Source organism: Neovison vison, chromosome 3 (genome assembly GCF_020171115.1).
Source record: "Neovison vison isolate M4711 chromosome 3, ASM_NN_V1, whole genome shotgun sequence".
In the NCBI taxonomy this organism is placed as follows: Eukaryota; Metazoa; Chordata; class Mammalia; order Carnivora; family Mustelidae; genus Neogale; species Neogale vison.
In genome coordinates, this window is record NC_058093.1 from 219,332,436 (window position 1) to 219,463,695 (window position 131,260).

The window sequence follows — 131,260 nt, forward strand, 5'->3', positions numbered from 1 at the left end:
ATAGCTGCCTCCTCGGGAGGGCCGCACGGCCTGTTCCCAAGACGAACTCAGGAAGCGATAGGGACCGGGGCTGCAAAGTCACCTCCGCCTGGACGGAACCATCCTAGTTAAGATAAATGAAGCCAGTGTGACTCGGGTGTGAGCTTCCTACCAGCAAGGCGGGCCTCGTGGAGGGGGAAGATGGCCTGTTCTGCCCACCCGTCCTGCCACTCCTTACTGAATACTCATTTTTAACCTTGAGGTTGGGGGAACCTGTTTCTCTGATAAAGACACAGGCTCAGAGGAGTAGGCAGGGGGCCCAGGCCTGGGGATCTCACACCTTGGCCCCTGCCCTTCCGCCAGAGGCCCATCCCTAACCACCTGTGGCTGCCCAGGTCAGGCACAGAATTAAGAGGAAAGGAGGATATGAAGTGGCCTGGGTCGGTTTGGCTCCAGAGGGTTAATCGCTGGTGGTTTCTTTTCAAACTGCAGAGGAGGGCCCTGGCTGGGACCTGCGGGAAATCCTGCCCCCTGCTGCTGGCTGGGTGGGGAGGCCAGGCCTGGCTGGGCTGCAGCCCTGCTGGCCGAGTGGGGCCAGCCTGGGGGGGAGGCACCACCACCCATAGCCAAGTCTCAGAGCTTTCATAAAGCTCCTACTGTGCACCAGGCTTGCTCTGTGCCCTTGACCTAAACCAGTCAAGTCACCTCTATGAGACACTTTCTTTTGCCTAAACTGGAGCTCAAGAGAGCAGCTGGTGGAGTCTGGGGCTTGAACATGGCTATTATGGGAGTATCCTCATTCAAGTGTCAGGGGCATTTGTTGAGTACCTACTGTGTGCTAGACCTTGTGGTGCCAGGCTGATCACGTACATCATCCCACCGAGTCCTCATGACTCAGTGGGCAAACAGCCCAGTGTCCTAGATATCCAAGTGGTACAGGTTCTAATCTACCGTCTCCTTCAGCACCCCTACCCACAAAGAGTGAGGAAGGGGGGCTAAGTAGTAACAGTAATGGCTGACACTTAAGTGGCTACTACTGTGTGCTGGGTCTCTTCTGGCACTGGGAACTAAGAGCAAAAGGTAGGAGGCAGACAGAGCCAGCTATCGGGGTTCACAGTGTGGTAGGAAGGCAGCCCTAGGACTGAAACAGGGATGAGACACCAGGGAAGAGAGAGCAATGGAACCAACTGAGGGCCTGGGAGTGTGGGGTGGAATGAGGCTGCAGGTTTGTTTATTTATTTATTTATTTATTTATTTATTTGACAGACAGAGGTCACAAGCAGGCAGAGAGGCAGGCAGAGAGAGAGGAGGAAGCAGGCTCCCCGCTGAGCAGAGAGCCCAATGACGACGACTCAGGGCTCAATCCCAGGACCCTGAGATCATGACCTGAGCTGAAGGCCAAGGTTTAACCCACTGAGCCTGCAGCCGCCCCGAGGCTGCAGTTTTAAATCAGTGTTCAGGAAAGGACCTAAGGGAAGGAACAGTGTAGATGGCTAGAAGCAGAGTATTTCATACAGAGGGGACAGCCAGTGTAAAGGCCCTGAGGTGGGCAGGTGGTTGTTGTGTTCAAGAAAGAATAAGGAGGCCTGTGAGGCTGGGATGGAGGGTGGGAACAGAGCAAGTAGGGCTTTGTGGGTCATGCCTCTTTGGAGGGACAGGGGAGTCATGGAGGGATTTATTGCAGGGGAGGGGTGTGACCTGACTTAGGTCTTAACAGGTTCCCTGTGGTTGCTGTGCAGGGATGGAGGAGAGTGGTGGATTCTGGCTGTATCTGAGGGCAGAGCTGATGGGATATGCTGGTGAATTGGGTATGAATGTGTGGACAGAGTCAAGAATGTCTCCCAGATCTTGGACTGCTGACACTTGGGGAGAGAGGGCTGCTGGAGATGGGGGCAAGGGAACTCAGTTTCCACACGTTGCTCTTTCCCCCGAAACCTAAGTAATTTAGTCCTCAAAATAATCTTTTTTTTTTCCTCAAAATAATCTTAGGAGGTGTGATGATTTTATGTGTTCTCATTTTACCACATGGGGACACTGAGGCCTAGAGAGGGCAAGGGATGTAGTGTGGTCAGCAGCTGTGCAGGAATTAATTCCTGCTTATGTCTACCTTACTGAACAATAGGGCTCTAGACATAAGAGAGGTCAGATTGAACCCAGGCCCTGCTCTTGGTTTTTGGGTGAGATGGTTAGGCTCTCTGAGCCTCAGTTGTACTATGTGTAAAATGGGACAACAGTAGTAGTCACATCATAGTGTTGTGAAAATGGTATCATTAGTTAGCATTCAGGACAGATGTCTACTATTCCTCTCAGGAAGTGGGGATAAGCGGGTGGGGGCTTGCTGCTCCCTATCTCCCGTCCCCCAAGCTGTGACCTGCCATCACAGATGTCCACTCTAGAGCACAGACTCCAACATTCTGATTATAGGACAGGTGGCAGGTGTAGGGCTGACTGGCATAGCTAGACTCTTGGCCCAGGCCGTGGAGGGCCTCAGCTTTGACCCCTTTTGTTGTGTGGTGACCTGTTCTGTTCCTTGTAGGACCAAGGGAAATCATAGAAACTGCTGGAGGGACAGGAGGTTTGGGCTACAGTTGTTTTGAACCCATTCCCACAGACCCCAGGGGCCACCTTGGTATACAGAAGGCGTGCCTCTAATGCGCTCATGGTCTTGCCCATGGCCAGTGGACGCGTGGCCAGATTTCTTGCCTCCACTGCTGGGTGCCAGGGAACTGCGTGCTTGGCCTTGGTTGCAGTGGAGGTCAGATGACGGCCACGGAGTCTTCAGGTAAAGCCCTCCCTGGTGGGATTCAGCCCTGGGGCCGGGCAGCTCAGGTGCTGGTTGGGTTCCCGCCAAGCTCTCCAGGTTAGATTGAGCTCGTGAGCTGAGCCCTGATTGAGCGAGTGACCCATGGGGGGCTTTAGGCTCCTATGTTCCCATGTGGGTCCAACCACGACAGCTGCTTGTTCCTGCTCCAGCTGTGGGACCCTAAGCTTCCCTAAGCTCCCTCCTGTGCCCTCCAGGAGCAAAATCAGGGCCAGAAAGCCCAAGAGGGCCCGCTTTCCAATCTGCCTGTTACACTGCTCATTGCTTGCACTGTGGCCGGCAGCTCCGTCTGCGTGGGACGGGAAAGGTCAGCTCCAGAGCCAGCCACTCGCCCTGAGGTCCTGGTGTCTGGGTGCTTGGCTCCCAGTTGCATCAGCCACTTGCCTCAGTCACTGTCCTGTCCTTGGCCCCACAGCTGCCACAACCTTGGAGCCCCACGCTCTTTCCCATGGGGCAGGTGAGCCACTCGTTGCGGTCTGTGTGTGCGGGGCATAGACCCATCTCCCCACTGACTCCTCAACCCTTTGCCCATAACTGTGGAGTGTAGCCTTGTGGGGCCATGAGGCTGAGATGGAAATGTTTATTCTGAGTGTGCTTGACCAAGAGCTCCTGGAGAGTTCGGAGCAGGGTGTGGAACGTAAGCAGGACTTCTCCGACTTCTCCCTGCTTCCTGTCCTGCTCCTGGTGGCCGCACCCCTGCTTTTCCTCCTCCTCCAGCTCCAGGGGCACTAATCAACTTTGTGCAACCCTTTGAGACAGGGCTTGGAACTCAGGCTGCCTGAGGTCCTCCGAGGCCAGTGTGGTCCAGACATTTCTTTTGGCTGAGAGGAATCATTCCTTCTGACATAAACACCTCTCGCAGGACTATTTAGTGCTGGTGACAAGCCCCTCTCGAGGCAGGGCCGAGAGCCACTCTGGGGCAGCCTCAAGTTCCAGGCAGGGGGTAGGTAATGCTGGCCACGTGTGATGGTTGTGCCGCGGCTCCCACAGAGGGCCGCCTTTTCATCCCTTAGCACGGGCTGTGGGCCGGGTGGTGGCTGATCCCTACCCAGAGCTGCCAGAGCCCCCAGCTTCTCAGACACGGGACACCTGCGTGCAGGGAGCACAGGCCCGGATGCCTCAGCCTCCACTGGCCAGTTCCACTGCCTCATCCAGGACAGAGGGGTGGACTCCTACCTCAAAGACTTCTCGGGAAGTCAGTGCGGCGAGGTGGTGCTTGGCACCACACAAGAGCCCAGGGATGTTGTGGTGGATTTGGGCCTCAGGGTGTGCACCTGGGCTCTGACACTCTGATGCCTGCCAAGGCTGAGGCGGGAGCCTCCTGGGCCCCTTGGAGGAGCAGCACTGGCCTGTGTGGCCAGAGTCCAGCCACCAAGGCTGAGCGGGGCAGCTAAGGTCACATGATACTCGTAGATCATGGCGAGTGTGCTGGAAGGCCTTGGTGAGTTGTAAGAGAAGCGTCAAGAAGTCACTTGGGCTTTGTGAGGCAAGGGCTGGAGGGGCCAAGGGAAGCGGGGAGCCCAGCGCAGGGCAGCAGAGGAGAGGTGGGAGGTGCTGGTGACTTAACACTGTACAGGGTTTTTGTTGTTGTTGTTTTTTTTTTTTTTTTTTTTTTTTTTGTCTGTACAGGGTTTTGATGAGCCCGCTGGGTTGGGTCGGGGCTGGGGCAACACGAGAGAACAGAGGCCAGGACGATGGTGAGGCTCCAGGCGTCCCCCATTTGCTGAGCTGGGCTGGAGGAAGGCGCCGGCTCTAGCTCTTCTGCAAGCCCGTCAGCCCCTCGAAAGGAGCTGGTGTCTAGGAGGAGGTCAGCCAGTCACTGAGGGTCAGAGGAGGCCTTCCTACCTTTCGAGGTCAGGGAGGGGGCGCAGTCGCCACCAGAGGGCCCAGGAGGGACCACTGATTTGGCAACAGTCACTGGGGACTTTGAGAACTATTGTAGAAGCAAAAGAAGACTGAAAAATGGCTTGGTATCTAGAGGGGCTGATGAAGGGTTTCCCAAAGGTGGGAGAGCAATGCCTGTTCTTGAGAAATGACTTGTCAGTGTAAAAGACGAAGCCACAGAGATGTCACACATTTGCTGAGGAGGGCTGGGATAGTGCCCAGGACCTGTCCTGGTCTGCCTCAGGAATAGAGACGAGTAGCGAGCAAACCCTACGGACAGCAGGGTGGCTGTGAGTAGGGAGGGGTACACGGGCTCCTCGGAGCCTTCCCAAGGCCTTGCTCTCGTGGACCAGGGGATGGAGAAGAAATCGTTATTCCAAATTCTTCTTGTGCCGTCCTCTGACAAAGGTGACCCTCTCTCCTTGAATCTTCAGACATTGGCTGGTTTCACTTTTTATCATTTTTTTTTTTTTAATTTTTTTAAAAGATTATTTATTTATTTATTTGACAGAGAGAAATCACAAGTAGACAGAGAGGCAGGCAGAGAGAGAGAGAGGGAAGCAGGCTCCCTGCTGAGCAGAGAGCCCGATGCGGGACTCGATCCCAGGACCCTGAGATCATGACCTGAGCCGAAGGCAGCGGCTTAACCCACTGAGCCACCCAGGCACCCCTTTTATCATTTTTTTAAGAAGATTTTACTTATTTGTCAGAGAGAGAGAGTGAGCACAGGCAGACAGAGTGGCAGAGGGAGCAGCAGGCTCCCTACAGAGCAAGGAGCCTGATGCGGGACTCGATCCCAGAACGCTGGGATCGTGACCTGAGCTGAAAGCAGCCGCCTAACCAACTGAGCCACCCAGGCGTTCCAACTTTTTATCATTCTTAAAGCTTTGCAAAGCCAGAATGAGATACAATTTCATACATGTGGACTTTTGAAATATGGACTAGTATCAAGTTATGCTGAGAGCTGTGGCTGCGACTTTAGAAGGTAGCGGTTCCATGGGCCTCCCCCCACAGCTTGAGCCTCTCCACTTCCGAGCTAGGTGTCCTAGCTGCCAACAACTGATTTCCCTGTCCCTGGCTGCCATTCAGGACTGTGTGTGCAGCCCTGCCCTAGCTGGTCTTTGCTGATGGGGTATGTTAAGGCCTGCATTTCTTTCCTGAGCATCTGGTCATCAGCTGACTTACTTGCAGACTGGGTTACATATAGTTGCTTACTTGGAAAACCTCTCTTCCCAGGAAGGCATGGTGGGGCCTCAAACTCTGGATGCTGGGAATCACCCTTAAAATCTACTGGCCCGGACCTAAAGAGTCTTCACACGAGTCTAGGAAAAGGCAAGACTGATCAAAAAGGCCCAGATGTTTTAGGGTCTGAGGCTCTTCTCATCTTCTCCATTATTTCAGAAACACGCTCATGAGAAAAGCCCTGGCTTCTGACCTCACACAAGGCAGCCAGGGATGGCTGAACAGTGGCCTCTATTCAACCACGTTCACAAATGCTGACCCTAGAACATCAAGAAAATGTCACATCACGGAGTGGGAAGTGAAAACAGTTCCCATTAGTGGTCACTGAAGCAGACTTCGTTCTGAAGCGTGTAGAGCCTAACTCGGAACACCCACGACAGCACAACAGTGGCCTAGGAGCCACAGTTACCCACGGTGTGGGGCTACTCCCGGCGAATGAGCTGGACCTGGGCTGGATATCCCCATGGTGAGCTAGGGTTCAGGGTGAGGTGACACCGCAACCCCCGTTTCCTTGCTAGCAGCACCACACCCGACATGGTGCCATCCTGACCATTATGGGTTTCCCCTCCCAGGACAGTGGAAGGAGCAGTTACGTGGTAGCTCGGGGCCCACTCCACGACTTGCAGCGACTGCGCAACAGAGGCCGAGAAGGATGACTGTTTATAAACATTTGGAATTTTATTTAAAAAAAAAAAAAAAAAACAAAAACATCACAACCATGAACATTGTTACAGTTAGAGGCCCTCTTGGTTCTCCACAATGATACTGAGCATGCTCACAAGGGGTTCCCATTATTTAGTCTTAGTTAAACAACCATCTTTAAAAGAAGGAAAAAAAAAAACTCGGCACACTACCATTTAACTTGTTTTAATGTTTCTTCACAAATGGTGAAAAATACTAAAGTACAGACAAGGAATAATCATAATGTTGTGGCCAACATTATAAATATGGAATTATAAATTTAAAACATTTTCTGGTTTAAAAAATAAATCTGGTAGTCAATGCAGCTCTGCGGGGTCTCTGCGTCTAGTAGGGCCGGTCTCTGCGTTCCTGACGGTGCTCGCCTCTGTAAGTCCAAAAGGGGTGAGGGGTGAAAAGGGGGAAAGGAAAGGGTGCTTCCCGCCACCTCCCAGCGAAGCCCAGCCTGTTCCAGGTCAGCCGGGTAGGGCCTGACACCTTCACGCGCCATGGAGCCCACAGCTGGTTCACACCAGCACATACTTATCCATTTTTCCAGGTCCTCCGCGCCCGCCTCTTCTTCCTCCCATCTGTTCCATCAAAGGTCCAGGGGGTCCGCCGGGGCCACCCCGTCTTCCTCCACCAAAACCGCCTCGGTCCATGCCCCGGCCACCACGGAAGCCCCCTCTGTCTCCACCACGGCCACCTCTGAACATCCCACCGGGACCACCGCGGTCCATGAGGCCGCCTCTTCCGCCCCGCATTCCACCAGGGCCACCTCTGCCACGGTCACCGCCTGGAGAAGGAGGACAGATCAGCAGCAGGACAGGGAGGACGGGGGCTGCTATGGATGTGCCTCAGAGGCTGCTCAGATCTGCTGCCTTCTCCCAGAGCAGAGACCAGATGCTTTACTCCGTCTGAGGGTCCGGGGCACTTCAGAAGGGACGCTGGAGCCTCAGGGGCTCCAGCTCCAAGACTACACTTCTGGAGACCCCCAACCTAGCTGTGAGCCCATCACGGTAACACATGAGGTTTGGACCCAAGATGCTGAGGGGATGCTCCCAAAACCTGTACTTACCAGGAGGTGGAAAGGGTGGTGGAAGGAAGCCTTCAGGCTTCGGGGCCTTACACTGGTTGCATTCTGTTCTCCAGGCAAAGTTCTGGTTTCCACAACCCCTGCATAAAATTGTATCACAACAGAAATCACTAACGAACGAAAGCCATGAAGCAAAGCAAACGTGAGCAGGCACACACTGTATCCACCAGCACGAACACCGGAGCCTGGTCAAACACCACTGAGAGGATCTGCTGACAGAAAAGGCTTTAGAGCCACAGCCAGCAACAAACCCCAAAGACCGGTGTATGATCCAGAAAATGTTTGCACAACCATGTACACGGGGACCTCAGGAGTCCAGCAGAACCGTGACTTCCTTCAGAAGGAAAGAAGATGGACTGATTTGGCCCCCCACCCACCCCATGACCAAGCAATCAGGTGAAAGTTGTCCCTATACAACTCGAGACAGAGAATCCAACCGTCCTCCTCTCCAGAATGGGAATGGGTGGGACACAGGGTGACTTCACGAGCACAGGGTATCAATTTGTCAAGAGAAGTACATACGGATTGGGGCACTGCCAGTCTCCAGCTCGGTGCTGGACATTTCCTCCTCCGGATGGGTTTCCTCGGGAACCCCGGGGCCCTCTTGGGGGAAAGCCACCTCTGTCTCCTCCACGGCCTCCCATGCGACCCATGGGGCCCCCAGGACCTCCTGGGCCCCCTGGACCTGCAATAGGAAAGAGCCAGTCACTTCTGCATAGCACCAGATTTGCTGCAGGGGACATCTTTTAAGGGAATTCACACAGATCACAGCTGTCACTGTCCCTTCATTTGCCTCAGACTTTTCTGCAGGCCCAAGGACCCAGCTTCAAGCCTTCTGTGCACATCACTTTAGCTAGCTCCCACAACCTGTGAGGGAAAGGCATTCTCATGCAGAAAGACCCAAGCAGAATAAACGGCACCTGATGACAGCAAGGCAGAGCGGTTCCCAGGCATTCCAGCCCCTCTTAAGCAAGAAATCCCTGTTCTTCTCTTCCTTTCATTCCTGCACTTTTAATGGTCAGTCTTTAGCGGTTCAGTATTGATTCTACATTGACTAAATTTTAGTATTTCTTCTTTTTTTTTTTTTTAAAAGATTTTATTTATTTATTCGACAGAGAGAAATCAGAAGTAGACGGGGAGGCAGGCAGAGAGAGAGAGGAAGGGAAGCAGGCTCCCTGCTGAGCAGAGAGCCCGATGCGGGACTCGATCCCAGGACCCTGAGATCATGACCTGAGCCGAAGGCAGCGGCTTAACCCACTGAGCCACCCAGGCGCCCCTGGAAATCAAGTTTCTTGAAGACAAGTGTAAAAAAACCACAGAGCAACAGAGCAGTGGCCCGGGGAGGGTGTGTGGTAAACACCTGCACGGAGGGGCGGCGGCATCCCTCTGCCCTCACGAGGCGGCATGCCACCCCGCAGGCTGTTCATTGGAGGCTTCTTCCGAGCAAGAGACACCTTAAGTTTGCTCCCTTGAAAATCTTTCCCTGGAACCAGAAAACAGAACACCAATTACTCCCAATCTGCAACTCTTCCCTCGAGGGACTGGGCAAGGTTGGGCCACTCCTCGTTCCCCAGCTCCACCACACCGTCACCCTCAACACCCCCCAACCCCATATAGCATGTGCCCCACCCACAACCTTCTCGATCTTTGCTAAGGCCACAAAACATTTTCAAGATACGTCAAAACTCCTTTACCCTAGGGGGGAAAGTAAGCCAGGGGAAGGCCGAGTGCACGGCACCCTTCCCCACAAAGGATGAGAAGTATAAAGGATGACAAGAGTATAAAGCGGCCAAGAGATGAGAGCCAGGACCTGTCCAATGACATTTTCAAGTTGGTTTTGTCTGCACTGAATTTCTGGAATCAATGCCAAGGCCAAATACGGATTTATTTAAACTCAAATGTATACTGGATTTTTTTAGGGTGATCTGTACCTTCTGATACTTGTGCTTAGAGAAGCATTTACAATTTTAAGGTGGATCTGTAATCATGACTCAAAATAAGGGATCTCCTAACCCACAGCCAGCAACAGGGCTCTCCCACTGCAGAAGCGAGCCAGGCCCAGCGCTGCCCAACAGCCAGCCAGTGCTTCCCCAGTACAGAGAGAGGGTCTTCCTGTTCCTATGGCTCTCAGGTTCCTCCTTTCTGCTATGTGCATCTGTTCCATCTCCAAAACCACTTCTGAGAATGCTATTCTAAAAGAATGACAAACACCAGCCAGCAAGACCTTTGTTTCACCTGCAGGTTGACAAGGGCAGCATGTGCTACAAGAGCCTTCATGTGCCCCAGGATGTGAAGTTAAGAACTTAAGTGCGTTAAGAATGCCAGTGAGCGCCCACTGTTGACTCTAGGGCTCCTACCATCAAACCACTCCACAGCGGCCTTGGCAGTTGGTGGGTCTTCATAGGACACTGTAGCGTCACCTTTGGGCTTTCCTGTTTCCTTGTCCAAGTAGATATGAATCATGGGTTGTCCGGTTCTCTTGTTCATCTAGGAATAAAACAGCAGAGTTAGGCTGTGACCAGAAACACATTGCTTTTTGGGAGAAATTCAGAGAAGTTCCTTGAATTGTCAAAAGTGTAGAAAGCAGTAATTTTCCAGATACACATTCAGTAGGATGTTAGTTTATCTCCAAGTAGTGGAATTATTTCCTAAATTGCCACAACAAATATACGTGTGATTTTTTCCTCTTAGGTGTAGGTGTCATGAAAACCAAAACAGACCTAAAGTTCCAAAGTATGTAAGTGAACAGCGTGCTTCCCATTGCTTCCCTAGTTGTCATCTCCTGGTGTCCTTGTACCTGACCCAACATTTCCTGTGCCCTCACTAACAGGCACCCAGTGACAACAGCCACATCTTAAGAGGCAGTCAGGCTTTGATGCCAGCACACAATCCATGTCTCACATAGTGTAAAAATCACCCTTAAATCAGTAAGTACTGATACAGGGTTGTGAGTGTGCTAGAAGCATTCTTAAGTCTAACACAGCCAATTTTTCCTCCAGAGGTAGAACACACTACTCATTAGCTTTGCAGCCGAACACCAGATGTAACTTGCTTGAATTCAGGAGCAAAACAGTATAGAAGAATATGGTTTCATCTGTTTTCTGCATTTAAAGTGCCTATGATCAAAGCCTAATCTATACATGTTTGTTTATATAACACCTAGTGACACCTGAGAGTAGTGATTTATAGGCAATTTTTTTTTTTAAAGAAAGCTAACGTTTATAAGACACATATTAACACCTACATTTTTATAAATGACATATAGAGACTGAAAAAAATAGGCAAAATAGCAGTATGAATGATGGGGCTATGTATTTTTAAAATCTCCTCTATGGGGCGCCTGGGTGGCTCAGTGGGTTAAAGCCTCTGTCTTTGGCTCTGGTCATGATCCCAAGCTCCTGGGATTGAGCCCTACATCAGGCTCTGCTCAGCAGGAAGCCTGCTTCCTCCTTTCTCTCTCTCTGCTTGCCTCCCTGCCTACTTGTGATCTCTGTCAAATAAATAAATAAAATCTTCAAAAAAAAAAACAAAAACAAACCCCCCCCCCAAAACCAAAACTCCTTTATTTTACAAAACTGACAGTATAGGCTCTTTTCTTAACTAGGAAAAACCCCACATACCTGCATAAACAACGTATCATATAACATCACAAGTAGGGAGAGAGAGATCTTCATTATGCAACTCATAAGCTCTACCAAAACCAAATCTCTTTCTATATAAATCTCATTTGAAAAAGACCATAGTTAACAACTGAAAAAAATCTAAAAAATAAAACTAATACAGACAGACAGGGGCAGCTGGACGGCTCAGGCAGTTATGTGTCTGCCTTTAGCTCAGGTCATGATCTTGGGGTTCTGGTATCGAGGCCCACATAGCATTCCCTGCTCAGCCTGCTTCTCTCTCTCCCTTTGCCTCTCTCCCCAGCTCCTGCTCACCCCCAACTCATAAAGATAAACTCCTTTTCTAAGACTTAGAGAAAGAGAAAGGGGAGGGGGTTCAGAGGGAGAAGCAGACTCCCTGCTGATCAGGGAGGCCCCGATGCAGGACTCAATCCCAGGACTCCAGATCATGACCTGAGCCCAAGGCAGTTACTTAACCAACTTAGCCACCCAGGCACCCCAGATAAAATCTTAAAAAAAGGAAACAAAAACACCCAAAAACAAAACTAATAAAGACTTGCAAAAACTATAAGGAGATGATCTTTAGTAAAAACCTAAGTAAATGGGCATATGATATTCATGGAAAAAACTACTATTATAAAAATGTCAATTCTCCTCAAACTACCTTACAGATTTAATAAATACTCAGTTGGTTTTTTAAAAAAATATTTTATTTATTTATTTGACAGAGCGAGAGATCACAAGTAGGCAGAGAGGCAGGCAGAGAGAGAGAGAGAGGAGGAAGCAGGCTTCCCGATGAGTAGAGAGCCCGATGCGGGGCTCGATCCCAGGACCCTGGGATCATGACCTGAGCCGAAGGCAGCGGCTTAACCCACTGAGCCACCCAGGCGCCCCTCAGTTGGGGTTTTTAAAGAACTTTGTAAGTGGAATTCTAAATGCATATAGAAGAGCCAGGAGTAAATAGCAAAGCATTCCTGAGGGGAAAGGACAAAACAGAATAATCTGCTTTACTATAGATATCAATACTTAGCATAAAAATAGCTGCGCTAGGGGTGCCTGGGTGGCTCAGTGGGTTAAAGCCTCTGCCTTTGGCTCAGGTCATGATCCCAGGGTCCTGGGATGGAGCCCCACATGGGCTCTCTGCTCGGCAGGGAGCCTGCTTCTCCCCCCTCTCTCTCTGCCTGGCCTCTCTGCCTACTTGTGATCTCTGTCTGTCAAATAAATAAATAAAATCTTAAAAAAAAAACCAAAACAAAACAGCTGCGCTATTAGTGCTGGACCATACAAATTAAAGTACAAAAGACCATCAGAAATAGATCCAGGCCTCCCTCCCAAATAAATAAATAAAATCTTAGAAAAAGGGTGGGGAGTTATGCTTCGGTTACTCAGTCAGTTGAGTATCTGCCTTCAGCCCGGGCCATGATTCCAGAGTCCTGAGATCAAGCCCTGCATTGGCCTCCCTCTTCAGCAGTGAGCCTGCTGCTTTCTCTCCCCCTGCTGCTCCCCCTGCTTGTTCTGTCAAATAAAGAAATAAAATCTTAAAGAAAAGAAAAAACGTAATAGGTCCAGTACGGGTGGAACTTTATGTGACAGATACATACCGTCAAGGAAAGGATGGATCTTTCAATAAATGTTGTTGGAACAGAAGGTCTTACAAACAGAAAGACACAAACCAGTAAGGAAAAGGCTGGTAAGCTCAATGATATTAACAGCTTCTTCTATTCTTCAAAAGAATACATTGGCAGTATTAGCCAAGGACCAGCCTTCAGGAACTATAAGAAACTCTATGTAGGAGTGGCTCAGATGGTTGAGCATCTGACTCTTAATTTTGGCTCAGGTAATGATCTCAAGGTTCTGAGATCAAAGCCAGCATTGGGCCCTGCGCTGAGTGTGCAGCCTGCTTGGGATTCTCTCCTACTTCCTCTGCCCCTACCCCCTGCTCTCTCTCAAAAAGAAAATTAGATTATATTTAAAAGAAGTTCTTTATAAAATAAACTCTTTTTTTTTTTTTTAGATTTTATTTATCTCTTTGACAAGCAGAGATCACAAGTAGGCAGAGAGGCCGGCAGAGAGAGAGAGAAGGAGAAGCAGGCTCCTCGCTGAGCAGAGAGCCCGATGCAGGGCTCGATCCCAGGACCCGGAGATCATGACCTGAGCTGAAAGCAGAGGTTTAAACCCGCTGAACCACCCAGGTACCCCCTAAAATAAAATCTTAAAAAAAAAAAAAAAGTTTTTAAAAAGATTTTATTATTTGACAGAGAGACACAGCGAGAGAGGGAACACAAGCAAAGGGAAGTGGGAGAGGGGGAAACAGGCTTCCTGCTCAGCAGGAAGCCTGATGTGGGGCTTGATCCCAGGACCCTGAAGGCAGACACTTAACTGACTAAGCCACCCAGGTGCCCCTAAAATAAATACTTTAAGGAACTATTATGTAAAACAACAAATGACAACTCAATGAAGAACACTTACAAGACTAACAGGCATTTCACAGAAGGCAGCATGCAACTAGAACAATAGTAGTAGGGTGACAGGCATTAAGGAGGACACGTGATGTGTTGAGCACGGGGTGTTATACGCAACTTATAAATTATTGAATGCTACATCTAGAACTAATGATGTTGTGAGATGTGTGTATGTACCTGCACACACTTGCATCCATTAATTCAGTCTAACTCAATCTAAATTAAAAAGTTAAAGCAACAACAACAAAAAAAAAACAAAAAATACCAATCATCATCAGGAACTAGGGAAAAAGGAAATTAAAATGACATTTCCTGGGCATGTGGGTGGCTCAGTCAGTTAAGCTCAGGTCACGATATCAGGATCAGGAGATGGGAGTATTGCATTGGGCTCCACGCTCAGCAGGAGTATGCTTGTCCCTCTCCCTTTGCCCCTCCCCTTGGTTGTGCTCATGTTCTTGGTCAAATAAATGAAATCTTATGAACAAAAACCCCCACCACATTTCCATTTTCCTCCAGCAGACTGGCATTAAGATAAAATTTCAGGTGATTCCCAGCAGCAGTGAAGATGTGGTGAATGCGTCTCAGGAATGCTAGTGGCATCCACTAAGTTGCTCAGCCATACTATCAGCTTATGAAATCAAACATGCACACAGCTTTAGAACCAGCAATTCTATACTGGGTACAGTCGATCCTCATTATTCGTGAATTCAGTATTTGCAAATCTGCCTAACTCATTAAAATTTGTAACTTCAAAATCAATGCTTGTATACTCATGGACATGTAACAGAGCGCCAAACATTTAAGTTGTCTGACACACCTGGTCCAGTGGAGTTAAAATGACATATACTTCCCCCCACCCCTCAGTCCAGCTTCCTCTAGAGATGACCAGGGGATAGAGACTGTGGGGACAGGGCAGTGGTGCAAGAAGTTCTGGCCCTGGGGGTGGATGAATGTGTACGTCAACTCAGGCAAATCACTGGACACTTCAGAACCTCATTTTCTCTTTGTAAGAGAAAACAGATATACAGAGGAAGTTGTTGTTGTTGTTGTTTTTTTTTTAAAGATTTTTATTCATTTATTTGATAGAGAGAGATCACAAGTAGGCAGTGAGGCAGGCAGAGAGAGAGGGGGAAGCTGGCTCCCTGCTGAGCAGAGAGCCGGACATGGGGCTCGATCCCAGGACCCCGAGACCATGACCTGAGCTGAAGGCAGAGGCTTAAACCACTGAGCCACCCAGGCGCCCCAGAGGAAGTTGTTTTTAAAATTTAGGGTTATAAGGTGAGATATGTGTATGTATCTGCACACATTTGCATCCACTAATTCAGTCTTTGTAGTGACTTGACAGAACTACTGCAAGTAACAAGAACCAACTGTACAGTGGGGCCTGGGTGGCTCAGTTGGTTAAGTGTCTGCCTTCAGCTCAGGACATGATCCTAGGGTCTTAGGACTGAGCCCCACATTGCGCTCCCTGCTCTGTACCTGCTTCCCCCTCTTCCACTCACCCTACTTGTGTTCCCTCTATTGCTGTTAAAAAAAAAAAAAGAAGAAGAAGAAGAAGAAGAAGAAAAAAGAACCAACTGTACACACACTACAGACACTACTGCCCTGTGCCCCAAGGAGACGTTGTACAAGAGTGTTCACTGCAGCACAGGCTACACACCACAAACTTAGAAATAACCCAAAAGTCTATTACACAATATATGAGTTACTTGTGATGTACTTATAAACAAAATATAGGATTCCCAAACTTTAGATTTTTTTAAAAGATTTTTATTTGACAGAGATCGCAAGTAGGCAGAGAGGCAGACAGAGAGAGAGGAAGGGAAGTAGGCTCCCCGCCAAGCAGGAAGCTGGACGTGGGGCTCGATCCCAGGACCCCGGGATCATGACCTGAGCCGAAGGCAGAGGCTTCAACCCACTGAGCCACCCAGGCGCCCCCACTGTAAGTATTCTTATAATTAGCTGACAATGATAAAGGATGGAATTGTTTTTTTAAAGCAATCTTCATTTTTTTTTTTTTTTTTTAAGTATTTATTTGAGGGGCGCCTGGGTGGCTCAGTGGGTTAAAGCCTCTGCCTTTGGCCCAGGGTCCTGGAATCAAGCCCCACATCGGGCTCTCTGCCCCGCAGGGAGTCTGCTTCCCTCTCTCTCTGCCTGCCTCTCTGCCTACTTGTGATCTGTCAAATAAATAAATAAATAAAATCTTAAAAAAAAATTTGAGAGAGAACAAAGAGCGAGCACAAGCAGGCAGAAGAGCAAAAGGGAGAGGAAGGAGGAGACTCCATGCTGAGCAGAGAGCCTGATGCGGGACTCAATCCCAGGACCCTGGGACCATGACCTGAACTGAAGGCAGACGCTTTACCAACTGAGCTACCCAGGCGCCCCAAAAGGACGGAATTGTTAAGTATGCCCATGCATGTTTGGCATTTTTCTACAAAAAAAGAAAGGTTTTCTTTTTCCCTTTGGTATTTTAAGTAACAAACCACAATATACCCAGAAAGAAGTCAGGCAACTTCAGAAGCAGTCAGATATTCAGCAATATTTTAACATCATCTCTTTAAAACTCCTGCTGATTTGAAAGATCTTCCTGCTCACAGTTACACTTTTACTTACCTTAACAACTCCACACTGCTTAAAAAAGTCAGCCAGATCATCTAAAGTCACATTGTCATTTAAGCCTTGCACATAAATTGCACTGTTGTCACAATCTTCATCTGGATCTACAGGTGGGCCTTACAGAGAAAAAAGACAAGGGAATTATTGTCCTGTATCTATAGAGACTGATTAACCCACTAGTCTCTAGTGCTCACTGGTAATTACCACAAAGAGAACTACCAGCCACACTAACAAGAACGCCATGGAACTTGTGGTCTCCTTTGTCAAAGGCTATTGTGAGTAGCTGCTCATGATAAAAGGAGCCCCAAACTGCCTCTGACAGCAAGAATATCACACTGATCTCCCAGGCTGCTGAGCTCTAGCAGGAACTTACTTCTGTGCTGTTCATTTAGAAGGCATGACACAAAATTCAAGAATTCAAAATTACCTAGATCAAGATCTGGTCCTTCATCCATGGGTCCTGCCAACCAGGAAAGATCATATAAAATATTATTAGTGCACGTCTTGCAAGCTATAAACCTTACAAACACACATAGCTATCTACTATACCACCATTTGATGGGGCTTCATTAAACTCAAAATGACCCGCACTGCTAAAATGGAGCAGTGCCCCTTTAACATTTGTGAAATATTTGCTAGGGTTTTGCTTTTTTTTTTTTCTGGTTTGCTTTTAAACCATTAACCAAATACACTCTCAAAGCTTATGTGCCAAATTAGTGTTAAATTTAAGTCAAAAATTTTCCTCCAAACGTACCAAATTTAAAAAACGTATTCTCCCCCACATTACAGAAGCAGTTGCTCAATACTTCAAGTTACCCTTTGTTTTGTAACCATAGGTTAACCTTATTACCCCTAAGACAATGCCGGCAGTACCCATTAGTCTCTTTGTATAGTCATTTTTAAACCGCTTATGAAACTAATAAAAAATTATAGTTTTCTAAAAACTGACTGTATTTTTTTTTTAAACACTATCCATGGTAATACTCAAAAACTTACCACCAGGCTTATTGAAGCCACCTCGCTCTCCAGCGCTGCTGGGGGGATAAACGAAGAAATGAAGGCCTTTCCCTTTAAAAGCCAGTACCGCTCTGAGCCTTGGGGGGGCTCGTGGGGAAGAAGGGCACTGGCTAAACACATCTCCAAACAATGCATCTCTCTCATCTCGTCACTATGCCTTTCTTCAGGGCAGCTTGCTCAAATTTCCTTTATATACAACCTTGCTTGTCTGATTGTACACACCAGTGTGGTTGGTTCCTTTCATTTCGGGGGCTGGTATTAATAGTGCAATACTTGGCAAATAGGGGCGAAAAGAATCAATCCCAAACACCCACCCCATCAGCTGAAAAACAGGGAGAGTTTGGTTGCAGAGAGGAGTAGCAAGCGGGGGCAACTGCTTTCCATGTTCATAAAGGTGCACCCTCAACCTCTCCTAGGGGAGAGCCAAGTGAGGCTTCCTAACAAGTCACAGAGTGTAATAAAGCAGGAGACAACCACATTAAACGCCTACAACACACATCAGAGGACGCATCCAGCCAATCTTCAGCATAAAGCCATACAATTCAGGGAACTAATGGATTTAACAATCGCTGTGAAAGGAGAATTTACAACAAATATCAAGGCTCAATAGACTGGGGGTGCAACTTTATAGACACATCAGTTGAGGACAGTGATGACAGCAGTGTAAAATGACTGCCTTACATACTGTAAATTGGGGAAGGGAACATGATGGGTCTTTCTTATTTTTCCTTTAAGATTTAAATAAAGGCAGCTCCTCACTGGGAGGCCCTGAGATTTTTCTAACCAGTATTGCACCTTTAATACCTGAATATACAATTTCAAGCTGTTGCATGCAGCTTTGTTTCCTTTTTAAAAGTACACACCATAAAATGTTCTCTCTCTTTAAACACAAAAGTTTACACTTTAATGTTACACAATTCTAGAGTATTATACCTCCTCTGGTTCATTACCAAATAACAAGTATGCAGTTACCAAAGTTACAGAAGGATTCCATTTATACAATGAATACATTTTGTTAAAAATATTCTATGTATATTTTTCCTCTCCATATGGACACCGTGTCTAGTCCCACTTTTCATTATGCTGCCGGCTGAGTACTGAGTACGGGTACTTTTTAAGTATTGAAGTGTATACAAGGCTCTCACTTTGTAACCTGTAGCATATAAATGCGACAAAGCATGTTAAAAAGTTTCCACGTTTAACAGCCAATGAAAATATCAAAATACTGAGGCAATGAAAAAGGGCATGTTAACAACATTGAGTGCCTTACCTGCAGAAGACACTGAAAACCATCACCACACCAGAGTAAAAAAGAGAGGAGGGGAGAATGCCCCTGTCCTGTCCCCAAGGGATCCAACCGACTGCTTCACAGTCAGTTGAAAAACCTGTGGGGAAAGCCACAACTTTTTTCTATGGCTCCAGGAGAGACTTCTCGTCCAGAAAGAGGGGATCCCTCTACTAGCAAAATTAGCAGAATTATCACTTCTGGAGTATTAAAATGAATGAACTCGAAATTGGTTTTGCAATTGGAAAATACTAAGAATTCTAGGTGATTGGAAAAGATGTGATGATAGTAATTTCAAGTGTCTATGTCTATTTTAAAACATCCATAAAGAAGTGAAACCTTTATAATGGAATGACATTCTCCAAATCAGTCTGATTTTACTTAATACCAAATTCTTCATCAATTTTCGTATGTTGTCAAGTAACTGTTTCTTCCAATAAAGATTTCACCAGACTTTTAAGTTATGCAGAATATGCAGAACCATATTTTCAATCAGTTATCTTTCAATAGGATACAAATGTGAGAACATAAAAATTAAAGATTAACTTTTTATCTAATTTTGGAGTCCACATCTATAAAAAAAAACCCTACCCAATTTTTTCTTGAACCAATGGTGGCACCAAATCCAATTTATACTTAATATGTAACATTCTGCATAACTTTTTTTTTTTTTTAACTAGTTTATATAGGGACAGAACACACACAGAACTAAACCTTCTGGATTATGTTAACCACCAACAGTATACCTCACCTTCATTAAAGTACAGACACCAGAAAGGGAAGAAGGGGTAGGACAAGGGAGGGGAGGGGCAGGCACAGATAGCAGGGTTATGTTATTGATCTAAACAAAGTTTTCTAAACCAGATTGTGCCATCAATCAAAATGGTCAAACCGATTTAGACTTTCCAAAATCTCCAAATGGGGAGTGATCCTGTAACTACATACATTACTCTGCAAAAAACTATTAGACTTTTCTGTGTACCAGGTGCACTTCAGGCCATAGTTCAGGGGTTATGGGACCAAGATCTTCATCATTACGTTCAACAATTCCAAGTACAAACAGAAGTTGGGGACAAACACTGTGGAAAACAGCTCCATTTCTTTTCTGCAGTATATATACACCAGGTGTTTCAAGACAACCATTCAGAGGTAATTAGTTAAAAACCTAGGGGTGTTAGAAGGGTTGTGTGTGTTCCATCCCAAATCTATTACCCACAGAGGCTTTTGACCTCTGGAAACCATGAAGGGAACTGAAAGCTCTTGTTTCAAAACCATTCTTTGTTCTCCCCAACCCAACGAAGTAGACTGGCAGGGAAATAAGCGAACTGCCACTTAATCTATGCCACAAAGATGACATTTCCATGTTTTAGAAGATGGCCTGGGCTCAACTGATTGTCCATGGAAATGCAGAAATAAATTTCTTATGTCTTTCAGTCCCTTCTTTCCATTGAAAATCCTATGGATGAAACAAAATTAGGTAAAAGGAGAAAAGGTTTGCTCTTACCCCATTCCACCGCGTCCTCCTCCCCGCCCACCTCTGCTCATGCCTCCACGATCAAATCCCCCTCTTCCCCTGCCCCGGTTATCAGGGCCACTCATGCTCCGGTTTTCTCCTGGTCCGGAAAATCCTCCAGACTCCTGCCCATAAACACCCATGCTACTGGGGTGGTCCTGTCGGAATGAACCTGAGGAAAGAGTCACATCTGTAAGCCATGGACCAGCATTTGAACCACTGCCTGTCGTACTTCTCCTGGAATCACAGAATGCTCAATTGCAAGGCACTAACCAAGGCACCATCTTCTTTAAACTTAACAAAGCACCTCTAATCATGTAGGATCTTTTAACTTTAACAAAAACTGCAGGTTCAACAGAGCTGAGGTAACCTTACATAGTTAGCCTGGGAAAAAACACCCAAATAAGAAAAAGCCCTTTGGTCAACAGTTTACAGGGTTTTGTATCCTATGATGCCTCCAAACCCTGCTTCTTTAAACTACTCTCAAGAAACAAAAACTGGAGGCAGGTTTCTTAGGGCTTTATTATGTTGCTGAAGCTTGGGCTCCATCAAGAAGCACTACTCATCTCGTAGCCAGAATGAAACATGCCCATGGATGGAGTTTCATTAAAAAACAACTATCCAGGTAAAAATTAAATTGTGAAGACAGTTTTGAGTTTTTGGTTACTTCTCCATGTAAAACTAAGTGTTCTATGAGAAGAACCCCTCCCCCCCTTTTTTGCTTTATAGATGTAAAAAAACCAAACCCAAAATACAACATTTACTTGACCACCAAAATTGCAGTTTAAAAAAAAAGAAAGAGAGAAAAAAAAAAAAAACCACACACAAAACTGCACTAGTCTTCAGAGCTATCTGTTCATGCCCTTTTAATGAGTTGGGGTGGGCAGGCCACAGAAATGCCAGCTTCACTCACTGTATGTAACACCTCCTCAGAGAGCAAGGCTGGCATCTTAAAATGTTTTCTCTGGTTAGTTATAAGCTCTTTCTTTCTTTGCAAGGCCTACTACCAATTAAATTGGAGAAAAGCACTCAGGTCTTTAATGGGACATCCAAGCGGTTAGCCAGGATGTTATGTCCTAAAGATACCCTGGAGTCCAAAAGTAAACAACGGTAAAGACCATTTCCCCATGTTCAGAAACTCCAAACATAATCATTCTTATTTGGTTTTCTCTCTTAGCAACTCACTCTGCTGCCCGTAGCTGCTGCTCTGTTGGCTATATTGACTTGGAGCCTGGCTGTAGGATCCAGTTTGGGGGGGATAACTAGTGGGCGGCTGCTGCCCATAGCTGCTTTGTTGACCATAGCTACTCTGCTGTCCATAGCTGCTCGGCTGCCCATAGGTGTTCTGCTGAGAGTAACTGCTCTGATCATAACTAGTCGGCTGTGTAGAGGAGTAGCTGAAAAAAAGAAAAAAAGGTTTTTAGGAAGGAGAGGGTCATTACTTCTTCAAGCCCCCTAAATATAAAAGATATTCATAGCACGTGACACAGAAAACCTTAAAAACACATTTCTACAATCAACAGTTTCAATTTAAAATAAGTGAGTATTTTGGTATTCAGACTAAAGTTTTAAATGCAAAACAAGGGAAAACTATTAAAAACGAATCTATATCATTATATAACCCTTAAGAGTCTCCTCTTTTACCTCCCCCCCGCTTAAAACCATAGTTTTCAAGTAAATTCAAGGCAAATTTGGGAATATGGTGTTTCCTGCGTTTAGGGAAGAATGTGTGCACGTGTACTCAGTGGAAAAGCCACGGTGGACCAAGTCTGCCTCCAAGAGTTCTTCAGTCACGAAAGTGACTGTTCTGAAGGTATAGGCTGCCCGATGTGTGTGTGGCCACACAAATATGGCAATCTTCTGACATCTGTCCAAGTTTCAAATTGTTTCGCTATACATTGTATACAGTTTTAAACTTTCAGACATGCGTGATCATCTACGAAATCTTTAGACAGATAAGGAAATTTCAGAATCAAGGCCCTAGACAAGAATATTAAGTGGGTCTTCATCTTTTGACATGACAACCACATGACAGGGAACTAACCAAGGGTATCTTCTTACATAGAAATAAAGCTCTAAAGAACTGCTATTAAACTTTAGATGAACTATGGAAATGAAAATAAAGACATTGTATTTAAAAGTACGACTAAACTAAGTCGCTATCCTATCTCCCAAGATGGCTGTATGGACTCAATAGCTTCTCTTCACTGAGTGTAGTGTTTATTCAATGGGCCAGATCAACCACCCCCAGCAGCACAGGCACAGGTGGGCTCTGCGGAAGAACTGCTGTAAGCCCTGCCCACAGATGCTCTACGCTGTATACTTACCAAGTCAGCTGTATTTTGTTCCCAAACCTGTTCACACCTGCTGCACTTTCATGTGTAAATCAATGATACTGGGTGCAAAAAAGGGAAGTGCTACCTCTAGCAAAACTAACTTAACACCTTAGGAAACAATTTAGACAGTTCATTTGAAAACCTGCTTCTAATTAAATATAAGTGAGAAAACTTGAAGTTCTTTCTCTACTTTACAAGAAACCCAAATGAGATTCTGTAGCTGTTAGGGTGGTTAACTTAGGACAGAGAGTACAGAATAAACCTGTAGATGAAAGGTCCTGGCCCAATCATTAAAAGACTTGTGCATGGGGGCGCCTGGGTGGCTCAGTGAGTTAAGTGTCTGCCTTTGGCTCAGGTCAGGATCCCAGGATCCTGGGATGGAGCCCTACACTGGGCTCCCTGCTCGGCAAGAAGCCTGCCCCCTCCCTCTCCCTCTGCTTGTGCTCTCTGTCGAAGAAATAAAATATTAAAAAAAGAGTTGTGTGTGAATGGACCTCAAGTGAGGTTAAACATAAAATGATTAAAATGAAGTTTCTTTCTTTTCATGTCTTCCACTTTACCCATCCTAATACACTGGAGGTGGCTTCTACGGTTGGGTTTACCTGCTTTCATATCTATGTTTCTCATCTGTCTGAATTAACTAAAAGTGAAATTAAAAGGAAGAACGTAGAGTGGGAAAAATGTTTTTGTGTTTAGAGAAGGAGTTACTGCCAACCTAAGACTGAAGTTTTAATGTAACAATCTGTGGTCAGGCTCATCACGGGGAGAGTCAGATAACCTATTTCACCTGAGGAAGAAGCAAGCTGGTCAATAGCCTGAAAGAAAAACTGTTACTCTACTAGCTTGCTGGCTGTGCAAACAAAGACACTGACCTGGTAGGAGGATAAGATGGTGGTGCCGTGACTGGCTGCATGGGGTAGCTCCCAGGTACCTGGGGATAACTGTAGTTACTCTGTCCATATCCTAGGCTGGGCTGGTTGTAACCCCCTGTGCTAGATTGAGGTTGACTAGTCTCAGCGGGTTTGTTACCATCCTGCGGTCTAAAAGGAGAAATAAAAAAGTAAGACTTTTCCCCCCTCAGCCATAAAAGTGGGTGAGAGCTCTATAACCTCTGAGCAACATGCAATGTTAGGACTGAGCTTGGAAGTAAATACAATTGTCAACTGAATTCCATCAAACCCAGTCTTGGTCCAACTGTATTTGCTGGAAGAGAACACTAAGGGGGAGAATTAATCACATCCACAGATGAGATACCAACATGTTCCACTCGTTCCACTGCTATCAAAGGCAGTTACAGTATTTTCTATTGCCAATTTCAGTGATCTGGGAGGGGAGGTGATTTGTTAGGGAAGAAAATGCCTTTTTTCCAAAAGGGACTACTGAAGACAGACAAGAAATTGACAATAATGCAAAGTGTCATGTTAAAGTAACATTTATGTAAGTTCACAGCATTTATAAATTTGGATTATTGTGTTTAAGTTTCTCATTTATTAAGAACAGACCTGAAAATACATGTCCTAACTTGGACTGCCATAAATAAATCTAACCTTGCCTGAAAGTCTCCATATGGAAATACCAGAATAGGGGAGGGAATCACCACCTCCAGCCCCAGCTCCCAGCAATGCTTGGATGAATTGGGAAATATTAAATAATAAAAACCAATCCCAGTCCCAAAGGAAAAAAACAAAACAAAATCCCCAGGGTTTTCTATTACCTTTTAGCCCTAACAGTTTGCAACAAGACTGCAGCAAAGTGAGCTTCAGCTCTAGTAAGCACACCCCCAAGAAGCAGGCAAACCAGATAAGGATGTGGAAGTACTGGTTGCTCCAGAGCTGAAAAGGGTCACAAGCCCCCTCTTTCCAGTGGAAAAGGGAATAGTTGACACTGATCATGAGACAGTTTTAAAGTGGTAAGGACTGAAAATCAAGAAAAAAAAAGGAGCCCCCCTCCAATAATAAAAAACAAAAACAACTGATATATAACTCCCCACTCCAGCTATTGCTTGGATATACTGTTGCAATGGATCATCAAATGGGACTTCAAACAGCTGGTAACATTCTGAAATGCCTAGGTCAACTGAAAAAGAACCCTACAGGAATCAGTTAGTTTAGTCTAGCTACTGCACAGGATCTCTAGTAGATGTAAACTACTAAGTAGCTCTGATTACTCACTGTGCACTTTAGAAGTAATTTCATGAGTGTTTGCCAGAGCTAAGTTCTTACCTCTACAGTAGGCAAAAAGTCTAGGTTACAAGTTGATCTCTTGTTTATTCCCTAAAAAGTCTTCTTTCAAATCAGAATTCAATGTTCCTTCAAGACTGTATGCAGAAGCCACCTATGTGCATTGCCTAAAGCAAAGACCTGAAATCTTCTGTTAAGTAATAATCAATACTATTTACCTGCTCATTAGTCATGGAGTATGAAACTGTTTGCACAAATATTCACCCCAAAGCAAGGTACCCACTTAAGAATACATACTTGCCTACGACATTTAGATGACCAAGTCACTACATAATACAGAAAAAAAAAGTCAATTCTTTCCACCAAGACACAAGTGTATGACACTTCCCACCTCCCCTGTACTGTGAACTGCCATGTTTTTCCCAAAGAGAAAGCTGTTATCCATTTACAAAGTCAATAAAACCAAAAGTACAATTCTATCAGTTGTTCTGTTGTGAAGGAAAACACACACTCGATTTTTTTTTCTGGGTTTGGTAAAGTAAATACAATAGTCTCCTCCTACCCTAAAAGGTCACTCTTTTAAAACTGGATGTCTAGAAACTAGACATCTGGCCAGTGACATTGCTCATCTTGGTCCCTGGATGGCACCATTTCTCTACTAAATAGAGAACAATGTGTCTGTGATGCATCCTAAAGCATTACTGTGATGACTACAAGCACACAGTGAACCTCTAAAGGTAAGTATGTTAAGAGTGACCATTAAAAAGGAAAGAAGTCCTGGAATCTCTAACTGTGCACAATTGCTCTTTCCCAAAACAGGCTGATGTGCCCTAGCGTAGGAACTAGGGGAGTGTGGCCTTACCTTGCAGGTGCGGTGGCTGCCGGCTGCTGCCCATAGGCTGGGTAAGCAGGTTGAGTGCCATAAGCAGACTGAGCTGCATAGGAGGCCTGGGTGGTAGTGACCGTAGCAGTGGTGGTATCGTAAGCACCAGTGCCATAACCCTGGACAGGCTGGCTGTATGCCTGGGGGGCAGCTGGAGTAGTATAACCTAGAACAAAAGAGAACTACATCAGTTTTCTGGCTCCTCAGAGAGTGCCTAGACACTTGTTAACAAAATAATTTGTAAACCACCTACTTTAAACCATTAAAATATTTAGCCCCTTTAAATACTTCCCCCTCCACTGTGAGTAGCAACCAGCCAATATTTAAAGCTTAAATTGTTTGAAAGTACCCAGTTTTCAGCATAGCACTCTCTTCAGCTCTAAAATCATACCTAACAGAAAGGAGGAAACAGGGTATACTACAGAAAGCGTTAGTACAGAAAACAAGGTTCCTGCTGCACCTTCCCCTCTGGATTCAACAGGAGAAAAGTCTGCTTTTGGGGATCCTATACTGGTCTTGCTAGCAGGTCTTTTGAACAATTTCAACTAGTTAAGTACCCCAAAAAACTCTCAAGCAGGAATAAAATGTCCCAGAAAGGAAAAAGCAATGACACATTGCTAAAATAGCTAAAAATGATGATCCAGGTAATAGTTCTAGCATTAAAACCTGTAATTTGGAATTATTTTTCATTCAGTCCCAAGCATTCCGACATGGGCAGTTCATGTTTAATTAAAGGATGCTGAAATCCCAGAGAACAGGTGTTTAATTTTCCCTGGGAGATGTCCAAGAACTACTTTTGTTCCAGGTAACAACTAAAAAGATGTTTGCTACCAGCAGTAAATTTTGAAATGGCACTTGAATAAAATATTACAAATTACACTTGCTTAAGAATACCAACACAGATTATCTTATTTGACCTTTCTGATAAATGATTTTAATTAAACTTAATACCCCCCAAATAAACCTTTAAAATGTAGATGACGAAACCATCTAAGATTCTAGGCTTGTCATCAAATTACCCACCCTCCATTCCTTTCTTATTTACCCATCATAAGCAAAAAAGTCTTTTTCCTATTTGGAAATATTGAAAGTAGACCTTAGAGCTAGCCATGCTGGTCCCCTAACCAGGTATCCCAAAGACCTGCTGCGTTCAGAGGTATGAGGCAAACCAAGGTAGGTTCCTTCCTGCCTCTACCAGACCAGGCAGGGATGCAGACCCTTTCATCTGGAACGTGGCTTGCACTGTGACAAAAGTCCCCCCCGCGCCTGCAGCTCCTAACCTGAGTTCTCATCCTGTGAGATGTGTCATAACCTTTCCTGGTGCTGGGCTCTTCTGACTCCTTCTAATGGTCAGTGAGCACAACAAACTAGCCATGCAATAAAAAGTTGGGTTTACATCCACCAAAGAGTAGCCTACATCTCACTAAAGTATAAGAATTTCAGTACTTAGAGCAAATCAATTAAGATCGCTCATTTTAGTTAAAATTTAGGCCTTAAACTTCAGTTAGAATTAAGTGTCCTCATTATACATACAACTTACTCGTCAACAACAAACACCAACTTCTCTTTTTATGTAAGTGTCACCTCCTGTAGCACAGAGTGTAATACTTTTTTCCCCATTCCAAACATTTTAGGGAAATTCTGAAACTAATACACAAAGACAGTAATTTCCTTCTCAAACTGCTAGGCTGAAATATGTAAGAAAGCATAATGCAAAAACAGAGAACCTCAAGCAATGAAGTTTTTTGAGTTTGCAAGTCATCCATCTGTTTATTTAATTTAAAAGTGCTTTGCAGGGGCACCTGGGTGGCTCAATGGGTTAAGCCTCTGCCCTGCCCTCGGCTCAGGTCATGATCTCAGGGTCCTAGGATGGAGCCCCGCATCAGGCTCTCTGCTCAGGCTCTCTGCTCGACAGAGAGCCTGCTTCCCCCGACATCCCTTTGCCTACTTGTGATCTCTGTCGAATAAATAAAATCTTTAAAAATAAATAAATAAAAGTGCTTTGAGGAGTCCTAATGTCAACCATATAAAGCACTCATTTATTTAAATTTAACTGGAATCTAATTCCACCTACCCCATTACTCCTACACAGATTTTTTCCCCTACATGATGACAAGACCATCTATAAGATTCACAAGGGCAATTAAAAACAACAGCAACAACAAAGACTGATCGGGGAAATAACCAATATTATAAAACTATACAGTAACTGTTAGAGCCTTGGAGTGCTAAAGATTACGGTAATAGACACTGGGTTAATTAATAATCTTTAATTAATCTCTAGTACCCACACAAACGGCCAGGCAAATGAGCAAAAATTAACAGAGCAAAATGATTTAATGACAATAAAAAGACCAATGGCAAAAGACAACACATCTACTCTGTGCTGACGACTTTAAGGAGAAAGGTAGTAAACATTAATCAACCAAAATTTTTGTTTAACTTGAACAGTAAAAACTAAAGTTTCTATTCTAAATAATGAAATGAGAATTTATATGGCCACTTTCTCTTAAAGCCTAATTTAAAAAATTCTATTAGGAGAAAAGGGTCTTTTTCTACATTATGCTCAATAATTATCCAATGACTTTTATGTGTAAAGACTACATGAAGGAAGGAAAAATGTGTGCTTGAAGCCACTTACTAACTGTGAGAGTCCTAACTTAGTTTGGTTCAGCCTCACTTTGCCCATCCGGTTTAATTCCAGTCTCTACACTCCAAAGGTTGATGGGAGCATTAAGGGAGGTATGTATGGTTCTCCATAAACTATAAAATCTATAAAACACTCCTTATTAAGTGCAGTATCTTGTTCATCAAAGCCACTGGTTTCTGTATCAGAATGTCCTATATTTGTGTGCTCACAGTGGGATTTGTTTCAATTAATGACAATGAGAACACAGGACTCTAAAGAACCTAGAAGACCCTGTGTTTCCTATAAGTGACTTTATCATATCCCTATAAAATGATCTAGAAATGCCAAAGGCTTAATCTAAGCTGTAATATTTATCTTCAAATGATACTTATTTTTAAAAATGAGGGAAAGCTGGGGTGCCTTGGGGCTCGGTCAGTTAAGTGTCTGCCTTTGGCTCAGGTCATGATCCCAGGGTCTGGGATCCAGCCCCACGTCAAGGTCCCTGCTTAGCAGGGAGCCTGCTTCTCCCTCTCCCTCTGCCTGCCACTCCCCCTGCTTGTGCATACTCTGTCAAAATAAAGAAATAAAACCTTAAAAAAAATGAGGGAAGGTGGTCAAAAACTACAAACTTCTGGTTGCAAAATAATATTCAGGGATGTAATCTACAGCATGGTGATTATAGTTAATAAACTGTATTGTGTATTTTAAAGTTGATAAGAGAATAGTCCTTGGATGTTCTCACTGCAAGAAAAAGTTTCTTAACTGTGTGGGCCAATGGATGTTAACTACATTTTCTGTGGTAATCATTTCACAACATAAACAAATATGGGATCATTAGGCTGTATACCTCAACCTCCTATTATGTATCAATCATAATCTATAAAAAATTAAAATAGTTTGAACATGTAAAGTTCAGTCTCACAATTTCAAAATTCTGTGCTAAAAATCCAAACTGTGTAGTTCTAGCTCCAGCTTTTCCTTCAGCGGCAGCTAACACCAGCAGAAGTGTAAATAGTTCCCATCCTACTTGAGATATGCATTAGCTACACAGATTAGGAAATACTGCCCATCTAATCCAGGATACTGTCACTCAAGGACATAAATTACAGATACAGATTTTTCCCCTACTAAAGACTCTGAGATAAGTTGACGTGTAACTTAGGGAATTGAAAATAGTTTGAAAATAAGAGTTCTTACTTTTTTAAGACTTTTGTATTCAATATTCCCTTCTAATAATAAAGACAAGAATGGGTAGATAGGAAGAAGGTAGGGTTTCTAAAATGTTACACAGCAGCACTAAACATAAAAATTCTTGTAAGTTTTACACATACTCCACTCAATCCTAGTATTAAGATACAATTTATTCTAATTCTCAGAATAGTTTATCTTTTAGCTCCCCGGAATGCTGTTCTTTAACACACACTATGAATTAAAATAATTCATTAACATTTAAAACAAAAAATAAAATGTATCTGGACTGGAAACCAACCAAGAGACAAACATTACATGCAGGGTGGTGGTCTGTTCCTCTAAATTAATCTACTCATGCAATCTATCCTTCAGGGAATAGGGGGCAATCAGCTGGGGAAGAGTCATCTGAAATACCTTTGGGAAAGTGAACAACTATTATTAAGGCCTGACACAAAATAATGTAAAATAAAGCAAAACCTCTCCCAAAATCACAAAAAGAAAAGAACATGGATCTGTGAATGGCACCTGAAGCAATTTCCCATTAGCACCTTGTTGTGTGTGATGTTAGAAAGTTTGAGGGTTAAACGGATGAAAACACCTAAAGGGTCAACATTACAAGGTTAGACAAGATGAAAAGCATTTCCCATGCAAGAATGAGCAGGATAGTCAAACCTGTACTGGTCCCTTCTACTGTGGAAAGCACAAAACAAAAAGTAGAGGGTACACTATCAGATGAAGCAAACAGATGTGAAAATCAGTTTGATTTTAAGCAGCTCACTTTAAGGCTCATTCTTACCCAGTATTACCATTAGCACAATCTTTTACATATTCTCCATTTTAAGATTATTCGATACACTGACTGAAATAGTTAAAAGGAAATTATCCCACCCACATTCTTTCAGAAATGCTTCAGAAGACTATAAGGGAATGGGAATAAAGGATCCTCAGATGCCAAGGTATGGAAAAGAATATACACCTGAGGACATACATAACAAGATTCTTAGGAAACACCCCAGTGGCTATGATCTAAAAGTCTCTCCAAGGCAGGCCTTACCAGCAGGAGGCTGTCCATAAGAAGTTGCATAGGCGGTCTGCCCATAGGTAGCAGTGGTCTGAGCTTGGGTATAGCTGACATCAGTGGGCTGTCCATAGGTTCCATAACTTTGCTGCCCATATGCCTGCTCAAAGAAAATGGATGCAAGTTCATATATAAACCTTGTATTTTAGTTCAAAAAAAAAAAAAAAAATCGACTTATTTCTAAGTCTCTAAATTGGAAGAATCAAAGCCAGAACTACTGCTTTCTAGTAAACATTGTAAAAAACAGGCAAGTGATCACAGTATCATGAATGCTTGCTTTCCCTTACCTAATCCACTTGTATTTTTATAAACTTAACGACAAAAGAGTTCCTGAGATAATGAGGCAAACTCTCAGTTAACTATACAGGAGATTTACAAGACACTCTCAAGGGATGGGCAATAATGGAACAGGTGTGTAATTGCCAGCACTTAGCGTAGCACCGTTTTTAGCAACTGGAGACGAGTGTTAGGAAGACAAAACGAACCAAGAGAAAGAAAAGGAAAATGGGATTAAAATCTGTTAGTTTTGAAAACCAGATTTTCAGCTTGACCTAAATATTTAAAAATTTACACCACTTCGAAGAAAATGAACCAGAACACTGCAGTCTCCTTAACGTTAACATCAAAAACTGTCTTTTGAGGGGCGCCTGGGTGGCTCAGTGGGTTAAAGCCTCTGTCCTCGGCTCAGGTCATGATCCCAGAGTCCTAGGATCGAGCCCCAGAGCCCCAGAGCCCCACTCGGGCTCTCTGCTCAGCAGGGAGCCTGCTTTCTCCCCTCTCTCTCTGCCTGCCTCTCTGCCTACTTGTGATCTCTGTCAAATAAATAAATAAAATCTTTAAAACAAACAAACAAACAAACAACCCCCCCCCCAAAAACTGTCTTTTGAACTTGGACATCAGTAATCTGGCAAGGAATGAGGTATTCTTCCAGCTATTAGCATGATCACATTCTAGATTTGAATGACCAGTTATGTAAGACCTGTCAGAGGCATCACACATCTTCTGTCCTAGAATATTTCAATGGCAGTTATTAGTATCCATTTTATGTCACTGACCATTTCAGAATTCGAAGTGGTCTTGAGAACACTAGGATGCTAATTTCTAGAATCTGTTGGCCTAGGCTTTTAAACACAAACTCATGTACTGGAAAGGGCTCAGAAGCTCTGTAGCTAGGCAGCCATATAGAGCTGACCCTGTCATTTACTATGTGGCCACTGGCAAATGACCTCTCTTTGTGCTGCAAATTTTTTCGTTTGCAAAATGTCCTAATAACACCTTCTTTTGCAGAACTACTATAAAACTAAATTCAATTAATTTAAACATAATACAGTATGTAAAGGACCAACTAACTACTGAGCAGGGCACTTAACTTGAGAAATGATACTAGAAAGGTGTGGAAAGCTAGCAACTCCCAGTTTGGGGATGGTGTCATTTATAATGGCACTCCCACTGTGAAGTATAAAACACCTGAGTACTTTAATGATTATAAGCACATCATAATTTCCCAGTACCTGATTTTTAGAAAAGAGCTGTTGTTTTAATGGATGACAGAAATACTTTGTTTTTGGATATAACCACATCCAAATATCTTAAAGATTACCTGGGTGGTCTGTGCATATCCTTGAGTGGGTTGGGCGGTGTATGCACTGTAGCTGTAAAAGAAATTAAATGCAAGAACTGAATACAGAGCATTCAGATTCCATTAAAAAGTCCTCTACAACTCCAGGAGGCTTGGTACTCTAAAAACATTATAATCAATCACACCCAAAGTACTGTTACAAGAGACTGACTTACCCCTGCTGGGCTGCAGCTTGGCTGTATGTACTGTAATCTAGAGAAAACGAGAAGAGAAAATAATGTGAAGTCAGCAGAGACAAGGAAGAAGGAAAAAATAGAGGGAGGAGGAATTCAGGTGGAGGAAGATAAATTTTTTAAACTGTTCACAGACAGGAAGTACAGGCCAACACAGATCCAAATAAGTATGTCTTCTCCCTTAACACCAAACCAAAATATGAGTCTAAGCCAGTTAAATCCAGAAAGTTTGAAATACAGTGCCAGCTAATGAGGTCAAGATCAGCTGATCTGGCAGATACTTTAAAGGTTCCCATGACCACAACCCCCCCCCCTTAACTGCAGGCTGTCATTTCAAATACAAGATCATCATCCTGAGATTAACAGAAAACAAGATGAACCAACACGAACAGAAGTTTTACCTTCATATAAAAACAAGGCATGCCACAATATTACAGTGTTTAACATCAGACTGGTTACAATAGCAGCTGCATCTCCCCAAAACCTAGTTTTTCTATCACTCCCTCACTAACCATAATTCCACAGCAGAGCTGTGACATACATGGAGGGGCAAAAGACATCATCTCAAGTCAGTATTTCAAAGGCTTTCCTGACTGTATCAGGGCTAAATTTCTAGAGTAAGTCAAAAGCTAGACACGATAAAAATCACAGCAGAGTTAAGACAAAAGCCTGATAACTGGCTGAGAAGAAAGCATGTAATCTTTTTTGGGAGTAATATGGTTTTAGGTAACATCAACTTTTAAAAATTCACAATGATTTCAACTCAAAAAAAAAAAAAAAAAAAGCCCACAACTTCGCTTCTCTCTAATCTTTCCTTTCTCTTTTCATATGAAACGTACAAACACACAAAAAGGGACAAAAAACTGGTCCACTAAGGGGTCTATAAAAGTAGTGAAAACAAATAGAAACTAAAATGATTAAGAAGTTTTCACAGCACTTCTGAACTAAATACATATTTTAAATAAGTATTTTTTAAAAAAAATATTTATTTATTTGACAGACAGAGATCACAAGTAGGCAGAGAGGCAGGCAGAGAGAGAGGAGGAAGCAGGCTCCCTGCTGAGCAGAGACCGATGCAGCGCTCCATCCCAGGAGTCCTGGGATCATGACCTGAGGAGAAGGCAGAGGCTTTAACCCACTGAGCCACCCAGGCGCCCCTTTAAACAAGTATTTTTAAAAGTTCTGCCCAATGCTTTGCTCTCCACAAGAAATACATATCTTATTTTATGCTAGAAAAGAGTACTGCTATTAGTACTGAACAAAAGGGTTCTTTCTTTTCCAATCAGAAAGTAGCCCCTCATTTGAAAGCTACAATGGACGTCTCAGCTCTTCACGGAGAAGTTCCTACCCCCACACTATCCAAAGCCTGCCTCACAGTCCACCTGACCAGAGAGCATTGTGATGAATCCATCTTTCAAAGTAGGGTCACCTTTCTATCTCTCTACCTTAACTACTTTACTTCCTCTGTACATCCTTAACTCAGAACCCTGATTCATCAGCATCAAATCAACTGCCTAAAGGTTTTGTGTAATGAACACATTGATTCAAGACAATCTTACAGCAGTTTAAGGTTAAACCGTAAGGCATTTTCAGTAGCACAACTCATGCTTTCTATGCAGCACATAAAAAATAAATGCAAATCACTTCTTCCATGTGGCATTTACAAAACAAATGATGCATCAAAAATAAAACATTTCAACCTACGTTTTGCTGAGGTGTCTCGTGAGAAATGATTCTAAATTGCTGACATGGAAGTTCAACTTTGCAAGAGGACTTTTACACGAGAACAGTTATGTAAAACAGAAAACTGGCAAAGCTGATATGGAACAAGGAATGATCTCAGATCCGTGAGAAAGCAACCCATTTAGTCCCATGGTGGGCTAAAGGAGGGAACAAACTTGTTTCCTGAAAACTTACGTTATCTACCTATGTTATCTACCTACAACTCACAAATGTATGGAGTCAAAAATGTTCGTTACACAATGGTAAGATTTTTTAGCAGTTATGCTTTGTTTTTAACCCCTAACTGTGCCGTTGAAGACCTCACTAAAAATACAGGACAGATGGAGAAGCAAGGGCTGTAATCCAGGGGGCCTTTAAAATGCTGGCAATATTCTCTTCTTGGTGACTTGGGAGTTTGCATTGTAATTCTTTGTTAGACTGGACAAATACTCTACTCTCCTATATGTAATATACATGAGAAGAAAAACCATCTATCTTGACCTAAAATAGTGGCATTTAGATGCTTTAAAAACAGTAGAGATTTAGAGCTTCAAGCTACCTAGAGAGTTAAAATCAGTATGGGGCAATTTGTGGAAACCAAAAGCTTCGCTGTAAGGTCAAGAGGTTAAGGGCTCAAAAAGCTCTTCAAAGATCTAGCCTCATGCCTCCATTTTGGAGGAAAGGAAACCAAAGTCCAGATAAGCATAAGTCTCCAGCTGGCATACTACTGTGTGTCTATGTAAAACACAACTGTAATTCTACTACAATATATGGAGGTTTCCGATAGACAATTTGAGCGAAGTAAACCAAGAAACTGGCATGTCCAGCCATGCAAAAATTTCACTATACACATTTTGACTCCCCACGCCTCAACAGGAAAGGAGAGTAACATTCCCCCTTACAAAAATTCAAACACTGCAAGGAAGAGGAAGGTGGAAAAAGCTCTGTAGAAAACACTTCCCACCAGGATGTGTCTTGGATTGTGATATTTCAGAGTCCTCTCTTATAGGGGCATTCTGAACCCTAGCACTAACAGCCAGCATTTACCTGCCTGTTTTACTGATCACACAGCTCAGGGAGCCTTAAATTATCTTTTAAGTTGCTGGATTCTCGACCCGTTTCAAATCAAATCTCTGAAGGACCCAGAGCTTTTCTGTCTTCCCTCGACTTCTCCCAAAGTTTCTAAGTCCTGGTAGGTAGCCTAAGAATACCCCCAGAGGCCCCCCCCAAAAGCGCCCCACCCTACCAATAACCGCAGGTTAGTGCACAAACAGGCTGCGAACTACAAAGTGATGTCTACGCTACAAGGTTAAACAACTCGCGTAAACGAGACCACCCTAAATTATCACATTTGAGCTCCCATCCCGGGCTTTCTTTCAAAGTACAGCATGCGTCCCCTTTCTGTCTCTCCTATCAGTCCACGAAATAAACAAGGCTACCGGCTTAACGTAGGAGAATAAACTTGCGAGACGATTGCTTAAGCGTAATTCAAATGCCGACACGGGCCTTTTGTTTCTCCTAGGTCAAAGAGGCCAGAATTTTCTCGCGTAGGTATTTGGGCCTCGCTATCCGGGCTGGTCTTATTATAAAACGGATCTCCCTCGGCGTTTGCTGAAAAATGGCCCTGGGAAGCACTTAATTGCTTTTTGGAGAAGAAAGGAGGTGGGATTAATAAGAGTAATAACGAAGAAGCCGGCGGGGGGGGGGCGCCGATTGGGGAAGCACATTCCACCCAAAACCCAGTCAGGCAGAAGTTCGGTTTTGGGCTGGAACCCGCCGAGAGAGCAGCTCGGCTGCACCGGACGCCCCAGCCGACCAGGCCTATTACGGGGCGCCCGCTCATAGGTCGGCACCCCTCGGCTCACAAACCCACGAAGCCTTTTTTGTTTATTTGCTTTTCTCCCCTCCGGCTTGAGTCGCGTCCCTGGAAATGGTGGGGGGTGGTTTGGAGAAGCGGCGTTTCTGCTGCTTCTCCAGCAGCCATCGACCCCCCCCACCTCCGGTTTAGGGGTGTCAGGCTCCAGGCCTTGCCGAGCCCTCCCCTAACCCCCACGCGGGGCCCGGGAGGCCGCAGGCCCCGCCCACGTGGCGGGTGCCCGGGTGCGCGGGGCCTGCCGGCTGCCACACAATGGAGACCACGGCAGGCTCCGCGCGCCCCCGCCGCCGATTGCACCTCGCGCGCCGGGGGCGCCGGAAGGTTCCAGAACCGGCCTTCCCGGTGGGGGGAGGGGAGAAGAACGCGGGCCCTCGAGCTCGTAGGGCCGCGGCGGGTACCTCACACCCTTCTCGGCAGCTCCATTCAGTTGTCCCGGCCACCCCTAGAGACGAGCGGCCCCTGATTTGGGTGCCCCGGCTGTCGCCGGCGCGACAGCGGTTCCACCACACTCACCCGTGGACGCCATTTTCTCTCCTTCCTTCTCGTTCTCTCAACGTCCGTCTCCCTCTCGCTTTCCCTCTAGGCGCCGCACTGCGCAGGCGCGAAACCCGCAACCTCGGGCGCTACCACCGGGGCAGGCCACGGGGGTGAGGGAAGGAGGGATGAACCACAGCTTTCTCGTCCTTCCTGCCCGCAGCTCTTGTCCTAATGCTCTCTAAAGAGCGCTGGACATGAGGTGCGGGCCAAAATAGCACCAAAGGGTCCGGAGCGGCGGGTGAGCGGGTATTGATGTCAAGCCGGGGAGATTCTCCGTACAAAGCTAAGCTCTCCGGAATGGTTTCGCCCGCTGGCTCTAGGGACCGTCTCTGAAGAGTCTGCCTTGAAGGGACACGGAGGCCGGTGGGAGGGCTGGGGGAAGGGACCCGGGCCTAGAACAACTGCTGACTAATCGGCGGGCGGCGGGCGGCGGGCGGGAGACGGCGAGGAAGGGGGGGATGGGTGGGGTGGCGCGCCGGCTCGGCTGGGGTCACGCGCCCGAGTGCAGGCAGAATGGGGTCCGGGCTTTCGGGCCTCGCCGGGAAGCTGGAGTCCCGACTCCCAGCCAGGGGCCCCACATGGCATTCCGGGGGCGGGGGGCACGCTCTGCAGTGAGTACCCCCGACACGTGGCCTGGGCCGGAGGGGGAGGGGGCCGAGGCGGGTGGGGTAGATGGGAGGCCCCTAACGTAGCTCCGGATCCCGAGAGCCCCTCCCCCCATCAACGGTCGAGGTTGAGAAGGCCCTTTAATCTTAATCCCCCATCCAATACCCTTGTTTTTACAGAAGGAGAAACTGAGGCCCAAGGAATTGGGGTACTTTTCCTAAAGTCATAAAGCTGAGTTCGACCAGTACCGTGGGATCCCCACTCTCGGAAGAATCTATCCCATCCTTGTCTTCTCATTCTGTCCTCTGAGCTTCCCAGTAAGGTAGGCGGGCCTGATGGTGCACAGCCCCATTTTATTGTTGAAGAGACTGAGGCCCAGAGGGTTCCAGTTCCAGTTCTGTTTGTCCATGGGCAAGCCCTTCAGCTCTGGAAAGTACCCATGGGTGGGTGGTTTTGAGGAGGCTTTCAGTGGGTGTCTTGGCTTTGGGCATGGCTGGCACCTGTCTGCCTTCCTGGACACAGTCTAGTCTCCCCAGGCAGGTGCCCAGGCCCAAGGAAGGTTAAGGCTCACCCAAATCTTTCACAAATGTATGGAGTCAAAAATGTTCCTTACACCTGGAGCCAAGCTAGAGTCTCTCTTTCAGTGAACACATACAGAGAATTGGGGATGAGTAAGAGGAGGGCGCTCCCACCTGCCATCTGCCTAGACTACTTGCCCGGGAAGAAAGACAGGCTGTGCTTACTAGATAGGATAACATCCACAAAGCAGGGGATGGGGCATTTGAACCGGGCTTCAAGGGGGTGAGAAGGAGCTTGCCTATTGGAGAGATGAACGGAGGGACATTGCAGGCAGAGGAGCTTTCTACATTTTTCCAGCGGGAAACTGACAGGTGGATTTTGATGCTCAGGTTGCCCATGGCAAGGGAGCAGATGAAAAGTCTTGTCTCTCTGAGAGCCTGCCTCTTGCATCATGAAATCTGGTCACTGGGAGTCTTGACACAGGCCTGGCCACGGCTTAAGGGGTTTCAAGTCCTGTGCCCTGTGGGCCAGAGCTTGACCCAGCTAGCCTAGAGCAGCTGCTTCCATGTTGAGGCGTCTCCTGGTAGGGCTATCTAGTGGCTCCTCTGCCTCCCACAGTTAGTGGGATGGCTACAGTTTATTGAACAGGAGCTGTGGGCTGGGCCCTGCCTTATTCCATTCCTTTTTCTCATCCTATGGGGAGAGGATTTTCTTAATCCCCATTTTATAGATGAGGAAGGAGAGGCTCAGAGGGTGGAAAACTTGTCCAGGGAGGCACATCAGGAAGAAGTGGAGGGGATATTAGAGCCTTCCTTTGAAAGGGGGGGTGGCTAGGGCGAGAGGGGTTGTGTTCAGAGCTAGAGGAAGGGGATGACTCTGTCGTCACTTTGTATGCCTTCAGAGTGTGGGATTCCTGCCCCCTTCCAGCTCTTCTGCCTCATTCCCTTCCTAATATGCCTGCCCGTTGGCTGGCCTCACCTGCTCCATCAGGGGCAGCGGAGCCCACCTAGAGCTCTAAGTCTGGGAGGAGAGAGGAAGGTGGCCCGTCTCCAGCCCAAGGGAAGAGAGAGGCAGAGGAAAGCTGGAGATGGCCCCGAGTTTGCCCTGGGGTGTTGTACCCCTCCTTCTGGGAGTCCGGAGCCGCAGTTCATCTTCACTGGCCTTGCGCCTCCCACCCCAGGCCTTTCTTCAGAGCCCTTTTTGGCTTGGCCTCTCCCCATGCTTACATGCACAGGCAGCCGGGATGGCAAGATGGCTAAGCATGTGGTTAGGATCCGACCTGCTCTGTGGTGGAGTTGCTGGGCCTGCCTCTCCAGCTTGTTTCTACTGTAAAATGGGGCCATCAGGAGGGTAGTTGAAAGGGGTTGGATAAAAATTGCAGTAATAACTGTGTTATTTTCCTTCACCCCTAGCACACGGCCTCAGGACCACCCTTGACACCTTTAGCCACGTTATGCGTGCCCAAGGTCCCCTCAGCCTACCGTCCCTGGCGCTGCCTCTTGCCTCCTCCGTCCTGATGCTGCTGCTGGGCAGCCTGTGGCTGGTGGGGGCTGGGCCCAGCCTTGCCCTGGCCCCCGAGCTGCTGCTGGACCCTTGGCAGGGTGAGGGCTGGCCCCTTGGGTCTTTGAGGAGGCAGGAGACTTGCTCTAGGGCCTGAGACAGTTCGCAGGAGAACCATGGGTCCTGTACCAGTCAAGCAGGGATAGGATCCAGGGCCGGGGGAAGCGTGGCCTTGGACAAGCGCGTGCCCAGCTCATCTGGAGCCTGGAAGGGAGGGCGGAGCACCCAGGCAGAGGGGCTGGGAGCGTGTAAGTAGGAATTCTTTTCAGACCGCTTTCCTTCTTGGTGGCTTTCCCTTAAAATAAGAACTCAGGCTTTCAGCTTAGTATGAGAATGTTGAGGAGGTCCTGGGAGTTTAAGGAGTGACCCCAGCTGCGTGGTCGTTTCCTAGCAGACGTTAAATGAGTTGCCCATAGTTGGGTTGCTCTTGAGAAGACTGAGTGGTGGGCCCGGCCCGACCTGCTCTGGTTAACACAGCAGGGGAGCAGCCACAGCGTGTGGAAGCCCTCGTTCCCCTTCACGAGTGATTGAAGTGCCGGCAGTGGGCAGGCAGTGGTTCCCAGGGTGAGGAGGCTGCCTTAGCAGTGTCCTGTAGCAGTGTGATCACCACCTGGGCCAGCACTGGGGGTTAGGGCTGCTGACCCGCATGTAAGCTCCTTCTCTCTCCCAGCACACCGGCTGCTGACCCATGCCTTGGGCCACACGGCCCTACCTGGCCTGCTCCTGAGCCTGCTGCTCCTGCCCACTCTGGGCTGGTGGCAGGAGTGCCACCTGGGAACTCTGCGGTTCCTGCATGCCTCTGCCCTGCTCGCCCTGGCTGCTGGGCTCATGGGGGTGCTGCTGGCGGGCCTTGGGGTGTCCAGTGCAGCTGGCGGCTGCGGCTACATGCCCGTCCACCTGGCCATGCTGGCAGGGCAGGGTCACCACCCTCGCCAGCCCCAGGGGGTCCTGCCACCATGGCTCCTGCCATGGCTCCTGCTGGCCTTGACACCACTGCTCAGCTCCGAGCCGCCCTTCCTGCAGCTCTTCTGCGGCCTTCTTGCCGGCCTGGCCTGTATCCTTTGCCGGGGCTCAGGGCCCGTGTCGACATGTGGGTTCTGTGGCTGGGCCCTCCCAGCCCCCAGGATGCCTGGGAGGGAAATGGTGCAAGAGGGTCAGGCCCAACGATGCCGGACAGTGTGCGTGGACACATTCTGGGAGCATCCCCGGGTTCTCTAGCCAGGCTCCGGGGCGGGGGCAGGGGGTGGCCTCAGGGCCAATGGCCAGGGGGAGGTGCCAACTGCCAACTACCATCTAAAGGAGGGCCCAGGAGGGCCAAGGTGACCCAAGCAGGCACCCAACCTGGCTTTCCCCAGTGAGGGAGGCATCTGAGCTACGATGTGATGATGTGATGTGCGGGATGAGGGGTTCAGGGGAAGGGAAGTGAAAAAGAGCTGGCCGGGCAGGAAGTGTGAGGCCAGGGTGGGAGTGAGCCTGGGGGTCAGCGCTGAAATGGGGAACACTTATGCCTGGTGGTGCATTAAATACAGACTTTTGCTCCAAAGATGCTTGATGCCTCTTGGGGGAAACGGTGCCTTTGAAGAGAAGAGTGGGCACAGGCCTACCTCCCCCTGGGGTCTTTTAAGGCCTGGGGACACCAGCTGCCCGGCCTGGCAGAATCCTGTCATGGGGAGTATGCCACCATGGCTGAGGGCTAAGGGGGAGTGTCAGTGGGCCCCAGGGTGGGCCTTGAGTCAGACCTGAGCAGTCTCAGGGGGCTCTGGGAACAGAGCAGGTGTGGGGGCGGGGGACGGGAGAGGCACACACCTGGCTCCACCTCTTACTGGCTGAGTAGCTCCTGGCAGGTTCCTTTCCCGAGGGCCTCTGCTTTTCCCCAAGTGCTGATTAGGGTGAGGAGACATTGAGGTGACATCCCTTGCCAGGCTGCAGTGAGGAGAGACCGGGGAATGGCTGGCACACACAGCCCGGGCCCTGGCATGCAGTGTGGGCTCCCCTGCACCCCCCACCCTGGCTGGCTTTGGTTCTCCTTGACCAGCCGCCCTGCCCTGGGCAGACAGATGCAGCAGGGGCCTTCCGGTGGCTGGAGCTGTCAGAGCGGCGGCTGCAAGCACTACAGGAGGGCGTCTTGTGCAGGGCACTAGCTGGGGGCTGGCCACTCCGACTCCTTCCTACCCCAGGCATCCCGGCTGAGCTGCCGCTCACCCATCCTGTCGGAGCGAGGTGAGCACAGTGCTGAAGACACCCCTCATGGCAGCTGTGGCAGGGGCTGGCAGTCAGGCCCTCTTCTGCTTCTGCCCCTCCAGGCCTCCCAACCCCGGACCTCCTTACATGGCCTCCCCTAGCCTCTGGGCCCTCAGTGAAGGCTCAGCCCTGCTCCCGCCAGGCCTGGGGCCTGTGCAGCCAGCCTGGGAGGGCTCCTCAGAGGTGGGCCTGGCCTGGGCCGGGCCCAGCTTCCCCCCAGGGACCCCACTGTGGGCAGCCCTGGATGAGCAGCTGCTGCAGGAGGGGATCGAGGCCTCACTCCTCGAGGCGCAGCGTCCCGAGAGCCCACTCCGGCTGCCTAAGTCATCCGTCTCCTCTCTGCGGTAAGGCGGGGGGGTGGGAGGGTGGGGGTTCCCTGGTGCAGGGGCTGGAGGTGGCCCTGACATCCCCTCCCTGTCCTCCTCCTCACCCCCCCCATCCCACAGGCTGCAGCAGCTGGAGCGCATGGGCTTCCCCACAGAACAGGCAGTGGTGGCCCTGGCAGCCACAGGCCGAGTGGAGGGTGCTGTGTCGCTGCTGGTTGGGGGGGAGGTGGGCACCGAGGCCCTGGTGACTCAAGGGAGGGGCGGGCCCGCTCACCCTGAGGGTCCTGGTCCTCCCTAGCCCATGCAGGCCCTTGGGTGACAAGAGACTTGGCCTGTTGGTGGGTAGCTTGAGCCCAGCCCTGTTTGCCAAGGGTGGCAGTGTGGTTCAGAAGAGGCCCCTCCGGCTCCCCACCCCGGTACTGTTTAGAATAAAAACCAGTTCATTTTTCAAGCTGGACCTCTGTGGATGCAGCCATTGTGTCGGACTCTTCTGTGTTGGCAGCAGGGGGGGATGAATGAATGAACAAGCAGTGAAGGAAGGATCCATCACAGGAGAACAGCTCCTTGAGGTTTGGAGATGCACTGGCCCCCTGCCTGCTCAGCCCCCGACATTGCGTGTGGGCAGGAATGGCCGCCGAGAAGAGGGAAGGGGCTCCCGGCCCTGCCCAGCTGCTCCCCATCTAAGCACACACTGAGACCAGGCCAGTGGAACATCAGACTGGGGGCCTTTATTGGCTGGACACCTCTACCTCCAGGGGGCCCCTCCCTCTTCATGCCTCAACCCCTACCTGGGACATGGGAGGGGCTGGGGGCTCATGGGGCAGGGCCTATACAAGGAATCCCCAGCGTCCTGCCAGCTGAGCTCAGGTTGGGGACCCAGCACCAGAAATCAAGGAGAGGAGGGGTGCAGTGGGCTCCCCAAGGTTTGGCTGGGGACAAGGGGGTGACAAGCCCTGCGTGTGCCAAGGGCCCAGGAGAACTCCAGCTCCCTTCAGCCCCTCCAGGCCCAGATGCCTGGGTAGCTGATGAGAAGACAGAAGCCTCGAATCAGTCACCTCTTTCTGTCCTACTTCCCAGAGTGGGACAGAGGCCCAGGGCCCTGAGTGAGGCCTCATCTCTTGCCTGGGCTGCCCCTCTCTCTCAGGCCCCTGTCCCTTCTCAGCTTCATACTAGGCTTGCACAGGGAGCCAGGGAGTTGGGACCAATACTTGCCCATCCCGAAGGCCTAGGTGGCAGAAGGGACCCTGAGGACATGAATAAATATAGCTGGGCGGTCCCTGGAGGCAGTTGGCCAAGTCCAGGCTGGGAAGGGAAGCCTGGTCTGGTCTGCCCCTAGGGCCGCCCCCGCCCTCAGCCTCTCTCGTTGCGGCTCCTGGGGGCCACGATCTGGTAGTTGGCTGCGAGTCCTCCCCTCTTGCCCCGCAGGAGGCTGGGGGTGCCTGTGCTGGCAGGGCCTGCCCCCGACCCCTCTGGTTCTGCCGGAGGGAAAGAAGAGAGGCAGGGTTAGTGAGGTCTGTGTGAGGTGCCCCTCTCCCTTCAGCCCTCTGGGGGCTGGAGTGCTGGGTACTCTGCCAGGCACACTGCCCTGGCGTCTGGGAGGCAGAGCTGTGAGAAAGAAAGATACTTGCAAACTGGTTAGTGCCTCCCCCTCCCCCGGAATTATCAGCTCCCCACCCAATGAGAGCACTCTGGGCCCTCTGATTTTCTCTGTCAAGTGAGAATCAATCAACCTGTCGTGTCTCTGAAATGCTTAGCACAGAGTGAATGCTCCATAAAAGTATAAGTCTTTCCCACACCTTGGGATAGAGGTGTACCCTGAATCACCCCCGTTTCATAGCTGCGGAAGCTAAGGTCAGGAAATAGACTTGCTCTCCCCCTCTCCTGGGGTTAGGCCACCTGTGGTGTGGAAGAATTTAGGAAGGCCAGGCTCTGGCACTGACCTACTGTACAACTTTGGGTGAGTCTAATCTCTGTCAGGGTCTCAGGTGTCTCATCTCTAAAACCAGGTATACTCTGAGGTCCTGGCCAACTCCAATAATTATGGAAATCAGTTCTAATTTGGCTATGGTGAAATAGTGGAAATGAGCTGTCCCACAAGAGTGAAACTGAAAAACGGGCATTCTTGCCACTCGGAAAGTTCCTACTCATCCTTCAACACCCAAGCAAGGCCTACCTGCTCCAACAAGTCTTCTGCTACTAACACTTCGGTCCCTCTCTACGTTAAGTAAGTGGATCAGGTAGATCAGGATGGGCCATATTTCGAGGGGGGAGATGAACCCTCGAGCAGAGCCCCAGGATGGGGGACTTGGCTGAGCCTCCAAAATCCTGTTCAAAGGGACACACTTGGACTCTGGTGAGCACCAGCTTTCCACTGGGGCGCTGCCAGAGGCCGTGCCCTCATAATCCTAGCTGTTTAGCACTCTGATCCTGGGTGCCCCAGCCACCCATACACCTCTAGGCTGAAATTTGGGACCCTGGGACAAACGTGTGTGTGGTCATAGTCAAAGGTATTTCATCCCCTAAATCAGGGAGCATAGGAGGAGAGTAGCCCGGAGCTCAGGCTAGGGCCAAACCCTGGTCCCACCATGTACCAATGATGTGGTCTTGGGCAAGTCATGAGAATCTCTGAGCCTCCTATGGAACGTGGGGACAATACCGTGTCATACCCTTTAAGTGTTTAAGGTGACCAGGAGTGGAAAGTGGTTTTCACAGTAAATGCTGGATGATTAATGGTCACTAGGTGTGTTTTTGACCCAGGTCTCTTGCAGGCCTGGTCACTGTGATTTGGGCATGAGATGCTATTCTGACCCTATGCTATTCAGGGCCCTAGGTTTTCCTGGGCCAGTGCTTTAAAGGACAGATCTACGGTGGATCTGTGGCCTCCCCACTGCTATCACAACGAGTCTTGAGGGAATCACGTGAGCTCTCTGCACTTCTGTTTTCTTCATCTGTGAAATGGTATCACCCACCCAGCAAGCTTGTCAAAAGGGCTGGATTTAAATCCCCCAGCCCAGTGGGCTGGATGTGTGACAGCTGTTACTGCCTCATTATTGATTATAACCTAAACATGAGCCCAGTCTGGATCTTTAGTTAGCGCCTGCTGTGTATGATGGACGATGGGGAAAGTTCCTTCTTTGCTCCCTTCCCCCCTCACCTCCCCTTCCAGGTCAAGACTCAAGCTGGCTTGTGGGGTCACTCACCCAGGCTGGTGGCCACAGTGAGTGGGCGTGGCCACCTCAGGTGACCAGCACTCCCTCCCTGGGCTGCTGGATAGAGGCGACTAGATAGAAGACAGGCTACGGGTCCAAGGCTACAGTCCCTTCTGGCTCCTCTCCCAGTCCTGAGAGGAGGTGAGGGACACCTGAAAAAGCCTGGGATTTGGTCCTTGAGCCCTGATCTGCAAGAGGGGGAGGAGGTCTGGGAGGTGGTCACTGATGTTTTGGAAAAGATAGAGAACGCCCCGTGGCAAGGTGGGAGGAGCTTGGGAAGCAGACCCCATACTCCTTCCAGCCTCCAGGGCTTTGTCCACACAGGGCTCTCTGTCGGGGCTGCCCTTTCTGTCTTCCGCTCACACACACACACTCTTAAGGATCTTCCGTGACCAGTCCCAGGGTCCCGTCTGCTGGGAAGACTTCCCCCTGCCACAGCTGGAGGCAATGGCCGCTCACTCATCCTCTGATGCTCCTGTCGCCCATGGCCCTCATCTCTGTAGACCTTGAGGATTCCCCTTCACTTGATGGGCCCAGAGTGTCCCCCCTGACCTGGCACTCCTCAGCAGGTGTGCCCTACAGTTTTGCTGAATAAAGGCGGCTTGGCTGTCATCCTTGCCCTCCTTTCTGCTTGGGGACTCAGTTTTCTCATCTGTAAAATAGATGCGAAGTTGGACATTATGTCCCAGGCCTTTGTACGCTGATGTGCTAGGATTGGGCTGTGAGATGGGGTGGCTGGAGGTGAGAGGAGGGCGGCCGTGGGGCCCTCTTCGCGGGTAGGTGAGTACCGGAGCTCAGCCCTGAGGGCGGATAATCTCGGCCTCTCTCCACGACCATCTACGGGCTCCGGTTTAATGGGGGAGAACCTTAGCCCCACTGTGAAAAGCCAGGCATGGGGAGGGGTGCTGCGCACTTGGCGCCTTATCTCCTTCCGTGCCTTCTACCTCCTTTCAAAAGCCTTCTCAAACCAGGGCCTGCCAGATTCTCTAGCCTCAGCTGTCACTCCCTAGCAACCTCACAGAACAGCCTAGCCTCTTGGCTTTGGCTTGTGCTGTTCCTCTGCCTGTTTACCAATGATCATCCTTGCTCTTCAGGTTCATTTAGAGGATACCTCCTCCAGGAAGCCCTCCCAGACATGTCCTCCCCCACACACCCTAGCCCGGGGCCGGGGCTCTTCTGTGCTCTCAGCACTCACTCCACACCAAGATGTTCCTCACCCCGGGTTTAACAGTTCCAGGGTGACCCCTGTGCCCCTGCACCCTACACTCCCTGAGAACAGGAACAGGTCTGTCTGATCTGGGAGCTTGTGCCAGCAAGGTGTCAGGCACCGTCTGTCTGTCTGCTGGCTGGCTGGAAGGACTAGAGGAGTGTCTGCTGGTCTGGGGCCACCAGTAGGAGGTAGGTGACTTATGTGTCCCTGGGCCCTTCCTGGAAGGGGTCACCCCTACCTGCCCGCCCTGCCATTACCTGGCCAGATGATGGCTTCCAGCAGGGTGACTCGTCTGGCCAGGAGCTCCAGCTGAGCCTGCTGCTGCAGGAAGCTCTGTAAGCTAGGAGCCTGATGGGAGATCAAGAAGAGCGACGGTGCGAGTCCGGCCTCCGAGGGCTGGGCCGGGGAGCCTAGGGGGGCGGTGTAGGGGACAGGCACCAGCTGGCTTCGAGGCAGGAGCCCGGCTGTGAGTCTCTACTGAGACCTCAGTCTCCCCTTGTGAGTGGGGGCAGGGTTCCTCTTCTGACTGGCTCCTCAAGTGAGCAGATGAGTGGTGACATTGGTGGGTAAGGGCCTGGGGTGGGGGTCTGGCTCTTTCCGACCCATAAAGGGACCTGCAGGGTGGGTTAGCAGAAGGGGACCTGCAGCTGTAAGGGAGATACTTGGGGCCAGGAAGACCTGCCCTATGAGAGCCTCTGGGGGCCTCTGGGGAGGGGAGGTTGAAACTAGTGGGGAAGCCTGGCTTCGTCACCCACAGTCCCCTGTGCTTCTGGAGCCTAGCTCCGTGACCTGTTGTTCTGTGGACTTGGGAGACTGGCTTGCTCTGTTACCCACGATTTATGGAGAGCTGAATGAAGCCTTACTTTGTGACCTGTGACCCCCTGCTCTGCTGCAGTCTGGCCCAGTTACCCACAATCCCCTCCTGGTCTGGAATTTGGCTCCATTACCCCTAATTTCTTCCAAACTCAAAATCTATCACCTCTGCTTTCCCTGTAGGCCTGGAAACCACATTACCCACAATGCTCGGAGGCCCAGGTCTGGCCACAGAGGTGGGAGGCCCAGGTCTCTGAGGTCCCCTTTTCACCTGTGGAGGAGGGACCAGCCATCAAGGGATGGGTGGTCTTGCTCTCTCAGGTCCTCCCCGGCCTGGGGCAGGCACCTTCTCCAGCCTCACGGCTGGGTCCAGGCAGCTTCACCCCCAGAGGGCCTGGGGAAGGCTAGCGGGTGGGGGCTGGGCTGTCTGTCCGTCTGTCTGTCTCTACTCACCATAGAGCCCAATCATTGTTTCCAAGATTAAAACCCTCTCAGCTAAAATCTTCAAAGCCTCGCGTAGTTGGTGCAACCCCTCCCCCTGCGGAGGAAAGAGACAGATGCAGCCGTGAAGGGGGCAAGGGAGGGGGGCCCTGCAAAGCTTGTTGGTGGCCCATGCCCCACCCTGGACATGCACCTGCAGCCCACACCACCGGCCACAGCCCAGGGCCCGCGGACAGCCAGGACAAGACCAGGAGGGAACAGGGGCGTGGGGGCGGGGCAAGACAGGTGGAAGCAGCCCCCTCAGTAAGTCCTGATGGGTTCCAGCTGGCTGCTCTCTGTCCACACCCCTGCACTGGCGGCAGGGGGTTGCAGATCCACAGGGGCTGCGCTGCTGTCCCAGAGCCTGCCTTGGATGGCTGTCACGGGGTACCCCTGAATCTCTGGTGCCTCACACCTGCATGGTTCCTGCCCCATCCCTGGGCCACCTGCATTCTCATTTACTTAACAGTCTTTTCAACGGAGTCCCTTTTTGCCTTAATACTACATTAAATTTCACTCTAATGGATTCCATCAGTGCGAACAGGCTACTCATGGATGTCCTTTCCATTCACATAAAAATGAATATGTACAAGTAAAATGAGAAAATGTGGCATCACTTTTGGGAAGTTGGGCTCAAAAATGGAAAAGCTGAGGCTCAGGCCCAGGTGTCCACTCCCCAGCCCTTCTCCCTTTGGGCTCCTCCCTACCTGGGCTCTGCCTATTTCAAATCCATATTCAGCATGTCTTGGGATCAGGCCCCCAGCCCCACCCTCCCTTCTAAGCAGTATCTCGGGGTCTGCAGTCCCAGGCCCAGGGATGTGGCAGTACCCCCTCCCCACCTCCCGCAACAGTGTCAGCTGGCACTCCAGCCAGCCTTCACCTTGACTTCCAATTTGTCTGTCCTTTCCTTCCCCAGAATGGGGTCCACAGTCTGGCTGAACCTCCACACTCCCTCACCTCTTCCTCTTTCCTAGCCCAGACTAAAGCTATTTCTGGAATGTCGATATCTGAATTCCAACAGAGCACCAGGACAGCAAATAGAACTATTCCAGTCCTGACATATCTGGGAGTCTCTCTCAGCGTCCTTTACTTAGTACAGACTAATTGAAGGGATTGGGGCAGACTATGCTACATCAGAAACCCACCCTTTAGGGTTCACCAAAACATCTAGCAACCAAGAGTCCGCCAAACGTGTCCATGAGCCTGCTGTGGCGTTGCTGGGACTGTCCGTTACAACCCAGCTGTCCTGTCCACATCACCAGTTTAGGGCTGCCCTCAGGCCACTAACTGGCCACTGCAGCCGAAGGGTCACAGGGTCACCATGGGCCACACCAAAGTAATCCCTCTTCAAGTATTACAGGAGCAGGATCTAAAAATGGATGACCTTCAAAAATTACACTAAGCCACTCTGGGCGTGGACGGTGGGGACAAGCTGACACCATGAATGTCCAGGTAAGGGTAATAAGAGGGCGTTGGCTAGAGCTCCTGCCAAGTGCATTTAACTGCCTCTCATCACCAGGAAACAACCAGACAAATCTAGATGGCGGGATACTCACAAAAAGACAAAGTCAAGAGGAAGAAGAAAAGGACAGGGACTGTTCTACAATACAAGGCACTAGAGATGTAACAATCAAGTGCAATGCATGAGTGTTGATTAAATCTTAGATTAAATTAAAAACAAACAAACGAACAAACAAACAGCTAAGGGGTGCTCAGGTCATTATCCCAGGGTTCTGGGATTGAGCCCTGTGTTGGGCTCTCTGCTCAATAGGGAGTCTGCTTCTCCTCCTACCCCTCCCTACTGCTAGTACTCTCTCCCCCTCTCTCAAATAAAATCTTAAAAAAAAAAAAAAAAAGAAAGAAAATTAAAGGAAAATGTCAAAGTTCCGTTATTTGGATCCCTTCCAAGATGGGTGGCCTGTTGTTTGCACTAATAACATCCCAGTCCCCTCCCGGCCTGGACTGAGTGTCCAGGGCCTGCTGGACAGCCCCCCACCCAGCACCTCCACTCAGCTTTAATACAGCTCCCATTTTCCCTGGACAGAACCCAGTGGCACGGCTTCTCTGGGCTCTCTACTGTAAAGGTTGCCTGAATTGCTTGCTCCCCTTCACAGTCAAACCAGCACCACAAATTGCTTAGTCCATGGACAGCCATCCGTCCTCACCATCCCCCTTGCCGGTTCCAGCCCCCACAGTCACTTGCCAGAATGACCACAACAGACTCCCTTCTGGCATCTCTCTTTCTGCTTCTCCCGTGTTGCCCCCCTTCTCCCATCCATCCTTCACAAGGCAGTCAGATGAACGGTTTGCAAATGAAAATCTGACTGTGTCCCTTCCCTGCTGTTAAATAATTCAATGACTCCCCACTGTCCACAGAACCAAGTTCAAATTCCTCAATATGGCCGCCTAAGTCCTGAAAGCCTGTTTGACTTCTGTCTCACCCCTTGACTGTCACACTGTACCATGCCAGGTATCAGCAGCTCCTCGAATACTCCAGGATTACGCCAGCCCTAAGGCCTTTGAACATGATCTTTGAACATGATGCTCAGCCTGAATACCTTTGTTTGGTTGACACACCCTTCAGGCCTTAGCCCCCATCTCCTCCTCCAAGAGAATGCCAGATCCTTCCATCACAGCTGAGCTCCCTCAGTCCTGTTGCCGCTGGTTACTGGTCTGTTCTCCCCTCCCACTGTGACCACCTTAAGAGTGGGGACTGTGTCCAAATCATGTCTATATGCCTGGCACCCACTGAGGAGGGGCGGGTTTCCCCAGTTCTGGGATCTGAACATCCTGGGCTTCAATTCCAGCTCTGCCAACAATTTGCTCTGCGGAGTTGGGCCTCAGTTTTTCCTGTCTGGATGAGGGGTACGAACTTTGGTCTAGATGGGCTGGTTCATCTCAGTCACTCTGGGGGTAGTACCTGCAGTTCATGCTCATGACCACTGGGTGTCACTGCTGAGCCACAGTTGGGCCAGTGGTTCAGGTCTTCCTGGGGGTTGGTAGGTGGAGAGAAGCCCCCTCAGGCCCCTTCCCCACACTGGACCTCATGCCCACCTACCCCCAACAGAGCTGGTCCCCCAGTCCCCAAAGCCTCATGCTGACCCCAGCCCAGCAGGCCCCCCTCAGGCATGTGGCAAGCAGGGGCAGAAGTACAGGTGGGCGTCAGGGAGGCAGGAGGATGGGAAAGGGCCCTGCTACCTCTTGTGCAGCCTGTCCCACAAGGTGGTCCTGAGTTCAAGGCCTGGGTTGGGACAGTTCAGGCATCTGTTCTCCTCTTGGAATCCCATGCAGGAATGGAGCTGCAGAGTCTAACTCAGCCTCATGTCACCTTTCCTACCTCTCCTGGGCTGAATAGGGAAACAAGTTCCCAGGCTGGAAATGGCCAGTGAAGGGACCTAGGGGAGGGACAGGGCTGGGCTCACATGGGTCTGCCTGACCTCAGCCCAGCTTGTGCCCATACTGGCAGTGTGCTTAAGAGGTTCTGGAACCACGAGGGGTTGAAGGGGGGTGTGGGGAGTAGAGTGAGTGTGGGAGGCTGGGAGAGGCTTGCCAGAGAGGTAGCAGGGCCCCTGAAGTCATGGGAAGACACAGGGAAGGGCTCGTGCAGGGTGAGGGGCTCCCACGGCTGTATCCATCACTGACCCCACAATCAGGAACAGAGAGGGCAAGGCAGGCTCTGGGTGCATCCCATGTCCTCAGTTACAAGTGCTTGCTGGTAAGTAGGGCACCCCAGCCAGACTGCACCAGGGAGGGGGCAGGGGAAAGGGAGGCCTGATACCAGCCTTCTGAATAGCTTCCCAGCTTTCTCTCCTGTGGGGGGGCTGCCCTACCCCACCCATTTTCCAAATGTCTAGGTCACAATGGTTTCCAAGTCCTGCACTGTGGGACTTTCGGACCTCCCCTTCCATGCATCTCTTGGGTGGGCAGATTTCTAGGCCTAGGAACTCATTCACTGCAACTATCTCCAATGATTGTAAAGGTTTCTAGGACCCTGCATGTGGTTTCTCTGTCCCCTTTCTCATATATGCTATGTCTCCTATGTTTGTGACATTTCTATGCCTGCCTTCTCAATCTTCATGGGTTTCCTATTGTGTATTGTGGTTTCTAGATCTCCTCATCTCATTTTCAGTGATTCTTCTATGCAATGATAGTTTCTAGGCCTCTCCTCCCTCTCCCCATGGCTCTCCTATGTATATGATGGTGTCTGGGACCTTGTATTAATTATAGCTCTTTTGAGAATAGTGGAGTCTAGGTCTCCTGACCTCATTTACCATGTACAATGTAATCATAATGGTTGTGGGCCTCCCTTCCCATGATCCATGGATTTCCTAGGTGTACAGTCGTATCTAGGTCCCTTATCCCTTTTCCAACAGGGTCCCAGTGTACCTCACTGTATCAATGCCTCCCTCCCAACGCTTCACAGCTTTCTCAAGGCTCCCTGTCCCATTGTTACGTGTGGACATGGTATTCATGCTTCCCTTTCTTCTGCAGGCAGAGCAGAAGCCGAAGCCCTTGCTGGGAAGGGGCCATGGAGGCAGAAGGTACAGTCTGGACTGGGTTAGCCCAAACCACCCAGGAGGAATGGGCAGGGTCACCCTGGCTTGGCAAGGCCACAGAAAGAAGGCGGAGACAGGGACGAAGACAGAGACAGAGAGCGTGGGGCCTGCTGATAAGGCTGGCCCTGCCTGGCTGAGAGGGACACGATGGGGACTGGGCCAGAGTGGAGATCTGTCAAGAATCCCTCCTGGGAGCCCGGGGGGCAGTGGGGGTTTAGAGGAGCCCCATCCCCAATGATCTCCTGAGTGCCCAGGGCAGGGAGGGGCAGTAGGAGGTCTGGGTTCGGCTGGAGCTTACCCAGTGGCTCTTCTCCCCAGGGTCTCCTTTGGGGCCAGGTTCTCCCTGCAAGGAGAGACCAAGGTAGAGGTAGTGAGAGAGGGAAGGAGGAAGGGAGGCTGGGGAGGGAAGGAGGAGAGGGAGAAAGAGGGAAGGAGACACTAAAAGACTGGGAGAGACTGTGGTTTGTATTGGACTAACATAATGATTTAAAGGCAATGAAACATAGTAAAAGAACAGCCAGAAACTGGAGGCTCTTTGACCTTTGAAAGAATTGAACTGCCCTCGGTAAACACACACACACACACACACACACACACACACACACACCATACTTGTGGCTTTTCTCCTGAGGGCACACCCCAGCCCTTCAGCCTGGCAAATAGTTCAAACAGGAAGCTTTAGTCTTACAGGGCTGAAGAATCACAGGCTGGAGTAGAGACTGCCAAAGGAGGAGGAAATTGAAAGGAAATCCTAGAAAGCAGGGAGCCACTTAGCGGAGTGAAATCTATACAAATACCCCCCCCCCAATCCTTGGACAGTCCATGAATTACCCATCCTAAAGTCACAAAGCTGAGTCCAACCCTTGCTCTAGACCAAAAATCAACATTCTTCAGAGGAAGATAATAGAATCCAGATTCTCTTTATTATCTATATTGTCCAGTATGTAAGTTACTAGATATGTAAAGAAATAGGAAAATATGACCCACAATGAAGAGAAAAATAAGTCTGTAGAAGCAGATCCATAGCCAATCCAGTTGTTGACATTAGTAGGCTCAAAGTTGAAAATATCTGTCATATTTGTTATCAAGGAAATTCCCCAAATAAAAATAAAAATGAGATATCATCTCACACCTGTCAGAATGGCTAAAATCAACAACACAAGGAACAAATGGTGTTGGCGAGGATGAAGAGAAATGGGAACCCTCAGTGCACTGTTGGTAGGAATGCAAACTGGTACAGCCACTTGGAAAACAGTACGGAGGCTCCTCAAAAAGTTAAAAATAGAGCTACCCTATGACCCAGCAATTGGACTGAGTATTTACCCAAAGGATACAAAATTCTAATTCAAAGGGATACATGCACCCCAATGTTTATAGCAGCACCATCGAAATAGCCACATTATGGAAATAGCCCAAATGTCTTTCGACTGATGAATGGATAAAGAAGATAGAGTATTGGGACATCTGGGTGTCTCAGACGGTTAAGCATCTGCCTTTGGCTCAGGTCATGGTCCCAGGGTCCTGAGATCGAGTCCTGCATCGGGCTCTCTGCTTGGCGGAGATTCTGCTTCTCCCTCTCCCCCTGCCTCTCCTCCTGCTTGTGCGCGCGCGCGCGCTCTCTCTCTCTCAAACGAATAAATAAAATATGTAAAAAGAAAAAAAGTTGAAAAAAAAAAAAGAAGATTGTGTGTGTGTGTATGTGTGTGTGTGTATAAAATGAAATATTACCCAGCCAGGGGCGCCTGGGTGGCTCAGTGGGTTAAGCCGCTGCCTTCGGCTCAGGTCATGATCTCAGGGTCCTGGGATCGAGCCCCGCATCGGGCTCTCTGCTCAGCAGGGAGCCTGCTTCCTCCTCTCTCTCTCTCTGCCTGCCTCTCTGCCTACTTGTGATCTCTCTCTGTCAAATAAATAAAAATAAAATCTTAAAAAAAAAAAAAAAAAGAAATATTACCCAGCCAAAAAAAAGAATGAAATCTTGCCATTTGCCATGACATGGATGGATGGAGCTAGAGAGTATTATGTTAAGTGAAGTAAGACAGAGAAAGAAAAACACCATGTGATTTCACTCATATATGGAACTTAAGAAATAAAGGAGCAGGGGCGCCTGGGTGGCTCAGTGGGTTAAGCCTCTGCCTTCAGCTCAGGTCATGATCTCAGGGTCCTAGGATCGAGTCCTGCATCGGGCTCTCTTTCTGCCTGCTCGTGATCTCTCTTTCTCTCTCTCTGCCAAATAAATAAATAAAATCTTTTTTTAAAAGAGAAAAAAGAGAAAATAATGGGAGCCTGGAGCACCTGGTTGGCTCAGGTGGAGGAGCACAGGACTCTGGATTTGGGGGCCATGAGTGATTATTTGAATAAAAAATACTTTAAAAAATTTAACAGAGCCTCGGTAACTCAAGAGAGGGTGTTAGGTAGAACTGAAGTCCTGGAAGGAGAGAAGGTAGCATAGGAACAGAAAAAATAAATTGAGGAAATATTAACCAATTTCATCTCTAAATCTGATGTAAAAACGAAACAAACCAGACTTTTTGTTTCTGGCATGGTGCATGAGGAGCTCAGAAGTTGCCATTCTGTCCTAATAACAAGAAAAATGCTGAACAAATGGAAAATCAACAACTCTTCTTAGAGCCATCAAAGCAATGAGGTCCCAGGACAAACCACTGCCCCCCCAAACTGCAAAAAGGGGCAGATTGTGATGTACTGAGCAGAAGCCTCCCTGGGAACCAGTGCCAGGTAGAAAAACGTAAACACAACTGACAAGCTGCTGGAGGCCAGCTCTCGGTGTGGCCAACTCTGAGAGTTCAACATTCCAGGGGGACCCGGTTTTGGGGGGAATCCCCACATCTGTGAGTTTTACACAGGAGTCCTATTGTAGAAAAATCTCCTGGCGCTTTCAGCAGGAGGAGGGGGAAAGGAACCATTTTGAAACACTCCAGAGCATTCTGTTGTTCTCATCAGGGCCTGCTCTCAGGAGAAACTTTTTTTTACGGGAGCTGAACCTGTTGGGGTCTTTTTTTTTTTTTAAGATTTTATTTCTTTATTTGACAGACAGAGATCACAAGTAGGCAGAGAGGCAGGCAGAGAAAGAGGGGGAGGCAGGCTCCCCACTGAGCAGAGAGCCCGATGTGGGGCTCGATCCCAGGACCCCGGGACCATAACCTGAGCCAAAGGCAGAGGCCCAACCCTCTGAGCCACCCAGACGCCCCACCTGTTGGGGTCTTATCAGAGCCTCATTGACCTGGGGGAGGGAAATACCCAACTATAGCTGGCTTTAGCCTTCCATGTGTGGGAACAGAAATAGCCCAGCTCAGCTCCCACTTAACCATCTTGTCCCACCTAACTGGGGTGTGAGGGGGTGGGGGGTGGGAACAAAACAAAAAACACTAAAAACAGCAACAACAACAAAAACCAAAAACAAAACTAAGCAGTGCTGCTGAAGTTCACAGTCCAGCGGCATAGGCTTAGGGAAAGACTGAGACCTAACAATAGGACTCCAGGATGCTTCCTCCCCCTGCACACCTGACCACTACATCACTAAAGTCTCTCTACTGCTGTTCCTTTCACCAAGTACATCATGTTTACCTTCTGACAAAAAATAACAAGGTATTCTGTACGCTGCCTTTGGGTTTTGTTGATAGTTTCCTTTGCTGTAAAAACTTTTTTTTTTTTTTTGAAAATGGCATTTCAAGATTTTCTTTTTTAAAGATTTTATTTATTTATTTGACAGACAGAGATCACAAGTAGGCAGAGAGGCAGGCAGAGAGAGAGAGAGAGAGAAGGAAGCAGGCTCCCTGCAGAGCAGAGAGCCCGATGTGGGGCTCAATCCCAGGACCCTGGGATCATGACCTGAGCAGAAGGTAGAGGCTTTAACCCACTGAGCCATCCAGGCGCCCCTCAAGATTTTTTATTTATTTGGGAGAGAGAGAGAGAGCGAGCACAAGCGAGCTCAAGCGGGCGGTGGTGGGAGGTGCAGCGGTGAGAGGAGGGAGGGGCAAAGGGAGAAGCAGACTTTCCACTGAGCGGGGAGCCTGACTCAGGGCTCCAACCCAGGACCCTGAGATCATGACCTGAGCCGAAGGCAGATGCTTAACTGACTGAGCCACCCCGGCGTCCCTGTGCAAAATCTTTTTATCTTGATGAAGTCCCAATAGTTTTTATTTTTGTTTTTGTTTTCTTTGCCTTTGAAGACGTGTCTGGCAAGAAGTCGCTGCAGCTGAGGTCACAGAGGTTGCTGCCTGTGTTCCCCTCTAAGATTTTGATGGATTCCTGTCTCACATTTAGGTCTTCCACCCATTTTGAACTCGTATGTGGAATTTAAGAAACAAAACAGATGAACGTAAGGGAAGGGAGGGAAAAAGAGAATGTAAACAGAGAAGGAGGCCAAACCATAAGAGACTCTTAACTATAGGAAACCAGGTGAGGGTTGCTGGAGGGGAGATGGTTGGGGGGGAATGGCATAACTGGGGGATGGGCATTAAGGAGGGCACGTGACAGAATGTGCATGGGGTATTGTATGCAACTTATGAATCATTGTCTTCTACCTCTGAAACTAATCCTCTATATGTTAATTAAATTGAAAGTAAATAAAAAAGTTTAAAAAATGACAAGGCATACTAGCAGGCAAAAGACACAGTTTTAGAGACTGAGCAAATAATAGGACCAGAGTAAGACATAGCAGAGATGTTGGAATGATCAGACCAGGAATTTAAAAAAACAACTCTATGGGGCGCCTGGGTGGCTCAGTTAGTTAAGCGTCGGCCTTCGGCTCAGGTCATGATCTTGGGGTCCTGGGATACAGTCGTACAATTGAGCCCCACATCAGGTCCCCTGCTCAGTGGGGAGTCTGCTTCTTCCTCTCCCTCTGCTTCTCCCCACTGCTTGGGTGTGCTCTCTCTCTCTCTCAACTAACTAAATAAATAATCTTTTTAAAAATGCTACTATGATTAATATGCTAAAGGCTTTAATGGAAAAAATTGATAACATGCAAGGACAAATGGTAATCTGAGCAGAGAGATGGAAATTCTAAGAATCAAAAAGAAACTGCTAGATTTTGGTTGGAGGTGCTCTTCATAGAGTCCATTAGCTAAGGGTCATCCCATTCTTTCCAGGCCTCTTAAGAAACACTTTTTTTTTTTTTTTTAAGATTTTATTTTATTTGACAGAGAGAGATCACAAGTAGGCAGAGAGGCAGGCAGAGAGAGAGAGAGGAGGAAGCAGGCTCCCTGCTGAGCAGAGAGCCCGATGCGGGACTCGATCCCAGGACCCTGAGATCATGACCTGAGCCGAAGGCAGCGGCTTAACCCACTGAGCCACCCAGGCGCCCCTTAAGAAACACTTTAATTCTAGCAGAGGCCCTGCTTTCTAGTATTGGGAGCCATGGTCCAGAAATACAAATTCAACAGAATATCAGCCATTTATCTCCCAGACTGTCCCCTTCCTGACATTCTACCTAGAGCAGGAAAAAATACTGAAAACATTACCTGCAGTCACAAGTTCTTCCGTTTCCTGCCAAGATTTCATATTCCCTTAGAGATACCTTTCAAGGAGAAAGTGAGACAGGAGGGGCACATGGGGGACTTCAAAGGCACTGATAAGGTTGTATTTCCTTTTTTTTTTTTTTTAAGATTTTATTTATTTATTTGACAGACAGAGATCACAAGTAGGCAGAGAGGCAGACAGAGAGAGAGAGGAGGAAGCAGGCTCCTGCCGAGCAGAGAGCCCCATGTGGGACTCGATCCCAGGACCCTGAGATCATGACCTGAGCCGAAGGCAGCGGCTTAACCCACTGAGCCACCCAGGCGCCCCCCTTTTTTTTTTTTTTAAAGATTTTATTTATTTATTTGACAGACAGAGATCACAAGTAGGCAGAGAGGCAGACAGAGAGAGAGAGGAGGAAAAGGTTGTATTTCTTAAGCTTGGTGTTGGGCACATGAATATATGATTTGATATCATTTAGATTTTTCAGGTTAAAAATTCTTTGCGTGTATATTTGAAAAAAATGCTGGAGATCAAACACTCAAAACAGAAATGAGGAATGCCTTTGAAGGGCTCATTTGACTGGGCATGGCAGAGGAAGGAATCTGTGAACTTGAGAATATGACAATTAGAAACTTTCAAAACTGGAAAGCAATGAGAAAAAAAGACTGAAAAAGCAGAACAGAATATCCAAAAATGATGGGACAAGTACAAAAAGTACAACACATGTAACGGGAAGACCAGAAGGAGAAGAAAAAGAAAGGAGCAGAAGCAATATTCGAGGGAATAATGACAGGATTTTCCCAAATTGTCAGACACCAAGCCACAGATCCAGGAAGTTCAGAGAACACCAAGCAGGATAAATGCCCCCCAAAATACTACACCCTGGGCAGATCATATTTAAACTTCAGAAAATCAGGGGTACCTGGGTGGCTCAGTGGATTAAAGCCTCTGCCTTCGGCTCAGGTCATGATTCTAGGATCCTGAGATTGAGCCCGTATTGGACTCTCTGCTCAGCAGGGAGCCTGCTTCCCCCACCCCCATCTCTTTCTGCCTGCCTCTCTGCCTAGTTGTGATCTCTGTCTGTCAAATAAATAAATAAAATCTTTAAAAAAAATAAACTTCAGAAAATCAAAGATAAAAAAGGGTCTTGAAAGGGGCGCATGGTTGGCTTGGTCAGTAGAGCATATGACTCTTGATCTCAGGGTCGTGAGTTTGAGCCCATGTTGGATGTAGAGTTTACTTTTTATTAAAAAAAAGTGTCTTAAAAGAAGCCAGATTGAAAAAAAAAAAAGAAAGAAAGAAGCCAGATGAAAAGTCAACTTCTTTAGAGGAGCAAAGATAAGACTTCCATCCAACTTCTCCTCAGAAACCATTCCAGCAAGAAGAGAGCAGAGTGAAATATTTAAAGTGTTGAGAGACTAAAACCATTGACCTAGAATTGTGTACCCTGTAAAATCATCCTTTAAAAGTGAAGGAGAAAGAAAGACTTGCTCAGAAAAACAAAAACTGACAGAATTTGTTGCCAGTAGATCTGCCTTGCAAAGATGTTAAAAGGAATTCTTCAAAGAGAAGGAAGCCATAAGTCAGAACTTGGGATCTACATAATGAAAGGAAGAGCATCAGAGAAGTAATAAATGAAGGCAAAATGCAACATTTGTTTCTCGTATTCTTAACTGATCTGATAGAAAATACTTAGCTCAAAATTATAATACCAACTATGTATTTAATTATGTATGCCTACGCATGTGTGTGTATGTGTATATATAGATATACTTACATGTAACTATATATGAGTGAAATGACAGCAATGATATAAGGAAAAGGAGGGAAAAATGGAGAATATTTTATCATAAGGTTTTTGTACCATAAGGTATTTGCAAGTAGAGGTGGGTTAGTTGTAAATGTATATTGCAGACTTCGGGGAAACCGCTACAAAAACTGAAAAAGGGAGATGCCTGGGTGGGTCAGTCGGTCAAGGGTCTGTCTTTGGCTCAGGTCATGATCCCAGAGTTCTGGGATCAAGTCCCATGTCGGGTTCCTTGCTCAGCCGGGAGCCTGCTTCTCCCTCTGCCCCTTCCCCTGCTCATGCTCTCTCTCTCTCTTACTCTCTCTCTCTCAAATTAAAAAAAAATCTTAAAAAAAAAAAAAAAAGTGAGGGCACAAGGGTGGCTCAGTTGGTTAAGCCACTGCCTTTGGCTCAGGTCATGATCCCAGAGTCCCAGGATCAAGTCCTGCTTTGGCACCCCCAGCTCCACAGGGAGTCTGCTTCTCCCTCTGACATCCTCCCCTCTCATGCTCTCACTCTCTCTTTTTAGTAAATAAATAAAATCTTTTAAAAAAAAGTGAAAAAGGAAGTACAACTGATAATGCTAAGAAAGGAGGAAAGTGGAATTATATGAAATGAATTAAAACTGCAAAAGGCTGAAAATCTGTAGAAGAAAAATAGGAACAAAGAATAAGAGCAACAAATAGAAGACAGTAAAAAATAGGGTAAATATTAATTTAATAATCCCTTTAAATTTCAATAATTTAATAAATTTCAATAATTCTTTTATTTTAAAATTTTTTTTAAAAAACTTACTTTTCAGTAGTTTCTACAACCAACATGGGGCTCAAACTCACAACCCTGAGATCAAGAGTTGCAGGCTCCACTGAATGAGCCAGCCAGATGCCCCTAAATGTCAATGGTTTAAATATACCAGTTAAAAGTCAAGGATTGTCAGAGTAGGTAAAAAATCAAGACCCAACAGTATGTTGTCTAGAAGAAGCCCACTTTAAATATAAAGACACAGGGCACTTGGGTGGCTCAGTGGGTTAAGCCTCTGCCTTTGGCTCAGGTCATGGTCTCAGGGTCCTGGAATTGAGCCCCGCATTGGGCTCTCTGCTTGGCAGGGAGCCTGCTTCCCCCTCTCTCTCTGCCTGCATCTCTGCCTGCTTGTGATCTCTCTCTCTTTCTTTGTGTTAAATAAATAAAATCTTAAAAAAAAAAAAAGACACATATAAAGCCAAGGGATGGAAAAAGATATACCATACTAGCACTAACCAGAGCAGACAGAGCAGACTTCAGAGAAAGTAAAATTATCGTGGATAAAGGGGGGGGGGCAATACAAAATGATGAAAGGATCAGTACTCCATGAAGGCACAACAGTCCTTAATGTGTATATGCCTAACAACAGGGCCTCAAAATATACAAGCCCAAAACTGATAGAACTGCAAGGAGAAATAAAGGAATCCACTGTTACAGTTGGAAACTCTGACATCCTCTGCCAGAAATGGACATATACAGTTAGGCAGAAAATGAGAAAGAACATAGTTGAAATCAGCAATACCATCAATCAACTGGATACAATTGATGTCTATAGACCATTTCATCCAATAACAGATTACACATTCTTCTCAAGCTTACATGGAACATTCTGGGCCATAAAATATATCTCAATGAATTTCAAAGAACTAGAAATCATACCATGCATGTTTTTAGACCATAATGGAATTAAACTAGAAATTAATAGCAGAAAGGTAACTGGAAACTCCCCAAATACTTGGAAATTAAACAATAGACTTCTAAGTAACACATGGGTCAAATAAGAAGTCTCAGGAGACATTTTTAGATATTTTGAATGACATAAAAATAAAATGGCAACTTATCAAAATTTGTAGAAAGTATCAAAAGCAATGCGTAGATGGAAATTTATTGCACTGAATGCATATGTTAGGAAAGAAGAAAGATCTAAAATCAATAATCTAAGCTTTGACCTTAGAAAAGTAGAAAAAAGGAGAGTAAATTAAATCCAAAGTAAGTAAAATAAAAGAAACAATAGAAATTAGAGCAGAAATCAATGAAATTGAAAACAGGAAATCAATAGGGAAAACCAACAAAACCAAAAGCTAGTTCTTTGAGAAAAAAAAAAAAATCAATAAAACTGACAGTCTCCTAGCCAGGATAATTAGAAGAGAAAAAAGAGAAAAATAGATCAACAGAACAGAACATAGAGCCCAGAAATAGAAATCAAATTAAACTGATCGTTGATAAAGAAGCAAGACAATGCAATAAAGCAAAGATAATCTTTTTCATAAATAATGCTGGAACAACTGGACACTCACATGTAAAACAAAAAAATGAAGAAATTATACCAATTCTTTACAATTTCTTTCAGAGGATAGAAGCGGGAGAACACACCCTAACTCATTCTATGAGGCTAGTGCTACCCTAATACCAAGACTAGACAAAAGTACAAGAAAGGAAAAGAGATATTGAAAGATCAATATCATCTCATAGATGCAAAACTCTTCAACAAAATTTAGCAAATGGAATCTAAGATGTATAAGAAGAATTATATACCATGACGAAGAGGGATTTATTACAATATATATGTATGTATATATGTGCGTGTGTGTGTGTATTTTAAATATTTTATTTATTTATTTGACAGACAGGGATCACAAGTAGGCAGAGAGGCAGGCAGAGAGAGAGGAAGGGAAGCAGGCTCCCCATTGAGCAGAGAGCCCGATGTGGGGCTCAATCCCAGGACCCTGGGATCATGACCTGAGATGAAGGCAGTGGCTTAACCCACTGAGCCACCCAGGCACCCCATGTATGTGTGTATATATAATGGAACATTATATATCCTTTAAAAAAAAAAAGGAGATTTTCCCATTTGCAACAACATGGATGACCCTGGAGGGCATTATTCTAAGTGAAATAAACCAGACAGAGGAAGACAAATACTGCATGATATTACTTCTATGTGGAATCTTAAAAAAAAAAAAAAACAAAAGAAAGAAAGAAAAAAAGATTGAACAGATAGAAACAGAAACACAGTAGATTTCCAGGGTCTGGGGCAGGAGATGAGGAATGGGGAAAGGTTGATAAAGGAATACCAACTTTCAGTTATAACATGACGAAGTTCTGAAGAAGTGCCTGCAGTTGATGATAGTGTGTTGTGTAAATGAAATTTGCTAACAGGGTAAATCTTAACTGTTCTTACCACATATGAACACACACACACACACACACACACACACACAGTGTGTTTCTTACAGAAAAGATTCTTACGAAACTAAATATACTCTAAGATCCAGCAATTGCACTCACTGGCATTTACCCAAATGAACTGAAAACATGTCCACACAAAAATCTGCATGTGGATGTTTCTTCAGAACTTCCCAAACTTGGAAGCAACCAAGATGTCTTTGAGTAGGCGAATGGATAAATTGTGGGACATATGATGGAATATTATTTACAGCTAAAAAGAAATGAGTTTATCAAACCGTGAAAAGACACGGAGGAAACTTAAATGCGTATTAGTGAGGGGAGAAGGATGAATGGGTGGAGCACCAAGGATTTTTAGGTCTTCGGAACCACTCTGTATAACATGACAATGGTGACTACATAACAGCATTCAACTACCAATACCACAGAATGTACAACACCAAGAGGGAATTCTTGTGTAAACTAAGGACTTCGGGTGACAATGTGTCATTGTGGATTCAATTGTACCAAATGTGCCATTGTACGTGAGATGTTGATAGTGGGAAAGGCTGTGCGTATGTGAGGACAGGGAAGATATGTGAATCCTCTGTACTTTCTGCTCAATTTTTCTTGAACCCCCCAAAATGCTGTAGAGATAATTTTATCAATTAGATAAAAAAACAACCAACCAAAACAAAATTCTCAGCAACCTTGCTGATCTAGGAATCCTAGCAAACCCAAAGAAGGGTAAACACAAAATCATACCCAACTACATCATTATCAACCTGTTGAAAACCAAGAGTAAAGAAAAAATCTTAAAAGCCAAAGGAAAAAAGACGTAGTACGTACAGGAGAACAACAAGAACCATAGCCAATTTCTCATGAGAAGTTGTCATTTCCTACATCAGTCAGAAGACCATGGAACGATCTTTAAAAGTGCTAAAAGGGAGGAAAACTGCCAAACTCTCATTTTATATTGAGCTGAAAATATCTTTCTGTTTTTTAAAGATTTTATTTATTTATTTGACAGACAGTGATCACAAGTAGGCAGAGAGGCAGGCAGAGAGAGAGGAAGGGAGGCAGGCTCCCCATTGAGCAGAGAGCCCGATGCGGCACTCGATCCCAAGACCCTGGGATCACGACCCGAGCCAAAGGCAGAGGCTTTAACCCACTGAGCCACCCAGCCACCCCAGAAGACAGTTTTAGATAAAAGCGGGGAGGATTTGTTGCCAGCAGACCCATACAGGCAGAGCTAAAGGATGTTCTTTAGGCTGAAGACAAATGATACCAGATGGAATCTGGAGCTACAGGAAATCGTTAGAAATGATAACTATATCAGTAGATATGAACGACTATTTTCCTAACTTGTTTCAAAGTCAATTATTTAAAGCAATAACAACAATGTATTGTGGGGATCATAACAAATGCAAAAGTGAAATGAATGACAGTGATAGAGTAAGGTGAGAAGGGGGCAAATTATACAGTTGAAATATTCCTATTTATACATGAAGTGGTGTAATATTAATTCAAGCAAATTGTGATAAGTCAAGGATGCCTATCGTTATCCTTAGAGCAACCGTGAAAAATAACACAAAGTCATAGAGATAAAATGGGGCTGTAGACAGTACTCAGTCTAAAAGAAGACAGGAAAAAGGGAAAAAAATTAAAAGATGGGGTCAAGAGAGCCCAAATTGCAAGATGGTGGGATGGTTGACTTAAATGGAACCGTATCAATAACTCTACATATCATTAAAGGTAAGTGAACTCAACAGTCAAGACTGATTAAAAAATAAGCCCCGAGTATATCCTGTTAACCAGAGATAGACTGAATAGAAAGACAGAGGAAAATAGAAATAAAAAGAATAAAAATAGAAAGGAAAAGGACTGAAAAAGATATACCAATGCAAATGCTGAGAATAAGAAAGTTGGTGTGTTTAATTTAGTATCAAAGAAGAATGCAGAGCAAGGAGTATCACTAGAGAGAAAGATATTAATTTCATAAGGTTGACATTAGAATCCTGAACATGTATGCACCTAAAAACAAAGCTTCAAAACACACTAAGCAAAAACTGACCAAACTGAAGGGAGAAACAGACAAATCTACAATCATAGTTGGAAAGACGGAGAGTGAAAGAGAGAAAAATAGAGGGTCAGAGAGACAGAGACAAGGAGGAAAGAAAGGGAAACAGATACAGAGACAAAGAGCCCAAGTGAGGGAGAGGGATGTGACCTGATCCTAAGAGGACCCAGAGACAAAGGACAAGAAAAGAGAGAGATGCACCATGTCCTGGACGGAGGGAGTGTCGGGAGCTCTGGTTGTGGCGCATGGAGCAAGAGCAGGGGTCTGGACCTGTGGGTTCCTGGAGGGGGTGCTGTAGGGTGGGCAACATCACTCACCCGCTGCCCCGTGGAGCCTTGGGGGCCAGGCTCCCCACGCAGTCCCTGTGTGGGAGGGAGGAGAGGTGCGAAGTCAGCTATTGGTGGGTATGACCCAGGACTTCCCAGAATCCTCCACCAGGGGCTGCCTCAGTACTCACTCTCTCTCCCTTCTCTCCTGGGTGGCCGGAGATTCCTTTGGGTCCAATGGGGCCTGGGGGTCCCTGAGCAATAAGACAGGGCCTCAGTCTTGTGCTGAGGCGGGATGGGGTAGGCAGGGATTTGTAGGGGCAGAGGGGTAGAGGAGGGGGCCTCAGTTTGGCCTGGGCATCTGGGTTCTTTCCCACACTCCCAGTGCCTGGCACACAGCAGTGACTTTTTACAGCTCAGGGTTCAGAGTTATGGTCCTGGAGTCAGAGAGTTTGTGCCCTGACCTGGAAGTTGCTATGGGCTGGCAGCAGCCCTAGGTCAAGAACCTCTATCTTTCTTGGCCGCCATGTGCGGACAATGCTTGCTTCTCCTTATGTGGACTGAATGAAAAGATTTATGGAAAGTAGTTTGCATATTAAGTGCTCCATAAATGCTTGAATGAATGAATGATGGATGGATGCCTGGATGGATGGACAGATATGTGGACCGATAAGTGGGTGTGTGGATGAATGAATGGAACAGATTAGTGGGAGCAATCGGAGATTTACTCACCATGTGTCCAGGACTCCCAGGGATGCCCATGGGACCAGGAAGTCCAGGGGGACCTGGGATAAGACAGGATGTCCTCAGGACTGAAACAGAGTACAATGCCAGGAAGTCTACCATTCGCTCCCTCCGAGAGCCACAGCCTTAGGCCCTCTGCCATTTCCCAACCCCACCCTTTACCCTGGACCTGGACTTAACTTACCCATGGGCCCTGGGGGGCCTGGGAGTCCAGATGGTCCCTGGGGCCAGTGGCTGCTAGTCTCAGTGAAGGTGTTGGACAGTAAAGGGTCCCCTGGCAGGGGGGAAAGATGGTGAGTGACCAGAGCTGGGCTTGAGCATGACCGTCAGTCTGTACCTGCCCCTCTGCCAAGCTCACCGTGACTGCCCTGTGGGATAGCCCGCCGTGCGGCTGGGGATCCTGGACAGCTGCTCTAGGGATGGGGAGGGTGGAGAGTATTGGTCACACAGGACCAGGAGGCAGGGAGACCTGGGCACTAACCCTACCACAGTCTAACTCGGGACATCCAGCAACACTCCAGCTTGCAGAGCCCGTACTGCCACATGTCAGATGGGAACACTAATAAAAGCTACTGTTTACTGACAACCTACTTTGCACTGGGCCTCTGTGTGTGGGGGTCATGGAGCTCTGGGAGAACTCTACAGTCACTCTCTCCATTGTACAGATGAGGAAACTGAGGTTTGGGGAAGGAGAAGGAGTGGTGAAATGGAATGAAAGGCTGGGTGGGGGAATAAATGAATGGTGCCCAGCCATACATCAAAGAAAAGGCACAGGTAGGGGTGAATGGGGCACTCCAAGCTCTGACCACTGGCAGCACGCATGGAGGTCAGGCTGGGGACGAGGCGAAGGATACACATCAGGGCCCTCCTGGGCGGAAGGGGCTCTGAGCACAGAACCAGGGAGTGCAGAGCTCATTTCCTGCTGCCAGGCCTGGAGCTTTCCGGTACTTTGAGGGCTGGACCCTGGCCAGCTCCAAGGCTTGGCAGGAGGGCTTGATGCCGGCGGTTCCAAGCACAGGCTCCAGAGGATGCCTGGGTTTGAAGCTGGCCCCCCTCCCCCATGTCCTGGCTATGTGATCACCCCTCTCTTGCCCTCAGTTTTCCTCATCTGAGAACAGAGCAGGACAATGGCATCTGTCAGAAGACTAGGTAACACGTAGCTGCCCAAAGGCAAGCCTGGTAAACAGAAGGTAGATAGCAGTGGTATTGGGGTAATGGTTATGCCGGCCTTGTCCCCACCCCCACCATTATCTGACGTGACCCCAGAGGACTTACCGTACTGGGGGTTCCAGGTGTGGGGTGGTCCGACAGGGGCTGGGGGCCCAGGGGGCCCAGGAGGCCCTGGTGGGCCTGGAGGTCCCCTCTCTCCAGGGGTGCCCATAGCTCCGGCCTGGCCAGGGCTTCCTGGGGGGCCCTGAGGACCTACAATGGAACCAGGGAGTTGGTGGGTATCTAGAGGCAGGGAGGCCGGAGGGTGGTTGTAAGGAGGCAGAACAAGGCAGCCTGGGGCAGCGGAGTATAAGAGGGCTCCTGAGGCCCTAGGCCCAGAACTGTCCTGGCTCTGACCTCCTTGACCATCTATCAGAGGGATGGATAGCCCTCTTCAGGGGCTTTAGGACAATGGACACTTGGTACTTAGTAGATTCTTGGGAAATGTTGATTTCCAGGATGTTCTCTCCTTTCCCTTCCAGGCTTTCGAATTAGTTGTTCGCTCTACCAGTCTTTGCTCTGCCTTGAAGGTGTCCCCTTCAAGTCATCCTTTAGGCTTCAGCTAAGATGTCACTCCTACCAGGAAGCCCTTCCCACCCCCTACCCAACCCAGGCTGGGTCTCCGCTTATTTCCTTGGGCCTTCCATACCTGCAACATCCCCCAGAAGAACATTGGTCCCATGGTGGGGGGCACTGCTATTCCTCCTCTGCCTAGGTGCCCCCTTCCCCCCTGGTCTAGGAGCTCCGGGAGGCATGAACTGGTCTGAGCCCACCCCAGTGCCCAGCTCAGAGCCTGCTAGGGTAGGTGCCCAGGAAGCATGGGTCCAGTGAAGGCAAAAGAGGGCTTCAGGGAGCCGGGGTGCAAGTGGAGGTGGGTGAGTTGAGACACGAGTGGGTAGAAGGGGCCCAGGCTACCTTTGGCCAACAAAGGGTTCACTGACAGGGCTGAGCTGGGTAGCTGAGGGGAGGGGCAGAGCTGTGGGCACTCACCTGGCGGGCCTCTCATCCCCATTGGGCCTCGGCTGCCAGTGTCTCCCTTGGGACCGGTGGGCCCAGGAAGCCCCTGGGCACCAACTCGATCTGGGGGAGAAAATTCATCAGCTTGGCAGCTCTGGCTTTCCTCTTGCCCTCATTGTGGCCCCAGCACCCCAGCCAGCACCTACCATCTCGAGGGAGCAGTGGGGCCCTCATGTTCTCTCTGGCTCCGGGTAGCCCTGGGGCAAGGGGGTAGGCAGGGGTCAGTGTCATCCAGGGTCCCTGCCCCCAGTTCCACTGTGTGGGGTAGGGGTGGTGGGGTGGCCAGGCCCCATCCCCTCCGGCCCACTGGAGAACTGAGAAGACCGAGGCCCAGAAGGGGGTCAAGCTGGGGTGGGGACTGGAATGTGGGAGCACACCCCCCCATAACACACTCACCTCGGAGGCCTCCATCCCCAGGGCTGCCCTGGGCTGCTGGGGAGCCCCAGAGTGGGACGAGGTCCCCAGGGGCAACTGGGGTTGAGAGCACTGCCCGCTCAGTGACAGTGAGCACGGCCACCTGTGGAGGAAGAGGAAGACAGGGTACGTCCAGGGTCTCAACAGGGACAGGCTAGCTGAGGAGCCCCCTAGCTTGGTCACAGGAGGCCTGCGCAGCCAGCAGAACCCAGGTTGGATTGGAGACCCAGGGCCCAGAAGTGCCTGTGATTTTCCAAACTGCACAATTCATCCTTAGGAAAGCCATTACACACCGTCTCCACCACCCAAGGGGAGTTCTGGGTCGCTGTGTGTTTGCTGGATCGTGAGGTTTTTCCTCTGCTGACCTGCATCGATAATCTGAAACTTCTCTTGGTCTCTTAAAGCACCACAAGCTTGAAGGATTTTTACGAAATTTGGAAGGAAGTTTGGGAGGGTAGGAAATGAACTAAAGGCCGCAGGGTATATACAAAACCACTCCGGGACCCAGTGTGGGGGAACCTCTGAAAGGTCAGGGGGCCTCCTGAGCCACTGACCGAAGATTAAAAAGGGGCCAGAAGGGGCACCCAGGTGGTTCAGTCAGTTACATGTCTGATTCTTGATTTCAGTGCAGGTCGTGATCTCAGGGTTGTGAGATCGAGCCCCACGTTGGTCTCTGCACTCAGCCCAGAGTCTGGTTGGATTCTCTCTCCTTCCCCTCTGCCCCTCCTCCCACTCACGTGCACACAGACACACAGACGCAGACACACACACACACTCTCTCTCTCTCTCTCTCAAAAATAAATAAATAAAACCTTTAAAAAGGGGGGACAGAATGCCCATTGACCGGGGGTGGGGATCCAGAGAAAAGTTGAAAGTCTTGGGCAGACCCAGAATGGAGAACCACGCCCCAGATCTGAGACTGAGCCCCTCATACTGGCCTCTCCCAGGAGGAAGTCCGGGAGCAGTGTGGGCTTCCCGGAGCTCCCCAACCTCATAGCGAGGGTTCTGGCACACATCGGGGGCATCCTTTCATGGGACGAAATGGAGAGGCTGTGAATGGCTGGCTGGTTTTCTGCAGAAAACTTCTGCATGCTAACTCCGCAACCACCCCTTCGGCGTCCGGATTTCAAATTTCTCTATCCATTATTAACGTTTTGGTAAACATCTTCACATCGACTCTCCTTAAGGTAAATGCCCAGCGTGACAGAGGAAAGGCTATGCGGACAAAGTATGTACGTCTCTGTGTGTGCTTAGAAAATCTGGAAGAGAAGATGCTTAAATGTTGACTGTCGCTCTCTCTGGGGGGACAAGTGACTGCTGCAGATGATTTCCTGGTAGGTTTTTTGCCATTCTGAATTTTTCATGTTTCTAAATTTAAAATGTCTTACTTTTTTTTTTTTTTTTAATTTATTTTAGAGAGAGCACGTGTGCACAGGAGGCAGGGGAGGGGCAGAGGGAGAGAGAGAATCTCAAGCAGAGTCCCTACAGGGTGCAGAGCCCAACTCACAACCCATCTCACCACCCCCAGATCGTGACCTGAGCCAAAATGAAGAGCCGGGGGAAAAAAAAAAAAAAGAAGAGCCGGCCGCTGAACGTGCTGAGCCACCCAGATGCCCCTGGAATGTCTTACTTTTTAATTGCTAAAACCCTTTTATCTTGAAATCATTTGAGATGCTCAATAGATGTTTTGCTTCAGAAACTGGGAAGATAATGTTTTTATGCTGGTGTGGGTGTGGGGGGTTAAAAGGCAAAGGTGAAAGGGCAAGGAGGGGACGTAGCCACGGGCTCTGGGCGATGTGTACAATTCTCTGTCTGCACTGGGGATGGGGGAGCCCAGGGGACCTTCGTGGGGGAAGGAGCCGGCCAGGCATATGACTCTGAGCAGGCTTCCTGGGGACGGGCACGTAAGGGAAGCCAGCTGGTTCCAGAGGGTGGCAATGCCTGCTGGGAAGGCCACCTGCTCGTGGGTGTTGAAGCTCAGCTCAGAGCTGCCCTGTGGGAATGATGAGCTGATGGGGTGTGGAGGGTGGGTGGGGACGAGGTTGGGGGGCCCAGGGGAGGGGCAGCTGCTCACGCACCTTGGCCTCCAGCGCCTTCAGCCGCTCGGTCAGCTCTAACACTTTGCTGCAGTTGAGGCAACCTGCAGAGAGGGACGAGGCTGGGCCAGGTGTCCTAGGTTCCCCGTGGCACACCTTAGCCCCCAGGGGGACGCAGAATAGAGGCAAGGGGACAGACTCTTAATGACCCCAACCCATGAGATGGCCCAGTGCAGGGAAGAAGCTACAATCTGGTCAGGGTGGGGCATGCCCTGAGGGTTTCCTTGGGCTCCAGAGCCCCTAGAGCTGAACCAGAGACCCACGTCCTGCAGCCTCGGCTTCCAAGATGCCTCCTTCCCGTGCTCGCTTCGGCAGCACATATACCAAGATGCCTTCTTCCCTGGAAGCCAGGACAGGAAATCCTGCTGCTTCCCCCTGGGCGGGGCTGGCCTGGGCTTGCTGGCTTTGGGGACCGACACATCACAGCCTGGATGGTGCTGGCGTCAGAGGTGCTCCCCCTCTGATCCTCCCTCCACAACCACTGGCCAGGTCCTCCGGTCTCCCCAGCAATACCCCTAAGTGATCCGTAGCCTTTCCGGCCCATTATGCAACCTCCCAGCAGCCGCATACAGAGACTAGTGTTTACAGGCTCGTCTCTCCAAGATCCTGGGTGTTGGGACAAGTGTTACCCCAGTTCACATTGGAGGAAACTGAGCTCAGAGCAAGGATGGGGGAGTCCTTAATGAGCACAAAATCTGGGGTCAAGTCCCAGCACTGCCTCTTCCTGGCTGTGGGGTCCTGGGCAGAGCATGTCTCCTCTCTGACCCTCGGCTTCCTCCTCTTTAACATGGGGACAATGATGCCTTCCTGGGGCTAGAAGATTTCAATGAGCTGACAATGGAAAGCACCTGGCATGGTGCCTCACTCATTGCAGACGCTTATTAGAAAAGCATCATTTCAATAAAAACCAGAAGCTGGGGGCTTGGGCCTCTGTCTGCCAGAGTCCGGGGGTCATGGGTCTTGGGGTACTGGGCCCAGGTCAGACTCCCTCTAGAGCCCTGGGGTGGATGGGGTTGGCACTCCCCCCGACCCTCCACTGCTAGACCCAGCCGGTCTTAGGACCATCACCACATTGCCTGGGCCCCCACCAGCCCTCCCTTAAACCAGAGGGACCCTAAGCAGCTGCCCTGGCACCTACCTGAGAAGGCTGTGGGCCGAAGTGCCATCCGCCGCATGGTGTTGCCCGACCACCTGGGCTCCACGAAGCCAGAGGAGCCTGCAACTGAGGGACGACGGGGGTGAGGGACCCGCCGCCCTGCACCATCCTTGTTGTCATTGTTTCAGACCCCACCCTGCCCGTCTGCTGCTGTTGCCCCAGCAGGGATCCCCACTTCCCTTAGTGCAGAGGGAGACAGAGGCCCAGAGAAGTGGGACAGTTTCACAGGATCACATAGCGTGAGCTGGGCTGAACTGGAACAAGACAGCCAACCTGATGGTGTTGGGGAGAGGGGCTCACAATGGGTGGGGGTGGCAGTGAGGCACTCCCACTTTCCTCCCCTGCCCCCAAACCTGGCTGCCTGGGTTAAGAGCTTAGAGCTAACAGGTGCAAGGCCAGGTCTCAGCCCTGCTACTCGCTGCCTGTTAGACTTGTTCTCTTTTGACCTGCCTATTTCCCAACCATAAAATGGGGTCCTCAGGCCACTACATCTCCCAGGCTGCTGGGAGGCCCGAGGAAGGCGATGTGTGCCAAGAGGCCCACTGGGCACACGCAGGGCCTGGCACACAGTGGGCAGCAGGGACATTGCCGTCCACCCTCTCCTTGCCCCAACTGGTAAAAAGTCACAGAAGTGGATCCAGCCCTGGTTTTAAATGAAAACCAGAGGGAGGCTGGCTGCCTGGGAGGGCAAGGGGGGCTGTGTTCCAGGAGCCCACCCCTGCCACCACCCCTATGGAGAGCCAGCTGCCCTGGCCTGCCTGGCTTTGGGGGCCTGGTTTTCTCCACAGCCAGAGGGATGGGCTGGCCAAACCAGAGGTGGGGGGCACAGCTGGAGGGGCTCTGGAGCCAGCGGTAGCAAATGCCCCCCCCCCACCCCCCAGGCCTGCCTTTTAAGGCCACAGAGTGCTGTCTGTCCAGGGGCGGGAGGTGGAGAGAAGACCCAAATAAGGCACAGGCCTGGCGGCTTAGAGCCAGGCTGTGGGTTAGTGCTGGGAGTGAGGCGCCGGGAACTCAAACCAGACGGGTGCCTCTGGCTAGCCCTCAGTAGGGAGGCTGCCAGACCCTGCTGCACTACAGGGCCTTCGTTCAGACTGGGCCTGCATCCCCAGCATGCCCTCCTTGGGGACCTGTGACTTGCCCCAGTGCAGAGAGTGACTCTCCCCCAGGACAGAGGAAGAGGTGTGTTGGCACCCCAAACTGGGTCAGGGCTTGGGGACAGGTGAGGGGGGTGGGACGCCACTGTGAGCCATGGCCAGTGCTAAGTGCTGTATCTATCCCAGCCCAACCCTAGAGTAGGTAATAACAGCTGACACTTAACAGTTTGCACTTAACCCCGGGCCTGGCACATTCTAGTAAACACTTCCCATGTACAATCTTAACTCATTATCCTCCCCCAACCCTCCAAATGGGTGCTAGTACCATTTCCACTTTACAGATGGGGAAACTGAGGCACAGAGCTCCTCTGTCCCCTAGGCCCAGACAAATGGATGAGTGAGTGGGAATCTCTCTCCTGGGTGAAAGCAAGAAGGCTGGAGCCTGGACTTGAACCCCGGTTGGACTAACTCCAGGGCCTGAGCTCCTTTCCCTGGGCCAGCTGGCCCCTGGAGTCAGCAGGCTGCACCGAGGCAGGGAGGCCTGGCACTGGCAGGAATGCAGGCTCCAGAGGGGAATGAGCTCCCCGAGCCCTCCTCACCCTCTTTGCTCCCAGGTGAAGATGTAAAAAGGCCATTTTATTACCCTTTGCAAGATGCCTGCCAAAAGAAGCTGCTGTCTCTCCAACCCCATGGAAGTTTGGGCTTTTTCTGGGATGAAACTGGGTAGACCATCTGCCCAGCCCGCCCTCCCCGCTACCCTGCTATTGTTCCCCTGTTTCTCCATGGCATTTCTCCAACGCGTCCTGTAACTATGTCAGTTCCTGAGTCTGCTGCCCATCATGCGCTCCCCTCCCCTGCCGGAACATGAGCCCCACCAGAGCAGAGACCCAGCCTGGCCTGTGCAAGGCCTGGAAAAGCGCCCAGTGAGTAGTAGGACCTCAGTGGCCTCAGTAAACCTTCTGTTCATGAAGGCATGACTCGCCGGCTGAAAAACGAATGCAAAACAAAATAAAGAGCAAAATACTGTGGACTGCAGACACCATGCTCTTAAAAATGAGCATAAATCTTCTAACACCACACTTGGGGTTCCCTGAGTCATTAATTTGTGCACTTGTGGATGGAAATTCTTTTTCATCCCGTTTGCTTTCAGGCATTTCTCTGGGAGCCCGGAGGAGACTAGAAAAACCAATGAAAACACAGTTTGACCATCAACATAGATGTAACTGGCTCAAAGTCAAGGGCAAGTTAAAATTTTAAAAGGAAGGAAGGAAGGAAAGAGAGAAGGAAGGAAGGAAGGCTAAAAAAATAACAAAACTGTCCAAAAAAATCACAGAATATGTTGGTTTTGGTTTCAGGGTTCACAAAAATGATCCCCCAAACTCCTCCAAATTCTGATAAATGGACAGAACTACTTTAAGGGAAAACCAGGTTGTTAAATGGCCCTTGAGCACAGCAAATCCCAGTAGGGAAAAGGCCGAGGGTTGGCGAGAGGTCTCCTGTTATCCAAAAGTATCACATACTTCCCATTGGTGTTGGGCTAGGGCCCTTAAAGCAGACCCCAGGAGGCTAAAAGCCCCCCTCACCCCAGCCTGGTGGTCTGTCCTAAAGGGTTGCCCCTGAGCCCCAAAGTCACCCTCTCAGGGGCTCCAGGCTGGGTCTAGGATCACAAACTCCAGCTCCATTCTAGAAGCCTGACTGTGGGCTACTTCCTACCACCAGGGAGGTCTCTATCAGTATTGTGTGTGTGCAAGTGTGCGCGTGCAGGCGTGCGCAAGCGCGCGCACACACACACACACACACACACACACACACACTGCTTCCCTACCCCCTTCCCCGAAGCAGTCAATCCTATGTCACCTCCCCCAGGAAGTCTTCCCAGACAGAACAAGCTACCCACCAAAGCTTCCCCTTGAAGCTCTCATTGCTCCATCACTCCCTGTCTTGATCTACACAAGGATGGCATCAGAGATAGTTTTGAGCCCTCTGCCCCCACAAGCAGCTCCCCTTCCCTTTGCCCAGGACCAGGGGTAAGCTAAGAAGCCCTTTCTCATTGGGTCCTCATGAGAACACGAGGCCCCGAGTGGAGAGGCTGCCTGTCTGCACAGTGAGGTGGGGCTGTGGGGATTCAAGCCCCATGCTAAGCTGAGAAGGCAGATTTGAGAAGTTGAGAGTGTTCCTGGGCAGCGTCTCTGACTTTTTCTCTCAGGGCAGGGGCTGGGAGAGGGCCTGCCTCATTCACAAGCCACCCACGGGTCTGCTGGGTCCAGTGACCACACAGGCACACAGGGAGGCTGCCTCCCCAGGCCCAGGCCAGGTGTCCTCCTGGGAATTTACTTTGCAAATATAAATATTTGCTTCTGTTGGTCTGAACCAAGGCTGGGGTTGGGGTGGAGGGGCCGGGAGCTCTGAGTTCCCTCCAGCGGTCTCTGGGAAGCCTCAATCTGTGTCTGGCTTGGCCCTCTCTTCAGTGTAAAATGAGGTTCCCATTAGAAGGTTAGGTGCTGGGGAGACAGGAGCAGTGCAGCAGGATGGGGGACATCATAGCCAGGTGGTGGCTCCAAGAAGGTCACAGGCAAAGGGGACAGCTGCTACCTGGGCTGTACGGTGGGAGAGAGGGCCAGTGTGGGCCGGGGCTGAGATGGAGGGAGGACAGGGCTGGAGCACATCACTGGCACGCTCAGGAGGTTGGAGAGGGTAGCACCAGCCGGGGGTGGAGGATGGGCTGGCAGGGAGTCAGGAAATGGGGGCCGCCAGGTCTTCCAGATGGGAGTGGAGCAGAGGGGTGGCAGACACGGGCAGGTTCATGCAGCACTGAGCCCCCAGGAGATCCCGAATCCTCAGAGTGAAGCATAAACCTGACCTTGTAACCAGCATCTTGTTAGGGTTGGAGATGCGGACAGTCCCGGGGCCCAGGAAAGGCCTGGGCCACAACTTCCCATCTATTCTTAAGGTTTTGTGCTGTGTGACCTCGGGCAAACTTCTTCCTTCTCTGGTTCCCCACCACAGACGACAAGAGCTGCGGGGGTCCCTGGATGGGGAAGGGACATGTGTGCTAAGGACAGTGGGACATCGAGGGGCCGACAGAAGTTGTCTGACTCCAAGGGATCCCATGGGAGAGGAGGGGGAGGGAGCTCCTCTATCTTTCTGTCTGGGTGGGCTTCCGCCAGTCTCAGGGTTGCGCCGACAGTCTGAGTGCCCTGCCCTGGGAGTCCCTGGCTGGGGCTGCTGCACAGGAAAACTCCTGGCTCCGGTCGTACGGATGGACTTTGAATCTGGATGTGACCCTGAGCACGGCGTTTCCGTGTCCCAGCCTCAATTTCTACATTTGGACCTTCTGCACCGAGACACGACAGCATGACGCGAGTGAGTATGAGTCACGGTGCTGGGCATGGCAGGGGACGCTTTCCTTCCCCTCGTCAATCTGACAGTGGGAGGGTCAGGTAGGGGGTTGGTATACTGAAGACCTCAAGTCAGAGCCCTGGCTCTGCTCTGAGAATCCCAGTTACGGAGCTTACTAGCAAGTGTGACCTTGGCTGAGACCTATGCCCTCTTTCAAGCCTCACTTTCATCATTGGACATTGGGGCTGATCTGTCTGCTGGGACAAGCCCCAGAGGCAGGATCACAGGGAGGCCACAGCAGCCCTGCCCTCAGCAGAGCCCACCAGGGGGTCAGGACCAGCAGATTTAGTACATCCTGGCCTTGGCCCTTCCTCAACTGTGTTCTAGTGGGAGCGGGCAGCTAGGTGAGACCTCAGCCTGGCTCCCTCCCTGCCATCTAGTCCCTGCTTCCCAAGGCCTGGAGACACTAATAGAGGCTTGGCTAGGCAGGTCCTGACTCTGGCTCTTTCTGTGCTGAGTGACTCCAGGTCAGTCCATTCACCTTTCTGAGCCTTGGTTTCCCCATCTGCAAAATGGGGCCCATTCCAGTCTTTTCCTCCCAGGTTGTCGTGAACATCAGAGAACATCCCTACTCTTCCTCAGAGTGAACGTTCCCATTCCGCAGATGGGAAAGCCAGGGCTAAGAGCTATGAAGGAACGAAGATTCTGGAGACTAAGGCCCTGGGAATGGGGGTGGGGAAGCATGCAGGGGCCTGCCAGCTGAGCAGCTGACGAGAAGCGTGGTCTCAGAGGTAGGAAGCAGGACAGTCCCAGAGAGCCATCACAGAATCCCCAGCACAGGCGCCAAAGGTTCAAGGCCTGAGTCTCTGGTGCTTGTATTAAACGTGGGCATTTTTCAATACCAGGTGACTTCCAGATAGAGACAAGATTCAGAGAGGTGGAGCACAGCTGATCAAGGTCTGGATTCTGGAATGGGGGGGTCCTCTCTCTCCTTCTTCAGGCCACCCAGGCTGCTCTGGTGACACAGCTCTGTGGTCCCAGGTCCATGTCCCAGTGCTGGGCAGACTACGAGGTCAGTCACCAGCAGGGGAAACAGGTGGGGAGCTCAGCCCAGCTGTCAGAGGAAGGGCAGGGCCTGGGATGGGCCTGCAATTCCCCACACTTCCCCACCCCCATTCCCAGGGCTGCTAGTAGAGCAGTTTTCTAGAATATCCAGGCCGGAGCATCCCTTTACTCAGCTCTCACTGTATGGGTTTGGGAGAGGCCCCTCCTGTCCCATCCATCATCACATTATGCCTACCCTGGGCAGTCAGGCCACCAGCAAGGTCTTTACTGTGTATTTCATCCTCAAGACATCCCTGGGAGGCAGACTCTAGTATCGTGCCCATTCCACAGGTGAGAACACTGAGGCTTATTGTGCGGGAGTCCTAGGCTCTGTAAGAGTGCATGGCCGCGTGGTGCTCTTTAGAGAGGGTGCCCCTCCCTCTGAGTGGGCAGGACACCAGGGCCACCGGCTCTGCAGCCTCCCCATTCCCCAGCCCTTGCACAATGACTTGCACAATGCATGGGGAGTCCCCGGCCCAAGGCCACACAGCTGGGGTGTAGCAGATCTGGCCTGGCCCATGAAGCCCTGGATACTCCCGGCCCCAGGCTGGGACCTGGAGACACTGCGAGGGAGATGGCAGATGTCAGGGGTGGCCCAGCCCTGCCTGCCTTGCACACCCACCATGCCATCATCAGAGCCCTCAGCCCTGATCGTGGCTTCTGGATGAACCGCCTCCAGCTGTGGGAGTCAAGGGCGCGGGCTCTGCCCTCACCTGTCCCCCACCCTCACCAGCTCCACAATGGCCCCGCAGACCTGGGAAGTTCTGCCCTTGAGAGAGAAGCCAGGGACAGAGCAGCCTTTGTCTGGGCAGGCCTGCTAGGCCCAGGTGGCCCCCACACTCTGGGGATTCACCCTCCCTGCCCCCCAAGCTCCTCTGTAGCCTCTTTGGCAGCAGGCCCTCCTGGCTGGCTCTCCTCCTGCCCCCTGGGCCCTTCCGCCTTGCTTTCTCCCAGCATGGAGGGGAGGGTCCCGTACCTGGTTCCCCATCACGTCTGCCCTCCCACCATAGGCCTGGTGGTCTCCTCTCAGTCCAGGACTCCTACTGGCCATCGGGCAGCTCCCCTGCTCCTCTAGCCATCCCACCAGAACTGGGGACCCCCCAGCCCCACAAGGAAACCTGCCAGTCCCCCTCCCCACCCCACTTTGTGGTGAGCTCTGCCCCACACTCTGCGGGACTCTGGGTATGGGACTCCACATCTCTGGGCCTCTGGTCTGTGAGCCAGGACTCTCATAGTGTTCCGGGGAGGTGAAGCTTGTGTATCTTTCAAGACTGGTGATTTCTGTTAGCATCACGTCCTCCTGAGCCAGAGGCCATGTCTCACGCATTCATGGAATCAGAATAGGTCTTGCGACTGAGGCTGCTTTGGGGGCTCCAAATGGCCCCCTTTCACTGAGGTGCCTACGGGACTGCTTCTTGGGTTCGTTCCAGGCTGGTCTGTCCTCTGGAGGGCCATTGTGGGAACACAGCCCTTGGTGACCAAAGTCTTTCTCTGAGTTCAGGTAGGCATCGAGGGCAGGAGCCACCTGGTCTGCTTAGCAGAGAGGCAGGTGGCCTGGAGAGGGCTCTCCAGGTAAGCATGTGGCCAGAGCATGGGGAGGCCTGGCCTGTGTCCTCTGGGCGTACTGGGGTGCTGGGCGCTTAGCCCTGAGCCACACGTGTGGCCTGCAGAGGAGGGCCCCGGGGTAAAAGCGCCCCCCTCCTGTGCCTGGGACATGCACTACGCGTGGTATGCCCATCCCTCGGACCCTGACTGCCACTTAGCAACTGTACACCCACCACTTCCCAGAGCCCAGGTTTCTTCACCTGTAGGATGGATACAAGCATCCCAACCATGCCAGCCCGGACCTAAGCGGTGCTTTGCTTCCGAGAGCTGGGAGGGTCTCTAATGGACACGTCCATATGGGTTTCCCCTGAGTTTGGAGGAAAGACCTGGGTTGGAGTGACTCAAGATGTGAGCTCCAGGGCATGTATAGAATTTCCCCAGAGCTCCTGAGGGTCCCCCAGGAGGGAGGCGGGTCCACACCTGGGGGGCAGCCAGCCCCAGCTGTGTCCAAGCTGTGCCTCAACAGTGGGCCCCGGAGGACATGCTGCTGAGTGTACGGTGTCCCCCGACTCAGCAAGGGTTGACCGCTCCCACCCGCGCACCCGAGGGAAGGCACCTGGCCTGTCCCTCAGGGGGTCCTACCTTCCTCGCAATTCACCCCCGAGTGCCCGGGACAGCATCTCCACTCACGCGCGGTCACCGTCTTGTACATCACCTTGTACGAGGGTCTCACCACGGTTCTATAGCTGAAAGAAGGGGGCCAGGGGGACAAACTCAGACAGAGTCTTCTGCTGCCTTTCCTGCTCACCTGGATGTCCGTGGGGACAATGTCCTCTGCCACCTCTAGGCCCCTCTGGAGCCTCTCTCTGGCTATATTCTGGGATTCAGCCCCTCCAATCCCTCCTAACTCCCCAGGTTGCGGGAGGTGGGATCCAGATCCTAACCGGACAGGGAGTCCCTGCAAGCTGGCCTTTCCCCAGAAGTGAAGCCTCACCAAGCAAATGCATGTGGGTAACTGGTGGACTCCTTCCTCCAGGAAGCCCTCCAGGTGCCCCAGGAGCAGAAGGGGAGGTGCTGAGACTGGGCACAGGGTTGATGTTCCCTTTACTCCACCCGCCGTCGGGTCCCAGCCTTGCCCTGCACTTCTGATGCTGGACTGTGACCAGGCCTCTGTTCATGCTGTGCCCCCACCTGGAATGCCACCGGCTTCTGAGTCATTGGGGTCTTGCTCACCTGCTCCCCGGGCAGCTCATGGGCCAAGGGCAATTCTGCAGCACTCGCTGAAGGTAGGTGCCATTTTGCACATGGCACGAGATGGTCCGGGTCACCACGTAGGAGCACCAGTTCCTGAAACAGACCCACAGTGAGCAAGCTCGGGCGCTGTGCACAGCCCCTGCCCAGGACCCAAGGTGGGGGGTGAGTGAGGAGGTCCAGGTTCTCTCCAGGAGCCCCTGAGCCTCTAGGCGGAGAGACCCCTGAGCTCCCAGAGTCCTTTGGGCCCCAGTGGGAGTCTTGGGGGCACTGTGGCTGGGGGGTGAATCCAGAGCCCTGGAGGGGGCAGCTGTGCTGGGGGCGCTCGGAAGGGCTCAGGGAATGAGCTGCGGGGCACAGGACAGGAGCAAGGTATCTTTGCCCAACCCCTCCTTTCTCAATATCACTTCTCTCCCCCCGCAGGGAGAGAAGGTCACCAATACCTCCTGCCGGCCACCCGGACAACAGCAGCAGCCCCTCCGTCCTGCCCCTCAGTGGCTCCCAAGAAGGAATGCCCTAAAATGGAAACCTGGCCTTATCCTTCCCTTGCTCACCTTCATGCTCAGTACTCCAGTGCTCACACCTGCTGGGATCCTGCACCTCCGGGCCTTTCCTCACACTGGGCCCACTGCCTAGAGCACCCTGCCTCTACTTCCCCACTTGTTACCTCCGAGCTTCAAAGCCCTACTGTGCTGTCACCTCTCCCCTGTCCTTTCCCATCTCCACCTACCCTAACAGAATGATGGTCCTCTGCCTGGATCCTGCAGCACTCTGTATCCCCATCAGGCTGAATGCAGCTGGCAATTCATGTCTGCCCTCTCCCTCCCCTGGCATGATAGAAGAGAGGCCGTCTGTCTTATCCTCGGGTCCCCTCTGTGGAACAGCCAGATGTCTCAAGCATGGAGGACTGACTTCTCCAAATGCCGATTAATAATCATAGTTGTGCTGCATATATCAAGCAACTACTGTATGCACCACATATATTGAGCACCTACTGTATGCTAAGGGTATTTACATTCACCTTCTTGGTGAGCCAGGCCGGCACCTCCCCACATTTTACAGAGGGGAGGGGAAGACAACTGTTCCTGTCCCAGACCTGGTGCATGGTAGAGGCAGATTTGCACCCAGGAATGTGGATGGCCCACCCTGGATCCTGACTCCATGCCAGAGACCTCAGCTTCTGTTTCCTCCCCATCTCCTGAGCCATGGTCTGTGGTTCTGTAAAGGCCCCAACCTGGGAACCTGCTGACCCCAGGCTTGAGGTCACAAAGGAAAACTCTGGTGGATTGGCAGGCTCAGGCCGCAAAGGGTCACCTAAAACAGTGCCTCCTTTTCCAGCCCAGCAAAAAATGCAGGGCCCATGACCCTGTGCAGGCTGAGGGCTGCTGAGCGCCTGGAATGTTCCGGCCATCACAGAGGCATCTACTGCCACCAAAATCAGTCTCCTGGCTGCTGTCCCACCCCCTATCCTGGCCCACCCAGAGGACAATGTCCTTGGCAGGTACCTGCCATCTAACCCACTGTGGGACCCTGGGGAAGTCCCCTCCCTGTCTGGTCACCCTGGAACCAGTCTGGGAAGCAGGAACAGCCCAGCCAAAGGCAAAGGGGGAAAAGGGATGGCTCTGTTTAGACCAATGACCTGGCAGAAGCTCCACCCAGCCTGTGGCCAGCCACCCCATGTGAGAGGTGACAGGTGCTTGCTACAGTGCTGTTGGGAAAGATGCAAAACCAGGAACCGCCTAAACAGCCGTGGGACCCCTAGACCTAGAAAACCCGATGCTGAGCTAGAGCACAAGTTCTCCACACGCAGACCACCGTGTCTGCTTAAGTAAAAAACACAACCGGAGGAGAATGATTGCGTTTCTATTCAAATGAGGAAGCCCAAAGACTATAAGCACATTCATAACTATATGTGCACAAAGGTAGGAAAAATCACAGGCTTGCGGCAAATGGCCCCCTCTGGGGGCAGGGAGGGGCTCTCCATCTGCTCTGTCCCCTGCACTAACAGCAGCCTTGGGTTGTCATGCTTGCTGCACACCAGGAGCTGGGGCCAGGGCCTTTCACATGCCAATTATGAGCACCACTTTACAGATGGGAAGACAGAGGCTCTGGGGTCTGGGATGTGCCCCAAGTACCCAAGATGAACAACATGGTCATGGCTGAGCTGAGGTCCATCTGATCCTAGAGTCCACCCTCTTAACCTCTGGCTGGCAACTTTTCTCCTAATGAGAAGGTGGGGATTTTAAAAGTTAAATACATTTCAAAAAGGCCCCCCATCCTTTAGATCCCCTGGGTCCCTGGAGCTGTGCTTTTTGAACCAGGAGTTTTGTTTGCTTGGCGAGGGGTGGGGGCATAAGCCCCTTTGAGAAAGCGACACCGGTTGCAGCTCCTCTCCAGAAAAATGCATAAAACTCAGAGTGCCAGTTTTGGGAGGGGGCTTCCTGAGGGTATCTACAGACACAGACAGGGCCATGTGCCCTCACCCACACACGAGCGCACACCCCTCCCTCCATGCCCACACCCTGGACTGCGCTTGGGGAGGTGTGCCTGGGACTGCCCACAGTTGTCTGATCTGCCCCCTTTTCCCGGGGGGGTGGGAGCTAGAGAAAACAATTTTCTTCTTCTTTCTTTTTTTTTTTTTTAAAGATTTTATTTATTTATTTGACAGAGCAAGATCACAAGCAGGCAGAGAGGCAGGCAGAGAGAGAGGAGGAAGCAGGCTCCCTGCTGAGCAGAGAGCCCGATGTGGGCCTCGATCCCAGGACCCTGAGATCATGACCTGAGCCGAAGGCAGCGGCTTAACCCACTGAGCCACCCAGGCGCCCCTTCTTCTTCTTTCTTAATTAAAATTGCCCCCAGGTGGGTCACTGCCTGGCTCCCTGATTTATTTCTCATGACCTTGAGTTTGCTTGAATCTCCTGCTTGGGAGATATGGAGCTGGTGGCTGACTAGCAAGAGGGGGATACTCAGGATATGTGGGGTCCAAGGTCAGCCCCTGGCCCCTTCCCTAGGGTGTGGGGAATCACCAATAACCACAACCCGCCCCTCCCTGACCTTGGAAGACCCCAGCCTGCACTGTTCTCTGGATAAATCTAAGTTTTTCTGCAGAGCCCTAGCCCAGACCCCCTGTAAATTTTCCACCCGGGCAGCAGGAAGGAGGTCCTTCTAAAGCACAGACTTAATGTGGCCACTGCCTGCTCTGAGTCCACCGTCCGCCATGGCTCCTCATTGCCCTGTGAGCCCAGACTGACTGGTCCTGCAAGGAGGGGTGGGCACCTCCAGGGGTCCCTTTCAGCAGCCCTGAGCTCTTCCCTTCCCTGTGGATGCTGACAGAGGGCACTGGCAGGGGCCAAGCCACGACAGGGCTCAGCCTGAGGGTGCTTAGGGACGTTTGCTGAATGACCGAATGATCAAGAGCAGAGAGTGGTCCTGGGCGGGGAGCCATGACCCAGGTTCCCGGAGATGGATGCAGTACTTGAAAGCCGGCCTACAATCCTGCTGCCCCTGTGGACCCTGTCTCCTGGGACGGGTCGTGGTCAGTGAGAAGGTGCCCGGGAGCCCCCGATGCTGAGTCTGTGGGATAGAGCTAGGGCAGGGGCTGGGAGAAAGCAGCACTTCCCTTCTGAGCTTGCCACTCGTGCCCACTCAGCACCTCCCAGGCCCCCAGAGGCTGCCGGAGGAGAGAAAACAGGCCAGACCAGCTCAGCCTGGCACCGGCTGCCCCCACGAGGGCCCCCCTCCCATTTGCCCTCCAGTCCCTGCCACGGGGGCCCAGGGGACTTTGTCTCTGCGGGGCCCAGGGCTGTGATCCGGAACAGTGATAGCGGCTAATTGCAGGAGGCAGCCAAGCGGGCCAGGGGCCAAGGGCCGTTATGAAAAGAAGAGGAAAGAAAGGAGACATATGAAGTGGGGGCAGGGTGATTAGAGCCAGAACCCCACTCTGGAGGCAAAGTTCTAGTCCTGGCCCTGCTACTTCCTAGCTCGGTGACCTTGGACAAGGCCCTGACTCTCTCAGTGCCTCACTTTGTCCATCTGCAGATGGGGACAGCAGGATCTCCTCTGGCAGAAGAGATTTCACACACACCACATAGTCACACAGCCCGGCGCAAAGAGCTGTGGTTCTTGGACTGGGGCTCAGACCCCACAGCCCACAGTCAGGGTCCAGCGGCTTCCCCGAGACCTCAGCACAGCACCTTCCATCCAAGGTTTTTGCCTTGACTTTGGGATAGAGATTGCCAGGCTCTGCATTTAATACGGGGGGCACCCTGAGGCTCCAAGAGAAGTCACATGGCGAGGTCACCCATGTGGGTGCAGAGCTGGGATTTGAGCTCCCGGGAGAGGGGCTGGGGAAGAGAATTCTCCCCTCTCCTTGATTCTAGGACTTGCCCCAAGGAGGCCCACCCTGCAGGAGGAAGTGGCCTGGGACACTGGTGATGGCTTCTATTAGAGAACCACAGTGCTGAGATGGGGTTGTTAAAGCAAACAGGGATTCAGGAGGGAAGGGACCTGGGTGGGAGGGGGGGTATCAGGAAGCAGCCCCAGCAGGGACTGGGGACATACAGAGGGGCAAGGGTGAGCCAAGGCAGCTCTGCACAGCCCCCAGGCACCCTGGTTCTGGGGGTCTCAAAGTCTTGCCACATTCCTGGGGCTGGGGCAGCCCCTTGGATGCCTTCCCAGGCCTCCCCCTCCCCAGGCACAAAGCCTCTTTTCTGCCTCTAATCCCTTGGCTGCCAAGGGGTGCCTGGGGTGCTGGGCTGGGGGTGGAGGGAGGTCTGATGGCGTGTGACATCCCCATGCTATCTCCAACAATGCTGGGACATGGCCACAAGGGGAGGTCCCGGCAGCTGAGGACCACGGATTCCTCCAGCTACGGGTCCCTTCCTCCACCTCATGTCCATGATAGCGTGAACCACTATTCGTTCCTCCTGTGGTGGACCATCCCCCCTCAGAACAGGCCAGTGGGCCGGGGAGAAGGGGAGGAAAGGGGAACACTAAGGAAAAGGAGAACCAGGGCAATGAGGTGACCTATCTGGGGTCACACACTGAGTGAGGACTAGAGCCGGGACGCCTAACCTCAAGCTGCAAACCTTTCCCAGACCCACCAGCTGACACCTTCTCCTAGGGTGCCAAGGACACGGGATTGGGAAACTGGCTGGCCGGGATTGAGGTGCCGCTTTCCCCCTCTGGGTCCCATTCTGATCTGTAAAATGGGAACAACAGCATTGCCCGTAGGGCTTTGGTGATGCTAGGCCACTGTGAGCCTTCAGTGAACAGATGGCGTGACAGTTCCCAGTGACCACCAGCTACCTGCCCAGAGTCACCATCTTGCTCCCACCCAGGAAGCCCTGGTGGGTGAGAAGCCCAGGCTGGGAAGCCCTGCCCTGGACTGGCTGGAGGGCAGTCTGGACCTTAAACCCTCTCCACCATCATCCTGAGCCCGACACTGGAAATTCGAATTTAGGGTCTTGGTTATCTTAGCACCTAGGATCCTGGGGGTTCACATTCATGCCCTGGGCAGGTCCTATTCTCCTTCTGAGCCTCAGCTTCCTCTTCCGTGAAAGGGAGATCATCAAAATGCATGCCTCCCATGGCAGTTGGGAAGATTCTGGAGGTGGTGGGTGCAGGTAATTATGCCCAGCCCAGGTCAGCTGTGGTCAGCATGCAGAAGGTGGGAGTGGCTGTGATATGGGCCACCTGCCTGCTTCTGTCTGGGATGCCTGCTATGATGCTGCGGCCACCTCTGCCCTCCAGCCCTAGCCATGTCACCTGCTCTTGCTAGCCCAGCAAGGGCATGCTGGCCCCTGACCACTGCGAAAGGGAATTTCTGAAAAGAATTAAAGAATTGAGGCCCTAGGGGGTGGGGGCCCCAGGAAGGCCTTTGAATGGGATGAAAAGGCCTGAAGCGGTCTGGCTACTCCGCATTGTCTGCCTCAAACAAATGGCTGGCCTTTGAGAGGGGACCGGGCAGGGGTAGGGGCTGCAGCCAGGACAGGAGACAGGTTCAAACGCCGTTATCATGGCCGGAAAGACACAGATTCGAATCCCAACACTTCCATTAATGGCCCATGAACCCAGACAATTATGTTAATTCTCTGGGGTCCCAGTTTGCTCATCTGCTAAATGGGGACAGTGCTTCCTACTTTACTCAATCCTTGAAGGATTCATGACCACGTTGCAAATAAGGGGCTCCTCCCTGGGGAGATGCTCCACAAACACCAACAGAGAGAATGTTCCCAGCTCCAGAAACAGCAGCAGGAATACAGAGTGCTCTCTCCAGTCTCTGATTAAAATGCCAGGTCCCTGGGGTGGCCACTGACCCACAGATCTGTGAAATTCCACCCCAGTCTTCTTCCTCCGAGGGAAATAAATAGCCAGGGCACTAAAAAAAGCTGAGTGAAGGGAAAAGGGAGGGGGGTCCCCAAGGGTCAGCTGGGGGATGTGCTGGGCTTTTCCTGCGTGCAGGGAAGGGGGCCCTTGAGCTAGGGCTATGGAAGTCCCAGGAGGCGGGCTTCTCCCTCGTTGTTCCCCTTCCCCCACCTCTGGGGCTCTGGAGGTGAAGTGGTGGGGGCGGTGGAGGAGTCTGGAGGGGAATGCCGGCTCAGACACATGGAGTCGGGGACCCCCGCACTGCCGGGAGCCTCCTCCAGATAGCGGGGCTGGCCCAGGTCTCTCCTCCCATCCGGCTGGCACCAGGTCCCCTTCCCAATCCTTGGCTTGCACGGAGGTTGAGGGAGGTTTGCGGGGGGTGGGGAGGGGTGCGTGGAGTCCCGGCCCTGGGGCTGGCAGGGCACAGAGGTGGTGGGAGGCTACCCTTACCTGCGTCCGGAGAACGGAGCTCCCCCGACGCTCCACGCGGCGCTGCCTCCCGGGAGCAGGAGCCCGAGGCAGAGCAGCGCCCAGGCCCGCGGGCCGCCCATGCTGCGCCCGGCGCCCTCCGCGCGCGGCCCCTCGCCGTCGCCGCCCCCAGCCCGCCGTCCCCGCCCGCCCGCCCGCGCCGCCTGCCTCCCCCGACGCGCGGAGCCCGGTTCCCAGCGCAGCGACGGGAGGGCGGGCGGGAGGCGGGCGCGGGGCGGGGGCGCGCGTTCCCGGCCTCGCCCGGCCCCGCGGCGCGGCCCCCCGCCCCCTGCACGGCCGCTGCCAACCCGGAAGGAGCCCCGGGGGGCCGGGCGCCCCCGCCGGGAGGCCCGCCAGGTGCCCACCTGAGCCCGGCGCCCTTCGCTGCATGACCGTTTGGGGGCCAGAGGACCAGTTCTGAGGTGCCCTCTCACGTGCTTCAGGCCGGGGAGCTGAGCCCGGACCCAGTGCCGCCACGCCTGGACTAATGATGCCAGGGCCCTCATCCCCTAGCCCTGCATGCAACAAAGGCTTCCTGAGCAGTGAGCGCCACTGTGTGCAGGGCACCTCGCCTCTGCTTCACATCCTGTCTCCGTTTAATCTTCAAACTGTAAGGGTGGGGCAGACTGAGTGGAGTCATCCAATCAGTAGGCCGTATGTATATCCGCTGGGAAGGTTGAAATTCAATTGGCCACCTGTGTAGGGGCGGGGCTCAACCACCCCCATAAAGGTTGCTCTGCCAGGCTGCCAAGGGGGGCTGCTGCAGGAGAGCCGGGGGCTGCTGCAGGAGAGCCGGGGGCTGCTGCAGGAGAGCCGGGGGGCTCCTGCAGGAGAGCCGGGGGGCTCCTGCAGGAGAGCCGGGGGGCTCCTGCAGGAGGGCCGGGGGGCTCCTGCAGGAGAGCCGCGGGCTCCTGCAGGAGAGCCGGGGGGCTCCTGCAGGAGGGCCGGGGGGCTGCTGCAGGAGAGCAGCGGCTGCTACAGGAGAGCGGTGAAGTCGGCGGAGAGCGGTGAAGTCGGCGGAGAGCGGTGAAGTCGGCGGAGAGCGGTGAAGTCGGCGGAGAGCGGTGAAGTCGGCGGAGAGCGGTGAAGTCGGCGGAGAGCGGAGAAGTCGGCGGAGAGCGGTGAAGTGGAGCGGAGAGCGGTGGAAGTCGCAGAAGAGCAGGGGAGTCAACGGTGTATAGAAGAGCTGTAACAGCTCTTGTAAGAGCTATAACCGCGTTTGGCGGTCCAGCCTCCACCCTCCGGCGGCGGCCCCGAGCGCCGCCGCCTGCAGCCTCCGGCGGCGGCCCCGAGCGCCGCCGCCTGCACCCTCCGGCGGCGGCCCCGAGCGCCGCCGCCTGCACCCTCCGGCGGCGGCCCCGAGCGCCGCCGCCTGCACCCTCCGGCGGCGGCCCCGAGCGCCGCCGCCTGCAGGGCCGCTGCCTGCACCCTCCGGCGGCGGCCCCGAGCGCCGCCGCCTGCACCCTCCGGCGGCGGCCCCGAGCGCCGCCGCCTGCACCCTCCGGCGGCGGCCCCGAGCGCCGCCGCCTGCACCCTCCGGCGGCGGCCCCGAGCGCCGCCGCCTGCAGCTTCCGGCGGCGGCCCCGAGCGCCGCCGCCTGCACCCTCCGGCGGCGGCCCCGAGCGCCGCCGCCTGCACCCTCCGGCGGCGGCCCCGAGCGCCGCCGCCTGCAGCTTCCAGCCTCCGGCCCCGAGCGCCGCCGCCTGCAGCTTCCAGCCTCCGGCCCCGAGCCGCCACCTGCAGCTTCCAGCCTCCGGCCTCGAGCGCCGCCACCTGCAGCTTCCAGCCTCCGGCCTCGAGCGCCGCCACCTGCAGCTTCCAGCCTCCGGCCTCGAGCGCCGCCACCTGCAGCTTCCATCCTCCGGCGGCGGCCCCGAGCGCCGCCGCCTGCAGCCCCCGGCGGCGGCCCCGAGCGCCGCCGCCTGCAACCCCCGGCGGCGGCCCCGAGCGCCGCCGCCTGCACCCTCCGGCGGCGGCCCCGAGCGCCGCCGCCTGCACCCTCCGGCGGCGGCCCCGAGCGCCGCCGCCTGCACCCTCCGGCGGCGGCCCCGAGCGCCGCCGCCTGCACCCTCCGGCGGCGGCCCCGAGCGCCGCCGCCTGCAGCTTCCAGCCCCCGGCCCCGAGCGCCGCCGCCTGCAGCTTCCAGCCTCCGGCCTCGAGCGCCGCCGCCTGCAGCTTCCAGCCTCCGGCCTCGAGCGCCGCCACCTGCAGCTTCCATCCTCCGGCGGCGGCCCCGAGCGCCGCCGCCTGCAGCCCCCCGGCGGCGGCCCCGAGCGCCACCGCCTGCAACCCCCGGCGGCGGCCCCGAGCGCCGCCGCCTGCACCCTCCGGCGGCGGCCCCGAGCGCCGCCGCCTGCACCCTCCGGCGGCGGCCCCGAGCGCCGCCGCCTGCACCCTCCGGCGGCGGCCCCGAGCGCCGCCGCCTGCAGCTTCCAGCCTCCGGCCCCGAGCGCCGCCGCCTGCAGCTTCCAGCCTCCGGCCTCGAGCGCCGCCACCTGCAGCTTCCAGCCTCCGGCCTCGAGCGCCGCCACCTGCAGCTTCCAGCCTCCGGCCTCGAGCGCCGCCACCTGCAGCTTCCAGCCTCCGGCCTCGAGCGCCGCCACCTGCAGCTTCCAGCCTCCGGCCTCGAGCGCCGCCGCCTGCAGCTTCCAGCCTCCCGCCTCGAGCGCCGCCGCCTGCAGCTTCCAGCCTCCGGCCTCGAGCGCCGCCGCCTGCAGCTTCCAGCCTCCGGCGGCGGCCCCGAGCACCGTCGCCTGCAGCTTCCAGCCTCCGGCCTCGAGCGCCGCCACCTGCAGCTTCCAGCCTCCGGCGGCGGCCCCGAGCACCGTCGCCTGCAGCTTCTAGCCTCCGGCGGCGGCCCCGAGCCATCACCTGCAGCCTGCAGCCTCCGGCGGCCCAGCAGTCCAGTCGTCTGTGGTCCAGTTGTCAGCGGTCCCTCGACGCCTGCGGTCCTGAGACATCTGCGGTCCAGTTGTCAGCGGTCCCTCGACGCCTGCGGTCCTGATGCCTACAGACCCTAGAGGCCAGCAGTCGGTCCTGACACCTGCAGCCCCTAGATGCCAGCATTCTGGAGGCATAAGCAGCCCTGAGATGCCAACGGCCCCTAGACACCAGCAGCCTCCCTGCAAAATGCCTCGCCACCCCGAACCACAAGTGGCCTTGTCCGCAGTGGTGGCTTCCTCCGGGTGGAAGCCTGGTCAGAGTAGCATCGTGGGGATCAGAGTCTGTGTCATCTGGGTTGTCCTCCTTGTCATTGTTGCTTCTTCGTCATTGGGAGTGGCCTCATCCAGGAAATGGTCTTGTCCAGAACAGCCTCTTCTTGGGAGCGGCCTTGTCCGGGGAGAAACTTCATTGAGCAGTGGCCTTGTCTTGGGAGTGGCCTCTTCTTGGGAACGGCTCCAATCATGGAGCGGCCTCATCTGTGGAGCAGCAACGTCATCTAGAGCAGCCTCGTCCAGAGTGGCCTTCTTGGAAGTGACCTTGTTGGGTTCATCGTCACCGCCTTTTCGTAAGAGGTAGCTCTGACCGGTAGTTTGATTCCTGATGCTTGGCGCGAAATAAAGTTTTGCTTGACTTTCGCTTTGTATCAGTCTCGTTCCTTTGATCACGGACCCTAACATTTGGGGGCTCGTCCGGGATCAAACGACGAGAACTGAGCCAGCATCAGAATTTTTAGGGAAAGCCTCTGGAGGTATTGGGTTTCGAAGTATTGGGTTTCGAGGTATTGAGTTTCGAGGTATTGGGTTTCGAGGCATTGGGTTTCGAAGTATTGGGTTCCGAGGTATTGGGATCCTATCCGTCTGTCTGGTTGGAGCTCCAGGGTATAGCCCACCGGGGAGAAGCTGGACGCAGCCATGCTCCCCAGGGCTGGAGTGGATGCGGGGACGCCCCATCCCTCTGCTGATAGATCGACAGGGGGTTCTAGTCCCCCTGGGCGGTCGGGGGGGTTCGAGTCCCCCTGCGTGGTCGGGGGTTCGAGTCCCCCTGGGCGGTCGGGGGGTTCGAGTCCCCCTGCGCCGTCGTGGGGGTTCGAGTCCCCCTGGGCGGTCGGGGGTTCGAGTCCCCTGCCTTCCCTTTGACAGTTGAGGGGTTCAAGTCCCCTTAGACGGTTGGGGATAAAGATAGCCCCCACCAGTGGCAAGCTCTGGGTAAATTAAAAGTGCATAGAAATCAATGCACTCCATAAATTTGGTCAGGAGGACAAAGAGAAAAATCCGATTAGGAAATCCATTGAGCTATACAAAAACAAAAACAACACACCAAAGCTTATGGAATGCCATTAAAACAGTACTTAAAGGGAAATTATAGCAGTAAGCACCTGTTTTAAAGGATGAAGTTAAACTTCTACCTCATACAATATACAAAATTTTAAAAGGATCAGAAACCTATATTGTACTCTATAAGGCAACTGATATATGCTATAATATTGATGACCCTTGAAAACATTAGGCCAAATTTAAGAAGCCAGTGATAAAAGACTACATGTATGATCCTGTTTATATGTGAAATGTCCAGAAAACTCAGATCTATAGGAAAAGAAAGTAAATTAATAATTACTTAAGATAGGTTGCCAAGAGATGGGAGTGACCAATGTTTGAATGGGGTTTCATTTAGGATGGTGAAAATGTCCAGAACTTGATTGGACACAATTCATACTTTTAAAGTATACATTTCAATAAACCATTTAAAGGTTATAGGAACTCTAAAGGAACAACAAATAGAAAGGTAAATAACAAGATAATAGGGGAATATGAAAAAGCTCATGGAGCTCAGGAAAGGAAGTCCCCCCCCCTTCCAGCAGCAGGCTCTGGACGAGGGCCACTGGGGTTGTGGTAATTTGTTTGTTTTTGTCTTTTTGTTGTCTATTGTGTTTTGTTATGGTTGAAGGAATGTGGCAAGCAGAGAGTAAGGGGACGCTAGCTTTCATCTCTCTGTTCCTCATAATAGATGTGGGGCTTCTCCCTCACTCATTTTGTGTGTTAAGGGCTATAACGAGCTACCTAGAGTTAGTCAAATGCCGGGTTAAGGTGTCCAATGCTGATGCTCATTAGAGCCGGGCATGGAAAATAAGTGCCTAGTGGGCCACTTTTGGTAAGCAGAACTGGTACTGTGGGATGAACCAACCTCGAGACAGAGACTTTAAGGAATATTCCCAAGCAGCTGCCGAAACTTCTTTTGTTTCGGGGAATTCCTTGCCTTCTCTGGCCCGACGTGGACTGCCTGGCCCCTCCCCCTTGCTGGCAGGGAAAGCATGGCATCTGAAGTGGAATGGGCCCAGGTGGAACATGAGGTCTGTTGGCGAAGGGATGGCTGGGCTGATGGTTAACTGTCTGTTTCAAGGGTTTAATGAGTAATTGTTAAAGTGGCTTCCGAAGTCTTTGATAACCTGAAACTGTGAAGGGTTGCTTGAATGACAAATGGAGTTAAATTTGTTGGACATCTAGATCCTAACCAAATGGGATGAAATGCTAGGGCGCTGTTTGCTGGTACTGGGTTTGTACTTTTGAAATCTGCTGGTGAACACATTCTGTGCTTAACTGATTGATAAATTTGCCATCTAAAGAATTCTGTTGTAACAACTCACCATTGGTTTATATTTAGTCTTAAGTAGAGGTTAAGGTATTTCTAAGAGTACAAAATTCTGTTAAGTGTAATTAAGACTGATGGAAATGAGAAAAGCAACTCTGTATGTAAAAAGTAGGAGATATGTAAAAGAGAGATAAACAGCCCTAAGGCCACTGTCAGAGCTAAATCCATTCGTAAAAGAATGGAAGGGGAGACTGATCACCTCCCATTAGCCAGGGATACCAAAAGGGGAGGATGTCCAACCTGTTTGAATCTGGAAAATGCCTGACTGTGTGAATGTATCTCTATGGCTCCACCGCTTCCACTATGGAGTCTGAATGGACTGCACCCTAAATCTTGCAGGGCTTCATATGGCATAACGGTCATCTACTCCATGGAGTAGCCCAGTCCAGGGTTTATACAGACAGACCTTAAATAAGACGCTCCTAAGTTCCCACGAGGGACACGAGCAGGACAGCATCCAGGGACAGCCCTGCTCCAATGGCAGAGCAGATCACAGCTGTTCTCTCTGGGCTCCTCCACCCAGAATCTGAGAGATGGAACAGGGGAAATTCTGTGCAATGAATTCGGACTCTGCTTAGCACCTCTGTGTTGGCTCTCAGCCCTAGAAAAACGAGAGCCTGAGGGTCCACTTTGAGTCTAGGAAGCCATCTTCCAAGAGGAAGAAAACTCTCTGAAACTCCGTGAGCTGCTCGTCCCTCTTCTCTGATGTCTGGACTCAATGGGTCACACAAGGGCCTATGGGAGGAGCTCGGGAGTCAAGGCTTCAAATCTTGGCCATCGGAGGCTGCCAGGGACCTGACCCGATTGATACACATGCAGCTGCTGGCACGTTTCTGAATATGCTGGCTCTCTGCAGCCTCTGCATCTTTGAACAACATGTCCATCTGTCTGAAACATCATTCTGTCTCAAGCACTTAGAAACCCTCCACTACCTCCTCCTTTGTACAGAATGGGTATGACCACAAGGCATCAGTAGCCCAAGAAGGCCGGGGGCCAATGTAACTATGAACGAGAGAGATATGGTAGCTAACCAAGCCTGGACAAATTAAGGTAACAGTAGGGTATGAGAAAGTTCAGCTTCCTCCAGCAAGGGGAGGATGGTTCCATGTTATATAGGGTGTCACGTACACTCATCTGAGAATATCGGGTAAGAACCTTATGATTGTATACGGCCATACCACCCTGAAGGCGCCAGATCTCGTCTGATCTTGGAAGCTAAGAAGGGTCGGGCCTGGTTAGTACTTGGATGGAAGACTGCCAGGGAATACCGGTTGCTTTTGCTTTGCTCTCCAAGAGGGAATTTCTTGGGACGGTGGGCTACTGCAGGCTGTGGATGCTACCTTCACGGAGATGGCACAACCTCTCTACGAACTGGCTAAGGGAGGACTCACTATGGTAGAGTGTGGACAGCTGAGGCAGAAGGAGCATTTCGGGAATTACAAAGAGCCTTACTGTGTGCCCCAGCATTGGTCATCCCAGATGTTACCAAGCCCTTCCACTTGTATGTGAAGGCAGGGCTGACTAAAGAAGTTTTGACTCAGACTCTAGGGTATGGTGAAGGCCAGTGGTCTATCTTAGCAAGAAACTAGATCCAGTAGCAGCTGGGTTCCCCCTTTGCTTCTGCATAATTGCTGCCATGGCCCTCCTAGTCAAGGATGCATGCAAATTGACTCTGGGTCAAAATCTCATATTGACCACCACCCACGTTATCAAGGGCCTTCTCCGGACTCCACCAGACCAATGGATGACGAACGCCCGGGTAACGGGGTATCAGGCCCTTCTCCTCAATGAACCAAAAGTGGCCTTCCGACCCCCAGCAGTGCTAAATCCAGCCACACTGCTGCCAGAAGAGCTAGCTGACCACACGACTGTGGGGAGGTCTTAACCCAAGTCACAGGAATAAGGCCGGATCTCAGAGACACTCCCCTCCCGGATGCGGAAATGACTCTGTTCACAGAAGGGAGTAGTTACATGGTCAGTGGAAAAGAGGTATGCGGGGGCTGCAATGGTTTCTCCTGGGCAGAGACTCTGGATGTCAGCCCTGCCACATAGGATCTCGGTGGAAAAGCAAAGCTGATTGCATTCACCAAGGCACTACAGATGGCCGAGGCCACAGGCACTAACTGGAAACTACAATGTGCCTACTGGCCCCAGAGCTCTGAGCAAGGAGAATGAACCAGACTCTCGAAAAGACCTTGACAAAGTTAATTCTGGAGGCTGGCGGTGGATAGAAAATCTCCTTCATTTTACTCTCAGGGCACGATGTAATAAACAAGGTGACCCCATTTAAAATAATGTTTGGGAGCTCTGTCCTAGGTTACAGGAGGTTGCCCTAGCAGAAATGACTGATCAGTCTATACCCCAGTCACTGCAGGCATTACAGTCTGTCTTAAAAAGAAGGGATCCAAACTGCCTATACTGGAACAGAGACGGTGGAACCACATCCTTACCAACCCGGGGACTTGGTTTGGATATGTCGCTATCAAGTGGGGAATTTGGAGCCTCGTTGGAAGGGACCATTTACTGTTATCCTAACCACCCCCACAGCAGTAAAAGTGGAAGGCATCAGGGCCTGGGTTCATGCGGGTCATGTCAAACGAGCTGAGAGTAAGGATGCCCTCCAGAAATGGGAAATGCAGCCAAAAGACCCTGCTGACCATAGACTAAGACTAAAGAAACTGTGAGTGTATTGTTGCTATACTAAAGAAAATTGGGGCGATAAAATGTTAGTCTTATATGTTCAATATAAGGTAGAACCATCTGAAAAGTCAAGGATTTGACTAATCTCCAAAGAAAAGGGGGGAATGTAAGGGTGGGGCAGACTGAGTGGAGTCATCCAATCAGTAGGCCGTATGTATATCCGCTGGGAAGGTTGAAATTCAATTGGCCACCTGTGTAGGGGCGGGGCTCAACCACCCCCATAAAGGTTGCTCTGCCAGGCTGCCAAGGGGGGCTGCTGCAGGAGAGCCGGGGGCTGCTGCAGGAGAGCCGGGGGCTGCTGCAGGAGAGCCGGGGGGCTCCTGCAGGAGAGCCGGGGGGCTCCTGCAGGAGAGCCGGGGGGCTCCTGCAGGAGGGCCGGGGGGCTCCTGCAGGAGAGCCGCGGGCTCCTGCAGGAGAGCCGGGGGGCTCCTGCAGGAGGGCCGGGGGGCTGCTGCAGGAGAGCAGCGGCTGCTACAGGAGAGCGGTGAAGTCGGCGGAGAGCGGTGAAGTCGGCGGAGAGCGGTGAAGTCGGCGGAGAGCGGTGAAGTCGGCGGAGAGCGGTGAAGTCGGCGGAGAGCGGTGAAGTCGGCGGAGAGCGGAGAAGTCGGCGGAGAGCGGTGAAGTGGAGCGGAGAGCGGTGGAAGTCGCAGAAGAGCAGGGGAGTCAACGGTGTATAGAAGAGCTGTAACAGCTCTTGTAAGAGCTATAACCGCGTTTGGCGGTCCAGCCTCCACCCTCCGGCGGCGGCCCCGAGCGCCGCCGCCTGCAGCCTCCGGCGGCGGCCCCGAGCGCCGCCGCCTGCACCCTCCGGCGGCGGCCCCGAGCGCCGCCGCCTGCACCCTCCGGCGGCGGCCCCGAGCGCCGCCGCCTGCACCCTCCGGCGGCGGCCCCGAGCGCCGCCGCCTGCAGGGCCGCTGCCTGCACCCTCCGGCGGCGGCCCCGAGCGCCGCCGCCTGCACCCTCCGGCGGCGGCCCCGAGCGCCGCCGCCTGCACCCTCCGGCGGCGGCCCCGAGCGCCGCCGCCTGCACCCTCCGGCGGCGGCCCCGAGCGCCGCCGCCTGCAGCTTCCGGCGGCGGCCCCGAGCGCCGCCGCCTGCACCCTCCGGCGGCGGCCCCGAGCGCCGCCGCCTGCACCCTCCGGCGGCGGCCCCGAGCGCCGCCGCCTGCAGCTTCCAGCCTCCGGCCCCGAGCGCCGCCGCCTGCAGCTTCCAGCCTCCGGCCCCGAGCCGCCACCTGCAGCTTCCAGCCTCCGGCCTCGAGCGCCGCCACCTGCAGCTTCCAGCCTCCGGCCTCGAGCGCCGCCACCTGCAGCTTCCAGCCTCCGGCCTCGAGCGCCGCCACCTGCAGCTTCCATCCTCCGGCGGCGGCCCCGAGCGCCGCCGCCTGCAGCCCCCGGCGGCGGCCCCGAGCGCCGCCGCCTGCAACCCCCGGCGGCGGCCCCGAGCGCCGCCGCCTGCACCCTCCGGCGGCGGCCCCGAGCGCCGCCGCCTGCACCCTCCGGCGGCGGCCCCGAGCGCCGCCGCCTGCACCCTCCGGCGGCGGCCCCGAGCGCCGCCGCCTGCACCCTCCGGCGGCGGCCCCGAGCGCCGCCGCCTGCAGCTTCCAGCCTCCGGCCCCGAGCGCCGCCGCCTGCAGCTTCCAGCCTCCGGCCTCGAGCGCCGCCGCCTGCAGCTTCCAGCCTCCGGCCTCGAGCGCCGCCACCTGCAGCTTCCATCCTCCGGCGGCGGCCCCGAGCGCCGCCGCCTGCAGCCCCCGGCGGCGGCCCCGAGCGCCACCGCCTGCAACCCCCGGCGGCGGCCCCGAGCGCCGCCGCCTGCACCCTCCGGCGGCGGCCCCGAGCGCCGCCGCCTGCAGCCTCCGGCGGCGGCCCCGAGCGCCGCCGCCTGCACCCTCCGGCGGCGGCCCCGAGCGCCGCCGCCTGCAGCTTCCAGCCTCCGGCCCCGAGCGCCGCCGCCTGCAGCTTCCAGCCTCCGGCCCCGAGCCGCCACCTGCAGCTTCCAGCCTCCGGCCTCGAGCGCCGCCACCTGCAGCTTCCAGCCTCCGGCCTCGAGCGCCGCCACCTGCAGCTTCCAGCCTCCGGCCTCGAGCGCCGCCACCTGCAGCTTCCAGCCTCCGGCCTCGAGCGCCGCCGCCTGCAGCTTCCAGCCTCCCGCCTCGAGCGCCGCCGCCTGCAGCTTCCAGCCTCCGGCCTCGAGCGCCGCCGCCTGCAGCTTCCAGCCTCCGGCGGCGGCCCCGAGCACCGTCGCCTGCAGCTTCCAGCCTCCGGCCTCGAGCGCCGCCACCTGCAGCTTCCAGCCTCCGGCGGCGGCCCCGAGCACCGTCGCCTGCAGCTTCTAGCCTCCGGCGGCGGCCCCGAGCCATCACCTGCAGCCTGCAGCCTCCGGCGGCCCAGCAGTCCAGTCGTCTGTGGTCCAGTTGTCAGCGGTCCCTCGACGCCTGCGGTCCTGAGACATCTGCGGTCCAGTTGTCAGCGGTCCCTCGACGCCTGCGGTCCTGATGCCTACAGACCCTAGAGGCCAGCAGTCGGTCCTGACACCTGCAGCCCCTAGATGCCAGCATTCTGGAGGCATAAGCAGCCCTGAGATGCCAACGGCCCCTAGACACCAGCAGCCTCCCTGCAAAATGCCTCGCCACCCCGAACCACAAGTGGCCTTGTCCGCAGTGGTGGCTTCCTCCGGGTGGAAGCCTGGTCAGAGTAGCATCGTGGGGATCAGAGTCTGTGTCATCTGGGTTGTCCTCCTTGTCATTGTTGCTTCTTCGTCATTGGGAGTGGCCTCATCCAGGAAATGGTCTTGTCCAGAACAGCCTCTTCTTGGGAGCGGCCTTGTCCGGGGAGAAACTTCATTGAGCAGTGGCCTTGTCTTGGGAGTGGCCTCTTCTTGGGAACGGCTCCAATCATGGAGCGGCCTCATCTGTGGAGCAGCAACGTCATCTAGAGCAGCCTCGTCCAGAGTGGCCTTCTTGGAAGTGACCTTGTTGGGTTCATCGTCACCGCCTTTTCGTAAGAGGTAGCTCTGACCGGTAGTTTGATTCCTGATGCTTGGCGCGAAATAAAGTTTTGCTTGACTTTCGCTTTGTATCAGTCTCGTTCCTTTGATCACGGACCCTAACAAAACCACTCTAGGCGCGGTGGGCACAATCATTCCCATTACACAGAGAAGTAAACTGAGGCCCAGGCACTCGTGGCTGCCCCTGCCAGGAGAAGCCCCTGCTGTGTCTCCACTCTTACTGACATTTTACAAATGGAGAAACTGAGGCACAGAGAGGCGTAGTCTGCCAGTGGTTTGGAAGAGCCAGGGTTTGAACTCATACCTTGTGACTTCAGAGAGGTCAGCTCTTTTTTGGACCGGGGTGCGAGAGGGTAGGGGAGCAGAGGGAAAGAGAGAATCTTAAGTAGGCTCCACACCGAACTCAGATCCTGTAGCCGGATTTGATCTTATCAACCTGAGATCATGACCTGAGCCAGCCAGATGTGCCAAAGCGGGGTCAGCTCTTAATGACAATTAGGGAAGAGGGCAGGTAGCTTGTCAGTCTGGGCCTCAGTTCCCCATCTGTAACAAGATAAGGACTGGCTTAGAGTGGAGTTTCTTTATCTAGGGTACATGGATGAGCTTCTGGGGAGACAGGTGTGAATCCCTCAAAGGTGTATACAAGTGTGTGTGTGTGCACGATGTGTGCACGTGTGATGGAGGAGTGTGTATATGTGTGATGTGAGCATGTGCTAGTTTGATGGATGTTTCTGGTATATGTGTGATGCCTGTGTGCACGTGTGCGATGGATGTCTGTGGTAGGTGTGTGTGCTTCTGGGGAGGAACCACAGCTGTCATTAGAGATGACCTCTCCAAAATCTCAGAACAGTCTCTAACCTTCTCTTCTGCCTGGACTGACATGCAGCAGGCAGTCCCGGGCTGGGGAACCCCCTGCCCAGCTTGGCAGCACACCAGGGGCCTGCCCTTCAGGATCCTGCCGTGGCTTGTCCAGACCCAGACCCAGGATCTCTACTAGAAACACTCCAGCAGGAAGGATCTGCCAGCCCCTGCCTCCCTGGGACGGCCCCCTGGGACTCACCAGGGCTGGGCAGCACCAGATTCTGTGCCTAAGCAGGGTGGTGCCAATATATAGGGAGCTGCCCCCCTACCCAAGGGGACAGGCAGTGAGAACTAGGTTCAAACCCTGCTCTGCTGTCTTTGCCCCACTTAGCTTAGGGAAGTCCTGCCCCTCTCCAGCCTCAGTTTCTCTTTGTAAGGACAGCTGCACCTTCCTCATGTGGTGGGCCATTCGATGTCATGGCCATGCCAGGGCATCCACTGTCCCCTGCTTCACATGGCCTCCCGAGTGTGCCCCACTTCCTCCAAAGACATCATCACAGCATCAACTTTGCTCCCTTGGGGAGCTGCCTCCCTCCCTTCCGTGTGCCGTTTTGGGACACCTACTTTATGCTGGCTGTCTGACCTCCCAAAACACAGCTTGGTGCCTCCCCAGTTAGCCCTTGGTTTTGCCATGAGATCAGTGACTTCATTCCCCCTATGACTGATCATTCCCAAGGGGCCACCTCCTGAGAGGATCCCAGCCCCACCAAGCCCTGGGTAAGTGAGGAGGATGAAAAACCATCTCCCCAAAGGGCACTTTGGAAGGCAGCTCTGAAGGAAGGAGAAGGGATGGGCACTGGCTTCTGTTCGACAGAATGCCTGGAAGGGCATGTGAGATGGCTGGGACCCCCGCTGGGTGCCACAGGAAGAGGAGACTGCCACACATTTGGTCCGGTGATCACTGGCATACACAGTCCTCAATTACTGCCACCAAGTTCATGGGAGCTGCAGGCCACCACAGGACTTCTCCAGCAAGAGAACCCTCTCTAAAAAGGGAATTTTGAACAAGGGATCCTTCCAGGAAAAGGTGTTATCCACATTTGGTCCTGTCCTGGCTGAGGCTGGGATCTCCTGGGGTCTCCTATAAGCTCCTGGTGGTGCTGTCTGGGGGTCCCTGCCTAGTGTCAACCCCCCCCCCACCGCCCATTCCAGAGCAACCACTGGGAGCTGTGTGAACTGGGATAAGTCGCCTCCCCTCTCTGAATCTCACTTCCCGGCCTGAAAGAACAAGCTGTTGGAGATTTTCGAGATCCCTCTGGCTCAGGAGTTAGCTTCTGGGCAAGTGTGAAAGATCTGGATCTCCATGTGGAGGTCCTGGGGGTATGGCCTTCTGAAAGCCCCCGCTTTGAGCACACACTTTCCTGGGAAATGTCATCCTGTTTTCTCGTCCTCTTTCCTCCCTGCGCAGGGAGGGCAGGAAGTGCTGCAGGGACCTGGGGCTTGGTCATTTGAGGTTTCAGTGTTTGCTGAGGCAGAGAGGAGAGGGGACTGTTGGCTGTCCCTGTGGGCGGGGCCTCCTCCCTCAGGGCCCGGTCCTATCTGCTGCCAAGACCAGACCACGACCGCCAGTAAGAGCATGGCTTCCGTTACCGAGTGCTGACTGCGTGCCAGGTGCTGTGCTAAGCATTTTGCTTGCATTGTCTCCTGCCCTCCTCTCGGTCCCCAGTGAGACCGCCTTAGTATCCCCAGGTGTGCGGCTCACCTGAGGAGGGCCAGGGAGGGAGGGGTGCCGGGTCATGTGCGCATCCCACAGTGGGGCTTTAGGGAAAAACAGGACTTGGCTCCGATTTGATGCCTGTTTGGGAGCTGGTGAGGTAAGAGAAAACATGTGGACACACACGTGTGGACCTCACAGGACACAGGGACACACACACACACCCCCTCTTGGAGCAGGCCATGGGGTCCGGGAAACGCAGCCCTTCTGGTGTGGATTCACCGACACGTCCACTCAGCCTGGTCCAAACAGGAAATGCTATGCTCATAGAAAATAAACCTGGGCCGCAGGCTCTCTTCCCTGTGAACCCCTACTTGGAGCCTGTGCTGAGGACCCCTTTCCTCTGCTGGTGTCTCACATGATAGCCTCCCTAGCTCCAGGGTGGGGGTGGGCATGATTATCAGCTCTGTTTGCATACCAGATGGGCTGAGACCAGGAACCCCACCTGATCTGTACCCACCTTGTCCAAATTCTGGAAGTGAGGAAGGAGCTCCAGTGGGCTGGGGGCTAAGGGGTGCCCACAGAACTGTGTAGCAGCCTCTGAGAGGCCCGGGCCTCCAGCCCCGGCACTGCCTGGGGTGTCATGAAAGGGAAGGGGCCCGGGTAAATGTCAGTGGCCTTCAAAGCTTCTGTCCAGACAAAGGGCAGGCCCAGAGGGCTAGGCCTTCCCCAAGAGTTTCCAGGTTGGGGAACAATGCCCGCTTTCTGTGCCTTTGATCTGGAGGCCTGGCCCTATTGCCCCTCTGTCCCAGAGCCTAGGACATCCCATGGGGCCAGAGTGGGGGGCGCTGCCCTTGCCCCCTCCACCCCCCAAGAGCCTGCGGCTGCCTGGCCAAGTTATTTATGCTCCATGGAGCTTCTGTTCCCACCCAGCTCACTCCTTCCTCACAGAGCTGGGTCTGAGGCTAGAAGGGAACGGTAGGAAGGAAGCTGTCAGAAAATCATAAATTAGGGCTGCAAGAGGGCCTTCTGCCGTCCTCAGGAATCCTCGAGAGGAGAGGCCTGCACCTTTGGGATTGGGGGGGGAGATAACAGTGGCGGGATGCGGCACAAGCTGGCATGATAGGACTGGGTACTGGATCTGGAGTCAGGAGACCTGGATGTTCTGTGTGATCTAGAACTGGTCCCTTCTCTCTGGGCCTCAGGCCTCCCATCTGGAAAGTGGGGGTGATACAAGACTTGGGGACTCTCCTGTGACTGTGCTCTGTTGACAGTGAAGGGATGGACAAATGAGAGGCCTTCTGCTTAACATTTGTCCCATTTCCCCTCCTTTGGTCCCTCCCCCCAAATCCTCCCTCCTTTCACCTTTCTGCCTCCCTCCTCTGTCCCATCTACCTCCTATGGAGTCACTTACTCTGTTTCTCTTTTCACATCTGTCCTCCTACAACAATGGTTTAATGAAATCTCCTTAGGCAGCATCCACCTAGCTTGGGGAGGGAGGGGTGGGTAGAGGGGGGAGCTGTGTGCTCCTTCACACTAGAGTGTCAATGACTAATATGTTGAATGTTTTTATATGTTGGAGGGCAGTAAACAGAGATTCTTCCTCACTTAAGTCCTAAATCACTGGTGGTGGAACTTCTAGACTAATAAGGGAGATGTTTGGTGACCAATGGTCTAGGAACGAGGTCTGCCAAGTGAGAGGGCCTTCTGAGTGGGAAGGTATCTATCTGCCAGCCCCAGTGAAGTCAGGCCCCCAGACCCCCCACCGCTGGATATGTGTGGAGGGGTGGCCATAAGTCTCTGTGGTTAGATGAGTGTGGCAGGTGACAAGGGCAGGCAAGAGGAGCCACTCAGATAAAAGGCCCCAAGACCCTGCCAGTCCTAGGTGCACCTGCTGGGCCATGAGCATGTGATACCCCTGACATGAATGATTTCCATCAGCGGAAGTACTGCAAAGGGGGAAGAGGAAAATGAGAGGGATGGGAGAAAGAAAGAGCCCAGAGACAGAGGCAGAGGGATTCGGCCCGCCAGTGATAGAAGAAGACAGGTGAGCCAGGGAGATGTAGCAAGTAGATGGACAGAGAGCAGAAAAAGAGACAGAAAGGCGCAGAGGAAAGGGTGCTTTGGGAAGAGGTCTCCAGGTTCGAAGGAGTTGGGCAGAGGGGGGCAGGACCACTGTGCCAGCCCAACACCATTCTGGAGCTTCATCCATTTCTCTGCACCCCACAGACTCTGGCCTCCCTCAGCACTCTGCCCCCAAGGGTGGGAGCCAGTCTCCTCTACCCCATGCCTGGCCCTGGTTGACCTGGGCTGGTATCAGCTGTGTAACAGAGCCCTTGGGCCCAAGATAAAAGGATTCCCTAGCCTCCTGCTTGGCCTGCAGAGTCTTTGGGGGATGGAGGCCACATGGGGGGTGTATGTTCCTTGGACACTTGGACCGCAGGCTCTTCCTGCCCTGTCCTCTGGTCCAGCCCTATGGCACTAAGCCTGGATCCCTTGTCCATCTGCTCAACCCTTGGCTTTGTCCCATCCAGCCTTCCCCCTTTGTGGGATGTGACCTCAGTCTCCTTGGTGGCCTTACCTCCTCTCTGAACCTTCTAGTACTTTAGGATCTTCCCAAGGACAAATGAAACCAGTTCACCATGTGGGGAAAACTTTAGCCTCCCTGCTGCCCTCAGGTTGAGAACTGAACATGGTCTGGCCTGCTCATCCTCCCTCTGCCCCAGACCCTGGGACACTAAATGTGTCTCAGGTGTCCCAACCACCCTGTATTCTCCAGCCAGCCACACGACTTTCCTATCCTGTCCCCTTGGCCTGCCAATGCCCACTCACCCTTCAGTCTCAGCTCAGCTATCAGATCCTTTGCCTCTAGGAAGATGTCCTATACCCGTCAAGACTTGGTCACGTGTCCACTGGGCTTCCCCACTCACAGCATTCTGTGCTGGAGCCATCTGTTCATTTGTCTGGTTCCCTTGATAGATCCATAAATAGGCATAGATGCTGGGCCCTTTTTGTAATTTTTCCAAGAGCTCTAGGAAAGATACATACCCCAGACCCCATCAGGTACTTTAAAATGTCATAGAAAAAAGTATTGTGATTAACTGTGGGAAAATTTGCAACATATCAGTCAGAAAAAAAAGGGTTAATTTCCTCCACATATAAAGAGCTCATACAAATCAATAACATCAATGACCCAGTAATGAGCAAAAGGTATGAACAGACAACTTGGAGTGAAAAGGCATTCACCTTCACACTCAAAAGAAAAGCAGTGCAAATAAAAACTACAATAAGGTAGCACCCTCCAAAACTAATGCTGCAGACTTAAATCACTTTTTTTTTTTTTTAAGATTTTATTTACTTATTTGACAGAGAGAGAGATCTCAAGTAGGCAGAAAGAGAGGGAGAAGCAGGCTCCCTGCTGAACAGAGAGCCCTATGTGGGGCTCAATCCCAGGACCTTGAGATCATGACCTGAGCCAAAGGCAGAGGGTTAACCCACTGAGCCACCCAAGCACCCCCTTAAGTCACTTTTGATAAGATGGGTTGGCAAGGGTGTGGGATAAATGTTACTTCACAACGCCTTCTTTGGAGCAGTTGGTAATATTTAAGAAAAGGTAAAATGTATACCCCTTTGACCTAGCAGTTCCACACTGAGAAGGCCTCTTACACATATATTTGCAAAGAACCCAAGGAATTGACCGCAGAGCTATTTGTAGTAGTAAAAGACTGAAAACAATCTAAACCTCTGTTGTGGGAGACTGGTTATGGCGCCTCCACCAGGAGAATGCTGCATTGCCACTAAACAGAATGAGGACAGAAACAAACTGTGGTACACTCTTACGGCGGAATATTAGTCAGGCATTAAAGAAACCGAGTCCTGACATGTGCCACAGCTGGGATAATGGATAAACCTTGAAAACATTAGGCTGGGGGCACCTGGGTGGCTCAGTGGGTTAAAGTCTCTGCCTTTGGCTCAGGTCATGATCCCAGGGTCCTGGGATCAGGCCCCGCATCGGGCTCTCTGCTCAGCGGGGAGCCTTTCTCTGCTTGCCTCTCTGTCTACTTGTGATCTCTGTCTGTCAAATAAACACATAAAATCTTAAAAAAAATAAAACACATTAGGCTGGGTTAAAGAAGCCAGAGGCAAAAGACCACATACTGTATTCACACGTAATGCCCAGAATAGGCAAATCCATAAAGACAGAAAGCAGAGGGGATAGGGACAGGGGATGGGGAAGGACTGCTCCTGGCCAACGGGGTGTTTTAGGCGATGAAAATGTTCTAGAATTAGACAGAAATAGTGGCCCCACAATTCTGAATACACTAGAAACCACTGAATTGAACATGTTAAAAGATGAATTTTGTGATATGTGAAATACATATATAGAGATGAGGTAGATTAGGGAACACTTTCCAAGACAGTTGTGAAGTGAAAAAAGTTCAGCTGTGTGTAGAGGCTGCTGCCATTTGGGGGAAAATTATAGGAATATATACCCATAAACACTTGGATTTCACATTCATCTCTCAAGAAGGATTCACGAGACACTGGTAACCATCTGTCTTTGGGAAGTGAACTGTGGGATTGAGGGTGTTTGTTTTCATTGTGAATCCCTTTACATGGTTTGAAAAAAAAAAAAGTAACACCCCAAAGTACACAGGGCATAGTCCTTCTCTGCCCAAAGAATGAAGTACGCGCGCGCATGCACACCATGTAAAATGGCGGCTCTTAAGATTCCAGCCCTGGTGGCTATTGCCTGCAGCCTGGGAGGGCCCCTGGGTGCTGGTGTGAGGTTTCTCCGCACATTCATACCTCTGGGCAGGCAGAGGTCTACTAGCATCAAGGCTGCATCAGGAATTGTACCTCTGAGCAGGGACGTGGCCCCATCCTGCTCTCCCTGGGAGGACCCCAAGCTCCTGTCCTCAGCAGGCCTGGCCCAGGACTTCCGGTAGCTCAGGTCATACCCGAATGGAGGTTGTTCAGGGAGGTAACAAAGAAGTGGGAAGGGCCAGAGGGAAAAGCCTGTCCCTGGAATTGGGTTGTCGGACAGCCAGGCCTGCCCCCATGTCTGCAGGCCCTAAAATTGGCTGTGTCGTCCCCCTGATCCCAGGGAGGGAGGAAGAGGGAGAGAGGGGGAGAGAAGTGGGAAACAGAGAAGAGGAGGGTCAGAGGTGGAGAGAAACTGAGCCAGCATGTCCCCATAGAGGAACCTGAGCCTGGCATGGAGACGGGGCAGATCAGCATAGAGTCACACTGGCAGAGACAGGGAGAGAAAAGAACAGAGAGTTGGAAGGAGGACAGGGTGATGGAGAGGAGCGTGAGGGTGGGGAAATAGAGTCAGCATTGACCTGCTTCCTCCTGGGTCAACCCCAGGCTATTATCTGTGTGACTGCACCCCGCACGAATTATCACAGCTGCCCATGCGGGGGTGTTCTGCCCAAGCAAGTGAGGCCAGGGAGGGTGATCAGCTGCACAGCTAGCAGTAGCAGAGTGGGACCCAGTGTCTGGCTGCAGACCCCTGCAGCACGTGGTCAGGGCTGTCCCGGTCCAGGATCAGCCCTGGACCCTACACTGTGGCCATCCCCCTCCTGAGAGGGGCCTGCTGGCCCCTCTGGGCTGCTTGTGCCCTGTCCCAGTGGGACATTCCCAGGGGCACAGCTACCTGCCTTGGAGTCCTCCGGCAAGAAGGGCAACCTGTTATCAGGAAGAGGCCCAATATGGGGCTAACGTTGTGAGGTCTGTAGCCCCCATTGACCAGGAGGGTGTTTTCAGTCCTGCCTCTGTCTTCCTCACCGTGTGACCTTGGCCACTGTTGCGTCCCCTCCCTGAGCCTCAGTGCTCTTGCTTGGAAGATGGGGATAGCAGCAGCTACCTCTCTGGGTAGATTGCTACGAGGAGCCTTTAAGCGGGCTCCTTGCCCGGTGGCTGGCACCCCTGCTCAGGAAGAAGTACCCACGTTGAATTTGAAGCATGTGACACATATAGTTTGCAGAATGAAACATCTGGGCAGCCTTGGGACCTAATGCCTGGGACAGACAGAAGGGTCAGCCTTTGAAAAAGAGAACCTCAGGGAAAAATCTGGGGTTTCCTAAAGGCTCCTTTTTACTACTCATTGTTCCTTGAATTGCTTCTCTTGGCCAATCTCTTGCTTTCCTAAAGCAAGGAAACTTCGTGTTGAAATTCAAAGCTCTTCTCTAGGAGGGCTATCGTATTGATGCAGGAGTAGGCTGAAGAATTCACGTCCTGTCATTTTGCCTGGCTTTGCTGGCTCAGAACTCGCCCTGGCTGGGTACTCTGCCTGCAATTAAGAAGCGTTGCCAGTAGGTGGCGCCCTGAGTTTACACGCACACCCATCCACTCCTAGAAGCCCCCTTTTTTTGTTGTTGTTGTTGTTTTCTTTGTTTTTTAATTTTTATTTATTTATTTGACAGACATAGATCACAAGTAGGCAGAGAGGCAGGCAGAGAGAGAGAGGAGGAAGCAGGCTCCCTGGCGAGCAGAGAGCCCGATGCGGGGCTCGATTCTAGGACCCTGAGATCATGACCTGAGCCGAAGGCAGAGGCTTTAGCCCACTGAGCCACCCAGGCGCCCCCTAGAAGCCCCCTTTTAAGAAGACTGGACCGGGCTAGGGAGATTTTCTCCAGATTTGTGGGAAAAAGTGCTGTCATCACTTAGCAATGTGTGTCCTTGGTGAAGGTGGGGAAGGTAGTAGTTTCTCTGCCCAGCATCCTGCCACCTCTACATTGTGCAGCTGAATAAATAAGCATGTTTTTCTTTTTTTTTTTTTTTAAAGATTTTTTTTTAATTTATTTGACAGACAGAGATCACAAGTAGGCAGAGAGAGGCAGGCAGAGAGAGAGGAGGAAGCAGGCTTCCCGACGAGCGGAGAGCCCGATGCGGGGCTCGATCCCAGGACCCTGGGATCATGACCTGAGCCGAAGGCAGAGGCTTTAACCCACTGAGCCACCCAGGTGCCCCCAATAAGCATGTTTTTCTATTTAATGGTGCTTTTTAGGATAAGTGGGACTCTTTATTTTATAAATATATATGTACAAATACATATATATACACATATATATTTACATATATACATGTATGTTTAGATATACATATATAAATTTGTATGCTTAGAGAGGCAGAGGGAGAGGAAGAGAGAATCTTAAGCAGGCTCCACACCTGTGCATGAGCCCAACGTGGGGTTCAGTCCCACAACCGGGAGATCATGACCTGAGTCGAAATCAAGAATCAGAGGCTTAACCCACTGAGGCACCTGGCACCCAAGTGGGACTCTTTTTCAAACACTTGGGTGTAAATATTATAATTGCTCATCAGGGTTTAGGAAGGGATGCTCATAAACATTTTTATAGTGAAGAACATACAGTTTGGCAATGGACACTTACACAACAAGGTGTTCTAAAAAAAAACCCCAAATATGTAGGTACAGCCCTTCTTACTCGTCATGAACGTTCGTCATGAACGGCTAAGAATTTCCAAATTTTTCCCCTCGGTAGTTTTAAAGGGAGAAAGTTTTAATGCCTCTTCCTACCTGCTTTTTCCTCCATGCTCATAAGGAGTTCTGTTTTGGAGCTGAGATCTTTACAGCTTCCCACAGGTTTGTGGCTGTCTGCTAGCTCGGCCCCTGTCTCTGTGAGCCAGTTCTTGGAAGAAACTATAAAGGATCAAGAAAGTCTTTTTGGCTGCACCCTTCTTAAGAATTGCTGAGTTTTATAAAATCATTCTTTTTCATCAGTAAACCCTCAAAGGCTCTTAGAATCTTTTTTAGTGGTAAAACATTATAATGACAATCTAGTATCATTAACATTTCTTAAAAGAAAATAAATTGCTTGTAATCCATCCACCTTGATAAAATGATTCTCCAGGTTTTTGTTGGGATTTGGCCTCCTTTGTTTTTAGGGCCTTTTTTCTTTTTCCCCAAAGAGAGGTTTTAGCCCCCTGAAAAGCTGTCTTTAGACAGCTGAAAATCCTCCATTCTCCTAGCTGTTTGTCCTTTGAAGTCAAATCTGGTTTCATTTCTCATCTGTACTGAATGGCTCTTTACGGAGAGTCACAGGAAGGATCAGGCAGAGACAGACAGAGGCTGGGGTTGTTGGTTTCCACACACACGGTGGCCTGTTCAGGCACCATGTGAGTGAATGCGAGCAAAGACGGTGTCTGCAGGGCCGGACACCAGATATCTTTGTTTGTGGGAATTATAGGCTGTGTCTATATTTTCTCATTTGGATGATCCCTAATGTATTGTGTTTGCAATTTATAACAGAGGTTATTTTTAGGGACGCCTTGGTGGCTCAGTGGGTTAAGCGGCTGCCTTCAGCTCAGGTCATGATCTCGGGGTCCTGGGATTGAGCCCCATGTTGGGCTCCCTTCTTGGCGAGGAGCCTGCTTCTCCCTCTCCCCTCTGCCTGTCTGTCCTCCTGCTTGTGCTCTCTCTCTCTGTTTCTTTGTCAAATAAATAAATAAATAAAACCTTTACCCATTTATTTATTTATTTGAAATATGGAACGCTTCACGAATTTGTGTGTCATCCTTGTGCAGGGGCCATGCTACAAAATTATTTTTATTTTTATTTATTTATTTATTTTTTTAAAGATTATTTATTTATTTGACAGACAGAAATCACAAGTAGGCAAAGAGGCAGGCAGAGCGAGAGGAGGAAGCAGGCTCCCTGCTGAGCAGAGAGCCCGATGTGGGACTCGATCCCAGGACCCTGGGATCACGACCTGAGCTGAAGGCAGAGGCTTTAACCCATTGAGCCACCCAGGCGCCCCTACAAAATTATTTTTAATTTAAAAAACAAACAAATAAAAAAAACACAACCAGGGGCTCAGTTGGTAAAGCAACCAACTCTTGGTCTCAAGGTTGTGAGTTCAAGCCCTACGTGGGTTATGTAGCCTACTTGAAAAAGAAAAAAGGAAAAAACAACAACACATTCACCACTCCTAGGTATATACTCAGGAGAAGTGAAAACACAGCAACCACACAAAAGCTTGGTTGCAGCCCAGAGCCCATCACTGGTGACTGGGTTAAGAGTGGTTTATCCCTGCAATGGAATATTAGTCAGACAATCAAAAAGAATGAGGTCCCGACACATGCTACAAAGACAGGGCGCCAAGTGAAAGAAACCAGTCACAAAAGGCCACAGATTATAGGATTCCATTGCCATGGAATGTCCAGAATAGGGAAATCTATAGAGACAGAAAGCAGGTGAGTGGTTGCCAAGGGCTGGGGAGGGGGAGCAGTTGGAAGGAAATGAGGAGTGACTGCTAATATGTATAAGATTTCTTTTGGGGACAATGAAAATATTCTGAATTTGATTGCAGGGATGGTGGCCCAACTCTGAATACACCAAAGACCATGGACTTGTACACTTTAAATAGCCGAATTGTGTATGTAAATTATATTGCAATAAAGCTGTTCTATATAAAACACACACATTCAAACGGAACTTAAGGTTTTAAAGGCAAGAAAGAAATGTTTCTTCAAGACTCTGAGGAAGGAAGACCAGCAGGGGTGGGAGGTGGAGGGAAAGGTTCAGCCGCAGGTGACATTCACACCCCCCAGGGACTCGGCAGGACACCACCTGGATGGTGGACGGCGACCATCTGCTGTGAGCGAGATGGGCGTTGGCGATGTGGGCCTTCTCCGGCCGAGCTCCCCGAGCAGGGCTGAGCCCATGCTCTAAACCTTCACTGTAGCTCATGACGACTGTAGCCCAGGGGCTGTGGGAGCTCAGAGGAGGCCCCTGACTCAGCCTAGGTTGCCAAGGGAAGGGCATCGGAACTTTGACTTGGCTGATGAGCGAGTCAACCAGGTGGAACGCCGGGGAAGATCCCACGTTGTGGGAGCAGTGGTGGAAGCATGGAGGGGGCCTGAAGGCAAGAGATGGCTCAGATGCCATGGGGACCACGGGCAGGGCAGTATGGTGGGAATGGGGTTGGGGGAGGGGAGCAGAGAGGTCAGTGGGGCCAAGCCCTGGGTCCGGTCAGGCTGCTTGCCTTGGGAGCTGCTGTGAGACTTAAGTCAGGAAGGATATGGGTCTGGCCTCTGCTTTTGTAAGACCCTTGGTTATAAGACCCCTCGGCTGCAAGGGCTGGAGGCCAGGAGATGGGCCCGGCTTGGATGATGGTGTCTGGGGCTACACACGGAGGTTGAAGGGTGTCCTCCCCCTAAAAGATATGTCCAGATCCTAGAATCTCTGAATGTGATCTTTTGGGGACAGAGTGTTTTTGCAGATATAATTAAATTAAGGATTGTGAGATCAGCTCATCCTAAATCCAATGAAAAATGTCCTAATTAGAGATACCCAGAGGGGAGACAGAGATGAGGAGGCCTTGGGAAGACAGAGGGTAATGAATGCCTTGAGCCACCAGAAGCTGCAAGAGGCAATCAGGCACCCCGCCCCCAACGGCCCAGTCCCGACCCCACCCAGAGCCTTGGGAGGGAGGGAGGCGCTGCCGACATCTTGACTTCAGACTTCTGGCCTCCAGAACTGTGAGGGAGTACATTTCTGATGTCTCAAGTCACCCACGTTGAGGTAATTTGTTACAGCAGCCTCTGGACCCTGATACAGGAGGTCACAATAGGGGGTAGAGAGAAGTCACCAGAATCTAGAGATATTTTTAGGAGGTTGAAATGACCGCCTTTCACATACCTCCTCTCCTGAACCTCCCGCGATAGCCTTTGACTACAGGGAGGCCATGATTTGAGCCTCGTTCCTCCAACTGAGAGCTACGTCACTCACCTGCAAAATGAGATAGCTGGGAACGGCCGCCGGGCCGCTGGGGACCGAGGAGTGCGTAGACCTAGCGTCCATCACATCACAAGCATTCAGTTTGTGACCACGATGGTTATAAAGTCCTGAAACCTTAGAGAGTATGTGAAATGGTATTTGGCTTTGCCAGTTTTCCCCAAGCCTCAGAACCTTCCCTTCTGGCCTCCTGGGCACCGACTGGAGAAATGGCGTCAGGGGAGGGAGTTATGGGTTGAATTGTGTCTCCATTAAAAGACATTGTAGTCAGGGCGCCTGGGTGGCTCAGTGGATTAAAGCCTCTGCCTTCAGCTCAGGTTATGATCCCAGGGTCCTGGGATCGAGCCCCACATCGGGCTCTCTGCTCAGCAGCGAGCCTGCTTCTCCCCTCTCACTCTGCCTGCCTCTCTGCCTACTTGTGATCTCTGTCAAATAAATAAATAAAATCTTAAAAAAAAAAAAAAAGACATTGTAATCCAATTCCATGGAACCTATGGATGGGACCTAATGTCGAAATAGGCTTTGCAGAAGACTAAAGATGAGGTCACTAGGGTGGCCCTAAACCACCGTGATAATGACCATGTTCTTATCAAAGGGGGAATTCGGAAACAGACAGGCGTGCATGGCCCGAAGATGATGTGAAGACACAGGGAGGCCATCTTGGGGCTGGGGAAAGCCTGAGGCCACCCGAAGCCAGGAGAGGGCCTGGAGCCGATTCTCCCTCACAGCCCTCAGAAGAAACAAACCCTGCTGACACCTCAGTTTCAGTCTTCCGGCCCCAGACTCATGAGACAATGAATTATGTTGTTTAAGCACCCAATCTCTGGTACTTTGTCATGGCCGCCCCAGGGCACAAATGCTGGGGAGACTAAGAGGAGTCTCACCGTCAGGGGAGAACTGGGCATTCCAGGGCCTGTGAAAATACCCAGGGGCCAGTGCCAGCCCCTTGTCCCCCAGTAGTCACTGACAAGGCCTGTGGCCAGGCTTGGCTGCCTCTCTGCTCCCCGCCACCCCAGCAGGAGGGCATCAAACGCTTCCAGGACAGAAGTCTGGGATGCATTTGGAAACCCTGGCAGAGGGGTTTCAAGTTCGGCCCCATCCCGGTCAGCGGGGGATCTGCCATCTGGATCCTGTTTGCTGTCCCCTGGCAGGGGAAGCTGAGCAGAACTGTGGAACGTGGACAGGGAGGACGTGGCTCCCTTTGTGGCCAGGGCCCGGGTGGGGAGACAACAGGCCTTGCAATCCGACCCTAGGCATTAACCCGGGCTGCCACTTACTTGCTGGGTGACCTCAGGTCACTCACGGCACCTCCCCAGTCTTGGTTTTCTTGCCTGTAAACTAAGGACAATAGTAGAACTTACCTCCAGATGTTGCCGCCAGGATTCAATGGGTAACGCCAACAGTAAGATGCTTGAGGAGGGGAAATTTGAGATTTTTTTTTTTATTCTTTAAAAAAAAAAATGGGGTAAATATACATAATATAAAATTTACCATTTTAACCATTTGTGGGTGTTTTGGTGGCATTTACTAATCTTCTACCATTGTGCAGTCTCTGCTGTCTGCCTCTAGAATGCTTTCTGTCTTGTAAGATTGAAACTGTGTCGCCATTAAAGGGTAACGCCCCGTTCCCCCTCGCCCCCCAGCCCCTGGCACCTGCCATTCTCCTGTCTGTGGATCTGACCATTCTAGGCATCAGTGGGATCATAGAGCCTACAGTAAACATACAATCCTTTTGTGACTAACTTCACTTAGAACGTCCTCAAGGTTCACCCATGTTGTAGTGTGTGTCAGAATTTCCTTTTTCTTTTTCTTTTTTAATGAGAAAAATATCAGTGCTTTGTGCTGTGTGGAGGCGCGGGGCAGTGCCTCTGCTTACGTGGCTGAGGGACAAGCGGGTGCTCTGGTTCTGGAAGAAGCTTGCTTCCTGGGACGGTGTCTGCTCTCGGGGCCGCTAGCCTCCCTAAGTCTCGTTTGGGGAGCTGGAAGGGGGCACATTCTTGGGGATGCCAGAGCTCCTTACCTGTTTCCTTTTGAGTTTCTAGAGTTTCCAAAGGGAGGTCCTAGGGCTCTGGGAAGCCACCCAGGGTGGGAGCGGGGGTGGGGCCCTGGTTCCTAGACTGCCTTGGCATGGGGGGTGGTGAGGACATGGCTGTGTGTTCTTGAAGGCTATGTGTATAAATTTGTGTGAACTAAAAAGAGGGAATGGCTAGAATGCTGGGGGACCCAGTCTAATTTGGGGTGTCTCAGCCAGCATCTGACGAGGTCCCAGAAATCTCCCCTCCAGGGATGCCTCTGAGTTCAAGTTCTGCAAGAAGTGAAGGCAGGCTGGACGAGAGAAGCCCGAGAGAAGCCCCAAATTTCCAGACATAGGATAGAGCTCCTGGCCCCTGGGTCACCCTCAGCCTCACACGTGGGCAGGCTTCCACTGCTCCCTCCCTCCCAGCACACAAGTGAGATGGGGTGCTTCTTGGAAGGAAGGTATACTCAAAAGGTCTTGGAGTCATCCTTCTGTATCGTGATCTCAGCGTCCAGGGAGAAGAGGATGCAGTGGAAGTTGGGGCCGAGCATAGGGCCTGGAGGTCAAACAGGCCTGGGCCCCTCACAGGCCTGAGCGGGGCCTCCCACCGCCTTCATCTGCTGTAGCCTCCTCATCTGTGAACTGGAGATTGTAATAACCTGGCCTCCCTATAGGGTGGCCGAGGATTCAGTGGGATGGTGTCCGGCCCAGGCCTGGAGTGTTATGAATAAATGTTCCATCAGGAGGAGGGAAGACAGCTGCCCACACTGACTGCGCATGGGGACACCCCCCCTGGAATGGGGGGTTTTGCTTTTTTTTTTGGTTGTGTCAGTTCACTTTCTGGCCACTGGCCTCTTCTAGAAGTTGCACACAGATAAAAGGTCCCAGTTAATGAGGATTCTGGTTAAAGTTTTAAAATTCACAGCAAGCCCACTCCGCATAATAATGTATCAGCAACACAACAATCCTTTAATCTCGGAGGAATTAATTGCTGCGCCCAGAAATTCAGGGCACGCTGACAGAATTCTTAATTTCTTGAGCTGATGGTTTCAAAAAGCGACTGATTTTAGACTGGCTTCTCTCTGCGCGTACGAGCAACTCCCACAGTTCAGACAAAGGGCGAGATTGTCTTGATGTCTTACTCAGTAAGAATCATGTATGTGGGGTCTGAATTAATGTCAGCTCTGAAATTTGCCTGCTGGGTGGAACGTGGCGGACTGAATCCCCGGGAGAGTCAATGCGGGCTCTGTGGCCCGGGCCTACTGGGCGTTGTGGGGGGAATGTCCTCACTCGCCCCACGCACGTTTGCTGAGCGCCCACTCGGAGCCCGAGCTCAGCTTGTAAAGAAACACGCAGAAACAGGCACAACCGGCCCAGAAAACAGACCAGAGGCAAACCCCTAGTCAGAGTAACGAGGACCTAGTTTAGATGGCAGGGCTTGGGGGTGTGGGTGCAGGTTAGAGAAAATCTTTGTAAGTTGACAGCTGAAGGATGAGGAGAATTAACTGGTGGAGAGGGAAGAGACTGGTTCCATTGAATGAGGAGACACCCTGTGCAAAGGCCCTGAGATATGAATATACTGTTCTGGGAACTAGGAGCTATTTTCAAGGAGCTTATGGGGACTGAGGAACATGGGACAAGAAAAGCAAAGTCATGATTGTCACCATCATTATTATCACAGATGAAAGTGACATATGAAAGCTTCATGTGGGCTTGTGTGCTCTGGATGCTGCACTATTCTGGGGAATCTGGCTTCCATTTTGGCCCCCAAAGGAACCATCCTTGGTGAATAGCCAGAGGCAGGAGACAGTTAAGGGCACAAGCTCTGGGTCAGATGACCTGACTTTGCCTCCTGATGCCCCTTTGAAAAGAGAAGAGGAGGCCTCCAATCCTCAGCACAGAAGCCTCTTTATTTAAAAAATTATATTATATTATGTCATATATCATATGACCTTATTTTAAGCAGTGTTAATAAGGGTAAAATTGACTACAATAAACTGTACACACTTAAAGTGTACAATTTGATCAGATGTGACATATGTCTAAATCTGGAAAACCTTCCTCACAATCAAGATAATGAACCTAACCATCCCCCCCACTTGTCTCCCAGGAATCCCCAAAGCTACCTAGTGCTCTCTGTATTCCCTTCCTTCCCCCCCCACCCTTCTCTGATCCCCAGGCAACCACTGATCTGCTTTCTGTCACTATGGATTATTTGGCATTATCTACTTTTTTTTTTTCCAGCATCTTTCACTCTACATAGGTACTTTTATAAGGTTCCTCCACTGAAATGTACATCAATGGGTAATGGACATGGGGGAGGGTATGTGCCATGGTGAGTGCCGTGAAATGTGTAAGCCCGATGATTCACAGACCTGTACCCCTGGGGCAAATAATACATTATATATTAATTTTTAAAAATCTATTATTAAATATCTAGTATAGAAAAAAAAAAGAAATGTACATCAATAGTTCATTCCCTCTCATTGCTAAAGCTGTTTCACAGCTTTTTTATCTATTCACTGTTGATGATCCAGATGGGGGTTTCCAGACTGGAGCTCTCATGAATGTAGCTGCTCAGAGCATTTGCATACAAATGTCTATGTGGACATGAATTTTCATTTCTCTTGGGCAGAGACCTGGGAGGGGAATTGCTGGGTCATAGAGAAGGAGTATGTGAACTTGTAAAGAAACTGCCAAACTGGTTTCCAGAGCTGTTATAAAACAGTCTGAACAAGACAGCAGTTGCCCCTCATTCTCACCAACTGCTGGTATAGTTGTTCGGTAATATCAGCCCTTCTAGGGGCGCTGTCTGGCTCAGGTGGTGGAGCACGTGACTCTTGATCTCGAGGTTGTGGATTTGATCCCCATGTTGGGTGTAGAGATTTTCTAAATATAAAAATCAAAAATCTTTAGGGGCATCTGGGTGGCTCAGTTGGTTGAGCATCTGCCTTCTGCTCAGGTCATGATCTCAGGGTCTTGGGATCCAGCCCTGCATCAGACTCCCTGCTCAGTGGGGAGCCTGTTTCTCCCTCTGCTCTTCTCTTGCCCCCCTCATTTGTGCTCTCTCTCACTCTAATAAATAAATAAAATCTTAAAAAAAAATAAAAATCTTTAAATAAAAGTCAAAAATTTTTTTAGCCTATTCTAATATGTGTGTAGTGGCCTCATGTGGTTTTAATTTACATTTCCCTAATGACTGATAATATTGAGGTCCTTTTCATATTTGCCATTCATAAATGGATTTTTTTTTGGTAAAATGTTTGTTCACATTGTTTGCCCTCTCCCCCCACATTCTTAAACTGAGTTGTTTATTTTCATATTGTCATATTTTGAGAGATTTTTATATATTCTGGATACAAGTCTTTTATAAGATCTGAGATTTTCAAATAATTTCTTTTATTCTGTGACTTGTCTTTTCATTCTCTTGACATTGCCTTTCAAGAAGCAGATGTTCTAGATATTGGTGAAGTTCAGTTTATTGATACTTGATCTGTGGATTTGTTTTTGGTGTTATATCTTAAAGACCTTTGCCTAACCCAAGGTTGCAAACATTTTCTCCCTGATGTTTTCTTTAGAAGTTTTATAGTTTTAGGTTTTACATCTAGGTTTATGATCTATGTTGAGTTAATTTTCATAGATAGTGCATGGTGTGGATCAAAACTCTTTTTTATTTTGATTTATTTTTTTAAAGATTTTATTTATTTATTTGACAGAGAGAGAGAGAGAGAGAGATCACAAGTAAGCAGAGAGGCAGGCAGAGAGAGAGAGGGAAGCAGGCTCCCTGTTGAGCAGAGAGCCCAGTGTGGGGCTTGATCCCAGGACCCTGGGATCATGACCGGAGCTGAAGGCAGAGGCTTAACCCACTGAGCCACCCAGGTGCCCCCCCAAAACTCTTTTTTTAAAAATTGCATATGAAGAGGGGCCTGGGTGGGTCAGTTGTTAAGCATCTGCTTTTGGCTCAGGTCACCATCTCCGGGTCCTGGGATCAAGCCCCACATTGGGCTCCCTGCTAGGCGGGTAGCCTACTTCTCCCTCTCCCACTCCCCCTGCTTCTGTTCCCTCTCTTGCTGTACATCTCTCTGTCAAATAAACAAAACCCTTAAAAATCAATAAAAATAAAAAATTGCATATGGATGTTTGTATTCATCTCTTCAGGATGCCAAGACAAATGACCACATACTTTGTGACTTAAAGCCGTAGAAACTTACTGTGTAACGGTTCTGGAGGCTAGAAGTCTGCAATCAAGGTGTTGTCAGAGTCATGCTCCTTCTGGGAACTCATAGGAAGATCCGTTGGTCATGTCTTCTAGCTACTGGTGGCTGCTCAGCATTCATTGGCTTGTGGCCACATTGTTCCCAACTGTGCCTCTGAGTTCACACCATCTTCCCTTAGTGTGCCTCTTATAAAAATACTTGTCATCAGATGTAGGGCCCACACATACAATCCAGGAAAATCTTCTCATTTCAAGACCCTTAACTTAATTACATCTTCATATTAACTTACTTGTTTTTTTCCCCAGGTAAGTTAATATCCACAGGTTCCAGAAATTAAGATATGGACATATCTTCTGAAAAGGAGTACCATTCAGCACACTATAATTGTTTCAGCACCTACTTGTTGAAAATACTATCCTTTCTCTACAAAAATGCCTCTGTACCTTTTAAAAAATCAATGGACCATAGGCATATATGGGTCTTTTTCTGGACCCTTTGTTCTGTTCCAGTAAGCTACTTGTCTATTTTTATACCAACACTACACTGTCTTAATTGCTATAGCTTTAAATTAAGTCTTGAGGCCAGGGATTTAAGTCCTCCAACTTTGTTCTTTTTTATTTTTTAATTTTAATTTTTTAAAAAAGATTTGTCTATTTGTCAGAGAGAGAGAGAGAGCAAGGGAGCGCACAAGCAGGGGGAGTGGCAGGCAGAGGGAGAAGCAGGTTCCCTGCTGAGCAGGGAGTCCAATGCAGGATTCAATCCCAGGACCCCAGGATTATAATCCGAGCTGAAGGCAGATGCCCAACTGACTGAGCCACCCAGGCATCCCTGTTCTTTTAAAAAAAAAAAGGTTATTTTGACTATTCTAAGTCCTTTGCATTTCCATATAAATTCTAGAATCAGCTTGTTGATTTCCACAAAAAGCCTGCTGGGATTTTGACTAAGTTTATGTTGAAATCTATAGAACAATTTAGGGGGAGTTGACATCTTGACAATGGTGAGTCTTTCAACCCATGGACGTGGTATACCTCTCCACTTATTTAGACTTTTAAAATTTCTCACAAGAATGTTCTGTATAATGTTTAACATTTTGTATTGTTTTTATCCCTAAATATTTCATATTTTATGTTATTGTAAATAGTATTTAAAAATATTTTTTAGGGGTGCCTCGGTGGCTCAGTTGTTAAGTGTCTGCTTTCAGCTCAGGTCATGATCCTGGAGTCCGGGATCAAGCCATGCCCTGGGGCATCCTGCTCCACGGGAAGCCTGCGTCTCCCTCTCCAACCCACCCTGCTTGTGTTCTCTCTCTCTCTCTGTGTCTCTGTCAAACAAATAAACAAAATATTTTAAAAAATAAATAAAAAATAAAAGTATTTTTTGAAGATTTTATTTATTGATTCACCAGATACAGAGAGAGCACAAGCAGGGGGAGCAGCAGGAAGAGGGAGAAGCAGACTCCTTGTTGAGCAAGGACTCCTTGTTGATGCAGGACTCCTTCCCAGGACCCTGGGATCATGACCCGAGCCAAAGGCGGACGTTTAACTGACTGAGCCACCCAGGCGTTCTGATGTATTACTCTTTTTATACATTATACACATTGATTATATATTCAGAAATTGCTTCTGGAATAGTGGTGAGAGGAACTCTGTGACCCCTTTCCCCAGAGAAACAACCATAATTGGTAAAATCTATTTGAAAAAACCAACCATTTAAAATCTCTGAAAAATGCCCATAAGGGCATATAGCAAACAAAGAAATGTTTATTCAAGAAAATCTACTAAATCTCAGAAGAGCAAGAGTCTGTAGCATTTGAGCCCTGGCCCATTCTCCCACCCTACCCACCTCAACTCAGAAAGAATTGGCAAACTTTTGGAGAGACTGATGGAGATTATGCAATCTGATGAACACAGAGAGAAAAGAATGCGTAAAAATGAACAGAGCCTTAGAGAAATGTGAAACACCATTAAACATACCAACACATGCATAATGAGAGCCCCAGAGGAGAGAAGATGGGGAAAGGAGAGAAAAACTATTTAGAGAAACAATGGCTGAAAATGTCCCCAAATTTGATGAAAACATTAATTTACATATCCAAAAAGCTTAATGGACTCCAAGTAGGAAAAATGTGAATAGATCCACACCCAAACCCATTAGAGTAAAAATGTCCTAAGACAAATTCTTGACAGCAGAAAGAAAAACGAGTCATCATCAACAAGACAGCCTCAGTAAGACTGACTTCTTATCAGAAACAATGTTAGAGGGGTGCCCAAGTGGCTCAGTTAGTTAAGTGTCTGACTCTTGATTTCAGCTCGGCTCATGATTCTGGGGTCCTGGGATTGGGCCCAGCATCAGGTTCTGCCCTTGGTGGGGAGTCCGTTTGGGATTCTCTCTCTCCCTCTCCCTCTGTTCCTCCCCCACTCTCTCTCCCTCTCTCTCAAATAAATAAATAAATAAATAAATATTTTTAAGAAAGAAACAACACTGGAAGATGAAGCAATGAAGGAAAAAACAAGTCAGCCAAGAATCTTATATCCAGCAAAAGTTATCTTTCAAAACTGAAGGTAGAATAAAGACTGTCCCAGAAAAATAAGAATGGAGAGAATTTGCTATATATAGTGGATTCAACTTGCTAAAACTGTGTTAAGAGTTTTTGTTTTGCTGTTTGTGAGTGATATTGGACTATACTTTTTCTATTCTTATAATACCCTTGTCCAGTTTGGTATCAGGGAAATAATGGCCTCTTGGAATGAATTGGGAAACATGTCCTCCTATTCAATTTTCTGGAAGTTTGTATAGAATGGGTAGTATTTCTTCCTTAAATATTTGGTAGAATCCCGGGCCCAGAAACCACTTAGACTTAAAGTTTTGTTTGTAGAAAGATTTTTGGCTACAAATTCCAAGTCTTTAATAGATAGGTATTCTGGTTTCTCTTGGTTCTTGAATCTACTTTGGTAAATCATGTCTTTCTGGGAACTTGTCCATTTCACCTAAATTGCCAATTTAACTGGCATAAAGTTGTTCAAAATATTCCCTTTTTGTCTTTCAAATATGTGTAGAATCTACAGTGATACCACTTTTGTAGTGTGTGTGTTTTTTTTTTTTACTGGTTAATCTGGCTAGAGGTTAATCAATTTATTGTTATTCTCCAAGAATCAGATTTGGCTTGGTGATTTTCTCTACTGCTTTTCTGTCTTCCATTTATTTGATTTTCATGCCTTTTTTCTACTTACTTTGGGTCTCACTAATCTCCTCCTCTTCCTTCTTCCTCTAGTTTAAGGTGGAAGTTCTCTTCGTTTGTTTGTTTGTTTTTAAAGATTTTATTTATTTATTTGACAGACAGAGATCACAGAGAAGCAGGCAGAGAGAGAGAGGAGGAAGCAGGCTCCCTGCTAAGCAGAGAGCCCAATGAGGGGCTCGATCCCAGGACCCTGGGATCATGACCTGAGCTGAAGGCAGAGGCTTTAACCCACTGAGCCACCCAGGCTCCCCCTCTTCGTTTTTTTTTTTTTTTAATTCACCGAGATTTGTTTTATGGTCAAGCATACAGTCTTATCAGAAAAGCAGTAGAGAAAATCACCAAGCCAAATCTGATTCTTGGAGAATAACAATAAATTGATTAACCTCTAGCCAGATTAACCAGTAAAAAAAAAAAACACACACACTACAATGTTCCACGTGCACTTGCAAGGATGTGCATTTTGTTGCTGTTGGGTAGGGAGCTGTATAAATGCAAATTAGGTAGAATGTGGAGAAACCCTGAGCCAGTCCAAGCAATGAAGAGAAGGTCAGGCGTTGTTAGAGAGATTTCAGGAGTATTTCTCAGCTGTGGTGAAAGCTCAGGCTGTGCACGGATGGCCTGTCCAAGGCCTGTAAGCAAACACCTGGTTATGGCAAGGAGAGGTCCAAGAGGGAGGTCCAAGTTCAATGTCACCTTGGCCCTGGGCCTGTCTACATTTTGGTGCCAGTGGCTGCCTCCCTGATTGCTCTCATCACAGATCCTCTCTACTGGGCCGGCTGGTGCCCAAATGCCTGTTTCCACCCTCCTGAGGGTCCTGAGCTTTGAGATGGTGACTGGACCACTAATGAACCTCTGGCCACAGAGTCACACTGGACTCTGTGCCCACTTAGGAGGGGTACCGGCACTGTATATTTGTGTCCTGGCTTCTCTGTTTCTAGAAGGCTGTCTGTCACAGAGTCACAGCTGTATGACAAGGCCACAGGAATACAACCAAGGGGACACAACCCTGAGGAGGTCATATCTAGGGACACATCCACAGGGTTGGGGTAGGTTTTTGTAGTCCATCTCATGTCCTTCCTTCTGGACTTAGCAAAATACTCCCTGGGGTCCTGATTATCCTCAGAAGGTTCTCCTTGGATAATTGGATGTGCCTGTCACATACATGTGTGTTTCTAAAGCTCCTGCTGCCTGGACCTCTGAGATTTCTGCACACCCCTATGCCCACTCCTTTTCCCTCACCCCTCACTACCGCTCCTCCGGGAAGGGCCTCTTCTTCCGGCCTGTTCCCTTCCATACTTGCCAGAAAACCCAGTCTCCCCACCCAGCCCGGCCAGTCTCCCCTGTTGGCTTGAGGAACCCAGGGTGCAGGGTAGTGGTGCGTCTCAGGAGAGCTGGCCTCTGCCACAGGCATTGCACACCATGCCAAGTGCAAGCACCCAGAGTGGACCTACTCATGATTCCTGAGGTCGCTATGTGGACTCCTTCATGCCCCCAACAAGTACCAGGGGGCCTCTAATGTGTAGCTAGTGCTGGGACAGGCATGGGAATCTATTGCTCTCCTGGAGAGTCAAGCCAGCAATGCTCTCCATCTAGTGGCTCAGCCAGGAGACCTTGTTAGCATAGAAAGGACACTGCTATCAGTCAGGGCCAGGCTCTTAGAAGGGCCAGTGGCACAGGATATAATGCATAGCTATTATCAAAGTGTGGCAGGGACATGGGCAGATGTCATGGGTGTGTGACCTGCATAGTCACATAAGATCCTGAGCTCAGAAGGGCCCTGCACTTGGTTTAATGCTCTGCTGTCACTGTTTTGAAATTCTTCATGATTTTTAAATAAAGACCCCTTATTTTCTTTTTCTTTTTTAAGATTTTATTTATTTATCTGACAGAGACCACAAGTAGGCAGAGAGAGAGAGAGAGAGTGAAGCAGGCTCCCCGCCGAGCAGAGAGCCCCATGCGGGACTCGATCCCAGGACCCTGAGATCATGACCCGAGCCGAAGGCAGCGGCTTAACCCACTGAGCCACCCAGGCGCCCAGGACCCCTTATTTTCATTTCATACTGAGCCTTGCAGATTATGGAACTTGTCCTGGGGCTTCAATAGGGATAGACAGATGCCCAGGGATGGCCTTATGGGGGACAGAGGAAGGGATGGTCTTAGCCTGGCAAAGAGGTGGCGGAGGTGTGTTCGGGGCTGGGGGAAGAGTGTCTGAGGGACAGAGGAGGGAGTGTGGGCTGTACAGGATTGAAGCTGGGCATGAGCTAGGGATGCAGGAGAGCCCATCCTTCTAGCTATTGAGAAGATGAAGCGAGTTGATGCCTTCAGGGCATTTAACAGTGTCTAGAGCTTGATAGGTGCTGTGTACCTGTTGATAATTATCATCATCATCATCTTATTATTATCATTATTATTAGTAGTAGTAGTATCACTGAGGTTGGAGAGATCAGTTGAGGCAAGTTCATGAAAGCCCTGGAAGCCCTCTTATCCTGGGAGCCCTGGGGAGCCATGGAAAGTTTTAGGCAGGAGAGGGCTCGTCAGCCCTAGGTTTAGGAAGGACCCCCCTGTGGGGGAAGGCGAAGAATAGGTAGGAGGAGGAAAATCACTGAGGGTACTCTTATGGCCACGCAGCAAGGGATGATTACATCTTGACCTCAGTGGTGGCAGAGGGAAAAAGGGTAATAGATGGGATTGGGAGACTGGTGAGGACAAGGCTCATATTTCTGGGCCAACAGGAGTCGAAGGGCTGGACAGACACAAGTCCTACCTGTTGAATGCAGGACCAGCTGCCTGGAGATGTATGACCTTTCTCCTCTAGGAACATACAAGAAAAGGTAGAGGGCCACTTGACCAGGATGCTACAGGGGTGCCTGCACTGGGACAGAGGGTTGTGTCCAGCTCTGATGGGCAGACTTTCTGGATTGGGGCTTTAAATTACTTGGCCCCGATATTTACATCTGGAATCAGAGGTAACTTAGTAGGCCTGGTCTATAGATGGGGTGCTACCAAGGTGCTATCTAAGGGCCCCAAGACTCTCTCACATGCACTTATGGACCCACCCACCAAATACACACTCCACCTGGCATCCACCACCCTCGCCTTCTGCTGGGTGCTCCTGCTGCCCATTGGCTGAAGTCATCATGGGATTGTAGTTCTCAGACCAGGTGTCTGGCTGGGAGCCCCAGGAACACTCAGATCCTGCTTCCAGGGAGGTCCCCAGTTAGTGAAATGCACAGACACTGACAAAAAAGAAATCAATATGCAACTTGGTTCTGGGACACTCTCAGAAAAGCCTGCACTACCCTTTGACGTCACCGGGTGACAAGCCTTCTTTGGGATTAAAGAACTGTGACCACTGATCCTGAGGAAGCCACATAAGGCTTTATGTGGCCTTCCAGATGATAAAACATATTGCAACCAGGGCTGAATTCCTGTGGGAAATCCCCCCTTCCGCCCCAGCATTTGTGGCTTGCTGTGAACTGTTTTGATGAGAGAGCAAAGGGGGACTCACCTCTGGGGGTCCCAGATGAGCTAAGAGAGTTGTGACCTGCCTCAAGGGAGTCAGAGGGTTCTGTTAAGCCCCCTGTTTCTGTCTGAGGAGGGGCCACAAAAACATCCCCTCTGTCCTTTGAAGTCACCACGAGCTTTGCCCACAGAGCTAGGCGATGCTGAGTTTCACCACTGCAGAGTCCTGCATTGCCTGGGCAAAGAAATCCCACCACCAGCAGAAGGCAGGAAGCAGAAATGAGCCATATCTATATAAACTGCTTAGCACAGCCTTGGGCAGAGAAGGAAAGAACAGTAAAAAACCTTTGATCTTGGTCTCTTGATTTCTGAGAAAGTTCCATTTCACTGTGACTCAAAGAATCAAGAAGGGATGGCATCTGTAACTTCGGCAGGATCTACAATACATGTTATCATTATCTAAGCTAATGATCAATTCCATAACGTGGACCTCTGGCAAACTGGGCAGAGTCCAAGCCTCAGGCTCTAGGTCTAGGGGGCCTCCCCCATGCCTGTGCCCGGCGCTGAATGGAAGGGGTGAGTGAGTGCAGCAGATGTGATCAGAAGAGCAGGGACACCCAGAAGGCCGCTCTACTCAGAGTGCATGATCACGTGATGAAGTTCAAGTACGGTTTCAAGTTCATAGCAACATTGAAAGGAAGCTACAGAGATTTCCCGTATATTCCCTGCCCCATCATCAACATGCATAGCCTTCCCCATCACCACCATCCTTCAGAGCAAGACTTTGTTACAATCAGTGAACCTCTATTGGCACATCTTTATTCCCCAAAGTCCATGGTTCACAGTAAGGTTTACTCTAGGTATGGTACGTTCTGTGGGTTTGGGCAAATGTGTAATGACATGTATCAACCATCATAGTATCATACAGAGTATTTTTCCTTTCCTCTTTGCTCTGCTTATTCGTTCCTCCTTCCCCCTAATCTCCTGCCAACCACTGACTTTTGCCATCTCCATAGTTTTTCCTTCTTCAGAATGTCATATCCTTGGAATCATACAGTATGTAGACTTTTCAAATCGGCTTCTTTCACTTAGTAATACACATTTAAGTTACCTCCACATCTTTTCATGGTTTGATAGCTTATTTCTTTTTTAGTGCTGAATAATATTCCACTGTCTGGGTATACCACAGTTTATCTATCCATTCACCTACTGAAGGATATCTTTGTTGTGTCCAAAATTTGACAATTTATGAGTAAAGCTACTATAAAAATCCATGTTCAGGGGTTTATGTGGTCATACATTTTCAACTTCTTTTGGTAAATACCAAGGAGAATAATTACTGGATCATATAGTAAGAGTATGTTTAATTTTGTAAGAAACAACCAAACTATCTCCAATGTGGTTGTACCATCTTGCGTTCCCACCAGCAATGAATGAAAGTTACTATTCCACATCCTCACTGGCATTTGGTGTTGTCAGTGTTCCGGGTTTGGATCATTCTAATAGGTGTGTAGTGGTATCTCAAGGTTGTTTTAATTTGCATTTCTCTGAGGACGTAGGATGTGGAGCATTTTCTCAAATGCTTATTTGCAATTTGCATATCTTCTTGGTGAGTTGTATGTTAAGCTCTTTGGGCTACTTTTTAAGCTTGTTGTTTTAAGAGTTCTTTGTATAGTTTTGATAATAGTCCTTAATCACATGTATCTTTGGCAAATATTTTTTTTCCCAGTCTGTAGCTTGTCTTCTCATTCCCTTGACATTGTCTTTGCAGAGCAGAAGTTTTTAATTTTAATGAACTGTAGTCTATCAACGACTTCTTTCATTCTGTCTTTGTTGTTGGTGTATCAAAAACAATCATCTCCATACACAAGGCCGTGTAGGTTTTCTCTTAAGTTATTTTTTAGGAGTTTTATAGGTTTTTCTAAGTACAGTTTTTAATTTTACATTTAGATCTGTGATCCATTTTGAGTTAATTTTTGTGAAGGGTGTAAGATCTGGGTCTAGATTTTTAAACAATATGGATGTCCAGTTGTTACAACACCATTTGTTGAAAAGACTATCTTTACTCTATTGGGCCTTCACTCCCTTGTCAAAGATCAGTTGGCTATATTTATGGGAGTCTATTTCTGGGCCTTCTATTCTGTTTCATTGATCTATTTGTCTATTCTTTTACCAATACCACACTGTCTTGATTACTATAGTTTTATAACAAATCTTGAGATTGGATAGTGTCAGTCCTCCACTTTATTCTTCTTTTTCAATATTGTGTTGGCTATTCTGGGTCTTTGCCTCTCCGTGTAAACTTAAGACTCAGTTTGTCCATATCCACAGAATAACTTGCTAAGATTTTGGTTGGGATTGCATTGGATCTATAGATCAAGTTGGGAAGAATCAACATATTGACAACACTGAGTCTTCCTGTCCATGAACATGGAATAGCTCTCCATTTATTTAGTTTTTCTTTGATTTCACTCATCCGACTTTTGTAGTTTTCTTCATGCAGATCTTGTACATATTTTTTTTTTAGATTTATATTTAAGTATTTCATTTTAGGGGGTGTTAATATAAATGGTATATATTTTTAAAATTTCAAATTCCACTTGTTTATTGCTGGTACATAGGAAAAGGATTAACTTTAGTATATTAATCTTGTCCTGCAAATTTTTACAATCACTTATTATTTCTGGGAGGTTTTTTTTTTCGTAGGTAATCATGTCATCAGTAAACAAAGACAGTTTTATTTCTTCCCTCCTACTCTGAATACTTTTTATTTCCTTTTCTTGTTTTTTTTTCTTTTGAGATATTATTTACTAATTTGAGAGAGAGCATAAATGAAGGGGAGTGACAGTGGGAGAAACAGAGACCCTGATGCAGGGCTTAATTCTAGGACCCTGAGATCAGGGCCTGAGCCAAAGGCAGATGCCTAACTGACTGAGCCACCCAAGCACACACTTCCTTTTCTTGTCTTATTACATTGGCTGGGAGAGATCATGTCTATTTTTTTTTAAGAGTTTATTTATTTGACAGACAGAGATCACAAGTAGGCAGAGAGGCAGGCAGAGAGAGAGGAGGAAGCAGGCTCCATGCAGAGAAGAGAGTCCGATGTGGGGCTCGATTCCAGGACCCTGGCACCATGACCCAAGCCAAAGGCAGAGGCTTTAACCTGCTGAGCCACCCAGGCACCCCGATCCTGTCTATTTTTAATGCCACTGTATCTCTTGCATCCAGCACCATGCCAGGCATCCAGTAGATGCTCACTAAATATTTAAGGGAAAAAATGGAATCATTTGGTCACTCAGGAGGAGAAAGCCTAAGAGGAGAGTGTTTTGCATGTGTGTGGTATGCATGTGCTTATGACAGTGTATGTGTGTGCATATGCTTATGCATGTATGTGGTGTGTGTGTGTGTGTGTGTGTGAAAGATCATCTAAGAGTGGAGTGCCTGGGTGGCTCAGTGGGTTGAAGCCTCTGCCTTTGGCTCAGGTCATGATCCTGGGGTCCTGGGATCGAGCCCCGCATCGGGCTCTCTGTTCAGCGGGAGCCTGCTTCCCTTCCCCTCTCTCTGCCTGCCTCTCTGCCTACTTGTGATCTCTGTCAAATAAATAAATAAATAAATAAATATCATCTAAGAGTGACCCTGACCACTAGTAAATTCAACTCAGTCACTGTTCTAGAATCAGACTCATTTGAAGTAGCAGTCCTTCCTCATGGAGAGACATGAAGAGGGACTGGGGTGAGGCAGTACCTTTCTCTATCTCCTGCTTTTTGTCCTCCCAAGACCAAAGCTCCTCATGACCTGTGAGGCATTTTGGGAGAAGATACCTTGGGACTCTCCAGAGGAGAGAAACACATCTTCCTACTTGGGGTCAAGTGTCTAACCGGGTTTTGTTAACATTTCTGTCCATCCTTGCTTACATCACTGCTGCGCACCACAGAGTTCAGACATATCCCAGGGACAACTGGGTTCAAATCCCAACTCTCCTATTTATTGGTTGTTTGATAGTAAATATACTTTTCCCCTCTGAGTAGGGGAAAATATTATTACGAATGCCGTTGTAATGATTAAATGAGATCATGCAAGTAACCTGCTGTGGCGCCTGGCATGATCTTCCTCTCGTGGCCACCCATGATCACCACCTCCTGGTATTTATATCCTCATGTAGTTGCCTCCCACACTGGATAGAGCTGATCTCTGTGCCAATAGAATATGGTGGAAATTATGGAGTGTGATTTCTGAGGCTCCATCATAAAAGACAATGAAATTTCCATCTTCCACTCTCTAGCATCACTTGGTCCAGGGATAGCCACCTACCATGTGTTGAGGAGCCCCACAGAGTGGTTCAAGTGGCGAGGAACTGAGGACTCAGCAGTCAGCATCAACTTGCCAGCCACGGGAGTGAGCCAACTTGGACATTGTTCATCTAGCCCCAGTCAAGCCTTCGGATAAGTGCCTCCCTGTGTGACATCTTGATTATAACTTCACAAGAGGCCCTAAGCCAGAACCACTTAGCTAAACTGTTCCTGAATCTTGACCCAGAGAAACAGTAGATAATAAATTATGATTGTTTTAAGCCATTAAATTTTGGGACAATTTGTTACGCTGCAGAGTTAACACATATGTGTGTGGCACAGTGCCCAACACAGTATGTGTTGAATAAGTGATAGCAGGTGTTATTACCAATCACTCCTCTTCCTTGTAATGAGGTTCAGCTCACTCTGCCCATTTCCTTCTTCTCTTAGGTGTGGCCTATTCTAGCTAATACGATGGAGGGCTGCTCCCATCAGCTTGCCAGCTCTGCCTGAATCCTTCTTTGACTTGAAGAGGCTCCCCACCACCACCATCCATAGCCATTTCCATCTTATTTCCTGCTTTGGTAATGTCTCCAACATCAGGACTATTTAAAAAAAAAATACACAGGCCTCCTTGAATGTCTATATAGGTAAGTAAAGACTCCTAAGATTTGGAGAAACCTCATGTCTTCTCCTCCCTTTCACTTTGATCTGATTTTTCCCTTTTGGGCTCCTGGACCTCATCTACTCATCTGTCATTCTCAACATAACACCTTAGAGCACGTCATTCTGGTTTTGACAAATCTCTTACCAGCAAGTACTGGTTTCCTCCCAATCTGGCTCTTGAGCAAGTGGAATCTGAAACTAGTACCTTCTGAATGCTTTTAACAGGGAACATTAAGGAGCAAGACACTCTGGAGCAGCGCCCTCACCCCCATCTTACCTCAGATTCGGTTCCTGTTGCTTTGCTGTCCCATCAGGCTAGAAATCAGCCCCTGTCAAGCAGTTATCTCATGCCTTAGAGACAGAGTCACCTAGAACCAGTGCTGTTATCTCTGGACACAGGGTTGCCTATGCAATTTATGGTGCCCAGTTCAAAATGAAAATGTGGGGCTTCTTCCTTGGAAATTATTAAGAATTTCAACATGGGGGAGCGTCTGGGTGGCTCAGTTGGTTAAACGGCTACCTTTGGCTCAGATCATGATTCCAGGGTCCTGGGATCGAGCCCCGCATCGGGTTCCCTGCTCAGCAGAGAGCCTGCTTCTCTCTCTCCCTCTGCCTGCTGCTCTGCTTACTTGTGTTCTCTCCCTGTCAAATAAATAAAATCTTAAAAAAAAAAAAAAAAGAATTTCAAGATGGTACTACAATGAGCTCTCACCTCACACCTGTCACAATGGCTAAAACCTGCACCACAAGAAACAATAAATGTTGGCGAGGATTTGGAGAAAAAGGTACCCTTGTGCACTATTGGTGGGAATGCAAACTGGTGCAGCCACCGTGGAAAACATTAGGGACGATCCTCAAAAAATTAAAAACAGAATGATCCTATGATCCAGAAATACTACTATTTACCCAGAGAATATGAAAACACTAATTTGAAAAGATATACGCACCCTTATGTTTAGTGCATTATTTACTATAGACAAGATATAGAAGCAACCCCAGTGTCCATCAGTAGGTGAATGAATAAAGATGTGATACATATAATGGCACATTATTCATCCATAAAAAAAGAATGAAATCTTGCCATCTGCCATTTGCAACAACATGGCTGGGTCTAGAGAGGATAATGCTAAGTGAAACAAGTCAGTCAGAGAAAGACAAATACCATATTTCACTCACATGTGGAAGTTAAGAAGCAAAACAAACAAAATGAAAAAAGAGACAAACCAGAAACCAGACTCTTTTTTTTTTAAAAGGTTATTTATTTATTTATTTGACAGAGATCACAAGTAGGCAGAGAGGCAGGCAGAGAGAGAGAGGGAGAGGGAAGCAGGCTCCCTGCTGAGCCAAGAGCCCGACATGGGACTCGATCCCAGGACCCCGAGATCATGACCTGAGCCGAAGGCAGCAGCCCAACCCACTGAGCCACCCAGGCGCCCCAGAAATCAGACTCTTAACTACAGAGAACAAACTGATGGTTACCAGAGGGGAGAGGGGTGGGGGATGGGTGGACTAGGTGATGGGGATTAAGAGTACGCATACCATGACAAGCACGGAGTGACGTATAGAATTGTAGAATCACTACACTGTAGGCCTGAAACTAATGTGGCACTGTATGTGTACTGTATTGGAATTAAAAATTTAAATAACTTGAGATTGTTCTGGAAAAAAAAAAAAAAGAATTTCAAGATGGTGACAGCAGAGCCAAGCATGGGCACCTTCTGCACACAGGGTTCTCTGTGATTGCAGGGCCCCTATGAGGGGGCCCTACTGCCACCTGTCCCTGTACCTTAGAGTGTCCCAGTGTACCGTTTGCTTCTCTGCTGTTCTTTATTTGCGCTTCCCAGTTTACATTCTCTTCTTTTCTGAAGAGCTGGTAAGGACTCCTGGCTTGGCCTCCTGTTAATGTTTTCAGGGATATTGGATTTCCCTCCACACTGGTCTGGAAGATCCTGTGTCTTGCTCTGGCACCATCTTGTCCTTCTCTTGCCATGGCTGGACTGATATTAGGGACTTGAGCCACATGGGGCTTGACTGCAAATCAGTACCCTCTTCCCTTCCACCTTTTCACTGGTGTTTCTCACACTGGGCCAGCCAACATCTCAGCCTCACCTTCTGTGGCTCCTTCCACTTGCTGAGCAGCGTACACACTGGACTTCCCTCTGATCTTGAGGTATTTCAGGCCCTGACATAACTAAACACATTTTTTTTTTTAAAAGTAGGC

At 50.2% G+C, this 131,260-nt stretch overlaps 3 protein-coding genes and 2 pseudogenes across 20 annotated transcripts; 2 read left to right on the forward strand and 3 right to left on the reverse strand.

The window, feature by feature from the left end:
* Positions 1–6,777: 6,777 nt before the first annotated feature.
* Positions 6,778–36,538, reverse strand: EWSR1 (EWS RNA binding protein 1). 5 transcript variants are annotated; one of them, XM_044243977.1, is made up of 18 exons: positions 36,434–36,538; positions 32,305–32,341; positions 32,111–32,162; positions 30,487–30,610; positions 30,105–30,122; positions 25,592–25,778; positions 23,422–23,589; positions 21,399–21,610; positions 20,205–20,385; positions 17,395–17,429; positions 16,826–16,858; positions 16,396–16,514; positions 10,058–10,187; positions 9,061–9,183; positions 8,223–8,385; positions 7,683–7,780; positions 7,148–7,400; positions 6,778–6,992 (listed from the first exon to the last, which is right to left on the reverse strand). In XM_044243977.1, the coding sequence occupies exons 1-18, from the start codon at positions 36,444–36,446 to the stop codon at positions 6,953–6,955; spliced, it is 1,986 nt and encodes a 661-aa protein (XP_044099912.1). In that variant the 5' UTR covers positions 36,447–36,538; the 3' UTR covers positions 6,778–6,952. The 5 variants fall into 5 exon arrangements, with proteins under 5 accessions (XP_044099912.1, XP_044099911.1, XP_044099914.1 ...); XM_044243976.1 differs by having other exon boundaries at positions 17,395–17,432; XM_044243979.1 differs by lacking the exon at positions 30,105–30,122 and having other exon boundaries at positions 36,434–36,537.
* A 45-nt stretch (positions 36,539–36,583) lies between these two features.
* Positions 36,584–42,180, forward strand: RHBDD3 (rhomboid domain containing 3). Of its 2 annotated transcripts, none has more exons than XM_044243982.1 (7): positions 36,584–36,820; positions 37,243–37,385; positions 38,995–39,183; positions 39,813–40,196; positions 41,200–41,362; positions 41,446–41,727; positions 41,830–42,180. In XM_044243982.1, exons 3-7 carry the CDS (start codon positions 39,036–39,038, stop codon positions 42,005–42,007), a joined length of 1,155 nt encoding a protein of 384 aa, XP_044099917.1. In that variant the 5' UTR covers positions 36,584–36,820; positions 37,243–37,385; positions 38,995–39,035; the 3' UTR covers positions 42,008–42,180. The 2 variants fall into 2 exon arrangements, with proteins under 2 accessions (XP_044099917.1, XP_044099918.1); XM_044243983.1 differs by lacking the exon at positions 36,584–36,820 and adding an exon at positions 36,947–37,068.
* Positions 42,181–42,415: 235 nt separating this feature from the next.
* Positions 42,416–86,659, reverse strand: EMID1 (EMI domain containing 1). 13 transcript variants are annotated; one of them, XM_044243984.1, is made up of 16 exons: positions 86,559–86,659; positions 79,725–79,838; positions 79,134–79,237; positions 71,392–71,475; positions 70,236–70,297; positions 68,140–68,260; positions 67,890–67,940; positions 67,717–67,806; positions 66,793–66,939; positions 65,702–65,791; positions 65,506–65,558; positions 64,965–65,027; positions 64,709–64,869; positions 52,276–52,320; positions 46,386–46,476; positions 42,416–43,184 (listed from the first exon to the last, which is right to left on the reverse strand). In XM_044243984.1, exons 1-16 carry the CDS (start codon positions 86,657–86,659, stop codon positions 42,879–42,881), a joined length of 1,683 nt encoding a protein of 560 aa, XP_044099919.1. In that variant the 3' UTR covers positions 42,416–42,878. The 13 variants fall into 13 exon arrangements, 10 of the variants coding, with proteins under 10 accessions (XP_044099919.1, XP_044099920.1, XP_044099923.1 ...); XM_044243986.1 differs by having other exon boundaries at positions 42,975–43,184; positions 64,825–64,869; XM_044243987.1 differs by lacking the exon at positions 46,386–46,476 and adding an exon at positions 47,395–47,479 and having other exon boundaries at positions 42,975–43,184; positions 64,825–64,869.
* Positions 86,660–93,329: 6,670 nt separating this feature from the next.
* Positions 93,330–93,447, forward strand: LOC122903720 (annotated as a pseudogene).
* Positions 93,448–108,893: 15,446 nt separating this feature from the next.
* LOC122903863 lies at positions 108,894–108,993 on the reverse strand (annotated as a pseudogene).
* Positions 108,994–131,260: the final 22,267 nt, after the last annotated feature.

Bases quoted from the DNA above. Each gene is read 5' to 3' on its own strand.
- EWSR1 (XM_044243976.1), bottom strand. The intron at 21,611-23,421 runs GTCAGTGTCTTT...TCTTTTTTTCAG, and splicing joins CCATCTTATCCTCCTACCAG to CTACTCCTCTACACAGCCGA. The intron at 8,386-9,060 runs GTGTTTACCACA...TTCCTATTGCAG, and splicing joins GCCGCCGCCCCTCCGTGCAG to GTCCAGGGGGCCCAGGAGGT.
- RHBDD3 (XM_044243982.1), top strand. From the start codon at position 39,036: ATGCGTGCCCAAGGTCCCCTCAGCCTACCGTCCCTGGCGCTGCCTCTT. The intron at 39,184-39,812 runs GTGAGGGCTGGC...TCTCTCTCCCAG, and splicing joins GCTGCTGGACCCTTGGCAGG to CACACCGGCTGCTGACCCAT. The intron at 41,363-41,445 runs GTGAGCACAGTG...CTGCCCCTCCAG, and splicing joins ACCCATCCTGTCGGAGCGAG to GCCTCCCAACCCCGGACCTC.
- EMID1 (XM_044243984.1), bottom strand. From the start codon at position 86,659: ATGGGCGGCCCGCGGGCCTGGGCGCTGCTCTGCCTCGGGCTCCTGCTC. The intron at 70,298-71,391 runs GTAGGTGCCAGG...CCCTCTCTGCAG, and splicing joins TCGGCCCACAGCCTTCTCAG to GTTGCCTCAACTGCAGCAAA. The intron at 43,185-46,385 runs GTAATGGCAGGG...TCCCTCCGGCAG, and splicing joins GGAAGCCATCATCTGGCCAG to AACCAGAGGGGTCGGGGGCA.